Source organism: Oncorhynchus tshawytscha, linkage group LG15 (genome assembly GCF_018296145.1).
Source record: "Oncorhynchus tshawytscha isolate Ot180627B linkage group LG15, Otsh_v2.0, whole genome shotgun sequence".
NCBI lineage: Eukaryota > Metazoa > Chordata > Actinopteri > Salmoniformes > Salmonidae > Oncorhynchus > Oncorhynchus tshawytscha.
The window spans coordinates 26,285,068-26,406,946 of record NC_056443.1 but is presented as its reverse complement, the minus strand read 5'-3'; the positions used below and the strand labels follow the sequence as shown (position 1 = coordinate 26,406,946).

At 42.5% G+C, this 121,879-nt stretch overlaps 3 protein-coding genes across 11 annotated transcripts; 2 read left to right on the top strand and 1 right to left on the bottom strand.

Moving 5' to 3' along the window:
• Positions 1-14,961: 14,961 nt before the first annotated feature.
• On the top strand, positions 14,962-51,636 carry LOC112214731 (tetraspanin-5). 2 transcript variants are annotated; one of them, XM_042298384.1, is made up of 11 exons: positions 14,962-15,331; positions 29,255-29,305; positions 39,050-39,196; positions 40,092-40,262; positions 43,583-43,708; positions 44,262-44,309; positions 44,553-44,669; positions 46,725-46,786; positions 47,489-47,597; positions 49,400-49,445; positions 49,624-51,636. In XM_042298384.1, exons 1-9 carry the CDS (start codon positions 15,251-15,253, stop codon positions 47,562-47,564), a joined length of 879 nt encoding a protein of 292 aa, XP_042154318.1. In that variant the 5' UTR covers positions 14,962-15,250; the 3' UTR covers positions 47,565-47,597; positions 49,400-49,445; positions 49,624-51,636. The 2 variants fall into 2 exon arrangements, with proteins under 2 accessions (XP_042154318.1, XP_042154319.1); XM_042298385.1 differs by lacking the exon at positions 47,489-47,597 and having other exon boundaries at positions 14,967-15,331.
• Positions 51,637-52,068: 432 nt separating this feature from the next.
• Positions 52,069-116,790, bottom strand: LOC112214888 (rap1 GTPase-GDP dissociation stimulator 1). 8 transcript variants are annotated; one of them, XM_042298379.1, is made up of 16 exons: positions 105,556-105,848; positions 105,357-105,441; positions 97,015-97,125; positions 95,056-95,178; positions 92,963-93,088; positions 88,624-88,770; positions 84,202-84,330; positions 83,652-83,777; positions 65,696-65,839; positions 60,786-60,917; positions 57,461-57,595; positions 56,923-57,048; positions 55,653-55,792; positions 54,688-54,814; positions 54,076-54,204; positions 52,069-53,892 (listed from the first exon to the last, which is right to left on the bottom strand). In XM_042298379.1, exons 2-16 carry the CDS (start codon positions 105,358-105,360, stop codon positions 53,765-53,767), a joined length of 1,827 nt encoding a protein of 608 aa, XP_042154313.1. In that variant the 5' UTR covers positions 105,361-105,441; positions 105,556-105,848; the 3' UTR covers positions 52,069-53,764. The 8 variants fall into 8 exon arrangements, with proteins under 8 accessions (XP_042154313.1, XP_042154314.1, XP_042154311.1 ...); XM_042298380.1 differs by having other exon boundaries at positions 97,015-97,122; XM_042298377.1 differs by lacking the exons at positions 105,357-105,441; positions 105,556-105,848 and adding an exon at positions 116,763-116,790.
• LOC112214728 (CD276 antigen) lies at positions 66,744-68,792 on the top strand. Its single transcript, XM_024373704.2, has 4 exons — positions 66,744-66,951; positions 67,476-67,823; positions 68,139-68,420; positions 68,606-68,792. Exons 1-4 carry the CDS (start codon positions 66,864-66,866, stop codon positions 68,701-68,703), a joined length of 816 nt encoding a protein of 271 aa, XP_024229472.1. The 5' UTR covers positions 66,744-66,863; the 3' UTR covers positions 68,704-68,792.
• Positions 116,791-121,879: the final 5,089 nt, after the last annotated feature.

The following is a 121,879-nucleotide window of genomic DNA, read 5'->3' as shown; positions in this document are numbered from 1 at the left end:
TTTTACATATTTACAGCAAAAAGCAGGCATGAGTGTATTGCTTTGGAAATGCATTCACTCAGGTATTCCTAAACTGGGGTACGGACCATGACATCAGGTGTATGCCAAATACAAATGTGATTGACATTTAAAAAATGGGGCTAAACAATTGGGTGAGGTTTTTTCTTGCCTGAGTAGCCTCGTTTCACTGCCAAAGTTACATTTTATTTATCTAGTGTCCAGTAAAATAACAACACAATGTCAAATACAGGTAGCCTCGTCAAATACTTAACATCCAATCACATTAACCCTTACTCTCTTGCATGAATTCTACTAACGGTCTGTATGTAGTCAAACGTAGCTGCTGCTCATGTTGGTATCTGTAATGATGGCGCAAAAGCTATGACAGGGAGACATAGTGGAGAGATAAGGCGCATGCAAGCGGTTGCTCCCGACGCCACTTGGGTACAATGCAGCATCCACCGAGAGGCTCTTGCTGTCAAGGGAATGTCTGACAGCTTGAAAGATGTTTTGGACACTACAGTGAAAATGGTTAAATCAAATCAAATCAAATGTATTTATATAGCCCTTCGTACATCAGCTGATATCTCAAAGTGCTGTACAGAAACCCAGCCTAAAACCCCAAACAGCAAGCAATGCAGGTGTAGAAGCACGGTGGCTAGAAAAAACTCCCTAGAAAGGCCAAAACCTAGGAAGAAACCTAGAGAGGAACCAGGCTATGTGGGGTGGCCAGTCCTCTTCTGGCTGTGCCGGGTGGAGATTATAACAGAACATGGCCAAGATGTTCAAATGTTCATAAATGACCGGCATGGTCAAATAATAATAAGGCAGAACAGTTGAAACTGGAGCAGCAGCACGGCCAGGTGGACTGGGGACAGCAAGGAGTCATCATGTCAGGTAGTCCTGGGGCATGGTCCTAGGGCTCAGGTCCTCCGAGAGAGAGAGAGGGAGAAAGAGAGAATTAGAGAATGCACACTTAGATTCACACAGGGCACCGAATAGGACAGGAGATATACTCCAGATATAACAAACTGACCCTAGCCCCCGACACATTAACTACTGCAGCATAAATACTGGAGGCTGAGACAGGAGGGGTCAGGAGACACTGTGGCCCCATCCGAGGACACCCCAGACAGGGCCAAACAGGAAGGATATAACCCCACCCACTTTGCCAAAGCACAGCCCCCACACCACTAGAGGGATAACTTTGTTAAAGCAAGGCCCCTGAAATCTTGTATTTTCTGCACTATGCAATGATCTGGGCAGCGACCATGTAACGCTTTTACAATATACAGAAGTGCACTGGTTATCAAGGGGCAAAGTATTGACACGTTTTTTAAAAATTGAAAGACGAGCTTAAAGTTTTCTTTACTAACCATGATTTTCACTTGTCTGACCGCTTGCATAATGACGAGTTTCTCACACTACTGGCCTATCTGGGGGATGTTTTTTCTCGCCTGAATGATCAGTATCTAGGATTACCGGGACTCTCCACAACTATATTCAATGTACCGGACAAAATTGAGGCTATGATTAAGAAGTTGGAGCTCTTCTCTGTCTGCATTAACAAGGACAACACACCGGTCTTTGTATGATTTTTTTTTTTTTGTATGCAAATTAACTCAAGTTTATAGACAATGTCAAATGTGATATATCGAAGCACCTGCGTGAGTTGAGTGCGCAATTATCAATCAACCAATCAAATGTATTTATAAAGCCCTTCTTTCCTCAGCTGATGTCACAAAGTGCTGTACAGAAACCCAGCCTAAAACGCCAAACAGCAAGCAATGCAGGTGTAGAAGCACGGTGGCCAGGAAAAATTCCCTAGAAAGACCGGAACCTAGGAAGAAACCTAAAGAGGAACCAGGCTATGTGGGGTGGCCAGTCCTCTTCTGGTTGTGCCTGGTGGAGATTATAACAGAACATGGCCAAGATGTTCAAATGTTCATAGATGTCCAGCAGGGTCAGATAATAATAATCACAGTGGTTGTAGAGGGTGCAACAGGTCAGCACCTCAGAAGTAAATGACAGTTGGCTTTTCATAGCCGATCAATCAGAGTATATCTACAGCTCCTGCTGTCTCTAGAGTTTAAAACGGCAGGTCTGGGACAAGGTAGCACGTCCGATGAACAGGTCAGGGTTCCATAGCTGCAGGCAGAATAGTTGAACTGGTGCAGCAGCACGACCAGGTGGACTGGGGACAGCAAGGAGTCATCAGGCCAGGTAGTCCTGAGGCATGGTCCTAGGGCTCAGGTCCTCCGAGAGAGAATTAGAGAGAGCATACTTAAATTCACACAGGACACCAGATAAGACAGGAGAAATACTCTAGATACAACAGACTGACCCTAGCCCCCGACACAAACTATTGCAGCATAAATACTGGAGGCTGAGACAGGAGGGGTCGGGAGACACTGTGGCTCCGTCCGATGATACCCCCGGACATGGCCAAACAGGCAGGATATAACACCACCCACTTTTCCAAAGCACAGCCCCCACACCACTAAAGGGATATCTTTAACCACTAACTTACTATCCTGAGACAAGGATGAGTATAGCCCAAGAAGACCCCAAGGCACGAACCCGAGGGGGTGCCAACCTGGACAGGAAGATCACGTCAGTGATTCAACCCACTCAAGTGACGCACCCCTCCTAGGGCCGGTATGGAAGAGCACTAGTAAGCCAGTGACTCAGCCCCCGTAATAGGGTTTGAGGCAGAGAATCCCAGTGGCGAGAGGGGATTACGCAAGTACTTTCCCGAAACTGATGACACAAACAACTGGAATCTTATCCCTGTCATGCCCTGCCTCCAGTCCACTTATCGATATCTGAACATCGAAATTGCAACAAGCGGTTCTATGAAAATTGTATTTAATCAGAAGCCACTGCCAGATTTCTGAATTGGGCTGTGCTGTTAAGACACTGATGCCCTTTGCAACCACATACCTATATGAGAGTGGATTCTCGGCCCTCACTAGCATGGAAACTAAATACAGCCAGATTGTGTGTGGAAAATGATTTAAGACTGAGACTCTCTCCAATACAACCCAACACTGCAGAGTTATGTGCATCCTTTCAACCACACCCATCTCATTAACCTGTGGTTAATGTTGTTCTAATTATTCACAATTTTAAAGTGCAAAATGATTGATTATTGTTGTTATTATTTGTGCCCTGGTCCTATAAGAGCTCTTTGTCACTTCCCACGAGCCGGGTTGTGACAAAAACTCACACTCATTTTTATGTTTAATAAATGTATCGTATAGTGTGTGTGTGGCAGGCTTACAATGATGGCAAAAAACAACATTTGAGAGTGTGCTGACCCTGGTGCAAAAGGGGTATGCAGCTGGAGGTTAAATGTTTGAAGGGGTACGGGACTATAAAAAGTTTGGGAACCGCTGCTAACTGATTGAGTAGTCTGTTCATAACATTTCATTTGGTTAGACTGGTGGCGTACGCCGCCTGCCCAACTGTAAACTATTTAATATAGTTTTAAAAATGCATGTTCATTGAGCAGTTTTTGTTCTGAAGTAGTTATCTATTGTGGAGCATTGTAAAACTTATAAATTTAAAACAACAATCCAGGAATTGCATGTAAAGTTCTTGTTGACCCTTACTATAATGCCACAGTTTTTTATGATGGACAAACTATAAATAACTGCAACAAGCAACAATTTCAAGATTTTACTGAGTTACAGTTCATCGAAGGAAATCAGTCAATTGAATAGAATTCATTAGGCCCACTCTATGGATTTCACATGACTGGGCAGAGGCCCACCCACTTGTGAGCCAGGCCCACCCACTTGTGAGCCAGGTCCACCGACTGGGGAGCCAAGCCCAGCCAATCAGAATGAGTTTTTCTACAGACAGAAATAGCATTTCCCATCATCCTGGGATCAGATAAGATGATTACACATCGGCTCATCCCAGACACCTGTTTGAGAAGATTTTTTGATCAAAGGTTTGTATTTAGAGTTTTATGGTGGTGTGCAAACCAGCTTTTAGGTGAATTATCTCAAAATCCTGTTTGTGAAGTTTAAGGTTTTTTAATTAAAGGTTCTTCTGTGCAAATCAGCTTATTAGGTGCATTAGCCTACCACTGCCTGTTTGAGATGCCTGCATGTCATACTGTTCCTTCTGCTGTTGAATTGTGCCTGGGGCATATTTCTCTCAGGCGACCCAGAGATGCTGCAAATCAATAAGCTGTCTGCACCGCATCAAGCCAAACCACACCCATACATGAGACAGGTTTACCAGCTCCTACACACACAAGAGGCCCGAGACTTGGGCAGCTCTGATGGAACACTGGCGCAGAGTTTACGGAGTGTCCTGGGTAGGAGCCTAACTTGAAACGGTTAACATAAATCAGATGTTTTCCTGACATTGATTGGTCCTCATATGGAATTTGAGCAATATGTTTTATGATTTATAGCTAGTGAAATTCTTCTTAGTCCTTAAAATAATGTTAGCTTGTAGTTCGCTAATATCAACTGCATTATACCATAGTTGTCCCAGGAAAGTTATGCATGTGATGTTGTTAATTGATGCCTGTGTCTTATCCCAGGAACGTCATGTCTGTGTGTTGTGTGCTATGGGCTGACTTTGGATGCAATCAACTCCATTGATCAACATTGTCTATCTTTATGCTCCTTGGCCCGAGCAGGCCCATAACCTGAAGCCTTCCAAGCTTGTGTTGTTGCTCTGCAAGACCCTCACAGTAGCTTTACACACCCTGACGCAGGGGGCCTGAGCATGAGACCCCCTGGTGGAGAGGCTCTTCACCCTGAATCAGCTACCCTCATCCGGGTACGACGTGTTCGGCGTGTCCCCCTTCATGTTCTCCTCCAAGCCTCTGGACGTGGTGGGCTTCTAGCTGTGCTACACAGACAAGAGTGGGAGCCTTGTGCTTCACGAGGCAAATTCATGCGTACATTTTTTATTTAACAACCATCATTACAAAAATCTTGCCCGCTGACTGGGTCGTGAAATGATCATCCAACTCCTAAGCTTTTATAATGAGAGTGTTATCCCATTCAGAGGTACCTGCCACATTGGGAATTCAGGAGTGTCCATAGAAGGATTTAGACAGAGAAGACCAATTGAGGAGAGAACTCAATATCCACCATGCATTATAGATAGCCTACTGCAGTAGCCTGGATACATGTAGACATCCACTTTGTGTAGTGTCATATCCATTATGCATTACCAATTGTGCGCCGCCCTATAGGACTCCCAATCATGGCCGGTTGTGACACAGCCTGGAATCGTACCAGGGTCTGTAGTGATGCCTCAGCACTGAGATGCAGTGCCTTAGACCTCTGCGCCACTCAGGAGCCCAGCATTTCTTTTGAAAGTTTACACAAACACTGGTATATTTAAAGCTATAGTTAAAGAAATACACTTTTAATAAAATACAAATATATGTTATTGGAATTACTCAAAAGAGTCTGCAAAACCTAAATGGGTATCTTGTGTACTGGTGACTCTTTACACCAACCACTCCTATCACTGCAACGAAATACACGGTATATGGGATACTCTCAGCTAAAGTGGGGTGGGAAATAGTCAGTACTGGCTCTACTATCCAAATATGGTTAGTTTTGGAGTGTGTCGTTCTCTGTCCCCTCTATAGCGCCCGATTAGTGCTTGTTGAGGTTGGTTCAGTTTCAGTGCAATTATTTTTTATTTTTTAAAAATGAAATGTATTATGAAATAATGACCTTACAAAAATAGTGAACATTGAATTACCAAAACAATGAAAATGTTCCATTGTCTCTGTCAGGTCCACATTGGATAGACATCAAAAGAAAAATAGGAAATTACTATGAAATAATAAAATATTTCAGATGTGTATATTACTTTTTATTTGATAACTATTATTTTTCATTCCTTAAAGGTTCACCCATTTTGAATGTTGTATTGTTTTTGTGCTTCTCTGAGTGATATTCTGTCAATTCCCTCTGTCATTTCATGTTTTCCTGTGTATCTGAGTTTTTGGCATTAAAGCAGGCAGAAATCCGTCCGATATGACGTAGCACCGTGATAAACTCGCTCTCACCACACTGGAAGTTAATAGGAATACAACTTTTAGATCGTGAAAACGTCTATCATACATGTCAGATTTTAATACTGGCCGATGTCATAAATCGAGAGGATGTCTTCTCTCGAATGAGCCATTGATAATTTGCGATATTCCTACCTTGATAAATGTTTCATTTAACGGAGGGTCTAGCACATTTTTCCTATTTGCCTGCCTCTTTAGTCCAGGGTGCATTGCATGGTTCCATTGCCCGAGACATTATAAAAAGGAGATAGGAATTCAAAGAATGAAGGAACATATAACGCCCTCATTGCACAAAAGTATTGCTAATGTTGGGTTTTTGAGTTTGTGCCCAATAGACTCTCATACACTCCTTGAAGGAGAGCTCTCCTGGTCCCAGAATCGCCCAGAATGCACTGCGTGGCCCATTGACGAAGCATGGGAAACGTAACCCATCTCCTCAACCGTTAAGAATGTTAGACTCGGTGAGGTTCATCGATCTGCGGGTTGAACATGGTGAGATTGCAGACTCCTAAATTGATAGTGCAGTTTGTTTAGGCGATTTTACAGCTAACTAACTATGTTACATGCTGATATTGCCTTTGGTATTATTGTGTTAAGCTACGTTTGCTAGCTTGCAGACCAGTCCTTAGAGAGAACATTGCATTGTGGACGTTGTAGTGGACTTTGGAGTCGACTGGAGCTGCAACAGATTTCCACAAGGATTTTCCATGTAGCTACCAACCTTAAAACGCCAAAATGAAACATTTGTTCACAAAAATATTGTTTTCACATATTAGTGCTATTTAACACTGTAAATTAAAGGAATGAGTGGTTTTGGGTGGATTTTTCCTTTAAAGTAATCATCTCATCTCTGCCCAGGCAGTAGCAGTATCCCAATGTGCTCCCCATACTATACTTATTGGTCTTAGTCATCCTATTTAGCTAGCCTGCCTAAGTATGCTGCACAGCTGTCTGACAAAATCATTTGACTAGTTCTTCAAAGTAGATAAGGTAGATGTTCATGAACTGTCTCTGTCTATCTCGCCCTTGTGTTGTGTACATTCCTGTCTCATGTGGTCTGTGTATCTAACCTAAGGTACAGGCTTAAAAGTGTAGGCCTTTCCATCCAGAGATCTGTATATAATGACGAGGTGCTCATGTCTATGCCCTAACAATGGGAGTTGTTGTCCCAACGGCGGGAAGGCAGGCAGGAGACAAGCTTAAATCCAAAATAAGCCCACAGAAACACATTGAGTTTATTTTGGACAGATTTTGGCAAGCGTGAAACCTCTCGCATCGCCTCTTCCTCTCTGAGCCGGAACAAACTGGTGCAATGGATTATGCTCATTGTAATTAATTATCACATTTTTTTGCGCTGAACTAGGTTGAATATTTGCTTTATGAAAATTACATCTCCCTTCAGCCCAGTGTTCCTCAAAGTTCTTGATTTTATTTCTCTATAAAGAAACGGCTAGTAGAGACCCTACTGAGTATTTCCCACCCTACTTTAGCTGAGACAGGCAGAAAACGTATCTCCCTACAAGCCAATATGTATCCCATGTACAGTCTATTACAGTGTATTGCATTGGGGGCTACGGAGGGGTGGAGTGAAAAGCCAGCAGAAGGCCGTGCGACACAGTCCCTCTCCAAAGCTAACATACTTGGTTAGTAGAGACCCTACTGAGTATTTTTCACCGGACTTTAGCTGAGATAGATGCAAAAGTTCTCTCTACAGCCCAACATTCAAATGAAATGTTATTAGTCACATGCACCGAATACAACACCTTACAGTGAAATGCTTACTTACGAGCCCCTAACCAACAATGCAGTTTAAAAAAAATATGGATAAGAATAAGAAATAACAGTAACAAGTCATTAAAGAGCAGCAGTAAAAATAAAAATTGCAAGACTATATACAGAGGGGGGGGTACCTGTACAGAGTCAATGTGCGGGGGCACCGGTTAGTTGAGGTAATATGTACAGTTGAAGTCGGAAGTTCACATACACCTTAGCCGAATATATTTAAACTCGGTTTTCACTATTCCTGACATTTAATCCTAGAAAGAATTCCCTGTTTTAGGTCAGTTAGGATCACCACTTTATTTTAAGAATGTGTAATGTCAGAATAATAGTAGAGAGTGATTTATTTCATCTTTTATTTATTTCATCACATTCCCAGTGGGTCAGAAGTTTACATACACTCAATTAGTATTTGGTAGCATTGCCTTTAAATTGTTTAACTTGGCTCAAACATTTTGGGTAGCCTTCCACAAGCTTCCCACAATAAGTTGGGTGAATTTTGGCCCATTCCTCCTGACAAAGCTGGTGTAACTGAGTCAGGTTTGTAGGCCTCATTGCTCGCACACTACCAGTTCTGCCCACAAATGTTCTATAGGATTGAGGTCAGGGCTTTGTGATGGCCACTCCAATACCTTGACTTTGTTGTCCTTAAGCCATTTTGCAACAACTTTGGAAGTATGCTTGGGGTCATTGTCCATTTGGAAGACCCATTTGTGACCAAGCTTTAACTTCCTGACTGATGTCTTGAGATGATATTTCAATATATCCACATAATTTTCCTCTCTCATGATGCCATCTATTTTGTGAAGTGCACCAGTCCCCCCTGCAGCAAAGCACCCCCACAACATGATGCTGCCACCCTCGTGCTTCACGGTTGGGATGGTGTTCTTTTTCGGAATGAACTAGACTTGTGGAGGTCTACAATGTTTTTTCTGATGTCTTGGCAGATTTATTTTTATTTTCCCATGATGTCAAGCAAAGAGGCGCGGAGTTTAAAGTTAGGCCTTGAAATACATCCATAGGTACACCTCCAATTGACTCAAATGATGTCAATTAGCCTATCAGAAGCATCTAAAGCCATGACATTTTCTGGAATTTTCCAAGCTGTTTAAAGGCACAGTCAACTTAGTGTATTTAAACTTCTGACCCACTGCAATTGTGACACAGTGAATTATAAGCGAAATAATCTTTGTGTAAACAATTGTTGGGAAAATTACTTGTGTCATTGTAACGGGTGTCGTCGTCAGATGAGGAAAAATCGGACCAAAGCACAGCGTGGGAAGTGTTTATGACTTTTATTGAACTGAACACTGAACAAAATAACAATGTGCAAAAACGAAACAGAAACAGTCCTGTCAGGTGCAGAAAACACTAAGCAGAAAACAACTACCCACAAAACATAGGTGGGAAAAAGATACCTAAGTATGGTTCCCAATCAGAGACAACGATAGTCAGCTGTCCCTGATTGAGAACCATACCCGGCCAAAACAAAGAAATACTCAACATAGAATGCCCACCCAAATCACACCCTGACCAAACCAAAATAGAGACATAAAAAGCTCTCTAAGGTCAGGGCATGACAGTCATGCACAAAGTAGATGTCCTAACCGACTTTCCAAAACTATAGTTTGTTAACAAGAAATTTGTGGAGTGGTTGAAAAATGAGTTTTAATGACTCCAACCTAAGTGTATGTAAACTTCTGACTTCAACCTTACATGTAGGTAGAGTTATTAAAGTGACTATGCATAGATGATAACAGTGGTGTAAAAGAGGGGGAGAGGGTAGCCATTTGAGTAGGTGTTCAGGAGTCTTATGGCTTGGGGGTAAAAGCTGTTTAGAAGCCTCTTAGGCCTAGACTTAGCGCTCTGATACCGCTTTCCATGTGGTAGCAGAGAGAACAATCTATGACCTCTGACACCGCCTGGTATTGAGGTCCGGGATGGCAGGAAGCTTGGCTCCAGGGATGTACTGAGCCGTTCGCACTATCTTCTGTAGTGCTTTGTGGTTGGAGGCCGAGCAGTTGCCATACCAGGCATTGATGTAACCAGTAATTAATGTAACCAGATGCTCTCGATGGTGCAGCTGTAGAACCTTTTGAGGATCTGAGGACCCATGCCAAATCTTTTCAGTCTCCTGAGGGGAAATAGGTTTTGTCGTGCCCTCTTCACGACTGTCTTGGTGTGCTTGGACCATGTTAGTTTATGGGGATGTGGACACCAAGGAACTTGAAGCTCTCAACCTGCTCCACTGCAGCCCCATTGATGAGAATGGGGGCGTGCTCGTTCCTCTTTTTCCTGTAGTCCATAATCATCTCCTTTGTCTTGATCACATTGAGGAAGAGGTTGTTTTCCTGGCACCACACGGCCAGGTCTCTGACCTCCTTATAGGCTGTCTCGTTGTTGTCGGGGATCAGGGCTACCACTGTTGTGTCATCGCCAAACTTAATGATGGTGTTGGAGTCGTGCCTGGCCCTGCAGTAATCAGTGAACAGGAAGTACAGGAGGGGACTGAGCACGCACCCCTGAGGGGCCCCTGTGTTGAGGATCAGAGTGGCGGACGTGTTGTTACCTACCCATACCAGTGTCAACATTGTATTTTTTTCATTATTGGTCATAAAAAATGTTTTTAAAACCATCTTTGATTTGTTTTCATAAATTACTTATTGCATTTTCTTGTTGGCACAATAAACGTGGCCATTGATTAAAATTCAACACTGTTATCCACCTAATTTTCAAATGTTGCTATGGGTATTGCCAAACAATCGACTTCTGCTTTACTTCCCTACTGCAGCGCGCCTGTGGCAAACTTGCCAGAGTACATTATTTGAAGGAGTCAATTTATAGAGTATAAAAGTCAAGTTAACAAGTGTATGTGTAATTTTATATTTATTTCATTCAGGTTCGCTAATGTTAGCTAGACATACTAGTAGACTATTTCTGTTGTGATAATAATGTTAGTTTTGTTGTCAGTTAATGGCCATCCACCAAGGCAATAACTATAAAACGTTGGTGAGCAGCCACACTAGAGGACACTAACAGTTTATAGTTCTGCAGTCCTACACCTGTCAATCAACGCATCCTACTGCACGCTGCCTATTAGAAAAGTTGTAACAAGACTATTCATGAGGTCTCACGCACAGATACTGGTTCAGATAATTCAGTGCTATCAGCATGTGTTCATTGTCAAAAGGACAACTCCAATTTTAAGTCACATGTAGGTGTAACAGTATTGCTTCCGTTCCTCTCCTCACCCCTACCTGGGCTCGAACCAGGGATCCTCTGCACTCACAGACAACAGCCACCCTCGAAGCATCGTTACCCATCGCTCCACAAAAGCCGAGGTCCTTGCAGAGCAAGGGGAACAACTACTTCAAGATCTCAGAGCGAGTGATGTCACCGATTGAAACGCTATAAGCGCGCACCCCGCTAACTAGCTAGCCATTTCACATCGGTTACATAGGCCTAATGAAAATAATAAAGTAACTTGTATTTAAATGTAACAATTCAACAACAAACACTGTTTAGCTTGCACACATATTATAGCATGTCGTTGTCTCCTTGCTCAAGTGGTTTGCAAGTGATTTCCATTTTTCTAATGGTTGTCAATTCCTTTGTGTCTTCTTTTTCACTGTGCTCATCTCTGTCTATCCTCTGCAACTATTTCCAATGCATCAGTGCCGCAATGTTATCATAACCGGCCAAAAGTGATCACACCAATGCACTTTGTCTCCTCGACATTCCCTGACATGCATGTTCTATGCTGTGGGCCTGTTCTACATTCAGCAAGAGCAAGCCTGCTCCTTTCCGCAGAATAGGCTATAAAAAATAAATGCCCTATAGCTTTAATTATAGCTTTTCCTGGTATTTCACGAGAAGAGTAATGGCCTATTGCAGAGAGGCTTGCATAGCCTATAGCCCAGGGGTAAGGCAACCCAGGTGTTTTCCCCAACTAGGCACCACACCTGAGCAAATTGATCAGTTCAATGATTGCCAAAATTCAACACACCTGGTCTTCCAGATCGGTTAAATCAACCAACATGAAGTCGAAGGTTACCCATCCCTGCTATAGCATGTTGTTGTTCACGGAACAGCTAGAGGAGAGGCTAGTGAGGTGAAGTAAGATGCTAGTTATTAGGCCATTCATTATCTACAATTTTGCTAATGAATGGCCTAATATCTAGCTTCTTATGGCTTTAGGCTAAATATTTTCCTGTCAAAAGTGCAACAAAAAAAAACAGATTATGGAATGACAGCTCTGTAGTGCATTCCAGCAGGCTGCAATCTATGGTCCCAGGGCATGCAAACGCCACAATTGATTAGGCCTATGTTTTTAGACGATCATTTTTATCCTTGGGCTACAACAACGTACAATGACGATTTTTTATATTTTTTTATTCAAGTGAGTACACAATTATTGTCCATAGGCGAATAATAGGCCATAAACTGCGGGGATGTAGGCTAATTTGAGTAACCTCTTCAACGTCCTATTTTGTTTCATTATGAAATAACTCCTTTCCAACTCCCCGCCCGTTCCTAATACTGTAGTGTAGCCTATTTCACGTTCAACAAGCGAGAGCGAGCGTGCATCTCGTCCAATAGGCTATTAGTATGCTAAGGCAAATCAATCGAAATAAGTGTCCAACAAGCTTTTGTAGTTTGGCTTTTCCTGGGACTCCACAAGATTTGCGGTGAGGCAGGTGACTAATTGCATAACAGAACAAAGACAGACAGGCAGGTATAGCCTAAATTAGAAGCGTATGCATATTAGCCCATAATTCATAAGCTCAATGTTAGGCTTAATGCTGCATTGAAGTCAATTTACGGCGAGTGGAAAAAAGTGGATCAGATAATGAAATCATAGGAAACCTAGCCTACACTATGTGCACCCCCGAAACTGCGTGTGCACTGCGCCCTCCCAGAACCTGGGTACCAGCTCGAAAATCGACCATATTGTTAAAAAATGTGAAGGACGAGAAATGGATCCTGCCTAGGCTACAACAACACAATGTAATGAAGAACGTTATTGTTTTTAAGTGCGTACAAAACTCTAGTCTAGGGTGTAAACTGCATTGAATAGCCTATGGCCTATACCATTTGAATAACCGCTCAAAAGCCTGGCGTTTTGAATGCATAAACGGCACATAGCTTGCCTGATTGGGCAACCATTTGGATCAGTTATGGGTTTGTTCATTGTAGTTTAACCTACAATGTCCAGGAACAGTAGCAGACCAGTAATATCTGGTGTATTTTTTTCAGGATATTTGGCTAACAGAAGTATGCTAATGCAGGGATTTCTAATGGCATACATATTAATTATAATAATGCGCGAGTGCGGAGGAAGTTGTATCCATAGTTTCCGCGTTTTGCTTTCGGGTTTTAAAAGCGTTATAAAATTAGAGGTGCGTTCGTAAATTCCCTCAGGAGAGACTTAGTGTGCTCTGGGCGTTAGTAAAATTCAGAGTTGTCAGATTGTTCAGAGCGAACAACGGCAGTCAAGCACCCAAGCTAACTGGCTAAAGTTAGCTAGCTTGCTAGCTACTTCCAGACATAAATGAGAGAACACCTCACTGACCATTTTTGTCACCCTAGCAGAGCTGGTTAGGTCGTTTTCATGTTATCCGGAGCATTGGTGACTGTAACTGTGCTCCTGGCAACAATTTAATTGCATGTTTACTGACACCGGCCATATTCAACGTCCATAAATTCATCAGTTATTCTACGCTCTGGCACACTCAGACGAGAGCACTCTAAAATCGGAGTAGATTGCCAGAGTGAATTTACGAACACGCCCTAGGTGGATACCATGGCAATGTTGAATAATCATTTCTGATTGCCTTGAAGGGCATTCTAGACATGCATTATTTCCATATATTTTTATTTAACTAGGCAATTAAGTTAAGAACACATTCTTATCTACAGTGACGGCCTACCAAAAGGCCTGCGGGGACGAGGGCAGGGAAATAAATAATAAATAAATTCCAAATAAATTAAATAAAGAGAGGAGAAAAAACACATCCCGGCAAGCGAGACAACACTACATAAAGAGAGACCTAAGACGACAGCACAGCATGGTAGCAACACAGCACAAAACAGGGTACAAACATTATTCGGCACAGACAGCAGCACAAAGGGCTTGAGTGTAGAGACAACAATACATCACGCAAAGCAGCCACAACTGTCAGTAAGAGTGTACATGGTTGAGTCTTTGAATGAAGAGATTGAGATAAAACTGTCCAGTTTGTAGTTGCAGCTCGTTCCAGTCGCTAGCTGCCCGAACTGAAAAGAGCGACCCAGGGATGTGTGTGCTTTGGGGACCTTTAACAGAATGTGACTGGCAGAACGGGTGTTGTATGTGGAGGATGAGGGCTGCAGTAGATATCTCAGATAGGGGGGAGTGAGGTCTAAAATAATTGTATAACTAAGCATCAACCAGTGGGTTTTGCGACGGTTATACAGAGATGACCAGTATAGAGTGTAGTGATGTGTCCTATAAGGAGCATTGGTGGCAAATCTGATGGCCGAATTGTAAAGAACATCTAGCCGCTCGAGGGCACCCTTACCTGCCGATCTATAAATCTAGCACGGGTAGGATGGTCATCTGAATCAGGGTTAGTTTGGCAGCTGGGGTGAACGATAAAGCACTGTATATGTGCATGGTAGAATTCTATGTTAGTTTTTTACAAGTTTTGTTTGAGCTCATTCTGAAAGAAAAAGTCTAATTGAAAACAATATTGCTATTGTTGAATTCGATTTTCATATTCTAATGTTTTTGTTAGCCAAACTAGCTAAATATGTTTGTTTGGTTACCATGGCAACCACTGTAGCCTAAGTTTGCTAGCTACTTCAGTGGTTGTTGAACACATTTCTAGTGGCAAATGTATAGACATGGTATTAACGAGATAATCAACGAGGGGCTCGCTCTATGCATTATCTGGAAAATAATGCAACTTTGTGGAAGGTAAATTACAGTCTGCTTGCGCGTTCGAACACACATTCTACATAGTTAATTATTTTCCATAGAACGCATAACCTTTTCTTGAGTATCCTTTATACATCATTTGAAGGAGTTATTGTCATTGCAATGCTTTGAAATGCGGGCTTTTATTTTGAAGGTTTCCTCATTATCATACGAACGTGACCTCGTTTGTGCTGCGGGCAGAATACTAGTCAGTTAGTTCTAAATACAAAGCCTAGTAGGTTGACGTTTGTTGCTCTTTCCTGTGTTGGATTGTGCATTGTTCTACTCTTGTCATTGTGGCATCCGTATCAAGGGATAGGCTACATTATGTTTATTTTATTTGGATGAATCGAGCAGGCAGCAAGTTGCAAGAACTGGATCGCTGAACCTGCCACTTGCGAGCCCATGATCCCGTTGACTTGAAGCGTACTGTATGTTGATGAAATTCAAGCATGTCAGGAAAACAATTTAAAGGTCATGAAGTCAGTTGCTGCATCAAATATTTTATTTTTGGATTTAACATAATATTTTGGGTAAGTGTTTTCTTATTTTTGCTATATTTGTCTCATTGTTTTTCATTGGGCAATCTTCAATCCATGTTGTTAAATTAAACAGTAGGCCCCATCTAGAGGAAATGGCTTCATAAATTAAATGATAATTTGTCATTTGTTCATGCTTATTTTACGACCAATCCCTCACAAGCTAGCTAGGTCTATAATAATAGGCTATAATAGCCGATGATAAACATTCAAATGTGATCGTTTGATATGTGAATAGCAGCAAAACCTTTTGTTTGTGTTGATATGCATTACAAGCGCTTTTTAATCTTGCTTATTTAGATTTGTTGACATACACAATAGCCTTCACATACTGTAGGCTGCTACCCAGAGCACTTTTTAATTTAAAATCGCCTACACTCCAGTGTCCCCGGTAATCCGCTTTCTGTCCTTGTTTGTCGTGACGAACTCACGTACGTGACACGTGAGAAGCTTATTGTCCTCACATGCAAATGTATGAATACACATGAATATGCAATATATCATCATCAGACAACATTATGTCGCATTCAATTCCCACTGCGTAAGAAAGTACACTAGGCCTGATTTGAAGGTTCTTCCCGAGCAGTGGCGACCTGTCATTCATGGCAGGTGCAGAGCCCCACATTTGTTGTTGTTGCCTGTTTTGCATGTTATTTTGGCATTAATACGTGTCACACATCCGTTTGCAAACAATGTACAACAAAACGAATTAATAAAGCTTCCATACAAATATGGATATTCTCTTCTTTGCTTTCTTGAGTAAGGCAGCTCCAAAATGCAGGTGTTTCAGCCACATTTTATGCAGTGCTAGCTCGCTGTAGCTTATGCTTTCAGTACTAGATTAATTCTCTGATCCTTTGATTGGGGTGGACAACATGTCAGTTCATGTTGCAAGAGCTCTGATAGGTTGGAGGACGTCCTCCGGAAGTTGTCATAATTACTGTGTAAGTCTATGGAAGGGGGTGAGAACCAAGAGCCTCCTAGGATTTGTATTGAAGTCAATGTACCAAGAGTAGGATGGAAGCTAGATGTCCTCTAGCTACACCCTGGTACTACCCTACAGAGTGCTGTTGAGGCTACTGTAGGCTTTCATTACAAAACAGCGTGTTTTAATCAATTATTTGGTGAAATGTGAATATATTTAGAATAGTTTTATCTAAAAATTATAACTTTTTAAATGTAATTTTTAAAAAAAGAATACGTTTACTGAGGAGGATGGTCCTCCCCTTCCTCCTATGAGGAGCCTCCACTGGTGTCGAGGAAATCATGCGTGTCGTAGAAAAGCAAAATTAAAAAGGAATTAGTGCAGGTGCAAAAATAAGTGAACCTCAAGTTGCATTGGTTAAATCAAGTAGGTAAGTAGAATCAGGTGGGTAAATAATTGGGTACAAAATGAACCAATCAAAGGAGAGATTGTTAGGAAAGAGTTTGGGTGGGACTGATAAATAGAGATAAGAAACGTGGTCAGTTTGGTGTTACCCATCCAGGTGAATACAAACCGCACCATGCCGAGAGGAAAGGAGATCTCAGAGGACATCAGTCTGGGGAAGGCTAAACAATCATCTCAAAAATATTTGAGCTCCATGAGTCCACTGTGAGGCAAATCATTTACAAATAGAGAGCATTTAATATGACAGCAACTCGGCCTAGAAGTGGACGCCCTTCCAAAATATCCCCAAGAGCCACAAGAACAATAGTAAATCAGGTAAAAGCCAACCCAAACATAACATCTAGAGATTTGCAGACCTCCCTTGCTGCATCTCAGGTAACTGTGTGTGCTTCAACAATAAGAACACTGAATCGAAATGCCATTAATGAGAGGGTTGCTAGGAAGAAGCCTCTGCTGTCAAAAATAACCAAAATGCCCTTCTTAACTTTGCCAGAGACCACCTTATCCCAACAGTAAAGCATGGTGGTGTGAATGTCAAGATCTGGAGCTGCTTTTCCTCCTCTGGACCTGGATGACTCCACATCATTAAAGGGAACCATGAATTCTGAGGTATACCAGGAGATTCTTGAACAGAATGTCAGGCCATCAGTAAAGGAGCTAAAGCTGGGCCGAAAATTGATCTTCCAGCAAGACAATGACCCGAAAGTATTGAAGCAAATCTACCAAAGAATGGCTCAGGAGAAGGACGATTTGTGTTTTCGGTTGGCCAAGTCAAAGTCCTGACCTAAATCCAGTCTAGATGCTATGGCAGGACCTGAAGCGGGCAGTTCATGCCAGACACCCCTCAAACTTCACACAATTGGCTGAGTTCTGTAAGGAGGAGTGGGCAAAAATCCCTCAAAACAGATGTCAGAGACTGAATACTGGCTATAGGAGACGTTTACTCCAAGTTATCGCTGCTAATGGAGGTGTCACAAGCTATTGACTGAAGGGGTTCACATATTTTTGCAAACATCAAATCTGAGTTTCTGTTAAATAAACCACTTTTGTTAAATAAACAATGAAAATATATATATTTTTTGTTTCTGTCATTAAAGGATTTTATGTTTATTTTAATATTCTATAGCAAAATAATTACCAGCCCTGTAGGTTTCACATACTTTCAAGCAGCACTGTAAATTGTCAGTAGAAACTATGTTTGTTTAAGCAAGTCAGCCACATCAGCTTTTTTTTAAAGGCAGTAAATGAGGCTGAATTAACTGTTTCACTGCCAGACAAGGCTCTGCTGATAGCCAGGTGTAGTGATGGTAAGGTGTTGGGACTGATGTTGGGACAGGTTTATGGCCCTAACAGTTTGTTGGCACCATTTGTCACTGTTATAGTGCAATTAATTTATTGATTCGTGTTGTGTAGTGGCTTTGCTGGCATGCATCCTAATTATAATTTTTTTGTTTGACCAACCAAGATTTACATGCTAAAATCGCCACTGATTCCAAGACAGTTTAGGTGTGTTAGTGTTAGGTGAACAATAATCTAATTGTGACTAGGCCAATTAGTGAATTGTCTCAATTCTACTGCGAAACTATAGCCTACCATTGATTGCTGGACTACGAGTACACACTGAAAAGGGAGGATAGCTTCTAAAGCTCCAACCATTATTTCAGGGACTTCATCTCAGACACAGGAAGAGCTCATTATAGAATACCCAGTAGCTGGAAAAATGTACTAAATAAACCTCTCAGATTCTATTGTTGGTGGAACATGTTTTCTTATTCTCATTTTGTTTCAACTTCTCTCTTCGAGAAATGCACAAGCCTGAGCTTAATAGTAATTTCTCATCTCCAGAGGGACAAAGACAATAACAATGTTGAAATATAATAACCGTATGGGCCGGATAATCTAATTTGGCTCTTCAACGTCTTTCCCTGAAGGATGGCCCTGTATGGTTTTGGACTGGGAATAGAAGACTAGAGATATTCTCCGCTTGTCCCATTCAGATGATGTCACGTCGAGGTCATGTGACTCTCTCGGGTCTCATTCTGGCTCACAGGAGTTTGGCTGAATTGATACCGACAGGCCGGTTTCCTGGTAAATTCAATGCTAATGTAATCCCATTCAACGCCCTCCATTGCCTTTGTTTCCCTCAACCCCTCCACCCCTCCCTCTGTCCACCCTCCTAAATTCTTTCCCATTCGCCATTGTCTGCTTTCAGTGCCGTTTGCCATGTCCATGACCATGAGAGCCAGTGTTGTACTGATTTGGCCATTAGTGAGGTCTTCAGTAATGGGGCAGCAAGTGCCTGTTTAACCTTTCATGTTAGTGCACCTGCAATGTAGCCATGTCGCTGGCATGCTTAGGCCTATAAAATATGTGCTTTTGATATTTTTCGTAAAGCTGATAAACTACAGGGCTACAACTTAAATGTCTTTGGAAGGGAACTGAATGCGTCTTCCGTATTTAACCCAACCCCTCTGAATCAGAGTGGTGCGGGGGTCTGCTGTAATTGACATCCTTGTCTTCAGTGCCCTGGGAACAGTGGGTTAACTGCCTTGCTCAGGGGCAGAACGACACATTTTTACCTTGTCAGCTCGGGGATTCGATCCAGCAATCTTTCAGTTACTGGCCCAACACTCTAACCACTACCTGCCGCCCCAGGGTACCGTGCATTGTGTAATACATACACTACCGTTCAAAAGTTTGGGGTCACTTAGAAATGTTCTTGTTTTAGAATGAAAAGCTATTTTTTTGTCCATTAAAATAACATAAAATTGATCAGAAATACAGTGTAGACATTGTTAATGTTGTAAATGACTATTGTATCCCGGAGTCGCCTCTTCACAGTTGACGTTGAGATTCGTGTTTTGCGGGTACTATTGACAACATAAACAATGTCTACACTGTATTTCTTATCAATTCGATGTTATTTTGATAGACAAAATTATGTGCTTTTCTTTCAAAAACAAGGACATTTCTAAGTGACCCCAAACTTTTGAACGGTAGTGTAGGTGCATATGATATCAGATTTAACTAATGGAGCTAGTGAGCTGAAGAGAGGTTGTGTCAATAATTGATTGCTTTTCAATTAGATTATGAGTGCAGTGTCAGCCTGAAACTTTCTTTCATGGCATATGCTATCTGATCCAACACCTTCTCAAAAACGTTCTCTTTGTGTAGCCACACATTCACATGATGCCCAATGTAATTCATACATTCAGTATTTCCATATATTGTGCTACCACATAGTTGAGCGTGACTTTTGACGGCAGGTAGCTTAGTGATTTTAAGAGCTTTGGGCCAGTAACCGAAAGGTCGCTGGTTAGAGTCCCTGAGTCGACTAGGTGAAACATCTGTCTGTGCCCTTGAGCAAAGTTCCTGTAAGTCGCTCAGGATAAGAGTGTTTGCTAAATGACTAAAATGTAAAGGTTGTAACTCACTGAATGCACTCAACCACTTTTTAACATGATCATTTATAACCCAAATAATTTTGTTCTTTCTGGTATTGGAAGTCAGTATTTGCATTATATAAAAGTTGTATCTACACTACATTCTATCAACATTACAGAATGTTCTCATGGAGTTGTAATGAACTGAATGTCAGTGGATAAATGAAGGCTTTGGACACAGCTATAGTAATAGAACCGTAGCCAGGAGACTGGTCCGTCTGGGACCAAAGTCTGGAGGACCTCGCAGTGTGTGGTGAAGTTCGGGGTAACATGTTGCACAATTGGAGTCTTTACAAAACAAGAACCATGGAAACCAAAGGGTTAGGGTGTAATTTGTCACTGTCACGTCAGTAGATCTAGTTAAATCTGTATGGACACAGAGGAGTGTGGGGGAAATATGGCTATAGCTTTATACAGTATGATAATCCTCCTCGTCGCTTAAATCTATCCATGTGAGTTTAGACCGAGACCCCCGAGAGTGTTGAAATAATGCTGAAATTGACATTTATCCTCTGGCCCTTGGAGATATTCTCATTTTAATCCGTTCTGATATAGTGTCTGACGGTTTTAGGATTTGTCTCGTTGTCAATCATCTCTGAAGCAATACTCTCAGTCCAACCAAGGAGTGTGAATCTGTGTAGCATAATGTAGGTCTATCCCCCAAAAGCCACCCTATTCCTTACACATAGTGCACTACTTTTGACCAGAGGTCATTGGGCCCATGGTGAAAAGTAGTGCACTATATAGGGAATACGGTGCCTTATACGGTGCCTTTTGGGACGTCTCTCTTTATGTATTGATTTGACACACATGCGTATTGGTGGACTTCTTTTCCCAATGTCTCTCCCATAGCTCAATGCTTAGTGCTTAGCTCTGTGCTCCCCAGCAGCCCAGTTAACTTCACCAGCACCCCCTCCACCAATCTAGACACTAGAGGCGTCGCCATAGAAACAGCATGAGCTTGCACTCCGACATTTGGCTCCACTGCAATATTTATGTGAGCTGTGTAAAAGACCCTCCAGAAAATGTCCGGGACATCGTCAGGTCAAGTTACCTACATTTGAATGTGTATAGGTTTTTGGAAAAGCTATCAGGTCTTGCCACCCATTTTAATATTCAATGTCATCTCAGGGAATTAAAGTGACAGTATGCATTTTCCTGTGCCAATGTCGCACTTGTCTTGTTTTCAATGGCTGAAGGGAGAATTAATTATAGAGAGGGTTATAATTCACACACGTTTTTACAAACAAATAACTAGTATTTATGTGTACTAGTCAAAGTAACCTTTAATCCATCTTTCAATGATGCAGATATAAAATATACCTTACCCTAACATGTTAGATGGTTTATTTTATTTAGGGTGTCTTCAATTATCATGGCTCTCTCTTCCCTCAACCAGGTTACCTTCAAAATGGTACCCAGTGGACCAGATCCACTTTCTCTTTTCTTAAGAGCCGCGTATGGGGCTTCAAAACATACAGTAAACGAACCATATCTAGACTACGTGATCCACAGTGTTGATAAGGTGGCTCTGATACAGCATTGAACAACCTGAGATTTAACACCATTATTCTCTTCCCAAAGTCAGTCATCATGGATAGGGTGGCAGGTAGCCTAATGGTTAAGAACGTTGGGCTAGTAACCGAAAGGTCACTGGTTTGAATCCGTAAGCCGACTAAGTGAAAAATCTGCTGATGTGCCCTTGAGCAAGGCACTTAACCCTAATTGCTCCTGTAAGTCGCTCTGGATAAGAGTTTCTGCTAAATGACTCAATTGTAAATATATGAAAATACAGCTTACTTTCTATTCTCACTTTTAACTCCATTGTCTCTGTCATGAAATCAAAACTAGGACTGTAATTACACAGTAATGATAATACTGATTGTGGTTGTGTGATGGCTTATTCTGCTCCCACTCTGTTACAGTGACATTGTGAGTGTCAGTTATTACAGTGGCATGTTTGGTATGAGCATGTCATGCAGGGTTATATGTGACCGTGAGCCAAGCTGAGATGAGGGACAGGTCCAGGTCCTCTCTGACGTCACGACAACGGATGCCTTTAGGAGTTGGCTCGTAGTTGAGGAGAAGGAACTTAGCAACCAGGTTGTTCTTAGGAATCATCTGGCAGATGATCTGTAAAGAGGAGCAGCACACCTCTAACTTTCGATCATCCTTAGTTCGATGATCAATGATGCAAGTTCATTGCCACTTTGGAGAAGAATAACTGCAAGGTCATTACATGTAAAAGGAAGGCCCAATATTGTTGGCCAAGGTGATGGTCATATTTACTCTCCGTCATTGGCAGGGCCCCACTAGGCAAAAACTTGTTGAATCAAAGTTGTTTCCACGTCATTTAAATAAAAATGACGGACATTGATGTAATTGTCCTCCAAAACCCAGCCTGAGTAACAGTCTGTTTGTGCTAGCATGTTTGGCTGGACAATGACAGCAATGGAGTTGGCAAGAGCACAAACTGATCTGGGACCAGTCTACCCAAAACCACCCTTATTGTCATCTGTTACATTTGCCAAAACCCCTCAGTTTACAAACACAAATATTAGGGCCTACCTGTATTCGGTAACAGCTGGAAGAGGTTGCTTTAACTGGGACATATGTTTGAGTTACAGCTGGGGTTTCTGTGTTTGTATGAGAACATCAAGCTACCACATTTCTGTGTATCTCTCCATTTGTGATTTGTGTGAATGTTTGCATGTCTGAATGTGTGTGTGTGTGTGCCGTGTATGTGTTTATTGACAGTGTGAAACCCCCAGCTGATGAGGCTTAGCTGTTTCTCGTGTTAGTACAGCCTATTGATCCAAGCCCTTGGGGTGTTCCGACCATCAGGACAAACAGGACTGCTCATTCTGCCTCACTGGTCACAGATGTCAGTTCAACGTCTAGTTTTGATTTACATTTGGTTGAGTTGTCAACTAAATGTGAATTCAACGTGAAATCAACAAAATAATTCACAATGTCATTGGATTTAGGTTAAAAGTTGTGAAAAAAAGACAATTCCCTTACATTGATGACTTAAAAAAAATATAATTTGTTTTCCACATTGATTCAATGTCATCACATAGACATTTTGTTGTTGATATGATGTGGAAAGTGTTTGCCTAGTGGGGCCCTGCCACTGACAGACAGTAAATATGATTATCACTATGGCTATCAATATTGGGCTTTGCTTTTACATGTAAGGACCTTGCAGTTATTCTTCTCCAGGGTGTCAATGAACTTGCATCGTTGATCATTGAACAAAGGCTGATTGAAAGTTAGAGGTGTGCTGCTCCTCTTTACAGCTCAGCTCATGTAGCCACACATCTCTTTTGGTTGTGGCACCGTCTTTGCACTCCCCCCTAGCCTCTGATCTCAGACCAGCCCTTAACCAACAGCTCTGTATTACAACCACATGAAGTGGCTCTTGGTTCAATAGCCACTCTGACAAGGTCCGCTGTTGCTGGCTTGTAGATGCAGCAGTTTGTTCTTATCATTCAGTGACATTATAGGACAAGCAGAGTTAAACATAGCTGGCTGACATGGCCTGATCAAGACAAGCTGGAAGGGTGGAGCGCTTGGGCTTGTCCCGTTCACTTGTTGTTGGGATTGGCCCCGGCATTCAGTCTGCTTCCAAATGCCCGGCCCCCACCCCACAGCATCCTCTCAGACAGACAGGCAGAAGGATGAACAGGCAGAAAAACAGAATAGACAGACAGGTAGTTAGACAGACGGGCATATAAACAGACAGGAAGGCAGATAAACAGGCAGGCAGGCACATAGGCAGGCAAATAGACAGGCAGACAGACAGACAGACAGGCAGATCGATAGACAGGCAGTTAGACAGACATGCAGACACTCAACTTACCCTGAGACAGTGGTTTTAGATGTTACCACCAAGCCTACCTTTAGTTCTGTCAAACTGAGATAAACCTGGAATTTAAAGGGCTTCAAAATTTCAATCCTCTTTTCTCTTTGCACAAAGTCACTTGTCCCTGTCATATCCTCACATGGTCTCTCCAATAATTGCTATGCGGATTAGAGGTCGACCGATTAATCGGAATATCAAGTTTTCATAACTATCGGAAATCTGTATTTTTGGGCGCCGATTTGCAGCTTATTTAAAAAAAAATGTTTTTTTAAATATATATTTTTTATACCTTTATTTAACTAGGCAAGTCAGTTAAGAACACATTCTTATTTTCAATGACGGCCTAGGAACGGTGTGTTAACTGCCTTGTTCAGGGGCAGAACGACAGATTTTCACCTTGTCAGCTCGGGGGATCCAATCTTGCAATCTTACAGTTAACGAGTCCAATGCAATAACGACCTGCCTCTCTCTCGTTGCACTCCACAAGGAGACTGCCTGTTACGTGAATGCAGTAAGCCAAGGTAAGTTGCTAGCTAACATTAAACTTATCTTTTAAAAAACAATCAATCATAATCACTAGTTAACTATACATGGTTGATGATATTACTAGATATTATCTAGCGTGTCCTGCGTTGCATATAATCTGACTGAGCATACAAGCATACAAGTATCTAAGTATCTGACTGAGCGGTGGTAGGCAGAAGCAGACACGTAAACATTCATTCAAACAGCACTTTCGTGCGTTTTAACAGTAGCTCTTCGTTGTGCGTCAAGCATTCCGCTGTTTATGACTTCAAGCTTATCAACTCCCGAGATGAGGCTCGTGTAACCGAAGTGAAATGGCTAGCTAGTTAGCGCGCACTAATTGACGTTGTGTTGCTGGTTCGAGCCCAGGGAGGAGCGAGGAGAGGGATGGAAGCTAGGGACATCAGAGACTGTAACGTTCTTTGCTTCACGGAAACATGACTCACTGGAGAGACGCTATCCGAGGCGGTGCAGCCAGCGGGTTTCTCCACGCATCGCGCCGACAGAAACAAACATCTTTCTGGTAAGAAGAGGGGCGGGGGCGTATGCCTTATGGCTAACGAGACATGGTGTGATGAAAGAAACATACAGGAACTTAAATCCTTCTGTTCACCTGATTTAGAATTCCTCACAATCAAATGTAGACCGCATTATCTACCAAGAGAATTCTCTTTGATTATAATCACAGCCGTATATATCCCCCCCCAAGCAGACACATCGATGGCTCTGAACGAACTTTATTTGACTCTTTGCAAACTGGAATCCATTTATCCGGAGGCTGCATTCATTGTAGCTGGGGATTTTAACAAGGCTAATCTGAAAACAAGACTCCCTAATTTTATCAGCATATCGATTGCGCAACCAGGGGTGGAAAAACCTTGGATCATTGTTACTCTAACTTCCGCGACGCATGTAAGGCCCTGCCCCGCCCTCCTTTCGGAAAAGCTGACCACGACTCCATTTTGTTGATCCCTGCCTACAGACAGAAACTAAAACAAGAGGCTCCCACGCTGAGGTCTGTCCAACGCTGGTCCGACCAAGCTGACTCCACACTCCAAGACTGCTTCCATCACGTGGACTGGGATATGTTTCATATTGCGTCAGATAACAATATTGACGAATACGCTGATTCGGTGTGCGAGTTCATTAGAACGTGCGTTGAAGATGTCGTTCCCATAGCAACGATTAAAACATTCCCTAACCAGAAACCGTGGATTGACGGCAGCATTCGCGTGAAACTGAAGGCGCGAACCACTGCTTTTAATCAGGGCAAGGTGACTGGTAACATGACCGAATACAAACAGTGCAGCTATTCCCTCCGCAAGGCTATCAAACAAGCTAAGCGTCAGTACAGAGACAAAGTAGAATCTCAATTCAACGGCTCAGACACGAGGCATGTGGCAGGGTCTACAGTCAATCACGGACTACAAGAAGAAATCCAGCCCAGTCACGGACCAGGATGTCTTGCTCCCAGGCAGACTAAATAACTTTTTTGCCCGCACATGCGGACTCTCCTTCACTGCAGCCGAGGTGAGTAAGACATTTAAACGTGTTAACCCTCGCAAGGCTGCAGGCCCAGACGGCATCCCCAGTCGCGCCCTCAGAGCATGCGCAGACCAGCTGGCAGGTGTGTTTACGGACATATTCAATCAATCCCTATACCAGTCTGCTGTTCCCACTTGCTTCAAGAGGGCCACCATTGTTCCTGTCCCCAAGAAAGCTAAGGTAACTGAGCTAAACGACTACCGCCCGTAGCACTCACTTCCATCATCATGAAGTGCTTTGAGAGACTAGTCAAGGACCATATCACCTCCACCCTACCTGACACCCTAGACCCACTCCAATTTGCTTACCGCCCAAATAGGTCCACAGACGATGCAATCTCAACCACACTGCACACTGCCCTAACCCATCTGGACAAGAGGAATACCTATGTGAGAATGCTGTTCATTGACTACAGCTCGGCATTCAACACCATAGTACCCTCCAAGTTCGTCATCAAGCTCGAGACCCTGGGTCTCGACCCCGCCCTGTGCAACTGGGTACTGGACTTCCTGACGGGCTGCCCCCAGGGGTAGGCAACAACATCTCCACCCCGCTGATCCTCAACACTGGGGCCCCACAAGGGTGCGTTCGGAGCCCTCTCCTGTACTCCCTGTTCACCCACGACTGCGTGGCCACGCACGCCTCCAACTCAATCATCAAGTTTGCGGACGACACAACAGTGGTAGGCTTGATTACCAACAACGACGAGACGGCCTACAGGGAGGAGGTGAAGGCCCTCGGAGTGTGGTGTCAGGAAAATAACCTCACACTCAACGTCAACAAAACTAAGGAGATGATTGTGGACTTCAGGAAACAGCAGAGGGAACACCCCCCGATCCACATCGATGGAACAGTAGTGGAGAGGGTAGCAAGTTTTAAGTTCCTCGGCATACACATCACAGACAAACTGAATTGGTCCACTCACACAGACAGCATCGTGAAGAAGGCGCAGCAGCGCCTCTTCAACCTCAGGAGGCTGAAGAAATTCGGCTTGTCACCAAAAGCACTCACAAACTTCTACAGATGCACAATCGAGAGCATCCTGGCGGGCTGTATCACCGCCTGGTACGGCAACTGCTCCGCCCACAACCGTAAGGCTCTCCAGAGGGTAGTGAGGTCTGCACAACGCATCACCGGGGGCAAACTACCTGCCCTCCAGGACACCTACACCACCCGATGTTACAGGAAGGCCATAAAGATCATCAAGGACATCAACCACCCGAGCCACTGCCTGTTCACCCCGCTATCATCCAGAAGGCGAGGTCAGTACAGGTGCATCAAAGCTGGGACCGAGAGACTGAAAAACAGCTTCTATCTCAAGGCCATCAGACTGTTAAACAGCCACCACTAACATTGAGTGGCTGCTGCCAACACACTGACACTGACACTGACTCAACTCCAGCCACTTTAATAATGGGAATTGATGGGAAATGATGTAAATATATCACTAGCCACTTTAAACAATGCTACCTTATATAATGTTACTTACCCTACATTAGTCATCTCATATGCATACGTATATACTGTACTCTATATCATCGACTGCATCCTATGTAATACATGTATCACTAGCCACTTTAACTATGCCACTTTGTTTACATACTCATCTCATATGTATATACTGTACTCGATACCATCTACTGTATCTTGCCTATGCTGCTCTGTACCATCACTCATTCATATATCCTTATGTACATATTCTTTATCCCCTTACACTGTGTATAAGACAGTAGTTTTGGAATTGTTAGTTAGATTACTTGTTGGTTATTACTGCATTGTCGGAACTAGAAGCACAAGCATTTTGCTACACTCACATTAACATCTGCTAACCATGTGTATGTGACAAATAAAATTTGATTTGATTTGAAGCTATACTGTTACACTAGCAATACTAAAGTGCCTATAAGAGCATCCAATAGTCAAAGGTTAATGAAATACAAATGGTATAGAGGGAAATAGTCCTATAATTCCTATAAGAACTACAACCTAAAATTTCTTACCTGGGAATATTGAAGATTCATGTTAAAAGGAACCACCAGCTTTCATATGTTCTCATTTTCTGAGCAAGGAACTGAAACGTTAGCTTTCTTACATAGCACATAATGCACTTTTACTTTCTTCTCCAACACTTTGTTTTTGCATTATTTAAACCAAATTGAACATGTTTCATTATTTACTTGAGGCTAAATTGATTTTATTGATGTATTATATTAAGTTAAAATAAGTGTTCATTCAGTATTGTTGTAATTATTACAAATGCATTTTTTAAAAATCGGCATCGGCTTTTTTGGTCCTCCAATAATCGGTATCAGCGCTGAAAAATCATAATCGGTCGATTATGGCAGACATCTCAGCTTGAATGCCGGCTCACCACTTCATGGCCAACCTCAACAAAACGGAGCTGCTTTTCCTCTCAGGAATGCCCGAGCATTCCATTCCGCCACTCAGCCCAGTCAAAGCTCTTCTCTGTCTTGGGACCCCAATGGAGGAACAACCTTCCCCCTAAAGTCAGGACAGTGTGGCGTCAAGGGGAACTGGCCATCTTCCGGAAACGTCTGAAATCCTACCTCTCTGAAGAGTATCTTAAATAACTTTCACACCCCCCGCTTCAAAAAAGGGCACTTTTCCTACTACCACTGACTTTGATGATAAATACTTTCTTCAGGGAAAATGTACTTGATGTACTTGTGATGTGTTGTTGTTGTCTCATCAAGCTATCTTAAGATGAATGCACTAATTGTACGTCGTTCTGGATAAGAGCGTCTGCCAAATGACTAAAACGTTTTTTTGTTTTTAAATCGGCCAAGAAATTAAACCAATGACTTCTTTACTTTGCAGACACATTGTAGGCTACTTATTAAGGGTGAAGAAACTCCCCAGGAGGATTGTACATTCCTGCTTGTTGATGCTTGACTCTTGTTTAGATTACCCAATTGAAGATGTCCAAACATGACATTTAGTACTCGAAAGTGAAGTAATGTGTGTTTCTGTAACCTTTGTAAGCATCGAAGGAGAAATTGAAAGATAATTCATCCTCCGGGAATTTCAACAAAAGTGAACTTGAGGGGGAGGTTTCACCCTTTGGGTATCTCCCTGAGGTTTGTTATGTGATTATTAATGTTACTTATTGTCTGTCTGTTCTCTTTCAGCTGCTCGGTGTGGCCTTCCTGGGCATTGGACTATGGGCCTGGAATGAGAAGGTGAGTGAGACTGGCTAACATAAGAACCCTGTAAGAACATACAATGATGTCTAATATACTTTCATTTATTTTATTTAACCTTTATTTATCTAGGTAAGTCAGTTAAGAACAAATTCTTATTTACAATGACTGCCTACCAAAAGGCCTCTTGCGAGGGTGGGGGCTGGGATTAAAAATACAAATAAAATATAGGACAAAACACACATCACGACAACACAACACTACATAAAGAGAGACCTAAGACAACAAAGCAGCATGGTAGCAACACCAACATGACAACAACATGAAGCAGCACAACATGGTACCAGCACAAAACAGAGTACAAACATTATTGGGTACAGACAACAGCACAAGGGGCAAGACAGGTATAGGCAACAATACATCACGCAAAGCAGCCACAACTGTCACTAAGAGTGTCCATGATTGAGTCTTTGAATGAAGAGATTGAGATATGCATGTACTGTACCAGTCAAAAGTTTGGACACACCTACTCATTACAGGATTTTTCTTTATTTTGACTATTTTCTACATGGTAGAATAATAGTGAAGACATCAACACTATGAAGTAACACATATGGAATCATGTAGTAACCAAAACAGTGTTAAACAAATCAAAATATATTTTATATTTGAGATTCTTCTAAGTAGCCACCCTCTGCCTTGATGACACTCTTGGCATTCTCTCAACCAGCTTCATGAGGTAGTCACCTGGAATGCATTTAAATTAAATCAAATCAAATCAAATGTATTTATATAGCCCTTCGTACATCAGCTGATATCTCAAAGTGCTGTACAGAAACCCAGCCTAAAACCCCAAACAGCAAGCAATGCAGGTGTAGAAGCACGGTGGCTAGGAAAAACTCCCTAGAAAGGCCAAAACCTAGGAAGGCTATGTGGGGTGGCCAGTCCTCTTCTGGCTGTGCCGGGTGGAGATTATAACAGAACATGGCCAAGATGTTCAAATGTTCATAAATGACCAGCATGGTCGTATAATAATAAAGCAGAACAGTTGAAACTGGAGCAGCAGCACGGTCAGGTGGACTGGGGACAGCAAGGAGTCATCATGTCAGGTAGTCCTGGGGCATGGTCCTAGGGCTCAGGTCCTGAGAGAGAGAGAGAGAGAGAGAGAGAGAGAGAGAGAGAGAGAGAGAGAGAGAGAGAGAGAGAGAGAGAGAGAGAGAGAGAGAGAGAGAGAGAGAGAGAGAGAGAGAGAGAGAGAGAGAGAGAGAGAGAGAGAGAGAGAGAGAGAGAGAGAGAGAGAGAGAGAGAGAGAGAGAGAGAGAGAGAGAGAGAGAGAGAGAGAGAGAGAGAGAGAGAGAGAGAGAGAGAGAGAGAGAGAGAGAGAGAGGAGAGAGGAGAGAGAGAGAGAGAGAGAGAGAGAGAGGAAGGAGAGAGAGAGAGAGAGAGAGAGAGAGAGAGAGAGAGAGAGAGAGAGAGAGAGAGAGAGAGAGAGAGAGAGAGAAAGAGACCCTAGCCCCCCCCGACACATTAACTAGAGAGAGACAGGAGGGGTCAGAGAGCACAGAGAGAGAGAGAGTTAGAGAATTTGAGAATGTCTTTCCTTAATGCGTTTGAGCCAATCAGTTTGGTTGTGACATGGTAGGGGTGGTATAGACCCTATTTGGTAAAAGACCATTTACATATTATGGCAAGAACAGCTCAAATAAGCAAAAAGAGTAACGACAGTCCATCATTACATTAAGACATGAAGTTCAGTCAAAATTTCAAGAACTTTGAAAGTTTCTTCAAGTGCAGTCGCAAAAACCATCAAGCGCTATGATGAAACTGGCTCTCATGAGGACCGCCACAGGAAAGGAAGACCAAGAATTACCACCGCTGCAGAGGATAAGTTCATTTGAGTTAACTGCACCTCAGATTGCAGCTCAAATAAATGCTTCACAAAGTAACAGACACATCTCAACATCAACTGTTCAGAGGAGACTATGTGAATTTTTAAAATGTATATATTTATTTTTTATTTCAACTTTATTTAACCAGGTAGGCAAGTTGAGAACAAGTTCTCATTTACAATTGCGACCTGGCCAAGATAAAGCAAAGCAGTTCGACACATACAACGACACAGAGTTAAACATGGAGTAAAACAAACACAGTCAATAATACAGTAGAAACAAGTCTATATACGATGTGAGCAAATGAGGTGAGATAAGGGAGGTAAAGGCAAAAAAGGCCATGGTGGCAAAGTAAATAGAATATAGCAAGTAAAACACTGGAATGGTAGATTTGCAGTGGAAGAATGTTCAAAGTAGAAATAAAAATAATGGGGTGCCAAATAAATAAATAAAATAAAATAAATACAGTAGGGAAAGAGGTAGTTGTTTGGGCTAAATTATAGGTGGGCTATGTACAGGTGCAGTAATCTGTGAGCTGCTCTGACAGCTGGTGCTTAAAGCTAGTGAGGGAGATAAGTGTTTCCAGTTTCAGAGATTTTTGTAGTTCGTTCCAGTCATTGGCAGCAGAGAACTGAAAGGAGAGGCGGCCAAAGAAAGAATTGGTTTTGGGGGTGACCAGAGAGATATACCTGCTGGAGCGCATGCTACAGGTGGGTGATGCTATGGTGACCAGCGAGCTGAGATAAGGGGGGACTTTACCTAGCAGGGTCTTGTAGATGACATGGAGCCAGTGGGTTTGGCGACGAGAATGAAGCGAGGGCCAGCCAACGAGAGCGTACAGGTGGGTAGTATATGGGGCTTTGGTGACAAAAAGGATGGCACTGTGATAGACTGCATCCAATTTGTTGAGTAGGGTATTGGAGGCTATTTTGTAAATGACATCGCCGAAGTTGAGGATTGGTAGGATGGTCAGTTTTGCAAGGGTATGTTTGGCAGCATGAGTGAAGGATGCTTTGTTGCGAAATAGGAAGCCAATTCTAGATTCAACTTTGGATTGGAGATGTTTGATGTGAGTCTGGAAGGAGAGTTTACAGTCTAACCAGACACCTAGGTATTTGTAGTTGTCCACGTATTCTAAGTCAGAGCCGTCCAGAGTAGTGATGTTGGACAGGCGGGCAGGTGCAGGTAGCGATCGTTTGAAGAGCATGCATTTAGTTTTACTTGTATTTAAGAGCAATTGGAGGCCACGGAAGGAGAGTTGTATGGCATTGAAGCTTGCCTGGAGGGTTGTTAACACAGTGTCCAAAGAATGGCCAGAAGTATACAGAATGGTGTCGTCTTCGTAGAGGTGGATCAGAGACTCACCAGCAGCAAGAGCGACATCATTGATGTATACAGAGAAGAGAGTCGGTCCAAGTATTGAACCCTGTGGCACCCCAATAGAGACTGACAGAGGTCCGGTCAGCAGACCCTCCGATTTGACACACTGAACTCTATCAGAGAAGTAGTTGGGGAACCAGGCGAGGCAATCATTTGAGAAACCAAGGCTGTCGAGTCTGCCAATGAGGATGTGGTGATTGACAGAGTCGAAAGCCTTGGCCAGATCAATGAATACGGCTGCACAATAATGTTTCTTATCGATGGCGGTTAAGATATTGTTTACGACCTTGAGCGTGGCTGAAGTGCACCCATGACCAGCTCTGAAACCAGATTGCATAGCAGAGAGGGTATGGTGAGATTCGAAATGGTCGGTAATCTGTTTGTAGACTTGGCTTTCGAAGACCTTAGAAAGGCAGGGTAGGATAGATATAGGTCTGTAGCAGTTTGGGTCAAGAGTAGCCCCCCTTTGAAGAGGGGGATGACCGCAGCTGCTTTCCAATCTTTGGGAATCTCAGACGACACGAAAGAGAGGTTGAACAGGCTAGTAATAGGGGTGGCAACAATTTCGGCAGATAATTTTAGAAAGAAAGGGTCCAGATTGTCTAGCCCGGCTGATTTGTAGGGGTCCAGATTTTGCAGCTCTTTCAGAACATCAGCTGACAGGATTTGGGAGAAGGAGAAATGGGGAAGGCTTGGGCGAGTTGCTGTGGGGGGTGCAGTGCTGTTGACCGGGGTAGGGGTAGCCAGCTGGAAAGCATGGCCAGCCGTAGAAAAATGCTTATTGAAATTCTCAATTATAGTGGATTTGTCAGTGGTGACAGTGTTTCCTATCTTCAGTGCAGTGGGCAGCTGGGAGGAGGTGTTCTTATTCTAGCCTTGGCTTTTCTAACTGCCTGTGTATAATGGTTTCTAGCTTCCCTGAAAAGCTGCATATCACGGGGGCTGTTCGATGCTAATGCAGAACGCCATAGGATGTTTTTGTGTTGGTTAAGGGCAGTCAGGTCTGGGGAGAACCAAGGGCTATATCTGTTCCTGGTTCTAAATTTCTTGAATCGGGCATGCTTATTTAAGATGGTTAGGAAGGCATTTAAAAATAAATAATCAGGCCTTCATGGTTGAATTGCTGCAAAGAAACCAACACTAAAGGACACCAATAAGAAGAAGAGACTTGCTTGGGCCAAGAATCACGAGCAATAGACATTAGACCGGTGGAAATCTGAGATTTCCAAATCTGAGATTTTTGGTTCCAACCGCCGTGTCTTTGTGAGACGCACAGTAAGTGAGCGGATGATCTCTACATGTGTGGTTCCCACCATGAAGCATGGAGGAGGAGGTGTGTTGGTGTCGGGGTGCTTTTCTGGTGACACTGTCAGTGTCACTTAAACAGCATGGCCACCACAGCATTCTGCAGTGATACGCCATCCCATCTGCTTTGCGCTTAGTGGGACTATCATTTGTTTTTCAACAGGACAATGACCCAATACACCTTCAGGCTGTGTAAGGGCTATCTGACCAAGAAGGAGAGTGATGGAGTGCTGCATCAGATGACCTGGCCTCCACAATCACCTGACCTCAACCCAATTGAGATGATTTGGGATGAGTTGGACTTCGGAATGAAGGAAAAGCAGCCGACAAGTGCTCAGCATATGTGTAAACTCCTTCAAGACTGTTGGAAAAGCATTCCTCCTGAAGCTGGTTGAGAGAATGCCAAGCTGTCATCAAGGCAAAGGGTGGCTACTTTGAAGAATCTAAAATCTAAAATATATTTAGATTTGTTTAACAATTTGGTTACTACATGATTCCATATGTGTTATTTCATAGTTTCACTGTTATTCTACAATATAGAAAATAATACAAAATAAAGAAAAACCCTTGAATGGGTAGGTGTGTCTGAACTTTGGACTGGTACTGTATATTACACAAAGAAATCATACCATAAGAAGAACAATATACAGTAAGAAAAGAATATACCCAGCTAGCACATAATGTTCTGAGAACCGTATCTCTTAGAGTTTGGTGAGATAGTGGTTGTGATATGGATATTCTCCATACAACCTTCCCACAGCATTCTAGGAATGGTGCAGTGTAGTTCCTTGGTTTTGGAACATTCTCAGCACATTTAAGGAAATGTAAAGTTATTTTCTTGGTATTACATGACTTTAACAGAACGTTTCCTAAAAGTTCAAACATGGTTACTTTTAATGTAATGTTTGGTAGTTCAGAGGATGTTAATGAACAACATTCTTCTGTGGGAATTTCAATACATCAGCATAACGTTTCCTACAGGTCTCCTCATGGTTCCATTTAAAGTAATGTTCTCACATTTTTCAGAGAACCTTAAGAAACAACGTTCTTCTGTGGGAATTTCAGTAGTTCAACATAACGTTCTAAGAATGTTAATTAAAAACATATTTAATAAATATCTAATTGGATCCCGCAAGCTCGTGCTTGACTCTTTTATTTTATTTAACTAGGCAAGTCAGTTAAGAACAAATTCTTATTTACAATGACGGCCTAGGAACACTGCCTTGTTCAGGGGCAGAACAACAGATTTTTACCTTGTCAGCTCGGGAATTTGATCGTGCAACCTTTCGGTTACTGGCCCAACACTAACCACTAGGCTACCTGCCGCCCCCACATATACACTACCTTCCCCACATATACACTACCTTCCCCACATATACACTACCTTCCCCACATATACACTACCTTCCCCACATATATACTACCTTCCCCACATATACACTATCTTCCCCACATATATACTACCTTCCCCACATATACACTACCTTCCCCACATATACACTACCTTCCCCACATATACACTACCTTCCCCACATATACACTACCTTCCCCACATATACACTACCTTCCCCACATATACACTACCTTCCCCACATATACACTACCTTCCCCACATATATACTACCTTCCCCACATATACACTACCTTCCCCACATATACACTACCTTCCCCACATATATACTACCTTCCCCACATATATACTACCTTCCCCACATATACACTACCTTCCCCACATATATACTACCTTCCCCACATATATACTACCTTCCCCACATATATACTACCTTCCCCACATATACACTACCTTCCCCACATATATACTACCTTCCCCACATATATACTACCTTCCCCACATATACACTACCTTCCCCACATATACACTACCTTCCCCACATATACACTACCTTCCCCACATATACACTACCTTCCCCACATATACACTACCTTCCCCACATATACACTATCTTCCCCACATATACACTACCTTCCCCACATATACACTACATTCCCCACATATATACTACCTTCCCCACATATACACTACCTTCCCCACATATACACTACCTTCCCCACATATATACTACCTTCCCCATATACACTACCTTCCCCACATATACACTACCTTCCCCACATATACACTACCTTCCCCACATATACACTACCTTCCCCACATATACACTACCTTCCCCACATATATACTACCTTCCCCACATATACACTACCTTCCCCACATATACACTACCTTCCCCACATATACACTACCTTCCCCACATATACACTACCTTCCCCACATATACACTACCTTCAGAAAGAATTCACACCCCTTGACTCTTTCCACATTTTGTTGTGTTACAGCATGAATTTAAAAGGGTTAAATTAAGATTTTGTGTTACCGGCCTACACACAATACCCCATAATGTCAAAGTGGAATTATGTTTTTAGACATTTTTACAAATTAATTTAAAAAATGAAAGTCTGAAATGTCTTGAGTCAATAAGTAGTCAACCTCTTTGTTATGGCAAGCCTAAATAAGTTCAGGAGTAAAACTCTGCTTAACAAGTCACATAATACGTTGCTTTGTGTGCAATAACAGTGTTTAACATGATTTTTCAACGACTACCTTATCTCTGTACCGCACACACATACAATTATCTGTATGGCCCCTCAGTCGAGCAGTGAATTTCAAATGCAGATTCAACCACAAAGACCTGGGAGGTTTTTTATTGCCTCGTAGCTATTGATAGCAGACACAGAATATCTCTTTGAGCATTAATTACACTTTGGAGGGTGTATCAATACACCCAGTCACTACAAAGATACAGGCGTCCTTCCTAACTCACTTGCCTGATAGGAATGAAACCGCTCATGGATTTCACTATGAGGCCAATGGTGACTTTCAAACAGTTACATAGTTGAATGGCTGTAATAGGAGAAAACTGAGGATGGATCAACAACATTGTAGTTACTCTACAATACTAACCTAAATGACAGAGTGGAGAAGGAAGCCTGTACAGAATACAAATATTCCAAAACATCCTGTTTGCAATAAGGTACTAAAGTAAAACTGCAAAAATGTGGCAAAGAAATTATCTTTATGTCCTGAATACAAAGTGTTATGTTTGGGGCAAATCCGACACAACACATCACTGAGTACCACTCATCACATTTTCAAGCATGTTGGTTGAAATCGGCAAGGACTAGGGGGTTTTATAGGATAAAAAGAAATGGAATTAAGCTAAGCACAGGCAAAATCTTAGAGGAAAACCTGGTTCAGTCTGCTTTCCAATAGACTTGTGGAGACAAATTCATCTTTCAGCAGGACAATAATCTAAAACGCAAGTCCAAATATTAACTTGAATTGCTTACCAAAGCTACCTTTAATGTTCCTGAGTGGCCGAGTTACAGTTTTGACTTAAATTGTCTTAAAAATCTATGGAAGACTTGGAAAATGGCTGTCTAGCAATATTCAAAAATCAACTTCACAGAGCTTGAAGAATTTTCTAAAATAATCATGTGCAAATATTGTACAATCCATGTGTGGAAAGCTTTTAGAGACTTACTCAGAAAGACTCACAGCTGTAATTGCTGCCAAAGGTGATTCTAACATGTATTGACTCACGGGTGTGAATACTTATGTAAATGATATGTATTTCATTTTCAGTACATTTTCTAACATTTCTAAAAACATGTTTTGACTTTGTCATATTGGGGTATTGTGTGTAGGTGGGTGAGAAAAAAATATATTTAATCCATTTTGAATTGAGGCTGTAGCACAACAAAATGTGGATTAAGTTCAGGGGTATGAATATTTTCTGAAGGCACTGAACATTCCGTTCTCAGCGTCCATAAAACTCTATCCGCTATCTTGTAAAGTGTGTTCAGGTGTGTTGGCCGTGGCCACTAATTGTCCACACCTGATCTTAATGAGTGCTTGATTCCTTTGAAATGGGGTCTGTTTGAATAAACAAAAATTAACAGCTTTGTATGAGTAAAAAAAACTGGCATGCTAGCTCGATCCTGGTGTCGAAGGGGACTTACTCAATGGATAGAAAAAATAAGATTAGATTAGAGGTTTGAATCTCACTGAATCCGTGCCATCATAAAAAATAAATGTCTTTGCATGATTAATGTTATTGTGAAGTGGAAATGTCTAGAGCAACAACGGCTCAGCCACGAAGTGGTAGGCCACACAAGCTCACAGAACGGGACCGCCGAGTGCTGCAGTTCCGTAGCGTGTAAAAATCGTAACACTCACCGAGTTCCAAACTGCCTCTGGAGGCAATGTCAGCACTAGACCTGTTCGTCGGGAGCTTCATGAAATGGGTTTCCATGGCCAAGCCTAAGATCACCATGCGCAATGCTAAGCATCGGCTGGAGTGGTGTAAAGCTCGCCACCATTGGAGAAGTGAAAACGCTTTCTTTGGAGTGATGAATCACTCTTCACCAACTGGAAGTCCAACGGACTAATTTGGGTTTGGTGGATGCCAGGAGAAGGCAACCTGCCCAAATGCATAGTGCCAAGTGTAAAGTTTGGTGGAGGACGAATGAATAATCGTGAGGGGCTGTTTTTCATGATTCGGGCAAGGTCCCTTAGTTCCAGTGATGGGAAATCTTATAGCGTACAATGACATTCTAGACGATTCTGTGCTTCCAACTTTGTGGCAACAGTTTGGGGAAGTTTCCTGTTTCAGCATGACAATGCCCCTGTGCACAAAGCGAGGTCTGTACAGAAATGGTTTGTCGAGATCGGTGTGGAAGAACTTGACTGGCCTGCACAGAGCCCTGACCTCAACCCCATCAAGCACCTTTGGGATGAATTGGTACACCAACTGCAAGCCAGGCCTAATCAACCAACATCAGTGCCCGACCTCACTAATGCTCTTGTGGCTGAATGGAAGCAAGTCCCCGCAGAAATGTTCCAACATCTAGTGGAAAGCTTTCCCAGAAGAGTGGAGGCTGTTATAGTAGCAAAGAGGGGAAAAACTCCATATTAATGCCCATGATTTTGTAATGAGATGTTCGACGAGCAGGTGTCCACATAGTGTATATATTACACAAATAAATAATCAAATAAGTACAATAGATAATCAGTCTTTTCCCTGGACCGCCCTTGTGTCTGGAAGAGTGGCAAAGCATACAATTCTTACTGTGCTCACTGTTAACACATGTCTGTCTCTGTCTCTGTCTGTCTCTGTGTCTGCCTCTCTAGGGTGTTCTCTCCAACATCTCGTCCATCACAGACCTGGGGGGCTTTGACCCCGTCTGGCTCTTCTTGGTGACGGGAGGGGTCATGTTCATCCTGGGCTTTGCCGGTTGCATCGGAGCACTGAGGGAAAACACCTTCCTGCTCAAGTTTGTACGTCCACAACTCTCTCACTCCCACTCTGCTCGCCCCTTAGACACGGACATTAACAAATATATGAATATACACTCCCCTCTGTATTCATTTAATTTGGCTCTATACTGCAGCATTTGGGATTTGAGATCAAATCTTTCATATGAGATGACAGTAAAGAATGTAAACCATTTATTTGAGGGTATTTTCATACATATGTTTTACCGTTTAGAAATTAAAGGACTTTATGTATGTAGTCCCTCTATTTGAATGTGCAAATGTTTTGGGACAAATCCACTTATAGTGTATTAAAGTAGTCAAAAGTTTAGTATTTGGTTCCATAGTCCTAGCACACATTGACTACATCAAACTTGTGACTGAAAACTTGTTGGATGCATTTGCAGTTTGTTTTGCTTGTGTTTCGGATTATGTTGTGCCCAATAGGAACTGAATGGTGAATAATATATTGGGTCATTTTGGAGTCACAAACTGAAAGTTTTAGCTTCACTGTCGAACTAAATACAAAGGGGAGTGTCTGTATTACTCCATGAAAAGCTCTAAATAATACCTATGCATTATTAGGGTTATCATTAGATGTCTTTATATTCATCATTGACTCCACTTTGAACTCCCACTCCCTCCCCAGTTTCCTGGACTCAAATTAAGCTTATTCTTGGACTGTCCCACTCTGTATAGTCCATGATGAGTAGGCTTAATCTGAGTCTGGGAGACCAGTCCTCCATGTCCCCTCTATGACATGTCAGAATTACAGCTGATTAATCAGGTGTGTTAGTGCTGGGTTAGAACACAAATATACACCCCCTGGATCCCCCAGGAATGGAGTGAGAAACACTGGACTTTGGGGCTTAATCATAGCTTTGTTCTATGTTTGCATGCTCCCCCCATTCTGTTCCAGTTTTCTGTGTTCCTGGGGATCATCTTCTTCCTGGAGCTGACAGCTGGAGTGTTGGCCTTCACCTTCAAGGACTGGATCAAGGACCAGCTCAACTTCTTCATCAATAACAACATCCGGGCATACCGTGACGACATCGACCTCCAGAACCTTATAGACTTCACTCAGGAATATGTACGAGGTTGAAAATCAGTGTGAATGTGTGTCAGAGGATGCTGGTGGGAGGAGCTATAGGAGAATGGGCTCATTGTAATGGCTGTAATGGAATACATGGAACTGAGTCAAGCATGAGGTTTCCAAATGTTTGATGTGTTTTCTACTGTTCCATTTATTCCATGGAGCTCTGGTTTGAGTGAGGTGAAGAGTTGGTAGGTTGCAGGGGTAGGAGCAGGTGTGCGAGTGAGCAGGAGAGAGCCTGGTAGCCCCACTCACAGGCATGGGAGGGCATAGGACCAACTACTAGGGAGCCAGACCCAGCCAATCAGAATAAGTTTTTCCCCACAGACAGAAATACTCCTCAGTTTCATCAGCTGTGCTTGTGGCGGTTCTCAGACTACCCTGCAGGTGAAGAAACCAGATGTGGAGGTCCTGGGCTGGCGTGGTTTGATGTGGTCTGCGATTGTGAGGCCAGTTGGAATGATGTTGGAGGTGGTTTATGGTAGAGAAATTAACATTAAATTATCTGGAAACAGCTCTGGTGGACATTCCTGCAGTCAGCATGCCAATTGCACGCTCCTTCAAAACTTGAGACATCTGTGGCATTGTGTTGTGTGACAACTGCACATTTTAGACTGGCCTTTTATTGTTCCCCAGCATAAGGTGCACCTGTGTACTGATCATGCTGTTGTCATGGGAATTCTACACATGGGACACTCAAAGTTTATCTTAAATTAATCATTGTTCATTAAGATTCAAGAGTTTTCTGGGCTCTCCCAAGTGTCATTGGTTTTGAACAAGATGTTAATGAAAAAGACAATCAGCTGCCAAACTGATAACAGCTTTGCTCACCTCACCCTCCAAGAGTTCTTCACAGCACTATCATTGGTTCTGTGTGATGAGGAAGAGTCGGAGAGAAGGATCACCAAGCTATTGGAAGGATTTGCTAACGGAATTGCAATCAACTTGGGAAATGCAATTTTGCCATTTCTATTTGGCCTGTTTAACAGAAACACGAGTTGCTTCCTGAAGGAGCATTTCAACATTGACCTGCCAACTGATTCACAGTTACGATAATGGATAAAACAATCGACTTACCCGAAGTCTGAACCCCCCCATGTAGTTATACATCTCTGCTCAGCTCTTCGGGAGAACAACAGTCTGACTCATTTCAGTGCGAGGATAGTCAATCATCTTTATGATGAGCAGATGGCCTTGCTCCTCATGGCTCTTAGTGTGCAGCAAAACCTCTTTGTAGAACTTGACGTAGGCACTACTGTGGTGGCGGAGACTGCATCACGTTTGGTAAGCTTAATCCTGAGGTGTGAAAGGCTACACAGTGTACATATCCGCTTGATTGGCATCCTTTTCCATGCCTATATTTCCAGCAGTGATAAATGGTCACGGTGTTTTCATTTTCTTGTTACAAGACGAGGCTCGCCAGAGAAGACCACAACGATAAGTTGTTCTGCACTTGGCTGACACAGGAGGCGATCAGAGTACTTTGTGGATCCCAAGGTCGTAAAGACATCAAGCTAACCGTTTCTGGGTGGAGATGTGACAAACCAGAGTATCAGTGCTCTAACCTGAGACGGGTAAAAGAGGACTGCAACTCTCTCATCACAAGTGAGATACATGGGGGAACAATCACAGAGCAGCTAAATGAGTGCAGGTGTTTACAGTGGTGGTGTTCATATTTGATTAACTTTGGCAATGAGGTGGCGGAGTATGGTTGCTGCGAGGAAGGCTCATAGTTAAGACTGGAATGGAATACATGGAACAGTATCAACCACATGGAAACAGGATGTGACAGAATCATGTGTTTGATACCTTTCCATCATTCCATTCCAGCTATTACAATGCGCTCCTCCTCCAATTTAGTGGCATCAGCCACCACTGGCACTAAATTGAAATCTCCGCCCACCTGGGGCACTGCAACCAAAACAAACTGTGGCATCCATAGGCTAAGTTACTGAAATCGAGATTGCCTTTTTTAAACACTTCAATGACTTCCAGTAGATATTTCAGTAGAGGGCAAGTCCTTGAGGGCTCAAGTGTCTACTGGGATTTGCTTCTCTTGAATCTAATCAATGAACTCACTAGATTGCTGTGAAACTGCAGTTACTCCCATTGCTGTACTTAGGTTGTGTGTCAAATTAATAATGTTGTACATGCTTCATAATTGATCCCTATATTTGTTCCAGATTGTTTGAAATGTGTTTGGAAAATGTTTTATTGCTCTGTGTGTAAAGGGTATGAACTTAAAGACAAATCATAGTCTTAAGCACCTATGACCTAAATGTGACAACAACAAAAAAACATTTATGTTTAAAACTTTACGTTATGGAAATGGATTTATACAGACAAAATGTGAAAGAGAGGGGGGAGGGAGATAAACAGTGGAAAGCTAATGACAGTGTTCAATACAATTTACCCCGGCACTAGCTAAACCCTGTTTCCTGTTTCCTGTTTCCTTATTGGGCTGCTAATCACCTCGTAAAATTATTATTATGTGCTAAAGCTATTAAGTCTACCCTTCTTGTGAGGTTACCATTTTAGAGTTATGCTGAATTACTTACACTGCAATACAGTAGTTTTGCAACAGCATGATGTGTAATGAGATATGATATACTGTAATACATGATTCATAACATCTACATTTAAGTTGTTTTGCTTCACTTAAGAATGTGTCTTAAAATCGTCACTCAAGTTTCTTATATTGTTAAATGTCAATTATTTGATATGCTTTAGCCCACATTTTTATTGAATTCACAAGGGCTTTCTTGAGTAGAATCTCCTCTCTGGCGCTGGATTGGTCTAAAGTCAGTTTCTCTATTCAGTAGCAGGCCTTTGTTAGTGTAGCCAACTGGTTGGCAGAGACGCTTGTGGCGACTCTGACCATATGACTCCCAGATCGTATTCCATCTGAGCCTCTATTCACAAAGCAACTCAGTTGGAATGCTGATCTAGGATCAGTTCACCCCTTTTGTTATTCATTAGGGTCTGAAAGCACTCCTGAGACACTGTGAATACGGGCCTTGTTGTCAAGCCTTCCCCAATCTCTGTTGGTCACACTCCACCCACACTGATGCTGTGTGAAACTGAGAGAGGAATTCACTACAAAGTTATCCCCTCTAAACATTGGACCTTTTTGTTTTGATCATGTATGATACCGCTGCAGAAGAGGTGTGTGTGTGCGCGTGCAAATGCATGTGTTGTGGGGTAAAATAATTATCCTGATCTCAATGGGACTTCCTGGATAATTAAAGGTTAAATAAAAAGGATAAAAAAACATGGATTCCTTATTGACGTTTTCTTCTCTGTTTTCTTCTCCTTAGTGGGATTGTTGCGGCGCATTCGGAGCGGACGACTGGAACCTCAACATCTATTTTAACTGCACGGACACCAACCCCAGCCGGGAGAAATGTGGAGTCCCCTTCTCCTGCTGCACCAAGGACCCTGCGGCAAGGAACTCTCACAGGGGCTAGGGAGGGTTGGTCAGAGACATGGGTCATGGGGTTCGGCTAATCAAGTCTTACATATTAAAGTGAAAATTACAAACTTCAGAAGCCTTTTTAAACATCAACTAGGCTACAAGTTTGCATTTGCTACTGTGCAGGAAAATTCTCTGCAACAAAAGAGTGGTCAAATTAAGATCCTACGTTGAAATGAATGAGTACTATAGTCGCTGAAAATACAGATTTACATGGTTTTCCATTATTTGGTTTGCCCCGATGACAGTATCTATGAGAGGGCAAAACTCATTTCTCAGACTGGCACCAAGGTTAAGGGCACCAACACACTGGGATTTTGTGTCCCGAGAATTTGGGATGGAGCTAACACTTAATTGGGAGTTGCCGGCTAAATGACAACAAATGATGATTGTCCGACAAAAAACAGTCCATCTTTTGAACAGGAAATGGTCATGTGTGTCAGTGGTATTATCAGTGGTGGTCAGGGTTATGATGACAGTTGACATCTGCTTTTTTTGATAACACTTCTATTTCTCTTCATTAGGAGGATGTGATAAACACGCAGTGTGGCTATGACGTACGAGCCAAAACTGTGAGTGCTGTTCCATTTCTCTCTGTCCATCTACCTTTTTCCTTCTACACTTTTCCTTGATATAGTGACCTTTATTATTATGGAATCTAAGAGATACTCAGAATATACAAAGTCATATATTATAAAGGGTTATATGATGAATGATCACATATGGTTGTATAATGAAGACGTATGTTTGGTTTTCATGCCATTTGCAGGCTAAGGAGCTCCCTCTAATAAACATGTTACTGTCCCTTGTTGTAGGACGTAGAGCAGAAGACCTACATCCATGTGAAAGGCTGTGTGCCACAGTTTGAGAAGTGGCTACAGGACAACCTGACGCTAGTGGCTGGGATCTTCATAGGAGTTGCGTTGTTACAGGTGAGAGAAACGTTTCTTTGACTCCTTTTAGCCTAGTGTACAAACAGGGCTAGCTACTCTCCGACTCAGAACATTAACTTGTCTCATCAGGGTGACAAGGTGTTCCACAGGGATGCTGGCCAGTGTTGACTCCAATGCTTCTCACAGTTGTGTCAAGTTGGCTGGATGTCCTTTGGGTGGTGGACCATTCTTGATACTCACGGGAAACTGTTGAGCGTGAAAAACCCAGCGGCGTTGCAGTTCTTGGCATAAACCGGTGCGCCTGGCACCTACTACCATAACATGTTCAAAGGCACTGAAATCTTTTGTCTTGTTCATTCACCCTCTGAATGGCACACATACACAATCCATGTCTCAATTATCTCAAGGCTTAAAATCCTTCTTTAACCTGTCTCCTCCTCTTTATCTACACTGATTGAAGTGGATTAAACGAGCAGAAATTCAGAGCAGAGAAGCTTGCATGTGACTCAGTCACTGGTTACTATGGCTGACCATGTAAAACAACACATTTCACTGCACCTATCCGGCATATGTGACAATATAAACACGTATACACTGAATAAAAAATATAAACGCAACATGTAGTGATGGTAAATTGTTTCATGAGCTGAAATAAAAGATCCCAGACATTTTCCATACACACAAAATGCATATTTCTCTCAAATGTTGTGCCCAAATTTGTTTACATCCCTGTTAGTGAGCATTTATCCTTAGCCAAGATGATCCATCCACCTGACAGATGTGGCATATGAGGAAGCTGATTAAACAGCACGATCATTACACAGCTGCACCTTGTCCTGGGGACAATAAAAGGCTGCTTTAAAACTTGCAGTTTTGTTACGCAACACAATGCCACAGATGTTTTGAGGGAGCGTGCAATTGGCATGCTGACTGCTGAATGTCCACCAGAGCTGTTGCCAGATAATGTAATGTTAATTTCTCTACCATAAGCCGACCCAAACGTAAATTTTAGAGAATTTGGTAGTACTAACCGGCCTCACAACCACAGGCCTCGTGTAACCACACCAGCCCAGGACCTCCACATCCGGCTTCTTCACCTGCGGGATCATCTAATGCCAGCCACCTGTGCAGCTGATGAAAATGTGGGTCTGAACAACTGTCAGAAACTCTCTCAGGGAAGCTCATCTGCGTGCTTGTTTGTCCTCACCAGGGTCTTGATCTGAGAATTGAATGTTAATTTCTCTACCAATGTCGTTTTTGAGAATTTGGCAATAAGTCCAACCAGCCTCACAACCTCAGACCACGTGTATGGTGTTGTGTGGGTGAGCGGTTTGCTGATGTCAACGTTGTGAACAGAGTGACCCATGGTGGGGTTATGGTATGGGCAGGCATACGCTGCCAACAAATACAATTGCCATACCGTGACAAGATCCTAAGGCCCATTGTTGTGCCATTCATCCGCCATCACCTCATGTTTCAGCATGATAATGTAATGTTGCAAGGATCTGTACACAACTCTTGGAAGCTGAAAATGTCCGAGTTCTTCCATGGCCTCCCTACTCACCAGACATGTCACCCATTGAGCATGTTTGGGATGCTCTGGATCAACAGGTACGACAGCATGTTCCAGTTCCTGCCAATATCCAGCAACTTCGCAGAGCCATTGATAAGAAATGGGATGACATTCCACCAGCCACGATCAACTCTATGGGAAGGAGATATGTCGCGCTGCATAAGGCAAATGTTGGTCACACCAGATACTGACTTGACTGGTTTTCTGATCCACGCCCCTACCTTTTTAAGGAATCTGTGACCAACAGATGCATATCTGTATTCCCAGTCGTAAAATCCATAGATTAGTGCCTAATACATTTATTTCAATTGACTGATTTCCTTATTTGAACTGTAACAGTCAAATCTTTGAAATAAATTGTTGCATGTTGTGTTTATGTTCAGTGTATGTGTGTGTATGTATGTATGTATGTATGTATGTATATATATATATATATATATTTTTTTTTTTTTTATGTTAATGAAAACATGATTTAATTACAAAAGACATCACATTCATAATTATCTTTCTTTCTTTTACAGATATTTGGAATATGCTTGGCACAAAACTTAGTTAGTGACATCGAAGCTGTGAGAGCAAGCTGGTGAGGAAATATAAAATACTTCAAATTAACGTCTCAAGTTAATTCTATCACATCTGATGTGTTTCCTCATTCCCTACCACTTTTTATTAACTGGGTTCATTATTGATTGACACTTCGTAGGATAGGCTTTAACAGCATGGAAAATCAATCACTGAATCCAAGGTTCTAAATGGTGTTTTGTTTGATAGTGTGCCATCATGTGGACCAAAAGAGAATTTGGAATAACATTTTCAAAACCAGACAGTATTTTAGAAAAGGTGCTTCATTATATTTGGCATAGAATAAAGTAATAAGATATTGCGCCGTATGTATCAAGCTGCTGTAAAAGAAACAATGGTGGAATTTAACTCCTCAAAATGAAGAAAAGTTCAACAGTATTGCTGTTTGTAACCACTAAATCTGCATTTTACAAGGTTCTTACTCGTTTTTGGCTACATATCAACCTAGATCCAGAATATGCTGAGTAAAACTTTTATAAAAACTTTTATTTGTACTTTGACTTTGCTCTGCTTCCTAACTTAACCTATTAGTTTGACTGAGTCATTTGGCGAAGGTTCTACGCCCTGCTACTTCCAGCAGGCCGCTCAGCTAGGAGACAGGAGCACAGCACCCCCTGTCCACATTACTATCCCATCCCTCTGCCACACCATCGTCATGCCAACTCACCTCACACTTCATTTTTCATCCCCCATACTTTGTCAGGATGCCCCTGCCCTCTCTCTCCATGCACCGGCCCCTGCCTCACTCTGGAAAAAAAGGGTCTGCATACTACGCATGAGGAACGTACTCGCGAGCGTATGAACTGTAGCCGGTGGGTGTTGTTGTCCTCCGTATGAACTGTAGCCGGTGGGTGTTGTTTTCCTCCGTATGACCTGTAGCCAGTGGGTGTTGTTGTCCTCCGTATGACCTGTAGCTGGTGGGTGTTGTTGTCCTCCGTATGACCTGTAGCTGGTGGGTGTTGTCCTCCGTCCTGTAGCCGGTATGACCTGTAGCTGGTGGGTGTTGTTGTCCTCCGTATGACCTGTAGCTGGTGGGTGTTGTCCTCCGTATGACCTGTAGCCAGTGGGTGTTGTTGTCCTCTGTATGACCTGGCTGGTGGGTGTTGTTGTCCTCCGTATGACCTGTAGCTGGTGGGTGTTTTCCTCCGTATGACCTGTAGCCAGTGGGTGTTGTTGTTGTCCTCCGTATGACCTGTAGCCAGTGGGTGTTGTGGTTGTCCTCCATATGACCTGTAGCCGGTGGGTGTTGTGGTTGTCCTCCGTATGACCTGTAGCCGGTGGGTGTTGTTGTCCTTCGTGAATCAGTAGTAGTCACTGTAGTGAATGATTTACCACAGCCCAGACCCTGCAAGACCCATGTTTCATTCATAACAGTATGTTAACATGAATAAAGTACAGATCAGTATCAGGGAATACACCTCTGGCAGGGATATTAAGATCATAGATCGAATGTGTTTTATTTGGCCCCCCAAGTTTTCTGAGCAAAAAAATAATTTTCACTGTTGATCATAAACAAATGTAAAAACAGAAAATCGGCTCCAAAGGATTTTAATTTAGGAAATTTGTTCCCAAAGCAGAGGGACAAATGTTATATTATCCTAATAATAATAATACATGGGATTTATATAACACTTTTCTTCCAACTGAGGTACTCAAAGCGCTTTACATAGTAGGGGGAAACTCACCTCATCCACCAGCAATGAGCGGCACCCACCTCAGGTAGCAGGGTGAGGAGTGATATGCCAATCAGGGATGATTAGGTGACCATGTTGGAAATGTAGCCTTGACACCGGGGTCAACACCCCTACTCTTACAATAACCATCATGGGATTTTGAATGACCACAGAGTCAGGACACCGTTTTAACATCCCATCCGAAAGACAACACCCTACGCAGGACAATGTTCCCAAATGTAATCAAGGTTTGAAATTGTTTTAGTTAAATATTTTATCCATTTAGGCTTCTTGCTGTCAATTGGCAGTCTAAAAATATATATTTTCTTGTGCTCTGGCCCCACGACCATCCGCTCAAGAAAATAATTGTCCTGCGGCTGAATTTAATTGATGATCCCTGACATAAAACATTTGTATGTAAATCAAAATGTCAGGCTAAGATGGAGGCTTAACTAGCTCACTGTTGGCAACAGTCTGCCAATAGATTTAAGGACATGACCCATTTCCTTCAGCCATCAGTTCAACCCAGATCCTGTGGTCATGAAGAATAGAAACGGTTTCAGAATAATAACCAACTTCCCTCAAATCCCTCCACCAGTCCTTTGGCCACTCTCCCACTTGTCACTGTCCCAAACTCTGCCACCCCTGTGCCAAGCCATCACTCTGTGCCTCCCTGCCCTATTCCCACCCAACTTCTCCACCAGGGGTGTAATTGAGGATGCATTACATGTTCACCGAAAACTCAGGAATGTAAATAGAATTTAACATGTGGTTCCAGAGTATTGTGAACACTACTGAATATGCAGCAGAGTGGGACTGAAAAACACCTGATAATATTTGACAACTTTAGTCATTCTGAATGCTCCCCCTCCCTGGCTTTGCTCTTATGTAATGAAAGGAACGTGTTTTAAACCTTCCTTTTGCTTTCCCTTGCTGTGTAGTTTATTTACCTGATGTCGCTGCCTGGCTTGACCCAGGAACGCACAGGTAAGGATCACTACCAAGTCACCTAGCTAAGTGTAAATGGTACAATGCATCATAATTGACTTTTGTCTCAAATACAACCGTGTCGTTGACTTTTCTCAATGTTGGTCCTAGTAATACTGAAACTATGATTAGTTTGTTTTAAGAGCTGTGTCTGACCTTGATTTCCATTTGTCCCAAGGTCTCTTCAGCATGGCTACGCCAGTCTCAGAGCATCAAAAGATGCTAGAACTAGGAATGATACCACCTGCACCATATTCCGTCATGATGACTGGCACATTCTGATCCTTTTTAAAGATGTTTGGGGTTGCAAAATTCCAGTAACTTTCCAGAAATCCCAGTTGGAAGATTCCTCCAATCAGGATTTCTGGAAAACCTGGGAATTTGGGGAAGTTACCCACGCTTTGCATCCCATTTGTTCCATGTGGTTCCATCCATGTGGTAAACACTGTGTAGAAATGTACAGAAAATAATGAAGACAAAAACATGTACTTGGGGGGGGGGTGTGTTTGTAAATGCACTGCATGCCTATCACAATGGCATGGACTCGTTTTAAATTCATGATGTACAGAAGCTCTTATTGACACAGGTATTTTTAACAGTAAAATGGTAGCTGTATGTGGCGACACTGAGCATTAGGGAAGAGGGTAATGGTGCTAGAATACAAATGTACAGTAGTAGTCGCAGCCCTCAAGTCGTTCGCTTTGAACTGCAGTAGCCTTGTAGGCTCAAGAGTTTCTGTGGCACAGATGGGCATTCGTTATTTCATGGCATCTCTACCTGGGTGAAATACATACAGGTACGTTACATACATACTTTCAAATACTTGAGGTGGGCCTGATTTAGCAAGAGTTTGCACTTTTGGGGGGGGACTAGTCAATTGGTTGTGTATGTGACAAATAAAATTTGATTTGATTTGATTTGGTTCTATTGTAACAGACAAGCTAAATCAAGCACACTTCCAAGTATCAATGTATTTGACCCAGGTCTGATCTCTGCACACTCTACATTAAAATGAATTGTCAATACATTCAATGAACTGAAAAACTTCATGTCCATTTCTTGCTATGGTAAGTCTTCTGTTTTCAATACCGCTAAGTGAAGTGTCAATCTTTAGGAATCCCTGTCACTTCTTGTTCTGAGGGCTGAATGTGATTTGTTCAATTGCTCAGCGGGGGGAGCTTACAATGACTAGTGAGTGAATAAAACAAACTCACTTCCTGACATTTGTTGGTGGTGGAGGGCGTAACACATGGGTTGCTGGCTCAAATCCCTGTGTGCTTTCAGTTTTCTAGCTCAATGATCAGTGAGTCAAATTAAATAAATGCTTGCAGGGAGGTGGCAGGCGCGTTAGATACAGGTTGAGACAAGGTCCCTGTTGAGGATCCCCATGTCTTGTTTTCCAACCTTGAACTTACTTTCTAAAGTTAACCAATCACTTTTCACATTTGTCTAACCATTTCTTGTGACTGGTTAAAGGACCAAAACCTAAGGCGGGTGGATGGGGTCGTAACGAGGGTGTCCATGCATTAGGTCCTTGGTTCGATTCCTCGTGTGGCTTTTAAAATAACTTAACCAATTACACTCCTTTCTGCCCTCAGAACAAGAAAATAAGGGTTTGATTCAATCTGTATCGTGGAAGTTCAGTGCTATAGCGCAATTGACACTTAATGTCCTGCGCTCATGGTCAATTTTGCATATAGGCTCAACAGCTTCTACCCCCCCAAGCCATTAGACTGCTGAACAATTAATGAACATTTACACTGATACCCCCTCCCCTCTTGTACACTGCTGCTACTTGCCGTTTGTTTGTTACATAGTCACTTCGCCCCCACCTACATGTCCAGATTACCGCAACTAGCCTGTACCTCTGCACACTGACTCGGTACCGGTGCCCCATCTATATAGCCTGGTTATTCTTAGTGTTACTTTTTTATTTTAGCCTACTTGGTAAATATTTTCTTCTTGAACTGCATTGGAGGTTAAGGGCTTGTAAGTAAGCATTAAGGTAATGTCTACACTTGTTTGATTTGATATATTGGCTCAATCGCAAACTACCTTTAAATTTCAAATCGCACTGAACTTCCACGATACGGATTGAATCGAGCCCTTTTTTCTTTCATTCCCATTAAATAAATCCTTTTTGTTGACCTGCTGACATTATTAAAAGGACAAGACAGAAAGTGAATTGGCATCCTCTTTCTCTCGGACTCTATTACGCATGAATGTATTGGTCAATGGTGCTTTGGCTAGTCCCTCAATCAGATGGAACTAATTCCAATCAGAAACAGTGACAAAGGACATTACATCACTGTCAAAACTACGTAGTGTGTTTGCCAGGCCTATCAGAGCACCTCAAAGCCAGGCATGTGAAGCTGCATTCTATTCGAGATGGAGCTTCTGCTTATCCCTAACCTAATTGTCTCAGATCCATGAAGAGAAGTGAACAAGGATAGATGGGAGGGGACAACCATATGAAATGGAATGCAGCCTAGGTGATACCATAGCCTTGGCCAAGGCACTCAGGAAACCATGAATGAAACTTGATTAGTGACTTATCAATATTATGAAACAGACGTCACCCTCTTACTATATCAAAAAGCAGTACAAACTCTAGAAACAGATACATTATCACCAGCAATCATCTTTAATTCTGTTTGAGTTACGATCTTCCAAATGTACAACTCAATGACATTTACAACAAACATTTATACCGTAACGCAGTTAGTTTGTAGTTACGTCTTGATTTGATTGTGTCTTTGTAAAGTTACAAATCTGAAATTACCATTCATACCTAACAAAAAAAAACTAATTTAACAAGACCGATTAGTAAACAAATAATTTATATTTAAAAAAAACGCCTATGTCACCAGACGTTGCCTAACACAGTATCCATCATGCTGGAATGGGCATGTTCTCGATACTTGGAGTGGGAGAGAAACCATCACACATGCAAACAAAGCGCTGGCTGGGATAAACCATAGAGGTGTACCACACAGACAGGGGGATCTTCTCTGGCTGTCTGGATTGCCCATTCTGACAGGGTTATGGGGAGGTTCTCGTAGCTGTCAGGGAGACCACAGTGACTATGTGAAACGATGCAGCCAGATTCCAATCGACGGTGACGTTCCAGTTCATCTCTTTTGCAGTTGCGTTATATAGATGATCAGATCTCACAACACCTGGAGAAGTGTTAAATAACTAGGAACCACATTAATATGATATAGAAATCTTCTGAAATGTGCAGCGCTACGGCAAAAGACACCCTGGAACATACACCACCCCCACCCCCCTCCCAAAATCGGTCTTTCCTGGCGCACCTGGCTCATCATAATCCATTCAGACATGTACTACGCACCTGGTAGGGCTGACTGCTTCACTGTACACTCAGAGACCAGGGAGAGAGTGACTGTTCATCTGGGGGATCTAACTTACACAGGATTCCTCAATGTTAGGTGAGAATTATTACATGCTAGTGGAGTCAGCCTAGGGTATGTTCAGTTGGGGTTAAACATTTACAACATTGCAGATAGAAATCTAACACATTTAGTTAACACAATTCCCTATCCTACTTGACAGACGGTCATATCTGTTCTACATAATATATTTACATCTGAACATTCTGTAACATTTCCCCATTCTAAACATACCCTTGATATAACATTAAGGTTGTTTGAGACAGCAAGTTAAGTTTAAATCGGGTTTGTATGAAAGTTAAGGGAAGAGAGAGGGATCGGTTGGGATTATCAAGAAAACTCCTTTCAAACACCATTTTAAGTACAACATGACTGAATTCTACTCAGCTCTGGAAGATCTGCCCAGGGCTGTGGTTTTGGGTATGCGAGGGTCAAAATGAACATGGATACACCATCAACTGGACTAAAACATGCAGTTCGTCTTCAACTCAAGCTAAGATGGGACATAGGATGGATGCATGGCAGCTTAGTTGGTTTTCAGACCAACCTACTCCGGTTTTTTTGTTCTTTTGTATTGTTTTTCAACGGGTTTCACAGCTATGGTCATAAAAAGTGTTCTCTTTGTATGTCTATTGCAGAAAGAAAAGGCTGTCTTGTTTTGATTATGGAGGAGTACGCATGCGTGAGCGGCGGTAGTGTGGGAAGGCAGGCTAAAGGCAGGCTGTAAGGCAGAGGGGGGGGGGTACGTTTTAGCTGGACCAGCTGGCTGTTGACAGGGGCAAAGGGACAGGATACCTTGGCACGTGATGATAGGACACACAGAGGAAAGTTCTGGAGAGAGAGGGAAGGGGGGCAGGGATTGGCTATGAGGCAGGCATTGGGGGGAGTGCGGGCATTAAGAGTCCTTTAGCTCTGTGCCGTTAGCCTCTGCTCTGTGAGCGACGCCTGGTGGGACACCGTTTTGTTCTCGTGCGACCGCAGCTTGGAGACCACGTCGATGAAGGCCAGGCCCTGCACTTCTTTATGGAGAGGCTCTGGAGGAGGGAAAGATAACAGGTCTCATTCAGAAGTCTTTAAAGGAAGAGCACAAATCTAAACCAGAACATTCAGCTACATCCCAATGTCCATACTAGTACACCACTCTGCTATGCCTTAGCTTGGATATTGGAGCAGAAGTTGTGTCTAAGTGGCTGATTCAAAATGGCCGCCCCTTTTACCTGAGCCCATGACCGCACAGATGAGGATCATGGAGTTGTATTTGATCTCCGGGGCGGTCCTCTCGTCTGAGAGCAGCTTGTGGAGCACCTGCACCAGGCCAGCCCCGACAAAGTCCTTTTCAGCCCCCACTGAAACCATGAAAAACACAAGTCACAGACTCATTTGTCCAATTGTTTTAATGCATTTCAATGCCCCACCAGAGTCAATGCTTTGCTTCTGAGAAAAGGGTGTACTGAGCACCCCGTTACAAATGCTTCAACAGTGAATTTAATTTATACAGTGCGTCTCACTAGGTCAAAATTGCTTTCCATTGTATGGTTCTAACTCACCCTGTGCATCAAACTACTTGCAGTTGATTCAAGCCATGCAATATCAGGTCATGTTCAGTAAGCATGGAAAATTGAAATTATTTTTAAACCGATTAAAACAGGAACTTTGCCCCCCCACCTTCATTTCTAAACATTTTACTACAGTATGCCCTACTGAACACAACCCAGGCACAGTCAAAGGAAGTGCTACCAATCTGGACTTTACAAAACCATGTGGCTACCACAGTAGTCAGAATTAGGCTGCACTGTGACATGAACCTGACTGTGACCCCTGACTCTTACCCAGGTCCAACCCGGCGATGAGGCCCAGAGCCACCAGCGCCTCGTTCTGCATGATCATGTGTTCGCTCATCGCCATCACTACTAAGTGCTTCACACCTGCCCCCTGGATGACTGTTTTTACGACGTCCTAAAACCACAAAAACAAACATTTCAAATGGGGCACAATTCTAAAACGGGGATATTTTCTCCACCTTGTGGGGGAGCTACTGGGTGTGCAGGGTTTTGCTCCAGCCCTGCCCTAACCCACATACCCTCTACTAACCTGCTGCTCATCAGGACTCTGATTAGCTGAAATCAGGTGTGTAAGTTAGAGCAGGGTGGGAGCACAAACCTGCACACCCAGTGAATTTCCAGGAGAGACCACTAGGCCAGTCCTCCCCCCTGCTCTAAATGATACATGACTTGTGTACGTTTCTTTTTTTTTTTTACCTTTATTTTACTAGGCAAGTCAGTTAAGAACAAATTCTTATTTTCAATGACGGCCTAGGAGCAGTGGGTTAACTGCCTGTTCAGGGGCAGAACGACAGATTTGTACCTTGTCAGCTCGGAGATTCGAACTTGCAACCTTTCGGTTACTAGTCCAACGCTCTAACCACTAGGATACCCATGCGTAAGTATGACATCTCTAGCACTACCACAGGGGTGCTATTCTGTCTAAAGGCCTGCAAATAGGACAGAGGTCACAAATCTACAGATTAGAAGGGGAAAACCAGTCCAAGTAACACCGGAGTCATTCTCCCCTGAGATGAGACTGGATGGGAAGTGTAGCAGAACTGCCAACGCTAGGTCTAGGCATTATCCCACAAGAAAGATCCTATTTCAGGAAGAGTTAGACAATGAATCACAGTCCGCTGTTCCCCTTTATGATCAACAGTTCCATTATGGGTCAGAATGCATTCTGTGGTCACAGCCAGCCAGCTAGTCAGTCACAGATGGTGTGTGTTTCCATGGCAGCTGGCCCTAACCTTTGATTTGCTGTGGCGGATTAGAGCTGAGAGCAGTCTGTTTGACTCTCCCATGACTCCTGCATGGTCCTTGGCCTCACACCACTCTACCAGACGCTCCACAAGCTTGGAATTGGTCCCCAGCTGGTCTGCCGCATCCGCTGGGGAGAAAACAACAGTTAACACTTTATTTTACATCCCCATTACCGTTGGTAGCTCTCTGGTATATAAACTGAAATGACTCAACATAAAAACTGGTAACTTCTTGTTGAAATTACTTTTAAATGGGTCAATTCTTGGTAACAATGAGTACGTTCTAGTATTTGTTATAATGAATGTCTGAACTCCAGGAAGGAAGAGATAAAAAAATCTGTATTGTAACACCATACAGGTATTAATGTCCTATCACCTTGAATTGCCTGCTATTCTAACACCCTGTCAACATCGCACTGTGACACTCCGGTCCATAGCGACTCAATCAAAGATGGACTCCATCGATCGCCATGTCACTTTGGATCCAGCTGGACTGCACTTGGCCTTGTTCGGTCCTCTCCAACCCAACCACTGTTTGATGAAGATTCAAACGTTTGGCGGAAAACATATCGCATTCTTTGCTTTTTAAAATGTATTTATAATTTATTTTTTTAGACTGTACTTTCCCATCAATGGCTTCCCGAGTGGCACAGGTGTCTAAGGCACTGCATCGCAGTGCTTGAGGCGTCACTACAGATCCGGGTTCGATGTCTGGCTGCGTCGCGGCCGGCTGCAACCGGGTGACCAATGAGGCGACGCACAATTGGCCCAGAGTCTTCCGGGTTAGGGGATGTCCTTGTCCCATCGCGCTCTGCTGACACGGTCGCCAGTTGTACGGTGTTTCCTTCAACACATTCGTGCGGCTGGCTTCCGGGTTAAGTGAGCAAGTGTGTCAAGAAGCAGTACGGCTTGGCAGGGCCGTGTTTCGGAGGACGCATGGCTCTCGAAAATACTCCGCTGAATAAATAAAATCTTTGCACATGGATTTGATACCGATCAATTTAAGGACAAAGAGTGAGGTATGGAACAAATCAAGTTTAGAGCATCATTAGGAAAGCATTATCACCTCCATTTCAGAAAAGGTTCCTTTAGATCTTTCTGCAAAGTTAATGGGTTGAAACATTCACACCGGTGACGGATTCTGGTCAATTTAAATAGAGCGCGAAGCACAGACGTCGGGGGCATCATTAGGAAGTTGTTCTACAGTGTATTAAATGTGCTATAATTGTGATATATAAGTGTTATAAAGATGCCCTACCCTGTGTGTCGATGAGCATGCGTAACGTCCCCAGCAGTTTGAACTGGACAGGAGGCATCTCTGACGGGAGGAACTTCAACACCGTATCTGACACACCAGCTGACAGCATTTTAGCCTTGTTCACCACTTAGGGAAAGATTATAAATAAAAGATTAAACATGTTAAATAAATCAATTCAAACTATGCTCCCTCCTCAAAGACATGTATAATCTGCTTTGTTTCCTTAGATATGGACTGTACATGTCAATGTTGTACACCATGAAAATAAACAATACACTAACGTAGGTTAATATTGGTTGAATACAATTGTTACTAAGGCTCAAAGAAGGAACTTAAGTACAGGGAAGCACTTTTGACTAGAAGTTGTTTATAGTTGCATTTGCCAAGACCTGCCCCCACCCACAGATCACAAAGACGTACAGGGGAAGCACTTCTGACAGGAAATGAATGTTAAAGACTTGCCTTGAACCTACGAGTCATATAGAAAATATAGAACACAGTATACTCAATCATGCATGGAGCGCCTTGGGCGTCTCACCAGGAATGGCCAGGTTGCGCAGGGCGCTGAGCGCGGCGTGCTGCACGGTGACGTTACCCTCCTCCACGTGGCGATCCAGCAGCTCCAGAAGCTTCTGAACAATGCCTGATTCCACCATCTGTATGCAGTTACCATCTGGGGGGGTGAATAGTAAAATAGTAAATACAGCCCACAATTTTCTAAACAATATTTTCCTGGCTTTAATATTACTGAAACTCTGTGGTGAAGCTGAGTAATGGCCTGGAATGACTGTCATGATTGGGACTTGTATTCAGCTCTGAGTGTGTTTTCATTGGGGGGGGAACTTAACGAGAGAGAAAATCTGGAAAAAGGTGGGGGGGGCGTGCAAAAGTCGATTCTCTGTTCTACATGGCAGAGAAATGTGTTTGCTCTACACACAGAACATTTGGAAAAGTATTCATACCTTCCTTTTCCCACATTGTTTACAGCCTTATTCTAAAATGGATTGAATAAAATAAAACAAATTATATCTACAAACAATACCCCATAACGACAAAGCGAAAAACTTTTAGATTTTGTGATTAAAACTAAAAACAGAAATACCTTATTTACATAAGTATTCAGACCCTTTGCTATGAGGCTTGAAATTGAGCTCAGGTGCATCCTGTTTCCATTGATTATCCTTGAGATGTTTCTACAACATGATTGGGTCCACCTGAGGTAAATTCAATTGATTGGACATGATTTGGAAAGGCACACGTCTATATAAAAAGGTCCCACAGTTGACAGTGCATATCAGAACAAAAACCAAGCCACGAGGTCGAAGGAATAGTCCGTAGAGCTCCGAGACAGGATTGTGTCGAGGCACAGATCTGGGGAAGGTTACCAAACATTTCTGCAGTATTGAAGGTCGCCAAGAACACAGTGGCCTCCCCCTGAGCAATTGGGGGAGAAGGGCCTTGGTCAGGGAAGTGAACAAGAACCCGATGGGCACTCTGACAGAGCTCCATAGTTCCTCTGTGGAGATGGGAGAACCTTCCAGAAGGACAACCATCTCTGCAGCACTATCAATCAGGCCTTAATGGTAGAGTGGCCAGATGGAAGCCACTCCTCAGTAAAAGGCACATGCCCGCTTGGAGTTTGCCAAATAGCACCTAAAGGACTCAGACCATGAAAAACAAGATTCTCTGGTCTGATGAAAGCAAGATTTAACTATTTGGCATGAAGGCCAAGCGTCACGTCTGGAAACCTGGCACCATCCCTACGGTGAGCATGGTGGTGGCAGCATCATGCTGTGGGGATTTTTTCCAGTGGCAGGGACTGGGAGACTGGTCAGGATCGAGGCAAAGATGAACGAAGCAAAGTACAGAGATCCTTGATGAAGTCCTCAGCACTCTGGAGCAGGTTCTCAGACTGGGGTGAAGGTTCACCTTCCAAAAGGACAACGACCCTAAGCACACAGCCAAGACAATGCAGGAGTGGCTTCAGGACAAGTCTCTGAATGTCCTTGAGTTGCCCAGCCAGAGCTCGGACTTGAACCCGATCAAACATCTCGAGAGACCTGAAAATAGCTGTGCAGCGATGCTCCCCATCCCAACCTGACAGAGCTTCAGAGGATCTGCAGAGAAGAATGGGAGAAACTACCCCAATACAGGTGTGCCAAGCTTGTAGCGTCATACCCAAGAAGACAAGGCTGTAATTGCTGCCAAAGGTGCTTCAAAGTACTGAGTAAATGGTCTGAATACATATAAATGTGATTATTAATTTTTTATTGTATACATTTGCAAAGAAATTATAAAAAACAGTTTTTTGCTTTGTCATTATGGAGTACTGTCAGTGGATTAAGGTTGTAACTTAAATTGTGGAAAATGTCAAGGGGTCTGAACGCTTTCCAAACACACTGTAATTCTAGAATCTGAGTGTTATATTTTAGTCTTTCGTACTGGTCCCCTGTGAGAATTGAACCCACAACCCTGGCATTGCAAGGGCCATGCTGTACCAACTGGGCCACATGGGACCCTGATCAGGGCTGCGAAGGTGAACGGCAAGGCAATGGAGCGACGAACTGCCCTTGCGGTCTCTGCCTGGCCGGCTCCCCTCTTTCCACACGGATTCTCTGCCTCTGACCTTATTACGGGGGCTGAGTCACTTGCTTACTAGTGCTCTTCCATGCTGTCCCTAGGAAGGGTGTGTCACTTGAGTGGGTTAAGTCACAAACGTGATGGTCAGAGACCATGGTCATGTGGTGCCAGATCAACAACCTCTCCCTCAATGTGATCAAGACAAAGGAGATGATTGTGGACTACAGGAAAAGGAGGATTGAGCACACCCCCATTCTCATCGATGGGGCTGTTGTGCAACATGTTGAGAGCTTCAAGATCCTGGGGTCCACATCAACAACAAACTATCATGATCCAAACACACCAAGACAGTCGTGAAGAGGGCACAACAACAAAAAAACACTGGTCTCCAGTATCTATGCTGCAATAGTGTATGTGCCAGGGGACTGGGGTCAGTCTTATATCTGGTGTCCTGTGTGAATTTAAGTTCTCCCTCCCTCTCCCCTCCCGGAGGACCTGAGCCCTTGTATTATGCCTCAGGTAAGACTGGCTGTCCCCAGTCCACCTCGTCATGCTGCTGCTCCAGTTTCAACTGGTCTACCTGTGGCTAGGGAATCCTGACCTGGTCACTGAACGTGCTACCTTGTCCCGGACCTGCTGTTTTCAACTCTCTCTACCTGCGGTCTCAAACTCAATGCTTGGCTATGAAAAGCCAACTGACATTTACTCCTGGGGGTACTGACCTGTTGCACCCTCTACAACCACTGTGATTATTATTATTTGACCCTGCTGGTCATCTATGAAGGTTTGAACATCTTGAAGAACAATATGGCCTTAAATGGCCATGTACTCTTATAATCCCCACCCGGCACAGTCAGAAGAGGTTCCTCTCTAGAGAGAAGTTCCGCTCTAGGTTCCTGCCTTTCTAGAGAGTTTTTCCTAGCCACCGTGCTTCTACTATTGCATTGCTTCCCCTCTGGGGTTTTAGGCTGGATTTCTGTATAGCACTTTGTGACATCTGCTGATGTAAAAAGGGCTATAAATAAATTTGATTGATTAACTGGTGCCTACTACTAGAGAGAGAAGTGTATCTGTTCTACATGATGTTTCCAGTTTGAGTGATGAGATCAAGAGGCAGTTTTATCCTGAATAACCCATTTTGTTGGTTCCCTATCCCAGCAGGCAAAACTGGTTGAATTATTTCAGTTCAACATAATGTAATTTCAACATTGCAATGACTTATTCTCAACCAGGTTTGCCCACTGAGCTGTTACTACAGACAACGTGTGCAGTAATCTCTTTACCGTTGCGGGCAAAGTTGGCAATGGCCAGTGCCCCTGCCAACTGCAGCTGGTGGTTGTGGGATGGTACCCAGGAAAGGACCCTCTCGAACACACTGCCCTTGCCCGCGTCAAACAGCTTCTGCATGGACTCATCTGAAGGGAGAGAGATGTGGAGAGGCTGTCAACACAAAACACCTGCCCACTGCACCAGAAGGGAGAGAGGCCGTCAAAATGTCACAGCAGTTATTTACAATTTTATTTTTTATAAATACGCAGACTACACACAAATAAGCATATATGTTCCTGGAAGAAAATGTTACAGGATAAATGTCCTACTTCTTGGCTTCAGTATAACAAAGTGGTGAGGGAAGATTGGAAGGCAAGTAGAATGCTATGTTTATGTTTTGAGGAACAGAAACGGGAATGTAAATGATCTATACTGTTCCGGAACAGAACCGTTATTTTAAAAGCATACATTCCGGGCATTATTCTTTAAAAAAAATATAAAAAATATATAAAATAGGCCCCACAAAAACATAACAAAAAAAATCACAACAAAGCACCTACGCAAGTCCCCTCACTGTCACTCATTAACGTCACTCATTATTCCAGTTTCTGTCTGCCAGCTGTAAATCTTTGCCAGTGTGTGTCGCGTGCACGTTTGTATGCTGCCTGCCTCTACTCCCTCCGAAGCATAGGCTACTGATTATACGAGCGTGATTTGGAAGATGGGGAGAGATGACTAATTTGAGAAGAATTAATTCACTTTTTCAAACGCTAGTACCGGATACTATAGTTATCACGTTTGATTTATTTAACTACAAAAAAAAAGGTACAACGTTTTAAATCTGGTAGACGAAGGTTCAAATCAGGAAGACTTGTCTGAATACTTGTCCAACTTCATCCAGTAAGCATAACATAATTCACTTTGTTTCCTAGTCTATGGGCCGAGTGGGAATAAATCACCAGCATAGAGTCTCGTTTCTTCTCCTCTCCTATAAGCCATGTACGAAACATCATTCTCCTATTTACCTTATAGCCTAGAAGCACACTCTCCCCCCTCCAAAAATACACATTCCGCATGCTTGTCTATACAGAAAAAGAAAATACTTCACCAGAAAGCAGACTTAGCCACAGAGGAATCCAGGATCATTAGCTGTGGACTGTTTCACAAGCTCGTAGGCCTATCAATGCCTATTTGAGAAGACCAGTATTTGGGCTGCGCGCGTGGCAATAGGACTAGCTGATTATTGAGTTGAGGCTGTCAGTGAAAAGCATCTAAAATGTGTGGAGTAGAATTTTAAAATGTTGAGACAAGATGGGGGAGGGGTGTGGCGACGATACAGGAGAGTCTTTCTCCAGAACGGAAGAAGCTGGCGATCTTGTAATTATTGACTTAACGTTTATCATTTTAAATTCCGATTTTTATGATGAACCACGTGGCAAGGATTTTTTAGAAACCAAAACGTTATTATTGAAATCAAACTGTTCCACAAAAATGTGCATATTAAAATCATAACTGGCATGCAGAATGGCAGAAAATGGTAGGATCAATTGTAAGCTTCCACAAACCTGAAACTCACCGGCCGCCTATGAAGTCTGAAGCATTTTGAAAACATAATTGTTTGAATCCTGAATGTTTTATTTTATGGAGGCATGTCTAACACCTATGAGGTAGGCCTACAATCTACCAATCCTACCATTGAGACATGCCCCATAACACGAAAAGAAAAAAACGGCAGGATTTATCCAATTAAGTAAGTTTTCAAAATGCATACTGCCTCCAGCTCACATTGTAAAGTGTTTGGTGATGCACTAATAGCCTGCTGCCTGCACTAGAATGGTGTTGGATTCCAGCTCGAAATATACGTCATGTTATCATAGTAGAACTTATTGATTACTTTCCATGTAAAAGGAATGTAAAGTCAGCAAAAAAAGAAACATCCCCTTTTCAGGACCCTGTCTTCAAGATAATTTGTAAAAATCCAAATAACTTCAGACTAGAGGTTGACCGATTATGATTTTAACGCTGATACCGATTATTGGAGGGCCATAAAAGCCGATACCGATTAAATCGGCCAATTTGTATTTTTATTTTTTGTAATAATGACAATTACAACAATACTAAATGAACACTTATTTTAATTTAATATAATACATCAATAAAATCAATTTAGCCTCAAGTAAATAATGAAACATTATTGCATTTAAATAATGCAAAAACAGTAAGAACAGTAAGAAAAACAGAAGTAAAAGTGCAATATGTTCCATGTAAAATATGTGCCATGTAAGAAAGTTAACGTTTCAGTTCCTTGCCCAGAACATGAGAACATATGAAAGCTGGTGGTTCCTTTTAACATGAGTCTTCAATATTCCCAGGTAATAAGTTTTAGGTTGTAGTTATTATAGGAATTATAGGACTATTTCCCTCTATACCATTTGTATTTCATTAACCTTTGACTATTGGATGTTCTAATAAGCACTTTAGTATTGCCAGTGTAACAGTATAGCTTCCGTCCCTCTCCTCGCTCCTCCCTGGGCTCGAACCAGGAACACATCGACAATTAGCGCGCGCTAACTAGCTAGCCATTTCACTTCAGTTACACAAGCCTCATCTCAGGAGTTGATAGGATTGAAGTCATAAACAGCGCAATGCTTGACGCACAACAAAGAGCTGCTGGCAAAACGCATGAAAGTGCTGTTTGAATGAATGTTTACGCGCCTGCTTCTGCCTACCACCACTCAGTCAGATTATATGCAACGCAGGACACGCTAGATAATATCTAGTAACTAGTGATTATGATTGTTTTTTTTATAAGATAAGTTTAATGCTAGCTAGCAACTTACCTTGGCTTACTGCATTCGTGTAACTCCTTGTGGAGTGCAACGAGAGAGAGGCAGGTCGTTATTGCGTTGGACTAGTTAAGGTTGCAAGATTGTCAGCTCGGCGGATCCAAGGTCAAAATCTTGGCAGTTAACCCACTGTTCCTAGGCCGTCATTGAAAATAATAATGTGTTCTTAACTGACTTGCCTAGTTAAATAAAGATTAAATAAGGGTGAAAAAAATTATATATAAAAAAAAATGTAATCGTCAAGTCGGTGCCCAAATATACCGATTTCCGATTGTTATGAAAACTTGAAATCGGCCCTAATTAAATCGGCCATTCCGATTGATCGGTCGACCTCTACTTCAGACCTTCATTGTAAAGGGTTCAAACACTGTTTCCCATGCTTGTTCAATGAACCAAAAACAATGAAGATGCACATGTGGAACGGTCGTTAAGACACTAACTGCTTACAGACAGTAGACAATTAAGGTCAGTTATGAAAACTTAGTAGAAAGGCCTCTTAGTGTCCTAACTCTGGAAAACACCAAAAGAAAGATGCCCAGGTTCCCTGCTCATTCGCATGAACATGCCTTAGGCATGCTGCAAGGAGGCATGAGGACTGCAGATGTGGTCAGGGCAACAAATTGCAATGTCCGTACTCGCAGTAGCAGACCACGTGTAACACCTGCACAGGATCGGTACAGCCGAACATCATACCTGCGGGACAGGTACAGGATGGCAACAACAACTGCCCGAGTTACACCAGTAACGCACAATCCCTCCATCAGTGCTCAGACTGTCCACAATAGGCTGAGAGTGGCTGGATTGAGGGCTTGTAGACCTGTTGTAAAGCAGGTCCTCACCAGACATCACCGCCAACAACATTGACTATGGGCAAACCCACCGTCGCTGGACCAGACAGGACTGGCAAAAAGTGCTCTTCACTGACGAGTCCGGGTGTTGTTTCAGCAGGGGTGATGGTCGGATTCGTGTTTATCATCGAAGGAATGAGCGTTACACCGAGGCCTGTACTCTGGAGCAGGATCGATTTGGAGGTGGAGGGTCTGTCATGGTCTGGGGCGGTGTGTCAAAGCATCATCGGACTGAGCTTGTTGTCATTGCAGGCAATCTCAACGCTGTGCGTTACAGGGAAGACATACTCCTCCCTCATGTGGTACCCTTCCTGCAGGCTCATCCTGACAATGCCACCAGCCATACTACTCGTTCTGCAAGACAGGAATGTCAAATGTTCTGCCATGTCCAGCAAAGAGCCCGGATCTCAATCCCATTGAGCACGTCTGGAACCTGTTGGATCGGAGAGTGAGGGATAGGGCCATTCCCCCCAGAAATGTCCGGGAACTTGCAGGTACCTTGGTGGAAGAGTGGGGTAACATCTCACAGCAAGAACTGGTAAATCTTGTGCAGTCCATGAGGAGGAGATGCACTGCAGTACTTAATGCAGCTGGTGGCCACACCAGATACTGACTTACTTTTGATTTTGACCCCCCTTCTTTCAGGGACACATTATTCCATTTCTGTTAGTCACATGTATGTGGAACTTGTCCAGTTTATGTCTCAGTTGTTGAATCTTCTGTTCATACAAATATTTACACATGCTAATAAGTTTGCTGAAAATAAACACAGTTGACAGTGAGAGGACGTTTCTTTTTTTGCTGAGTTTATATGTTGGGGTCATTGAAGGGTGAAAAGGGACTTGGTGTATGTTTATTAAGCATGTTTTACTCCAGCAACAATAACCTGTGGAGCAGCAGGAGAAATCCCGCTCAAAATAGGTTCTGTATGCTGTGCGCGTAGGATAGTTGTGTTGGATAAATAAGATAAACGATGACTTACAGATACACACACAGGCCAATTTAAATGACACAAAATTATGCAATTGAACCTATAGACCGATAAGCATGACAGTCAAATCCATTTCCATCGATTGGTATTTCCATCAATTAAAAAGCATTATTTTGCAATGCATTTACCTTTCTCACGGTAATTTTTTATTTAAAAATCGGCTTTTCATAATATTTTTGGGCCAAAAGCCGGCAATTGCTGGCTAACGGAAATCGATGTTGGTTTGTGTGTGTGTGTACCTCCCAAAAGCAGCAGCACCATCAGATCGGAGGCAGTCTTGAGCTGGGCCACATCCTCATCCCTATCCCCATTCACGGTGTGAGTCACCACATCTAACAGACACTCCACCAGGCCCGCCTCCACCAACTGCAGCTTGATCACATCTGAGAGAGAGAGAGACAGTTACACAAAATTAGAAAATGACAGCATTTCCCAGAGGTGGATTAACTATCAACAACTCCCACACACCCCACTTTTGTTCCTTTAGACTATACACCCCAATCAGTCCATTTCTGTCCATCAAAAGTACTTGAGTCAACAATTATTCGGACTGTGTGAGTTTGTCGGACAATCCTTAACTGTAGTCATTCATCCGGCAATAACTGTTGGGAGCTAGAAACACAAGCATTTCATTACACCTGCAATAACATCTGCACGTGAGCAGTAACATTTGATTTGAAATGACTCGCATTGAAAAAGCATTGGCGGCATCTGAAATTCTCAGAAACAAAATCCCAGTGTTCTGACAGCCTCATCTTTTTCAGGATGTATATCTTGATATTTTCTTTGTGTACTCAATTCCTACCTGAGTGTCAGAGTAAAAAAAACACAGCAAAAAAAACATATATATATATATTTTTTTTAGGTGTCCACTGTCCAGACATGGATAATGATGGTTCAGTATACACCCAGTGTACAAAACATTAAGAACACCTGCTCTTTCAATGACAGACTGACCAGGTGAAAGCTATGGTCACTTGTTAAATTCACTAGATAAAAGGGGAACACAGGTTAAAGACGGATTTTTATGTCTTGAGACAGTTGAGACATGGATTGTGTATGTGTGCCATTCAGAGGGTGAATGGGCAAGACAAAAGATTTAAGTGCCTTTGAATGGGGTATAGTAGTAGGTGTCAGGCGCCCTGGTTTGTGTCAAGTACTGCAATGCTGCAGGGTTTTTCATGCTCAACAGTTTCCTGTGTGTATCAAGAATGGTCACCCAGCCAAAAAAATGATTCACTCCAGCAGGGAACTGATTACAGGAATCCTTCATGTTGTAAGCGGAGACAGAGTGGGCGCAGTTAGACAGAAGCAAATATAAAAGGAAAATGCTACATTTAGTTTTAAGATGTGAGCGCCCAGAGTCCGCAGCTGAACTGAAGGACTTCCATGTGATTTGCTGAACGAATGCAGTCCACTCAAGAACATGGCTATGAACTGGAAATCCTGTCTCACTTTTGTTGTTTCATTTCTGGTCTTCAAGTTACCCACTTAAGTAAGTCTAACAATTCAACACAGTAATGAATTGTCCATTTTGGATAAAAATGTTTGGACATAGCCCTATATCCAAACTCTGTCCTATTTGTCGATTTTCAAAAAGGTACTGGATGCAGGTTTGTTTGTGCCAACCATCTACAATATCAAAGTACAGCACACAGTATGGTTGTACTGTACAACTCAACCGACTATTTCTAAAAACCCCAGGAGTAAGAAATGGAACGGCACACTTCCTGAACCACCTAAATCTGGAGTGGCAGGTACCCACCCTACTGGTTAAGAGCGTTGGGACAGTAACTGAAAGGTCGCTGGTTTGAATCCCCAAGCCGACATGGTAAAAAATCTGCCGGGGGTTCCCTTGAGAAAGGCACTTAAGGTTAATTGCTCCTGTAAGTCACTCTGGATAAGAGTGTCTGCTAAATGACTCAAATGGAAATATTTCACAGAACAGCTTTGGCTCAGTGGATAATACCTTTTATGAGAATGAGGTTCTATAAAACCTATATTTTTCTGTCTTCGTAGCAGAGTTTGAGACCACTGTTCCCAGTGAGACGCAGCTTGCCATCCTGGGGCAACATATAGTCCTAGACTGCAGCTTTCCTGTGGACAAACAATGGGATCGAACGCGGTGCCAGATTGAATGGAAGTTAGACAAGGTGGTGGTCCACAGTTTCTACTATGGTCAGGACCACCTGAACGACCAGAACAGTCACTATGTCAACAGAACCAGCCTGTACCACTCTGATATACAGAAGGGGAACGCTTCTCTCAGGCTGGAACATGCCACTCTGGGAGATGAGGGAAACTATACCTGCACTGTGCACACAGAAATGGGCCCAAAGAGGACATCTGTATCCCTTAAATTAGCAGGTAACACCCACATCTTTATTTCTGCTTTTTGGAACAAGGAATAAACGTATTTATTGCTAATTTGTTGAGAAACAATCAAGCACCTTGTATAAGTTATATATATATATATATATGACTCATGATTTTGCACTCTTTACAAACATGTTATTCAGTAGAACATTTAGTTGCTTTAACAGCAATTTGTCTCCAATGAAGTCAATTGGGGTTGTTATGGTCACGCTCCCCTTCATATTCTTAGCCACTACACTTCCGCAGAAGGCATACAGTTAGTCATGATACTACTTTAACATCCAATTCTGTCATTGTTCTGTATAGCATTCTACGCTGAGCCTCGCCTGAAGTTCTCAACCTCTGCCTGTGGTGTGGAGCTACTCTTGACCACCAAGGGGTACCCCCGACCCTCAGTGCAGTGGCTGACTGTCAGTGGTGAGGACGTCGGTGACGACACAGTCACACACCTCTCCCAGGACACACAGGGCCTATACACTGTTTCGAGCACAGTATCCCTGCAAGGAGCGGTCAATAAGACCCTGACGTTTATCTTAAAGAACGAGGCCCTGGGACAGGAGATCAGGAGAAACATCACACTTCTCTCAGGTAACTTAAAAAGGACAAGGAAATATAATTATTTATATGGCAGTGCATTTGTTGTAAAGTGAAAATGAAAAGGTAGGTTGTCAGTAGTTTATATATTAAGTGAAACTGGAAGAAAGAGGCAGGCCTACGTAGATAATGTGTTGCAAAGCGAAGCTCACTGTCTTTTTACTTTTTTTTAATAACAGGAAATAGTGTTGACGTGTCACCTGGGGTTTACCAAGAGAGATGGTGGTTTGTTATTACTGTCCTGGCTGTGATGCTGAAATACTTGTTGTGTAACTAAAATGTAACCATTTGTTGTTTTGCTTCTTGGACTAATTTGTAATGATGCACAATGCCACTAAGAAAATTAAATAAACTGTACAGAACGCATCTGTAAATAAGTAAGTTTGTTATGCTGCATTTACAATTATGTAGATCTATGTACTGTATATTACAGGCATATGTCCTAACATCGGTAATACCCTCTTGAAACTAGGGGGCACTATTTTTATGTTTGGAAAAATAACATTCCCAAAGTAAACTGCCTATTTCTCAGGACCAGATGCTAGAATATGGAAATAATTGGCAGCTTAGGATAGAAAACACTAAAGTTTCCAAAACTGTCAAAATATTGTCTGTGAGTATAACAGAACTGATATTGCAGGCGAAACCCTGAGGAAAATCCAATCAGAAAGTGCCTCTTATTTTGAAACCGTTGTATGCACCCCTATTGGCCATTGAAAGGGATTTAAACCAGATTCCTTTTTCTACGTATTCCCTAAGGTGTCTACAGCATTGAGACATAGTTTCACACCTTTATGTTGAAGAATGAGCGTAAACGACTACATTGCGTAAGTGGCCAGCTGAGGGCTCTGAGTGATTCTTGCGTAAAAGACAGAGGTAGTCATTTTTCCTCTCGCTCCTACTTAAAAGCCAATTGTCCCGGTTGATATATTATCGAATAGATATTTGAAAAACACCTTGAGGATTGATTATAAAAAGTTTGCCATGTTTGTCGATATTATGGACATAATTTGGAATGTTGGATTTTTTTGTTGTTTTGTTGTCGTGACCCCTATTTCCGGTGGATTTCTCAACATAACGTGACCGACAAACGGAGGTATTTTGGGTATAAAAATAATCTTTATGGAACAAAAGGAACATTTGCTGTCTAACTGGGAGTCTCGTCAGTGAAAACATCCATATATCAAAAGGTAAACGGTTAATTTGATTGCTTTTCTGATTTGTGACCAAGCTTCCTGCTGCTAGCTGGACATAATGCTATGCTAGGCTATCGATAAACTTAAACGCTTGTCTTGCTTTGGCTGTAAAGCATAATTTCAAAATCTGAGATGACAGGGTGATTAACAAAAGGCTAAGCTGTGTTTCACTATATTTCACTTGTGATTTCATGAATATGAATATTTTCTAGTAATATTTTTTGACCGTTGCGCTATGCTAATTAGTGTAGTTGATGACAATTCTCCCGGATGGGTAGTTCCAAGAGTTACCGCAAAAAGTCTCTGGCCTTATAGAACACCTACTCATTCAAGGGTTTCTTTATTTGTACTATTTTCTACATTGTTGAATAATAGACATCAAAACTATTAAATAACACATGGAATCAAAAAAAGTGTTGTAAAATATTTTGATTTGAGATTCTTCAAATCGCCACCCTTTGCCTTGATGACAGCTTTGCACACAATGCATTCTCTCAACCAGCTTCACCTGGAATGCTTTTCCAACAATCTTGAAGTTCCCACATAAGCTGAGCACGTGTTGGCTGCTTCTCCTTCACTCTGCGGTTCGACTCATCCCAAACCATCCCAATTTGGTTGAGGTCAGGGGATTGTGGAGTCATCTGATGTAGCAACTCCATCACTCTCCTTGGTCAAATAGCCCTTACACAGCCTGGAGGTGTGTTGGGTCATTGTCCTGTTGAAAAAACAAATTATAGTCCCACTAAGCGCAAACCAGTTGGGATGGCGTATTGCTGCAGAATGCTGTGGTAGCCATGCTGGTAAAGTGTGCCTTGAATTCTAAAATAATCAAATCACAGAAAAGCACCCCCACCTCCATGCTTCACGGTGGGAAATACACATGCGGAGATCATACATTCTCACAAAGACACAGCGGTTGGAACCAAAAATCTAATACTTGGACTAATCAGACCAAAAGGACACATTTCCACCAGTCTAATGTCCATTGCTCGTGTTTCTTGGCCCAAGCAAGTCTCTTTTTATTGATGTCCTTTAGTAGTTGTTTCTTTGCAGCAATTCGACCATGAAGGCCTGATTCACGCAGTCTCCTCTGAACAGTTGATGTTGAGATGTGTCTGTTACTGGAACTCTGAAGCATTTATTTGGACTGCAATTTCTGAGGCAGGTAAACACTAATGAACTTATCCTCTGCAGCAGAGGTAACTCTAGGTCAATGACGGCCTAGGAACAGTGGGTTAACTGCCTTGTTCAGGGGCAGAACGAAAGATCTTTACCTTGTCAGCTCGGGATTCGATCTTGCAACCTTCCCGTTACTAGTCCAACACTAACCACCTGCCGCCTCATAGTGATTAATGCTTTTTGTGGACAGCACTTCCGTCTTGACTCACCTTCATGTCTTAAAGAAATTGACTATTGTTTCTCTTTGCTTATTTGAGCTGTTCTTGTCATAATATGAACTTTGTCTTTTACCAAATAGGGCTATCTTCTGTATACCACCAATACCTTGTCACAACAACTGATTGGCTCAAATGCATTAAGGAAAGAAATGAACTTAAGGCACACCTGATAATTGAATGCCAAGAGAATGCAAAGTGGTCATCAAGGCAAAGAGTGGCTACTTTGACGAATCTCAAATATATTTAGATTTGTTTAACACTTTTTTGGTTACTACATCTCTGTCATTTAATCATTTATGTCTTCACTATTATTCTACAAAATAGTAAAAACCCTTGAATAGTTAGGTGTCCTAAAACGAGAGAGAGAGCGTGAGCACACAGAACAAAAATTTAAAACACAACAATTTCAAAGATTTTACCGAGTTAAAGTTCATAAGAAAATCAGTGAATTAAAATAAATTCATGAGGCCCTAATATATGGATTAAACATGACTGGGATACAGAAATGGGGGTGTTTTTCATGGTTCAGGCTAGGCACCTTAACTCCACAGCATAGAATGACATTCTAGACCATTCGGTGTTTCCAACTTTGTGGCAACAGGTTTGGGGAAGGCCCTTCCCTGTTTCAGCATGACAATGCCCTGTGCACAATGCGAGGTCCATACAGAAATGTTTTTTTTCCCCCCGAGATCAGTGTGGAAGAACTTGACTGGCCTGCACAGAGCCCTGACCTCAACTCCATCGAACACCTTTGGGATGAATTGGAAAGCCGACTGCGATATAACAGATGAAATATTGTGTGCTTATGAGTTATACTTACCTAGTGGTTAAGATTGTTGGGACACTAACCGAAAGGTCGCTGGTTCGAATCCCAGAGACGGCAAGGTGGAAAGTTCTGCCGTTCTCCCCTTGAGCAAGGTAGTTAACCTCCAACAACTGCTCCCCTGGCGCCGATGACGTTGATTAAGGCAGGGGGCTGCCTTAACGTCATCGGTGCCGGGGGAGCAGTTGGAGGTGAAATGCAGAAGCCACATTGTTTGAATGCAGTCAGTTGTACAACTCACTAGGTATCCCCCTTTCCCTCACCAGATTGATCTATTCATTTTGTTATTAGTTTACATTAGTATATGGCTCCCCCTCTTGCCCATTCATTGTACTGCGGCAAGTGTGTAGTCTATGACAAATGGAAGAAGTTGGGCGTTCGGTAGGAGTCCTAGCTAGACATGTCTTGAACATACATAGCAGACCATTAGTCTTTACAGTTCCAGTAATCTACGCTTTATATTGAACAGAGAATTCATTTTTGTTAATATAAATAATTGCGGCACCATGTCCCTGGATCTCTGAGTGCTTTTTGCTGTATGGCTTTTGGGAATCTTGAATGTGGACTGTACATGTTGGGGGGAAAAACCCGCTTCAGGCTTGGGCAGTGGCTATGGTCAAATGGTAAAGAGGTCACTACAGCAGTACGGTCATAGACGAGAGAAAGGTATACAGGGTTTGTGTGAGGGGAGAGCGAGATTCGATGTTTGAGTCTGGGATTGTATTGTGTATGCATGTGTGAGTGTGGTGCGCATGCGTGCCAGAGAGAGGGAGAAGTTCTCTGGAGTAGAGTTAATCAGGACATCGTCTAAGAACATGGCAGAAGGGGAGAACTCTGTGTGCTGCCAAGAATGATGACAACAGTCAGTGAGTCTCTCCCTCTGTCACACACACGCCGGCTCTCACACGAGTGTAGAAAACATTAGGAACACATTCCAAATATTGAGTTGCACCCCCTTTTGCTCTTAGAACAGCCTCAATTCGTCGGGGCATCAAATCAAATTTATTTGTCACATACACATGGTTAGCCGATGTTAATGCAAGTGTAGCGAAATGCTTGTGCTTCTAGTTCCGACAATGCAGTAATAACCAACGAGTAATCTAACCTAACAATTCCAAAACTACTACCTTATACACACAAGTGTAAAGGGATAAAGAATATGTACATAAAGATATATGAATGAGTGATGGTACAGAACGGCATAGGCAAGATGCAGTAGATGGTATCGAGTACAGTATATACATATGAGATGAGTAATGTAGGGTATGTAAACATTATAATAAGTAGCATTGTTTAAAGTGGCTAGTGATATATTTTACATCCATTTCCATCAATTCCCATTATTAAAGTGGCTGGAGTTGAGTCAGTGTGTTGGCAGCAGCCACTCAATGTTAGTGGTGGCTGTTTAACAGTCTGATGGCCTTGAGATTGAAAAACAGCTTCTGTCTCTCGGTCCCTGCTTTGATGCACCTATACGGACCTCGCCTTCTGGATGATAGCAGGGTGAACAGGCAGTGGCTCGGGTGGTTGTTGTCCTTGATGATCTTTATGGCCTTCCTGTGACATCAGGGGGTGTAGGTGTCCTGGAGGGCAGGTAGTTGCGTTGATGATGATGGTGATGCATTGTGCAGACCTCACTACCCTCTGGAGAGCCTTACGGTTGTGGGCGGAGCAGTTGCCGTACCAGGCGGTGATACAGCCCGACAGCATGCTCTCGATTGTGCATCTGTAGAAGTTAGTTTGTGAGTGCTTTTGGTGACAAGCCAAATTTCTTCAGCCTCCTGAGGTTGAAGTGTGAGGTTATTTTCCTGACACCACACTCCGAGGGCCTTCACCTCATCCCTGTAGGCCGTCTCGTCGTTGTTGGTAATCAAGCCTACCACTCGTCCGCAAACTTGATTGAGTTGGAGGCGTGCATGGCCACGCAGTCGTGGGCGAACAGGGAGTACAGGAGAGGGCTCAGAACGCACCCTTGTGGGGCCCCAGTGTTGAGGATCAGCGGGGTGGAGATGTTACCTACCCTCACCACCTGGGGGCGGCCCGTCAGGAAGTCCAGTACCCAGTTGCACAGGGTGGGGTCGAGACCCAGGGTCTCGAGCTTGATGACGAGCTTGGAGGGTACTATGGTGTGAAATGCCGAGCTATAGTCGAACAGCATCCTCACATAGGTATTCCTCTTGTCCAGATGGGTTAGGGCAGTGTACAGTGTGGTTAAGATTGCATCGTCTGTGGACCTATTTGGGCGGTAAGCAAATTGGAGTGGGTCTAGGGTGTCAGGTAGGGTGGAGGTGATATGGTCCTTGACTAGTCTCTCAAAGCACTTCATGATGACAGAAGTGAGTGCTACGGGGCGGTAGTCGTTTAGCTCAGTTACCTTAGCTTTCTTGGGAACAGGAACAATGGTGGCCCTCTTGAAGCATGTGGGAACAGCAGACTGGGATAGGGATTGATTGAATATGTCCGTAAACACACCAGCCAGCTGGTCTGCGCATGCTCTGAGGACACGGCTGGGGATGCAGTCTGAGCCTGCAGCCTTGCGAGGGTTAACACGTTACTCACGTCGGCTGCAGTGAAGGAGAGTCCGCATGTTTGGGTTGCGGGCAGTGTCAGGGGCACTGTATTTCCCTCAAAGCGGGGAAAAAAGTTATTTAATCTGCCTGGGAGCAAGACATCCTGGTCCGTGACGGGGCTGGTTCTCTTTGTAATCCGTGATTGACTGTAGACCCTGCCACATACCTCGTGTCTGAGCCGTTGAATTGAGATTCTACTTTGTCTCTATACTGACGCTTAGCTTGTTTGATTGCCTTGCGGAGGGAATAGCTACACTGTTTGTATTTGTTCATGTTTCCGGTCACGTTGCCCTGATTAAAAGCAGTGGTTCGCGCTTTCTTTCACGCGAATGCTGCCATCAATCCACAGTTTCTGGTTTGGGAATGTTTTAATCGTTGCTATGGGAATGACATCTTCAATGCACTTTCTAATGAACTCGCTCACCGAATCAGCGTATTCGTCAATGTTGTTGGACGCAGTGCGGAACATATCCCAGTCCACGTGATGGAAGCAGTCTTGGAGCGTGGAATCAGATTGGTCGGACCAGCGTTGAACAGACCTGAGCGCGGGAGCTTCTTGTTTTAGCTTCTGTCTGTAGGCAGGGAGCAACAAAATGGAGTCGTGGTCAGCTTTTCTGAAAGGAGGGCGGGGGAGGGCCTTATATGCATCACGGAAGTTAGAATAGCAATGATCCAAGGTTTTACCAGCCCTGGTTGCGCGATCGATATGCTGATACAATTTAGGGAGTCTTGTTTTCAGATTAGCCTTGTTAAAATCCCCAGCTACAATGAATGCAGCCTCAGGATATGTAGTTTCCAGTTTGCATAGAGTCAAATAAAGTTCGTTCAGGGCCATCGATGTGTCTGCTTGGGGGGAATATATACGGCTGTGATTATAATCGAAGAGAATTCCCTTGGTAGATAATGCGGTCGACATTTGATTGTGAGGAATTCTAAATCAGGTGAACAGAAGGACTTGAATTCTTGTATGTTGTTGTGACCACACCACGTCTCGTTAACCATAAGGCATACGCCCCCGCCCCCGCTCTTACCAGAAAGATGTTTGTTTCTGTCGGCGCGATGCGTGAAGAAACCAGCTGGCTACACCGATTCCGTTAGCGTCTCTCGAGTGAGCCATGTTTCCGTGAAGCAAAGAACGTTACAGTCTCTGATGTCCCTCTGGAATGCTACCCTTGCTTGGATTTCATCAACCTTGTTGTCAAGAGACTGGACATTGGCGAGAAGTATGCTAGGGAGTGGTGCGCGATGTGCCCGTCTCCGGAGCCTGACCAGAAGACCACTTCGTTTCCCCCTTTTACGACATCTTTGTTTTGGGTCGCATGCTGGGATCCATTCTGTTGTCCTGGGTGAAAGGCAGAACACAGGATCCGCTTCGGGAAAGTCATATTCCTGGTCGTACTGATGGTGAGTTGACATTGCTCTTATATTCAATAGTTCTTCCCGACTGTATGTAATGAAACCTAAGATTACCTGGTGTACCAATGTAAGAAAAAACACGTAAAAAAAACAAAAACTGCATAGTTTCCTAGGAACGCGAAGCGAGGCGGCCATCTCTGTCGGCCATCTCATGGACTCTACAAGGTGTTGAAAGAGCTGCTGGCCCATCTTGACTCCAATGCTTCCCACAGTTGTGTCAAGTTGGCAGGATGGACCATTCTTAATACGCTCAGCAGCCAGCCTCAGCCCAGCAGCTATGGATACGAGAACCACTTCACTCCAATAAGCAGTTACCAAGGCCACAGATGACCACATAATACAGGCCCGACTCCCGTGAGTGAAAATTGACCACTGTACATTAAACTGATGACAATCCCCCTTTAAAATATCATATACTGTCCCAAAACAAGGTTAGCTTTCTACTTGGCATAAGAGCACGTTTTGGTTTTAGGTGCCGACCCAAATCCAGCCGTGGACGCTCAATTTATTTTGTTGTTGCAGTGTGCACTTCAATAAAAGCAGTTTCCTCGCTTAACTGACTTCAACCAACGCATTGTTCATTTCCGATAGACAGATACAGACAGCTGAGGGGAGTTTCAAATTCTGAACGGGACATTTAAAAAAAAAAAAAATGCACACACCACTTTTTCTGTATGCTTATCTGACATGTTAGCATGGCTAATGTAAAATAACCATAGGGATGCATTCCCTAGCTATGCTAATACAACATTAGCATTATAATTCAACACTACATTTCTGCACCCTAGCCATCATTTTCATATACCTCATTCTCCCCCTTCTCATTTCTTTCACAAGTCCTCGCTCTTATTTAAAAAAATATATTTAAAAAACCTGCATACCTATCTATTTATTCAGCCATCTATAGTTGGCAGGATGCATTGTGTTGGCATATTGGTTGTCAGGGGAATGTGACGTCATAATGTAAATGTGTGTGGATCTGAAAATGTTTTCTGCATACTGTATTATAGGTGGAAGATTGATACTTAGTGGTTCACAGCCAAGCTTTGAATACCAATTATTCTCTGTATTCGTAAAAAAAAATTTTTTTTAAGTAATCCTTGACAATGTCAAATAACTCAAGCATAGATTGATCACTTTTCTTTCTAATTTGGGACACAAAAAGTAAAGACCATGAGTAAAGGCATCTACATGATTCCCAGCCGAAACAGTTTGTGCATAGACAGTATTATGACGGCAATTCTGTTAGGTTTTGGACTTCGGCAAGGTTTTTTTTGGTGGGTGGGGGGGACTGTTCCGATCACAAAAATGTTTGAGGCAACCCGAAATCAGTAGCCGAAGTCCACGTCTTCTCGTCGGCGATTGGTCAAAAGGGATCATTCAACGAATCGCCTGTTGTCATTCAAAAGAGACGACTTGTCCTCATGCACATTTTTTCACTTGAGAAATAAATCCTGCATCAAAGCATCCTCGTCAAATGCAAAATCCCCTCGGCAAAATGTAAAAATGATTTACAGATTTGAGTTCTTACACTAATTCGGACTATTTTGAGTTTGAGGAAGTGTATACTGGCTAGGGCGTTTAAAAAAAACAGTACTGCTGCTTTTTTCTCTTTTTTCAAGCGTAGATCTTTTAAGGGAGTATGCCAGGTAGGTAAGTAGGTGTCAGGTGTACCGGTTTGTGTCAGGAACTACAACGCTGCTGGTTTTTCAGGCTCAACATTTTCCTGTGTGTATCAAGAATTGTTTTATTTAACTAGTCAGAATGGTCCACTACCCCAAGGACATCCTGCCAACTTGACAACTGTGGGAAGCACTGGAGACAACACGAGCCTGCATCCCTGTGGAACGCTTTCGACACCTTGTAGAGTCCATGCCCCAACAAATTGAGGCTGTTCTTTGGCCAAAAGGGGGGAGGTGCAACTCAATATTAGGAAGGTGTTCCTAATGTTTGGTATTCTCAGTGTATGCTAATATATGCTACAAATACTTTTACATTTGCATGAAATTTTACTGGTCGTATAGACATATTTAGCAAAATGCTTGTGTTCCTAGGGCCAACAGTGCAGTAGTATCTAACAATTCACAGCAACACACACAAATCTAAAAGTAAATGAATGAATTAAGAAAGACATTTCAGGAGGAGCAAACAAATGTCTTTGTTTTTTTAAAGAAAATCTATTTTTATCCATTAACATCAAATGATCAGAAATACAGTGGACATAGTCATTTACAACATTAACAATCATAGCTGGAAACGGCTGATTTTATGGATTATCTACATAGGCCCATTATCAGCAACCATCACTCCTGTGTTCCAATGGCACGCTTTTTATTAAAGGTGTGGATCAGCTTTAATATTGCAAATAGATTGCTTCCATCAATGTAACTGTCTGCATCATATCCAATCACCCATATATTTTTTGGTAAATATACACTTTTTTTCAATTTTTAGAATATACCTTTATTATTCCTCGCAAACCTAACCACCCCTCCCCAAATTGGAGTAAACTAATGAACAATAACACTTATGTATAAACTGAAGGTAGAAGCCTATTACACATTAGACAATATATTTTACAATAGTTACTGTTTTTAAAAAATCCTTCCTCTTTTTCTGATGTCCATCCAGTTTGATTTATATTTGTAACTGCGCAATATCACAACATTTGTTGTGTTAGCTTTTTAAAAGGATAAACTTGGATTAGCTAATTGATAGCACAGCTGAAAACTGTTGTCCTGCTTAAAAAAGCAATAAAACTGTCCTTCTTTAGACTAGTTGAGTATCCCATTTGTGGGATTGACTACAGGCTCAAAATGGCCAGAAACAAACACTTTCTTCCGAAACGCATCAGTCTATTCTTGTTCTGAAAAATGAAGGCTATTCCGAGAGAAATTGACAAGAAACTGTTGATCTCGTACAACGCTGTGTACTACTCCCTTCACAGAACACGCAAACTGGCTCTAACCAGAATAGAAAGACTGGGAGGCCCCGGTGCACAACTGAGCAAGAGGACAAATACATTAGTGTCTAGTTTGAAAAACAGTCTCCTCACAAGTCCTCAATTGGCAGCTTCAGCAAATAGTACCCGCAAAACACCAGTCTCAACGTCAACAGAAAAGAGGCGACTCTGGGATCCTGGCCTTCAAGGCAGAGTTGCTCTGTTCAGTGTCTGTTCTTTTGCCCATCTTAATCTTTTTTAATGGCCGTCTGAGATGTCTTTCTTTGCAACACTCCAGATTTTGTAACATTTTTACCTAGAGATGCACATTAGCACATGCTAATAAAAAATATAAAAATCTTCTCAAACACGAGTCGAATTAGCCTAATGAATTTCAGAATGATTAGTTGCTGTATTTAAAGTTTACCACGCTACACCACTAGATGGAACCATATCGCACCAGATCTATAAGAACTGAACTGATGGACATGGGGCCATGAAATGTGGTATGTAAACCTTACTTTTATGTCCCTAGAAGCTGAGTGAATATAAAGTCAATGCAATAGATAGCTGCACGAGATCAGTTGGTGGAACTATAGATGTCATTATAGAAGTCACCGGTAGCAAAAATTGGCTTGAGAAATGGTGTACACACTCACCTGCAGTGTAATGAAATTAACATATCACAATATAAAAACAATTCCTAAACCTAACTAAATTCACCCCTAAACAATTCTAAAACCACAAATATTCAAACCATATTTGTTGCAATATACCAATACACTAAAGCTGAAAATATTTCACAAATCTTAACATAAAACATGAATAAAATTGACCCCAGAATTGGTATATAAACGCAACACGTTAAGTAATGACTAAGAATGATTACAAGGTGCAGTCAAAGATAACCAACCTTCAGCAATTGCAGCTCCCTCAACCACAAGGCTCTCCAGAGGGTGGTGCGGTCTGCCCAACGCAATACCGGGGGCAAACTACCCGCCCTCCAGGACAAATACAGCACCCGATGTCACAGGAAGGCCATAAAGTGATCATCAAGGACAACAACCACCCGAGGCTCTGCCTGTTCACCCCACTATCATCCAGAAGGCGAGGTCAGTACAGCTGCATCAAAGCTGGGACCGAGAGATAGAAGCTGTTTTTCAATCTCAAGGCCATCAGACAGCTAAACAGCCATCACTAGCACACTAGAGGCTGCTGCCTATAGGAATAGACTAGAAATCACTGGCCACTTTAAGGAACGGAACACTAGTCACTTTAACAATGTTTACATATCTTGCATTACTCATCTCATATGTATATACTGTATTCTATACTATTCTACGGTATCTTAGTCGGTTCCTCTCCGACATCACTTGTCCATATATGTAAAGAGTCTTCATTCATTCCTACTTCGATGTGTATATGTTGTGTAATTCGTTAGATATTACTGCACTGTCGGAGCGAGAAGCACAAGCATTTCACTAGACCCGCAATAACATCTGCTAAACACGTGAATGTGACCAATAAAATGTGTTTTTTCAGCACTAGACTAAACTTGATTTGTGTCATCGTTGTGGTATTGAGAAAAACATGGTAATGCTTTCACTGATTGCACATAAAGGAAGAGTTCCTACATGGAGTGCTTGCTTTGTTCCCCAACTGATCTTGTTCCCTTTGTCATCCTGTGAACCACAATTATTGCTGCTCGCAGCTACACTACATTACCAAAAGTACGTGGACAACTGCTTGTCCAACATCGCATTCCAAAATCCTCAGTATTAATATGGAGTTGGTCCCCCCTTTGCTGCTATAAACGGCCTTCATTCTTCTGGGAAGGCTTTCAACTAGATGTTGGAACATTGCTGCAGGAACTTGCTTCCATTCAGCCACAAGCGCATTAGTGAGGTCAGGCACTGACATTAGGCGATTAGACCTGGCTTGCAGTCGGTGTACCAATTCATCCCAAAGGTGTTAGATGGGGTTGAGGTCAGGGCTCTGTGAAGGCAGGTCAAGTTCTTCCACACCAATCTCGACAAGCCATTTCTGTATGGACCTCGCATTGTGCACAGGGCATGCTGAAACAGGGAAGGGCCTTCCTCAAACTGTTGCCACAAATTTGAAAGCACACAATCCTCTAGAACGTCATTGTATGCTGTAGCTTTAAGATTTTCCTTCACTGGAAGTAAGGTGCCTAGCACGAACCTTGAAAAAACAGCCCCAGACCATTATTCTCTTACAGTTGGCACTATGCATTGGGGCAGGTAGCGTTCTCCTGGCATCTGCCAAACCCAGATTAATCCGTCAGACTCTGATGGTGAAGCGTGGTTCATCACTCCAGAGAAAGAGTTTCCAATGGCGGTGAGCTTTACACCACTCCAGCCGAAGCTTGGTATTGTGCATGGTGATCTTAGACTTGTGTGCGGCTTTTCGGCCATGGAAACCCATTTCATGAAGCTCCTCACAAACAGTTCTTGTGCCGATGTTGCTTCCAGAGGCAGTGTGGAACTCTGTTGCGAAACTCACTACCGCCGATTTGTACTCGCTACGCATTTCAGCGGTCCCATTCTGTGAGTTTGTGTGGCCTACCACTTTGCGAATTATCCGTTGTTACTCCTAGACGTTTTGCACCTCTAGCAGGGCAGACATTGACGAACAGACTTGATGGAAAGGTGGCATCCTATGACGGTGTCACGTTGAAAGTCACTGAGCTCTTCAATAATGCCATTCTACTGCCATTGTTGGTCTATTGAGATTGCATGGCTGTGTGCTTGATTTTATACACCTGTCAGCAACAGGTGTGGCTGAAATAGCAGAATACACTAATTTGAAGGGGTGTCCACATACTTTGTATATATGGTGCATTCAGAAAGTATTCAGACCCCTTGACTTTATCCACATTGTTACATGACACATTTTAGAATAAGGCTATTGTTTTTTCCCCCCCTCAAATTCACGCACAATACCCCATAATGACAAGTTTTTTTCTTTTCTACATTTTTTACCCCCTTTTCTCCCCAATTTTGTGGTATCCAATTGTTAATAGCTACCATCTCGTCTCATCGCTACAACTCCCGTACGGGCTCGGGAGAGACGAAGATCGAAAGCCACGCGTCCTCCGAAACACAACCCAACCAAGCCGCACTGCTTCTTAACACAGCGCGCATCCAACCCTGAAGCCAGCCGCACCAATGTGTCGGAGGAAACCCTGTGCACCTGGCGACCTGGTTAGCGTGCACTGTGCCCGGCCCGCCACAGGAGTCGCTAGTGCGCGATGAGACAAGGATATCCCTACCGGCCAAACCCTCCCTAACCCGGACAACGCTAGGCCAATTGTGCGTCGCCCCACAGACATCCCGGTCGTGGCCGGCTGTGACAGAGCCTGGGCGCGAACCCAGAGTCAAGTTTGTGTGCAAATTTATATATAAAAACTGCTATCACATTTACATAAGAATTCAGACCCTTTACTCAGTACTTTGCTGAAGTAACTTTGGCAGTGATACAGCCTTGAGTCGTCTTGGGTATGATGCTACAAGTTTGGTACACCTGTATTTGGAGACTTCCTACAATTCTTCTCTGCAGATCCTCTCAAGATATATCAGGTTGGATGGGGAGCATCGCTGCACAGCTATTTTCAGCTCTCTCCAGAGATGTTTGATTGGGTTCAAGATTAGGCTCTGGCTGGGCCACTCAAGGACATTCAGACTTGTCCCGAAGCCACTCTTGCGTTGTCTTGGCTGTGTGCTTAGGGTCGTTGTCCTGTTGGAAGGTGAACCGTCAACTTAGTCTGAGGTCCTGAGCCCTCTCTGTAGGAGCAGGTTTTCAACAAGAATCTCTGTACTTTGCTCCATTCACTTTTGCCTCGATCCTGACCAGTCTCCCAGTCCCTGCCACTGAAGAACATCCCCACAGCATGCTGCCACCACCATGCTTCACCGTAGGGATGGTGCCAGGTTTCCTCTAAACATGAAGCTTGGCATTCTGGCCAAAGAGTTACATCTTGGTTTAATCAGACCAGGGAATCTCGTTTCTCATGGTCTGAGTCTTTAGGTGCCTTTTGGCAAACTCGAAGCGGGCTGTCATGTGCCATTTACTGAGAAGCGGCTTCGGTCTGGCCACTTGTCCTTCAGGACGATTCTCCCATTTCCACAGAGGAACTATGGAGCTCTGTCAGAGTGACCACCATGTTCTTGGTCACCTCCCTGACCAAGGCCCTTCTCCCCCGATTGCTCAGTTTGGCCAGGCGGCCGGCTCTAGGAAGTGTCTTGGTGGTTCAAAGCTTCTTCCATTTAAGGATGATGGAGGCCACTGTGTTCTTGGCGACCTTCAATACTGCAGAAATGTTTTGGTACCCTTCCCCAGATCTGTGCCTCGACACAATCCTGTCTCAGCGCTCTACGGACAATTCCTTTGACCTCATGGCTTGGTTTTTGCTCTGACATGCACTGTCAACTGTGGGACCTTATATAGACAGGTGGGTGCCTTTCCAAATGATGTCCAATCAATTGAATTTACCACAGGTGGACTCCAAGTTGTAGAAACATCACAAGGATGATCAATGCAAATAAGATGCACAGGATCTCAATTTCAAGTCTCATAGCAAAGGGCCTGAATACTTATGTATATAAGGTATGTTTTTATATTTGATATAAATTTGCAAAAAATTCAAAAACCTGTTTTTGCTGTGTCATTATTGGTTATTGTGTAGCTTGCTGATGATAGTATTTTATTTAATCATTTTAGAATAAGGCTGCAACGTAACAAATGTAGAAAAAGTCAAGGGGTCTGAATACTTTCCGAAGGTAATATATATTTAATATTTATAACCTGACTTGCCGGTCTTAATTGCCCCTGTGGGGATAAAGAAAAAGTTGTATTGAATTACCATTCTCAGCGAGTGGAGCCAGGACCTCAAAGATCATCTCCTTCTTCTCGTGCTCTGCCTGCTTCTGGAACAGACGTACCAGCTCCTCAGCGATGTTCGTGGAGGCAAACTGTTCCTTACTGGACTCTGCAGAGACGGGGAAAAAAATCAAGTTAAATCAAGATGAAATGACTGGTCCAGTCGGTTTGTGCGCAGGCCAACTTCTGTGTTCATTCATTTTCATGCCGAGCGTACGGCATGATAACGATCAAAGATTCGGCACCATGCTAAAGACATACACACCGGAATCAGTTCTGTCCATGGACTTACAAAATATGTGAATGACAGGAGAGTCCACAGCGCAACTTTTATTGGGGCTTGACCATTTTTTATGCTCAAAGCCCAGGCCCCAGAGAGCACGGTATAAAGCTGAACTAAGTCCAGAATGGCGGGGTGGAAGCAGTATTCTACTCAATGTACCGTAGAATTGATTTAGAATAAATTCTCTTTGGTTTATGCCTAAAATACATAGTGACCTCTCTGATCAGCCCTAAGATGTCCCACTACCCACCGAGCTCAGCCAAGTTTCCGAAAGCGATGAGGCACATCTCTGTAAGAGCCGTGTTGTCTGAGTGGAGCCCCAGCAGCTTCACCAGGGTGGGGATCACCCCCATGTTGATCAGCTGGGCCTGCAAGGAGTCTGGAGAGGACACACAGAGGAGATCAGAGGACAGGTAAGAGTACTGCCATCTAGTGTTTGGGAGGTTGAATTACAATAAGGCCACAAAGATCAGGGTGGGCAGTGTTAGGCAAATTAACTAAACAGAAACACCCTGATGTGTGTGTGTGTGTGTGGTGTAATTTATGAAGGCACTATTGTCTCAGCCCTAAAACGTAGAGAGATACATTGGGCTATGAAAAAGTCTGTCTGCCAGCTTTGCTTTGCCAGAAAACACACACCCACAGTAGTCAATAATATAATTAGAAGTGGAAAAGCTAATGGAATGTATAAAGCCAAACGTCTTGAAATCAAGTCTCAAGAGGATTATAAAAAAGGCCATTTCTAAAAAAGGGAAATTAGTTCATGCAAACAAGGAAACAAATGTGCACATTTAAACTACCATTTGCTAAATGTAGACTAGCTATACAGTATATATTTTTTTCATATACAGGATATCAGAGTGCAGATGTATTTCCCTGGTTGTAGTGAGCTCTGGAAAACCAGCTAGAAGAGCCTAGAGAGGAAAGATAAGAAAAAGAGTCGATTAAGTTGACTTTAAGAGACTACCAATACTGACAAAATGGGCGGAGAGAGAGAGAGGGTACAAGAAGAAAAAGGAGAAGTTAAAGAAAAGAATGGGAAAGTGATGAGAGGTAGACGATAAAAGGCTAGAAGGAAGGAAGGAGGGGAAGCGAGTGAGTGAGAAAAGGAAGTAAACCAATTGAAAAATAGTTATATTAGTGAATTGTTAAGGGTTCTCTCTGAAATACAAGCTGACATTTTTTTGCTGGTACTTATTAAAAACAACCACCATCAATTGTCATCCGCCAGAACTGTTATTCACTCAAAACATTAGATCCTAACCATAATCCACAATAGGCCTCGACACAAGCAGAAGGCCTACAAGAGAAGAGCAAATTCCAGAAACATAAACCAACTTGGGTCAAAGTTTACATTTACACAAAAATATTGATTTCTATTTCGACAATTTGCACGGACGCTGTAAAAACCAGTGGACGTGCAGAGCGTCTATCAATGTTAATGAAGGTTTTATTAGCTGTGGTGACAGTTTACAAACAGCCAGCTGAAGGAAATGGGCCGCTGGCGGCCACAAACTCATTTGCATTGCGTAATTGCAAAAATGCTCCGGCCCTCGCTGTGGTGCGCAGAGCAGACCAACTCCATTACTCTGACGTGTTAGATTCCGTATCTCAGCGTAGAGAAGGCGGTTTCTCTCCTCCTCACCGTTCCAAGGACGTGTAGACCATGCGGTATTTGTATGTATTATTTTCAACCATCAACTTTTTCAGCCTTTTGAGTGGTGACATTTGAGACAGCGTTTGTTTTATTGTAGCCGATGACAGGGCTTGGAAACAACTCTAGGCTACATTTCACACCTAACCTCATGCTAAATAATTCTAATTTAATTTAATAAATTACATGTATAAACAGTGTTGAGCAGGACGTAATTGCACTAGGCAGTTATGTTACACACTTTGTTATTACATTTACTTACATTATTTTCTCAACTTTGGTATAGAGGCTACCGGTACATGAAGTGTGTCTCGTTTTCTCAAGCATGCTTTTCATGGAGCAGCAATAAAAACAAATGGCCTTATTCAAAGTTAAACAGATTGGAGGCCACAACCAACCATAACTGACTAATGGAGTCAAAACATTTCTGTGTGTGAGATATTTGAATCTGATTTGACTTAAGTCAAATCAGGCTTTGCTGAGCTCCGTGAAATGGTTTGATTTAGTGCAGTGATAGCGGTGCTTGGCCGCTGAGGCTAAATGTCAGTGTCACCGGAAGTAGTAACTCGCATGGAAACAGAATTCCACACATCGTGGAACCTTGACTTGAACGGGGATGGCTGTTCTACTAACTCTATTTCTGTGTAACCACAGCACTGTTTAATGTCTGATGATCTGATCGCAGATCATTAGGTTTACGAAGAAAATCCTCCTAGCTCCATGTTTGATTGAGGGAAAAGAACAAGAGTTGTCGCTGACTTGCATGTACCTCCCCTGAACGCCACATTTTTGCTCACATTTAAATTCTCAGTCTATTTTCAACGGGAGGACAAAAGAGTTGGTGAGTGACCTTGGACTGGTCAGAGACCGTACAGGAGAAGAAATATGCATCTTGCCCCCACGGTGGAGAGAAAGTTATAGAACTTGGCCCATTCATTAATAATTTACATTATTCAGAGAGGAGCAGTGCGTCGTGGAACATCAGGGTTAGAACGTAGACGAAAGGGGCATAAACACTCACCGAGCATCCCTGTCACAACACCACTAACCAGCCTGGGGTGTTTTCATTCATGCAAACCGTTGCAAAATTGTTTTGCATCAGAACAATTCATAAACAGTTTATGGAACAAATTCAGCTACAACTCCCTGTTTCGGCCCATTTACTTCAGTTTGGTTCCTAGTAATCTCGCTTAACCCAGAACTAAAATCTTGTGTAATTTGATCAGCTATGGCAATTCTGGGTCTAAACACCAGAATTAACGCTGCTCATTATCCTACGCATTCTATACCGCCGCAACAGATTCTTCAGTTTACGTGCAGAATCTGTGATGAGGTCACTAGTGAATACACTCCTGGGGAACAAAGACCAAAACTCAACTTTTTGTAATCCAATTTGATGAGGGTTCCACAGCAGCTACTTGAAATGTTTTACATGTAGACTCAGCAATGACATCATACCCAGTGGGATGACTTCCTGCTTACCGACCTCAACCAATTTCAAATCTGGCAAGACTGACACTTGACTATTGTCTCTTCCCAATGTGGGCAGGCTTCAAGTGAGGACGCACATTGGGAAGAGTCAATAGTGGCTGTTTTGGTAGATTTGATTTGTTGTTACATCTTGGTTTAATCAGACTAGGGAATCTCGTTTCTCATGGTCTGAGTCCCCCCGCTGTGTATGATGTCATATTGCAGAGTCTACCCTTGAAAAGGTAGTGTTAAGAGTTGTGCAGTAAAGTGACTTGCAAAGGAAAATGAGTCACTGCTAATCCCCAGTGGCAAAATCATTGCATCACAACAAGACTAGTTAATTAGCTAGCACAGTTAAACGGTTCTAAACAATGTGTTCATTTGAATGAAAGATTCATATTTTATGGTGGGTCTATGTACGAGTCCAAAATGGCACCCTATTCTCTGGTCAAAAGTAGTGCACTATGTAGGGAATAGGGTCCCATTTGGAACGCGGCCTAATTAAACTGGAACAGGTGCTGGAAGGTTGACAGCAGAAGTGATCCATATTGATTACGCCAGACCTTGCACCTGGATAGACCATATAGGCTTAGCGAGAAGGGTTGTGGGAGAATAGGCAATCTAACTAGAAAACAAGAGAGTGCTGTGTAAAGGGGAAGAAATGGCTGCAGTTAAAGCTGTAGGGACACCATCACCACATACCACCAATTACAAGGACAAGCAGTCACTGCTTTAAGAGGAAAATTACCAAGGCCTCAAGCAAGATACAATAGAAAGCAATGGAAGTGGACTTGAAGCAGACAGACCACTCTCCAGGGAACAGATATTGAACAATCCTCTTTATCACTACCTCCTGTCACCATGGTGAGTAAAGGCTGAGTAATATAAAACTTGAACATTGGCAAAATCTAAATTTGTCAAGACATTTTTAGACATCAAAAACAGTCAGCTAATGAGTCCATGCCCCTACACCATCTATTACAAAGTCCCAGTTGTGTAGATTCAGCTATATGGAAATAACAATTAGTTTGGATTTGAGGCATATAGCAGCTGCAAAAGCTAATGGAGGTCCACATAAACAAGCACAACAGATGGTCTGGGACGTGGACTCATTTCGCCATTAATTACATTTGAGGTCTGAAAATATCAGACGAAACTTTCATTTTTAAGTAAACTATCACTTTAAGACTGGATAAAAGCTGTCAACATGACGTTTAGTACAGTCACCAACACTGCCAAAGTAGGGCGGCAGGTAGCCTAGCGGTTAGAGCATTGGGCCAGCCACTGAAAGGTCAATGGTTTGAATACCCGAGCCGAAAAGGTGAAAAATCTGTTGATGTGCCCTTGAGCAAGGCACTTAACACTAATTTCCTCCAGGGGCGCCGTAATACTATAGCTGACCCTGTAAAACAACACATTTCACTGCACCTATCCAGTGTATGTGACAATAAAACATCTCACTTTATCTCTTAGATTGATTAATTCTTTAAAAAGTTTACTCTGTTCAGATTGGTTAATTTAGTTTAGCCGGGGGGAGTTTGTTATTACCATTTTCATTGCTATAGTTCATCAGCATGCCACAAAAGACAGTCAAGAGCTTTCCATTGTCCGGGTCAGTATTTTGGGACAGTGACTTTATGTGTCCAGCTACTATCTGAGCCCCTCCCGCCTGGTCAACTGCACTCCTGCCCTCATCTGCAAAACAAAGAGGTCAGGGGGACATCAACAAAGAAAAAACACAAATCACAACAAGCAACCTGGAAAATAAATCAATAGAGAGAAAGTTAAGCAAGCAGTAAAAAATAAAATAAAATACACAATCACAAAAATGCTATTTAAATATAACCATAAATAATAATAATTCATCAGAACATGGAAAAGGAGAGGCAAAAATATAAAATTAAAATAACTAGCATTACCAAAGCTCATACAGAACTGAGAGTTGTGACATAATTCCAGTGTGTTTTTGGTCATGCCCACCCAAGTAGGGCTGGCAGAGTTAATCATGTAACTCCAGTTTGTCATTTTAGTGCACTCCTTTCTTTTGCGATTAATCGTAGCCTGAAAGCATTCAAAACGCACTAAAATACATCTATACAGCTAAAAACAATAAATGTGATGTCTTAAGTCGACATTGAGGTAAAAAAAAAGTATGCCTTATACATTTTCCTTGATTTCGCTTACCGTTACTTTGGACACAAGACACGTCAATATTCTTGTAATGCTTTTCGTATAAAAAAATCAATTAAAAAAATCGTAAATTACAGTTCAATTTGATCAAATTCTGAATTTGCAATTAGTCACGATTAATCACAGCAAATCTTCCGATTAACTCAAAATATACAGCCTTAATTGGTGGACAATCATTTGTCACTTGTCAGAATCACTGTCAAGCTCGCACACAGTATAGTTAATAGTGGTAGCAACAACCAAACTAGAGTCCAGCTAAACAGAATGTAGTTGAGTCATGTTATGCAAATGAGCATGACTGAACAGCAAACATATAGAGGTGGAGTGATGAAACTCAGCTGAATTGAGGAGAGACAAAACGGCTCTTTGTGCAAATAAAAGGCCACATCTTGGGAACTGAGAACCAGACAGCCTTGGGACCATGGGAGTTGAAGTTATGTCATACCAAGTGACTAGTCTGTTTTTATGAAATCGTTTTTAGCAGAGGCCTCATTGAGTAACCTGAATTAGCACCACATTACTACAGATCACAGCACTTTTGTGGGATACTGCTCGACATAACAATCGACTACAGCCATGCAAATCCGATCTTTAAAAAAGATTAACCGAAATAGGACTCAACCTCACCTGTGATAGAAACGTGGTTAACAATGCTAGTTGTGGTCAACTAAAATGGAGATTTGTTGGTGCTCCTGAGGTTAGGGTTTGAACTTTAAGGACGTCACCTTTGCCTGCAGACATCGCGTAGACAATGAGTGCCTGATGTGCCAAGAGAAAATGTAGCATGAAAGACCAGAGCCCGGAGGAGGGCCACGTGCTCTGATAGATACGCTGAGTGTACAAATCATTAAGAACATCTTTCCATGACATTGACTGACCAGGTGAAAGCAACAATCGCTTATTGATGCCACTTGTTAAAGTCACTTCAAAATCAGTGTAGATTAAGAGGAGACTGGTTAAAGAAAGATGTTTAAGCCTTGAGACATGGATTGTATGAGTGCCATTCAGAGGGTGAATGGGCAAGACAAAATATTTAAGTGTCTTTGAATGCGGGGTACGGTACTCCGTGCCAGGTGCACCGGTTTGTGTCAAGAAATGTGGAACACTTTCGACACCTAGAGTCCATGCCCCGATGAATTGAGGCTGTTCTGAGGGCAAAAGGGGGTGCAACTCAATATTAGGAAGGTGTTCCTAATGTTTAGTATCCTATTCTGGTTGAATTTCCACAGACTACAGACCAGGAATTAATGACTTTTCTTAGAACTCAGAATTGGGGATAATGTCCTTGTCAAAGTAGATAAACACTAATTAAGGAATGGAAGAGTATTTTCCCTTTGAAAATTACAAGCCACATCCTGTGACAGTACGCCAACGCTGGACATCGTAAAGTCAACAAAAACGTCTGTACAAGCGTTGCGTTAGCCAACACAGGAACATATCGACACAGTGTGCGCTTGATGACGGCAGACTATATGGGGATGTCTGGAGTGTAGCTAGCAGAGGAAGCGTTATGGGCCTTGTCAGTATATCATTGTCTGTACTAGCAGTTTTAACACAGAAACACAACACATTATACAGTGTTATGTGTGCATGGCGGTGGCAGCCAGAATGGGGTGTCTGGAGCGTAGCTGGCTTGCTGGCAGAGGAAGTGTTAAGTGATCAGTCATCCCGTTCGTGGACATGCACAGACTGGTTCGCCTCTAGTCTCCTGATACCAGCCAACCACGACCATGCTAGTCCACAGCCAACCACGACCCCCACATCCAACCTCAACCTGGTTGGGACACCTGCCCACTTCCTTAACACTCGACCATGGACAGGAAGAGAAAGGAGGGGAGAGAGATGGAGTTGAGCGAGAGGAAGACAGGAAAAAAAAGTGTGAGCGCAAGTGTGTGTGTGTGTGTGTGTGCATAGACTGGAGAGAGAGAGAGTGCAGGAGAAAGAGACAAAAAGAGAAAGCAAGGGAGAAGGACTAAAACTGGCTGGAATCTGGATGGCATTAGTGGACAACGGACAAAATGCTGGCACTGTTTTTCTGTTGCTAGGTCTGGAAGTTGTATGAATGCAATTGGCAGTTGAAGTGGTAGGGTTGTTGCTGGGTTGATTACATTTTGAAAGGGCCAGAACCCGGAGCAACCAGACAGCTACAGACTCCCTCTAAACTGATTTCTTCAGTGGTGCCCCTATTAAGAGTTGAAAACAGCTGCAGCTCTGACTGACAGACACACACACACACACACTTCTGCCACCATGCCAAAAAAAAGGCTTCACCAATTGCCCCCACAATCAAACTCTTTCTGATTCTATCAAACCACAGACATCTGAGAAACAATGCCCCAGAAACAACTGCTGCCATTAAGGCGTCGACCCAACAGACAGACCACTAACCACTCAGCAAAACCCGACAATGACATTTTCCCATCAAATGAATTCACGACAACACTTGATAAAGTCACCTACATGTTTTTAATTCTAGAGGCATCGGGGGAAGTGATTGTAAGCAGTTTTACCTTTGTGTGACAGACATAGGTCTCTGAGGTGTCTCTCTGGGGAAAGAAATGTGGCAGGAGCTCTGGGCTAGAATGATTATGACTGCCACTCCGTCGCCTCTTGAAACGGACAGAAATTCTCAATAGTACATTTGACATTTTAGTAATTTAGCAGATGCCCTTATCCAGAGCGACTTACAGTATTCAGTGCATACATTTTCGCACTGGTCCCCCGTGGGAATTGAACCCACAACCCTGGCGTTGCAAGCACCATGCTATACCAACAGCCACACGGGACAATAGTGACAGAGTTGCCTAGCGAAGCCTCTTGCTAGTCCACAGATGGGGTGAAGCACAGACAATATCATACTGGTAGTGACCTCAGAGTATTCCAATTTACAGCCGGCCAGAGTATTCCAATTTACAGCCGGCCAGAGTATTCCAATTTACAGCCGGCCAGAGTATTCCAATTTACAGCCGGCCAGAGTATTCCAATTTACAGCCGGCCAGAGTATTCCAATTTACAGCCGGCCAGAGTATTCCAATTTACAGCCGGCCAGAGTATTCCAATTTACAGCCGGCCAGAGTATTCCAATTTACAGCCGGCCAGAGTATTCCAATTTACAGCCGGCCAGAGTATTCCAATTTACAGCCGGCCAGAGTATTCCAATTTACAGCCGGCCAGAGTATTCCAATTTACAGCCGGCCAGAGTATTCCAATTTACAGCTGGCCAGAGTATTCCAATTTACAGCTGGCCAGAGTATTCCTCACCTCCAATATATCCAGATGAGAAACAGGTTATATCACATTATATTATGATGAACTAAGACTAAACAGATTTTCAGCAGACCAATGTCATCAAAAAGAGCAGATAATGCTAACAGTCGGTTTAGAATCCGCTGACACCTGTTTCCCCTGTATGATGCAATTCAGCACCTCTGGGAGGGGAGAGGGAAGAGAGGAGGGCCAGTTGAAAGGAAAAGTCGATTCAGTACTTCCCCTATAATTACACCTAGGCAAGATGCAGTCCCCCTTTCTTATAAAAGTTGACCTCCCCTTCCCATAAATTATAATAATTATGGCGGAACCCATAGACACCGATTCCGGGTCCTTTTCCAACTGGCCTATGACAAATGTTGAAAGGAAACCTATACGAAATGTGTAAGAGAAGCCTTTGAGAGGGAGACCTATAGCAGGATGAACTTACGGCTGTCATAGCAGATGTTGCCCAGGGCGCGGCCTGTCTGCAGCAGCACCTCCTGGTCCTTGGAGTGGAGCAGCTGCACCAGGGGAGGGATGAGGCCTGCCTCCACACAGGGGCTCCGCATGAACTCTGGAGGGGAGAGGAAGCAGTCAGGATTAGCAATTAGGCTCCAGGGTGAAGTTTACCAACCGTACAGACCTGGGATAAACTTCTTCATCCCCAATCTTACACATTAGTGGGGGAGATTTTTTAAAATGACCCATTTTTATTTACCTTTATTTAACTAGGCAAGTCAGTTAAGAACAAATTCTTATTTTCAATGACGGCCTAGGAACAGTGGGTTAACTGCCCGTTTAGGGGCAGAACGACAGATTTGTACCTTGTCAGCTCAGGGATTTGAACTTGCAACCTTCTGGTTACTAGTCCAACGTTCTAACCACTAGGCTACCCTGCCGCCCCATGATCTGTGTCTAGGGGAAACTTCACCCTACTCCTACCTTCATGGTCCATTCTATCTCGATTAAGGAGATGAAATTTAAAATCAAGTTGAAATTGACTGAAAAGTAGACCAGTTATTTTGTCATTCAGAGAATGCATTTCAGTTAATTTGCTGGTTTGACTGGAATTTAAATGGATTTCACTATAACCTCCAATCTGCTCAGAAATATACTGTGTGTGCCAACTTCCAATGGATTAGTCAATGGAAGACTGGATGCATCCTAAGTGCATCCACATTTGACCATTTTTATATGAACACATTTTTTTTTTTTTTTAAGTTAACTCTGGATGAAACAACTCTGGATCTTTTTCAGAAATACATTTAAGGCAGCCCTAAAGTTCTGCCAAATACAGAAAACCTTCATATAATACTGACTAGGTTTTAAATAAAAGTGCTTAAACACTCAGGTATGCAAGAAAAAGGTTATTTTAGTCCAGTATCTTTCACACAGTAAGCCTTCCACTGTGGACTGGGCATAGACAATTCCGGGGCCTCTGACAGATAAAATGCCAGCGGGTTGGTGCCAAGTCTCAGGCTGGCACATCAGCAGGCAGCGATCCATTCATTATGTTAGACTTGTCTTCCCCCAACTCTCAAGTCACTTCCTTTCAACTCTGCGCCTGCCTTCCCTGAAACCCACTCATAAATTACTCTAAAAGCACTTAGTATGGCCCAGTTGTTGCTGTAACTGCAGTATGCAAGTTGAGAGGCCTGCATACTGTAATCTGCCACATTGCTAATGGAAGACTGCTTGAGTTCAACATGTGGCCAAGAAAATGTGTGACTTCTCTACAATTGGAGCGTCAAGAAGCCATCAACTTATTTGAATGCCCAATCTCAACCTTTAGTATAAAGCTTTAAATAGGGCACAATGCAGATGTTATTTCATGTCTATTAAGTAAGTGCTTCTGTGAGCGTTATGAATGCCTTAGGTTGATTGATTCGTTCTAACCTCTAATCTCAACTAGATCTTACGAGTTCCTGAATCTCAAAACGAGCCACTCACTGCTGTGCATTTTCCCTTGATCAAGCTACAGTATGGCAGGAAGTAAATGCATGATTCACTGTGCTGACGTTGTGTGAAAACGACTACCGTCTAGGAAAGCAAGACGGATGGCAACACCAACAGACAGGTCTCCTATGGTGCCTTCTGTTAGAGAGACTGAAGCCATCTGTTGCCGTTGGAATGGGTAAAGGCAGAATTGCTTATGGGGAGTGGTGTGAACAAACAGAAATGAGCACAGGGACTAGACCACAATCTAGGCTACACAGCAAACATCTATAGAATAATCACCCATAAGTGACTGTCTAAGATTGAGCGTCTTTAAGAGAATCATCCATAATCTTCACCATCAGCCCACAACTAGATAAATCACAATCCCATTAAAATCACAAAATTAAGATAGACAATTAAATGAGAATTACAGATGTATGCTAAACCGCCACTGTATGACAGACACACAAAGCTGAGAATATAATCAAACGTTTAATTAAAAAATGGTATACAGACAAGATGGCGGAACCAAAAGTGAGGAGAATTATGTTTCCTGGGGAGGATGAGATGAGGTGTGGAGAAACCAAGCAGGGGGAGCCTCACCATTTTTGGCCACCTCAGCTATGATGTTGGCTACTTTGGGGGTGCAGGAGGACTGTGGGGCCAGCAGGGTGGGAAGCAGGGAGAGAACGCCCATCTCCTGGACCTTCTCACTGGCATTAGCATCTAGGAGGAAGAGGGGAGAAAGGAGGTGAACAGTTGAAAAAAAAAGACAAGGGCTCCATCTCAATTTGTCTTTCATTGATTCCTTGCATCCTATCCCCCTTGGCCCTTTCAACCATATTGGAGAAGATCCAAGTTCTCACCTTCGAATGCTTTTTGAGAAAGAGGAAAGTAGAAAGACTGTAGGGAATTGAGGAAGGATTCATTGAAAAAGAGCCACGGGATGAGTTGGGTAAGGAGAGTCATAATAAGTCAGATAACCCCCCATTTTTGGGGTTATTTATGATCATCCTAAACCAAGCTCCAGAAAATGGCCCATATAAATCAAATTACCAGCGGGACGACAGTGCAGCCCTGAAATTATTATTAACCTCTTAGCCAATTTTTTATTTTTTTATTTGACCTTTATTTAACTGGGCAAGTCAGTGAAGAACTAATTCTTATTTACAATGACAGCGTAGGAACAGTGGGTTAACTGCCTTGTTCAGGGGCAGAACAACAGTTTTTTCCTTGGCAGCTCGGGATTTGATCTAGCAACCTTCCGGTTACTAGACCAGCGCTCCAACCCCTAGGCAGGCAACCGGCCGCCCCTAGGCAACCAACCGGCCGCCCCTAGGCGTCACACGTGACATGTTGAAAAGCTCCCTGTGTATTTATGCAAGTTACCGTTTCTTGTAGCGGCTGCAACTCAATCCCCTCTTTCCGCCATTATAAACGTGTGTGTGCCTATTCCATGACATGAGGCTTCTAAAAGCTGTTTTTCTACACAAGAGGCTCCAGACAAGGAAATGGTCTTTAAAACCAGAACCGTTTGAGCTACAAAGGGGAGACTCTCACACACACACAAAGGTGTCAGTTATTTTTCTCTACGACGCACACAAGCTTAAGGGGAGTAGTCTGAAGGTAACCTGGTACCAGGCTGTAAAAATAGCACCACGTGCATAGGGGGTAAAAGTGCCACAAATGAAGTAACCAAACGGGTCTAAAAATGGCAGAGTTGTCTTATCTCTCTCAGACATAGGACAGACACTTCAAAACCATATTCATTACAATACATTTTGACTGTGTTTTGTCATATACAAATGTGTAATTCAATCCGTTTCTATAGGCTATAGCAGTAAAGCTCAAATTCAATGTTTCATTTAAAAAGATAAAATATCTAGCTTAAACAGTACATTTTATGACCATCTTAAAACAATTCCATATGTTAGCTTAGTAGATGTTGCGATCTAAGTTCTTAGACCTGCAGGGTTAATCAATGAACTGATTATTACCGTCACTTGGATTTTTACTATTAGGCTAAAGGTAGCATCGGCAAAAGTGTGGGCCTTTTGGTTTTCTTGGCCATCTCCTCACCCAAACAGACTATTGCACGTTCGTCACTTGTGCCAAAAGAGACTAGAAGGGGCATCATCCTCAAAGACTTTTATTTCCATGACTGATCAAAACGTGTTCTCATGCCTCTCCATTTTCCCTCTGCAGCAGACATGGTGATCAATATGTTTGGAACATTGAATCGCAATAAAATCACAGTATCGAATCGTAATACATATAGAATCGTGAGAATCGCGATACATACCATATCGGCACTTAAGTATCGTGATAATATTGTATTGTGAAGTCACTGGCAATTCTCAGCCATATTGGTTGTTTCCCAAACGAAAGAGGACAGACAGGTTTGTGAATAACACTGACTGAGATATTCTCTTAGGCCTTGTACAAAAACAATGTGAGCCTGGTGACTAGAATGTTTTTTTTGTTCTCCAAATAGTCTAACTAGGCTCTCCATTTCCTCCATCCTGTACTGTGTATTTCACTTACTCTGAGGGTCAAACTTACTGTTGTGGGCCAGTGCTTTGAGCAAGCAGTCCAGGCAGCTCTCCACACTGTCTGTGGCGCTGTCTGCTGAGGCTAGCTTCAGTTTCTTCAACGCTTCGCTCAGGTTATCTGCTGGGAGAGGGAAAAAGTGAATGAGCACTCGTCCTAACCTGTCAATTTACTCCTCGGTCTAAGGTAGCCTATGCTATTCAACGTTTTTAAATCACACACTGTGGCTGGATGTTACATTTGACCACAACTACCTTGGGCCATACAGTATAGCGCAACCCACAAGTCATATCACACAATAAAACAGTATACGAGAAGACATGTAGGCAAAACTAAATCCGCCATCCATGATTTTGTGAATTCTGAATAAAAATGTGTCTCAAAACAAGTAGTCTATAATCACTGTTTTAGTAGCGTTACTACACAGCAAGACAGACAAAAGGTAGCAGACAGCAGGATTGTTTCTGGGTCAAAATGGAGCTTAGCTGGGAGGCGTGGCAGGGTCGTGGTATTGGGCACAGTCGGCAACTGACAATTATATTTTTTTACATCTCTTGGCTGCGGAGACAATTTTGCCATTTTAAAGCCAATTTCTTTCAATTCTAAAAAATGTTGCCATGGCTTATGATTTGTTATTACGCTATCGGAGTGACTCAAACAGTATTACAAAGTCAAGGGAGACCCATAACATGACAAATTGTCCTGAAAACATGCATCATTTTTGTAATTTAAGATTTCCCCCCGACTATCTAAGCCTTTTGGCTCCTCAGACCAAATAAGAATGCACACAGCTCTGTGCTGCATCATCACTTCCCTTCCTCATTCTCCCTCTCAAATGGAGGCTCTAGACAACACTATGACAGACAGTCTAGGGGTCATACAGTGGTGAGCCCTAGTATAAATCAGGACATGAGCGGATGTACAACTCATCCCTGAGGAGCTCCACAACCTCGGGCACAGCCGACACATGGCAGCGGTAGAGCTGGGCAATAGGGACAAAAATCTATTTTGCATAAAAAAGTATTTATTTTCACAACGCTAAATTGAACATTAAGTTCATAATCACCCATATTAGCAAACGTATTTCATTTCAAACTTCACATTTCTCTAGTAGGGTACTATAGGTTATTTATCATAATGAACGATATCAGCAAAATGTCCACGATAAGTGGCCAGCGCCTAAAATGTTTGGTTTATTGTCCCAGCTCTAGGCAGCAGGTATCAAACCATTACGACTGCGTCAACATACTCACTGGGTAAACACCAACATGTCAATAAAATATGAATGAGTTCAAGTCATGTTGGGATCCGCCAGTACTTTGATGGGTCCTTATCGTAATGGACATTCTCTGTGTCTAGACAGTACACCTGGTATGCTGGGCCAACTAATAATTTAGAGATTTTGGTGTCTGGAGCTGTTACAGTGCTCAGCTAATTGGATTCTGGGCTGCACGGGGCCAAGAGGAGGTGCGGTGACACACAGAGACAGAAAGCAAAGACCCTGACGTTCCCCATCCCGCAGATGTTCTCCTGTGTGCAGTGAGGATTAGGATTAAATTGTATGACATTTTAAAACCAGTCAAACGAGACTTTCATTTTCCAGGCTGGCCTTCATTCTATAATGGATTTTTCTTGCCTTTCAGATTATGGTATCTGTCAGGGTCCCTCCTTATAGCCAATGAGGCCTGAGTCAGGTGTTCCCATAACATGTCATAAAACACACAGGCAATGTTTGCATAAAGACGTGACAGGGCCAGTCAATCCTCCATAAGCGTTAGGCCTAACTTTCTGTTCCAAGGAGTCAAGACAGCCTACTGACGATTCTACTCATCATCTACTTAAATCAAAAGGATTAATGGGTCCTTCAACGAAATTAGTACCTTTTTGGTCATGTAACCTCATCCAACATTGTTATAAAGAGTGCATGTTCAACTTAATAAAAAAACATGTTTTCCCATCAGAAGTCAACATACACTTAGGTTGGAGTCATTAAAACTCGTTTTTCAACCACTCAACAAATTTCTTGTTAACAAACTATAGTTTAGGTAAGTCTTATGACATCTACTTTGCATGACAAGTCATCGTTCCAACAATTGCTTACAGACGGATTATTTCACTTATAACTCACTGTTGCACAATTTCCGTGGGTCAGAAGTAGAGGTCGACCGATTAATCGGAATGGCTGATTTCAAGTTTTCATAACAATCGGAAATCTGTATTTTTGGGTGCCGATTTGCAGATTTTTTTTATTTTATATATATATATATATATATATATATATATATTTTTTTTTACACCTTTATTTAATCTTTATTTAACTAGGCAAGTCAGTTAAGAACACATTCTTATTTTCAATGACGGCCTAGGAACGGTGGGTTAACTGCCTCGTTCAGGGGCAGAACGACAGATTTTCACCTTGTCAGCTCGGGGGATCCAATCTTGCAACCTTACAGTTAACTAGTCCAACGCTATAACGACCTGCCTCTCTCTCGTTGCACTCCACAAGGAGACTGTCTGTTACGCAAATGCAGTAAGCCAAGGTAAGTTGCTAGCTAGCATTAAACTTATCTTATAAAAAAAACAATCATAATCACTAGTTAACTACACATGATTGATGATATTACTAGATATTATCTAGCGTGTCCTGTGTTGCATATAATCTGACTGAGCATACAAGTATCTGACTGAGCGCTGGTAGGCAGAAGCAGGCGCGTAAACATTCATTCAAACAGCACTTTTGTGCGTTTTGCCAGCAGCTCTTCGTTGTGCGTCAAGCATTGCAGTGTTTATGACTTAAAAACCTATCAACTCCGAGATGAGGCTGGTGTGACCGATGTGAAATGGCTGGCTAGTTAGCGCGCGCTAATAGCGTTTCAAACATCACTCGCTCTGAGCTTTGGGGTGGTTGTTTCCCTTGCTCTGCATGGGTAACGCTGCTTCGATGTGGTGGCTGTTGCCGTTGTGTTGCTGGTTCGAGCGAGGAGAGGGATGGCTATACTGTTACACTGGTAATAAAGTGCCTATAAGAACATCCAATAGTCAAAGGTTAATGAAATACAAATGGTATAGAGGGAAATAGTCCTATAATAACTACAACCTAAAACTTCTTACCTGGAAATATTGAAGACTCATGTTAAAAGGAACCACCAGCTTTCATATGTTCTCATGTTCTGAACAAGGAACTGAAACGGTAGCTTTCTTACATAGCTCATATTGCACTTTTACGTTCTTCTCCAACACTTTTTGCATTATTTAAACCAAATTGAACATGTTTCATTATCTACTTGAGGCTAAATTGATTTTATTGATGTATTATATTAAGTGTTAATTCAGTATTGTTGTAATTGTCATTATTACAAATATAATTATTATTATTTATTTTTTAATCGGCATTTCTGGTCCTCCAATAATCGGTATCGATGTTGAAAAATCATAATCGGTCGACCTCTAGTCAGAAGTTTACGTACACTAAGTTGACTGTGCCTTTAACAGCTTGGAAAATTCCAGAAAATGATGTTATGGTGTTAGAAGCTTCTGATTGGCTAATTGACATCATTTGAGTCAATTGGAGGTGTACCTGTGGATGTATTTCAAGGCATACCTTCAAACTCAGTGCCTCTTTGCTTGACATCATGGAAAAATCTGAATAAATTCAGCCAAGACATCAAAAAATATATATTGTAGACCTCCACATGTCTGGTTCATCCTTGGGAGCACTTTCCAAACGCCTGAACGTACCACATTCATCTGTACAAACAATAGTACGCAAATATAAACACCATTGGACCACGCAGCCGTCATATCGCTCAGGAAGGAGACGCATTCTGTCTCCTAGAGATGAACGTGCTTTGGTGCGAAAAGTGCAAATCAATCACAGAACAACAGCAAAGGACCTCGTAAAGATGCTGGAGGAAACAGGAACAAAATGATCTATATCCACAGTAAAAACGAGTCCTATATCGACGTTATCTGAAAGGCCGCTCAGCAAGGAAGAAGCCACTGCTCCAAAACCGGCATTAAAAAGCCAGACTACGGTTTGCAACTGCACATGGGGACAAAGATCGTACTTTTTGGAAAAATCTTCTCTGGTCTGATTAAACAAAAATAGAACTGTTTGGCCATAATGACCATTGTTATATTTGGAGGACAAAGGGAGGCTTGCAAGCCGAAGAATACCATCCCAACCATGAAGCACGAGGGTGGCAGCATCATGTTGTGGGGGTGCTTTGTTGCAGGAGGAACTGGTGCACTTCACAAAATAGATGGCATCATGAGGTAGGAAAATTATGTGGCTATATTGAAGCAACATCTCAAGACATCAGTCAGGAAGTTAAGGCTTGGTAGCAAATGGGTCTTCCAAATGGACAATGACGCAAGCATACTTCCAAAGTTGTGGCAAAACAGCTTAAGGACAACAATGTCAAGGTATTGGAGTGGCCATCACAAAGCCCCGACCTCAATCCTATAGAACATTTGTGGGCAGAACTGGAAAAGCGTGTGCGAGCAAGGAGGCCTATAAACCGGACTCAAGTTACACCAGCTGTCAGGAGGAATGGGACAAAATTCACACAACTTATTGTGGGAAGCTTGTGGAAGGCTACCTGTAACGTTTGACCTAAGTTAAACAATTTAAAAGGCAATGCTACCAGATAGTGTATGTAAACTTCTGACCCACTGGGAATGTGATGAAAAATAAAAGCTGAAATAAATAATTATATTATTCTGACATTTCACATTCTGAAAATAAAGTGGTGATCCTAAAACAGGGAATTTTTACTAGGATTAAATGTTAGGAATTGTGAAAAAACTGACTTCAAATGTATTTGGCCAAGGTGTATGTAAACTTCCGACTTCAACTGTACCTATCGCTTGCCAAATAAAGAAACGAGGTTGACTAACAGGCTTGGAGATTATCTTAAAAGTGCAGTCAAAAACATACATTTTCCAGTGTTTTATATACACATTTCCACACTGTGGTTGGAATAATACTTTGAAATTGTGAGGATGATGCCCCTTTTAGTGTAAGAGCTGCTTTAAAAGACTTCCTGAAATGTAAACCTGTTTTGGTGGGATGGAGGTTTAGCATGCCTGGTGACATCACCAGCTGATTAGTTAGTTCTAAAAATCTGTCAATAACAGCTAATTTTCAGTTTTCCCCTCCCCACTCAGACCACTCCGACAGTCCTAGCTAAATTCTTGCTTGAGAAATTGCTCTTTGCCAAGAAGATTAGTTTTTTTAACCATTTTAATTGAAAACAATAAGTACTTAATTATTACCCAGAAATAATTTGATATCGAGACAAAACGGCTGCAATGGGCCAGTAAATTAGCCTTAAACCCTCGTGACAGGGGGAATGGAAGCTTACTGTGTGCAACAGGAAGGGGCAATTGAATGCAAACTATCCAGAGTCGGATAAAACAAGCAAAAAATAAAGTTGAAAAAAAACGTGGATACCATGGATGTTTATATTTCTGCACGCAGTATGAAGGAAGTTAACGCATGCTACACTTTACCTGTAGACAACCAGTTGCCAAACTACCTCTCTTCAAACTGCAAGCAGAGACATAGAAATGGTATCCACAAGTTAATCTAACTGTGGGAAAGTACAGAACTGACAGTATTTTTTGTTTTTAAATTGCCTGTCTATCTACGGGTTACAGGGTTGACATTATGATCTACCTGCTCAGTTTTCCACCAGAAAATTGGCAAAGTATAATACCAGATCATCTGAGTTTTATACTATGATTTGACTATTACAGCAGAGGGAACACCCCCTATCCACATCGATGGAACAGTAGTGGAGAGGGTAGCAAGTTTTAAGTTCCTCGGCATACACATCACAGACAAACTGAATTGGTCCACTCACACAGACAGCATCGTGAAGAAGGCGCAGCAGCGCCTCTTCAACCTCAGGAGGCTGAAGAAATTCGGCTTGTCACCAAAAGCACTCACAAACTTCTACAGATGCACAATCGAGAGCATCCTGGCGGGCTGTATCACCGCCTGGTACGGCAACTGCTCCGCCCCCAACCGTAAGGCTCTCCAGAGGGTAGTGAGGTCTGCACAACGCATCACCGGGGGCAAACTACCTGCCCTCCAGGACACCTACACCACCCGATGTTACAGGAAGGCCATAAAGATCATCAAGGACATCAACCACCCGAGCCACTGCCTGTTCACCCCGCTATCATCCAGAAGGCGAGGTCAGTACAGGTGCATCAAAGCTGGGACCGAGAGACTGAAAAACAGCTTCTATCTCAAGGCCATCAGACTGTTAAACAGCCACCACTAACATTGAGTGGCTGCTGCCAACACACTGACAATGACACTGACTCAACTCCAGCCACTTTAATAATGGGAATTGATGGGAAATGATGTAAATATATAAACAATGCTACCTTATATAATGTTACTTACCCTACATTATTCATCTCATATGCATACGTATATACTGTACTCTATATCATCGACTGTATCCTTATGTAATACATGTATCACTAGCCACTTTAACTATGCCACTTTGTTTACATACTCATCTCATATGTATATACTGTACTCGATATCAGCTACTGTATCTTGCCTATGCTGCTCTGTACCATCACTCATTCATATATCCTTATGTACATATTCTTTATCCCCTTACACTGTGTATAAGACAGTAGTTTTGGAATTGTTAGTTAGATTACTTGTTGGTTATTACTGCATTGTCGGAACTAGAAGCACAAGCATTTCACTACACTCGCATTAACATCTGCTAACCATGTGTATGTGACAAATAAAATTTGATTTGATTTGATTTATTACATGCTCAATGACTCTTACAAAAAAGAAACATTAAGGAATAGTTTCACCATACTAAAACGAGAGTTCAGTTCACATAACAAGGTTGAACTTAAAATGAAGGACAGACGTTGTGTGATTAAATTAATCACTAAATCAATAACAATCTTCAAAAATGACGGTGAAATCAACGAGAGTTTTACAATGGTAAAATCTTCCTAGAAGTCAGAGGGCGCACAGAAGGACATGCCAAAATGCAGAATTTTGGCCACTCAGATTTGATGTTCCATGTGGTCTATGGTAAAGGGCACTTCATTCAATATAACAGCTTTTAAAATTCAATATTGGTGCACAATTTTACTTAAAATATCAAAAGGGATGCTAAAAAAAAAAAGGTACTAATTTGTTGGAATGACCATGATAAATGCAATGACCTAAGTGTTTCTGCTTAGCTGGAGCACCCGTCCTATAGAGATACTGTGTTTGTGGATGGATGGGTTCATCAGACCTCCTTTCTGCTGAATCACGTAGGCTAGTACCGTATGATTGCACCTTGTACAGCAATGAAGGCTCAACATATACCCTAGAATTCTGGAATAGTCAAAAACCCTGATGTGACAAGAGTACAGTACAGCCTCCGCAACAGTCCAATGCAAGTCACTAGAAATAATTTATTCTGGTTAAAATGGGAGGAAGTACATTACAGCAAGAGATAGCATCCTCAGTCAGCGCATTTCTTACCAAATGTCAAGCACACAATTACTAAGAGTGGCCATGAACATTTTGATTTGTCAGTCTGTCTCTGTTTAACTATCCTGTGGGTACCAAAGTTCCTCACAAGGATAGTAAAACATGGACAATTCAGACAAGTGGGGACATTTTGTAGGTCCATATAAGGAAAAATTATATTTTAGGCATAAGAGTTAGGTTTAGGGTTAGTTCGTAAAATAGAATCAATTATTTGGTCCCCAGAAGTACAGCAATATAAAACGGTGTGTGCATAGGCCTATTGCGTAACATTGTGAGATGGATGATACACATCTGCGCTTTAGACAGTTTAGTACACTGATGTTAGTAAACAAGTAGTATGGCTGTCATAACATGTATGCAGTGCATGTGGTTAACTAAATAATACATAGTTGAGGAATCAATGAAAAAAAATCCACACGTTATAAGGAGTCTCAAACTGAAACAAACGCAGCTTGTCTCCAAAAATTACAGCAGCTTATGGCCGTCAAAAATGCAGGTTCTGTCTAGCAATGCCCCGTGTTACATAATGCGATTCTCGGTCTGACAAGTATACGCTACGATGGGCATGTGAACCGCTAGCTGCCCTTTTTCTATGTTCACCCCACTTCACGTTACTCCTTTGAATCTAACGCTAGAGCCACCAAGTGCGGTCTTCTAGCTTGATGCTCCCAAAGGAAATGCTTCTGCTAGTTAACGTTAGCTTGGCTAATTATGATACCCTACCCTGGCATGGCATTTGTGGGCTACTATGTCGACGTCTGTATTTCATATTGACGTTAAATGACAACTGAATGACGTTATGAATCAGATGTTGATTACTCACCCATTTAGCTACTGTAACGTTAGCTAGTGTGAGTGATACTCCAAGCAGTTTCGGATCAGAATGCGCCCAGGAGGCTGTCAAATTGCTATTCGCAGCGAAAAACGTGCAAGTTGTTAGCTAGTGTTGGTTAACAACACTTTATTTTATTTGAAGTCGCTATCTAGCTAGCTGGTAAATAATATACCCAGGCAAGGCCCACCTTAGCTAACCCACGCCGTTTCGTCCCCGGCAAAACCAGTAAGCCACAGCACTCTCTCCCTCCCAGATGCCGCCGGGAAAGCTTTGAAGTGTAGCCTATAGTACAACCCCACCTCACAACTATGGTATGGTTGAGTAATTTATCCGCGAGTAATATTGATCCACATCGACGCCAATGTTCGCTACTTCAACCAGAGTTTGCTTCAACTCTACTCGACACGCACTTCCTACTACTCGCTCGCTTGCACATGCAGCAGCTACAGATTCCACGCAAGTGAATCGCAGCCTATTGCTGGCGGTTGATTGGCTCTTGGCCTGCACATAAACTCGTTTTCCACGATCATTGGCCGAAGTCTGTCGTTTGTTCGTGCCACGCCCTAAGGCGTTATTAAAAATGTCAAAATTTCAAGTGACATCCACTATTCATAGCAATTAAGTCATACAAATATAATTGTTATAGACTAACAAAATTGTAGCCACATGGTTTGGTCTGCTAGCTACTTTACTGAAAGACTAAGGCACTATTTTCATTGAACTAGTATCACAGGTCATTGGAAATAAACATTACACAACAAATTGGAAATCGCAAATTGAAAAATTAGTGGTTTGGAAGGAATCAGTGGCTAACTGCAAGGATTGCAAAGCGATCACTAGTCTGCTATTCAGTGGAGTGGGTGTGTGGTCCCAATTATCGGTTTAAGGGTCTCTTTTCCAAGCTTAAAATTATTTTAAAAATTCAACATTGGCCATGCTGTCATGCCAGCATGCTTTCTGCCACACTCAAAAATGTTTTTACTCAGAACTGTTTTTACTCAGAACTGTGAAATCTGACTTCAGTGAGTTCAAGACAACTGGGAACTCAAAAAATGAGCTCCAACTGGGAAAATACACTTTGAGTGGTCTATTTTTTTTCCATAATTATTTCGCCTTTATTTAACCAGGTAGGCCAGTTGAGAACAAGTTCTCATTTACAACTCCGACCTGGCCAAGATAAAGCCAAGAAGTGCAACAAAAACAAGAGTTACAAACGTACAGTCGATAACACAATAGAAAAATCTGTGTCCAGTGTGTACAAGAGTTGGGAGGTAAACGCAATAAATAGGCCATATAGGCGAAATAATTACAATTTAGCATTAACACTGGAGTGAGATGTGCAAGTAGAAATACTGGGGTGCAAAAGAGCAAGAGGATAAGTAATAATATGGAGATGAGGTAGTTTGGTGTGCCATTTACAGATTGGCTGTGTACAGGTAAAGTGATCGGTAAGCTGCTCTGGAAGCTGATGCTTAAAGTTAGAGGGAGATTTAAGACTCTAGTTTCAGGGATTTTTACAATTAGTTCCAGTCATTGGCATCAGAGAACTGGAAGGAAAGGCAGCCAAAGGAAAAGTTCATTGCTACCAGAGTCAGGGTATATGCAACAGTTTGGGCCGCTTGGCTCATTGCGAACTAATTTGCCAGAATTTTACGTAATTATGACATAACATTGAAGGTTGTGCAATGTAACAGCAATACTTAGACTTAGGGATGCCATCCGTTAGATAAAATACGTAACGGTTCCATATTTCACTGAAAGAATAAACGTTTTGTTTTCGAAATTATAGTTTCCGCATTCGACTATATTAATGACCCAAGGCTCGTATTTCTGTGTATTATATTATAATTAAGTCTATGATTTGATAGAGCAGTCTGACTGAGCGATGGTAGGCAGCAGCAGTGTCGTAAGCATTCATTCAAACAGCACTTTTGTGCGTTTTGCCAGCAGCTCTACACAATGCTTCAAGCATTGCGCTGTTTATGACTTCAAGCCTATCAACTCACGAGATTAGGCTGGTGTAACCGATGTGAAATGGCTAGCTAGTTAGCGGGGTGCGCGCTAATAGCGTTTCAAATGTCACTCGCTCTGAGACTTGGAGTAGTTGTTCCCCTTGCTCTGCATGGGTAACGCTGCTTCGAGGGTGGCTGTTGTCGATGTGTTCCTGGTTCGAGCCCAGGTAGCGGCGAGGAGAGGGATGGAAGCTATACTGTTACTGGCAATACTAAAGTGTCTATAAGAACATCCAATAGTCAAAGGTATATGAAATACAAGTCGTATAGAGAGAATTAGTCCTATAATAACTACAACCTAAAACTTCTTACCTGGGGATATTGAAGACTCATGTTAAAAGGAACCACCAGCTTTCATATGTTCTCATGTTCTGAGCAAGGAACTGAAATGTTAGCTTTCTTACATGGTACATATTGCACTTTCACTTTCTTCTCCAACACTTTGTTTTTGCATTATTTAAACCAAATTGAACATGTTTTCTTATTTATTTGAGGCTAAATTGATTTTATTGATGTATTATATTAAGTTAAAATAAAAAATTGAAAAAGCGTTAATTGAGTATTGTTGTACTTGTCATTATTACAAAAAACAAAACAAAAAAAGGCTTTTTTTGGTCCTCCAATAATCGGTATCGGCGTTGAAAAATCATAATCGGTCGACCTCTAGTTAACATGCATGAAACCAAGGCTTTTACGGTTAAAGAAGTCAACAAATGAGAGCGCCTGGGGAATGGGAGTGGGGAGCTAGGGGCTGCAGGGCCTGTGTTAACCTCTACATCACCAGAGAAGGATAAGGGTACGGCTAAAGTCTAAGAGCTGGTCGTCTAGTGCGTTCGGAACAGAGAGTAAAAGGAGCAGATTTCTGTGTGTGGAAGAATAGATTCAAGGTATAATGTACAGACAAGGGTATGGTAGGATGTGAATAACCACTAACCAAAACAGCAATAGACAAGGCATATTGACATTAGGGAGAGGCATGTTAGCTGAGTGATCATAGGGTCCAGTGAGTAGCTAGCCGAGCTGGAGACACAGCGATTCAGACAGCTAGCGGGCAGGGGCTAGCAGGCTAGCAGATGGGCCTCCGGGGGACATCGCAACCGAAGAGCCTGTTGAAACCCCCCTCGGACGGTTACGTCGGCAGACCTGTCATGATGGATCGGCGGGGCTCCGTGTTGGCAGTAAAAGGGTCCAGGCCAAATTGGCAAAATAGGTATTGTAGCCCAAGAATTGGCTGATGGACCTCTTCGGCTAGCCGGGAGATGGGCCTAGCTCCAGGCTAAGCTCCAGGCTAAATGGTGCTTGCTTCGGGACAGAGTCGTTGGCCAGGAGTAGCCACTTGGATAGCAGCGAGCTTGCTGCGATGATCCGGTGTAAAAGTTTCAGAGTTTGCTGTAGGAATCCGGAGATGTGGTAGAGAAAAAGCAGTCCGATCGATATGCTCTGGGTTGATATAGCGTTGTGCAGACTGGCAGGAACTGACCGGGCTGAGGCTGGCTGATGGCCGAGTTAACCACTGCTAGCGGTCATCACCGTTAACTGACTACTAGGTAGTAGCTGGCTAGCTTCTGATGGGGGTTCCGGTTCTAAAGGTTAAAAAAAATAGCAGATCCGTACCACATTGGGTGAGGCGGGTTGCAGGAGAGTATGTTTAGTCTGAAGATGGAAATTGAGATTAAAAATATATACGAAATAAATAGATCACAGCTGTCATGATTCAAACTTTTTTTCCCCCAAGTTCCCAGTTGTCTTGAAAGCACTATAAAAATCAGAGAATGCCAGACTGATGTCAAAATTTGCCTGTGAAGGACAGCTGCACCACCTTCCTGTTCAAGTGAGCACATCACAACAAGAGGAGCCCAAAAATGTATTGTATGCTGCTGCATAAATCATGTAATATGCATACTGAAGCTAAGGAAATAATATTAAGTGTATGTTGTGTAGTAAACTGTTAGTAGCCCATGTGCCTCACCCTAATAATTTGGTCTATTTTCCCCTCTTAATTTCACCTACTGTTCTGACTTGGTGGTGCACATGTAGCCTATAACTTGTTTTAGAGAAATGTAATCATTGAATATTGTAAGAGCTTTCATTGTCTGCTTATATGTCCCCTTTATTTAGCCTACGGTTCTGATTTGGTGTACAGGGAGAACGCTAACAGCGGCTCATGTTCTGAATTCTGTCGCTGTATATTTCAAAAGTGCTGAAAAAATAGTTATGGCTACGGCCGTCCTAGCTCGCTCATTAATGTCTTAATTTAAATTACGGATGGCCTCCTATCTGTTTGTTGTCCTCTTATGCCATAGTTTGTAAATCTCAATTGTCAGTAGAAACTACATTTGTTTAAGTGAGTCAGCCATATCAGCTATGTTTTTTTTAAGGTAGTAAATGAGGCTGAATGAATTGTTTCGCTGCCAGACAAAGCTCCGCTGATATCCAGGTGTAGCAATGGTATGTAAGGTGTTGGGACTACTGTTGGGACAGCTTTATGTCAGCCCTAACAGTTTGTGGGCACTGTTATAGTGGAATTAATGTATTGTTTAGTGCCGTGTAGTGTAGTGGCATGCATCCCCACATTTTTGTTTGCCCCACCAAGATGTACAGTTAAAGTAGAAGTTTACATACACCTTAACATGAATTTAAATGTATTTGGCTTTCACAATTCCTGAAATTTAATCCTAGTAAAAATTCCCTGTCTTAGGTCAGTTAGGATCACCACTTTATTTTAAGAATGTGAAATGTCAGAATAATAGTAGAGAGGATTATTTATTTCAGCTATTATTTCTTATATCACATTCCCAGTGGGTCAGAGGTTTACATACACTCAATTAGTATTTGGAAGCATTGCCTTTATATTGTTTAACTTAGGTCAAACGTTTGGGGTAGCCTTCCACAAGCTTCCCACAATAAGTTGGGTGAATTTTGGCCCATTCCTCCTGACAGAGCTGGTGTAACTGAGTCAGGTTTGTAGGCCTCCTTGCTCGCACACGCTCTTTCAGTTCTGCCCACACATTTTCTATAGGATTGAGGTCAGGGCTTTGCGATGGCCACTCCAATACCATGCCTGTTGTCGTCCTTAAGCCAATTTGCCACAACTTTGGAAGTATGATTGTGGTCATTGTCCATTTGGAAGACCCAGTTGCGACAAGGCTTTAACTTCCTGACTAATGTCTTGAGATGTTGCTTCAATATATCCACATCATTTTCCTGCCTCATGATAACATCTAGTTTGTGAAGTGCACAAGTCCCTGCTGCAGCAAAGCATCCCCACAACATGATGCTGCCACCCACGTGCTTCACGGTTGGGATGGTATTCTTCGGCTTGCAAGCCTCCCTTTGTCCTCCAACTATAACAATGGTCATTATGGCCAAACAGTTCTATTTTTGTTTCCTCAGACCAAATAACATTTCTCCAAAAAGTACGATCTTTGTCCCCATGTGCAGTTGCAAACCGTAGTCTGGCTTTTTAATGCCGGTTTTGGAGCAGTGGCTTCTTCCTTGCTGAGCGGCCTTTCAGATTATGTTGATATAGGACTCGTTTTACTGTGGATATAGATACTTTTGTACCCTTTCCTCCAGTATCTTTACAAGGTCCTTTGCTGTTGTTCTGGGATTGATTTGCACTTTTCACACCAAAGTATGTTCATCTCTAGGAGACAGAATGCATCTCCTTCCTGAGCAGTATTACGGCTGCGTGGTCCCATGGTGTTTATACTTGCGTACTATTGTTTGAGAAGATGAACGTGGTACCTTCAGGCATTTGGAAATTGCTCCCAAGGATGAACCAGACTTGTGGAGGTCTACAATTTTTTTCCCCCACAGAGATCTTGATTTTCCCATGACGTCAAGCAAAGAGGCACGGAGTTTGAAGGTAGGCCATGAAATACATCCACAGATACACCTCCAATTGACTCAAATGATGTCAATTAGCCAATCAGAAGCATCTAAAGCCATGGTTAAACTGGTTAAAGGCACAGTCAACTTAATGTACGTGAACTTCTGACCCACTGGAATTGTGATACAGTGAATAATAAGTGAAATAATCTGTCTGTAAACAATTGTTGGAAAAATTACTTGTGTCATGCACAAAGTAGATGTCCTAACCGACTTGCCAAAACTATAGTTTGTCAACAAGAAATTTGTGGAGTGGTTGAAAAACACATTTTAATGACTCCAACCTAAGTGTATGTAAACTTCTGACTTTAACTGTACTTGCTAAAATCGCCACTGATGACAGGGAGTCATGTGAAAATCAATTATCCTGAGAAGGGCAGAGATTTTTTTTAGCCTTGTATTTTTTATAGCTGTAGATTGGTACTGTCGACATTTCCTCTTATATAAATAAATAATATTAATCCTTACTCCCAGAGGTCATTTGAGCATACAGTCCCGGCTATAATAGCCAATGTCGGGGAGTAGTGAACTAAATGTAGGACTAGTTAAATTAGTAACTAAACTACATTTTGCAGTAGCTTGGGCGTAGTTGAACTAAATTCAAATATTGATAGCGTTTTCAGTAGTTAATTATTTTTGTTGCCATGTAGCATTGTAGTTAAATATTGGAAATAAACACTACTTTTTTGTCAAAATAAAACATGGGTGTAGTAGACAATGTATTTTCTTTTTCAGCATCAGACCTGTCTAATTTTCACTTGAAACATTGCTGTGTTTAATAGGATATTTTGACTACAGACTAATCTGTTCATGCTATTTGCATTCTATGACATTTCAGACTTATGACAAATTAGTTTGGAAGTAGTGTGTGACTTTATCAAAGTAGTTTTAGTTAAGTAAACTATATATTTCTTAGGGGTAGCTTTAGTGCAACTTAACTTCTTCCACTGTGAAGTAATTGGTAAACTATATTTTCTGAATAGCTTGAAAATAGCCAACCTGGCCTGTCCCTGACAACTGTATTCATATAGTAAATCTACTCAATATTTACATTTCTATTTTGCGGATTAAAAAAAAGTAAGCTTACAGAAATACTACCTATAACCTGTAATTCACATCTACACAGATGTTCTAGTTCCCACTTGCACGAGAGCCGGGTTGCATTCAAAAAATATTATATTAAAAAAACTTTTTTCTTTACATAGTTGAATGTGCTGACAACAAAATCACACAAATTATCAATGGAAATCAAATTTATCAACCCATGGAGGTCTGGATTTGGAGTCACGCTCAAAATTAAAGTGGAAAACCACACTACAGGCTGATCCAACTTTGATGTAATGTCCTTAAAACAAGTCAAAATGAGGCTCAGTAGTGTGTGTGGCCTCCACGTGCCTGTATGACCTCCCTACAACGCCTGGGCATGCTCCTGATGAGGTGGCGGATGGTCTCCTGAGGGATCTCCTCCCAGACCTGGACTGTCACATGTCACATGTGCTCAGTGTGAACCTGCTTTCATCTGTGAAGAGCACAGGGCGCCAGTGGCGAATTTGCCAATCTTGGTGTTCTCTGGCAAATGCCAAACATCCTGCACGTGTTGGGCTGTAAGCACAACCCCCACCTGTGGACGTCGGGCCCTCAAACCACCCTCATGGAGTCTGTTTCTGACCGTTTGAGCAGACACATGCACATTTGTGGCCTGCTGGAGGTCATTTTGCAGGGCTCTGGCAGTGCTCCTCCTTGCACAAAGGCGGAGGTAGCGGTCCTGCTGCTGGGTTGTTGCCCTCCTACAGCCTCCTCCACGTCTCCTGATGTACTGGCCTGTCTCCTGGTAGCGCCTCCATGCTCTGGACACTACGCTGACAGACACAGCAAACCTTCTTGCCACTTCTCGCATTGATGTGCCATCCTGGATGAGCTGCACTACCTGAGCCAGTTGTGTGGGTTGTAGACTCCGTCTCATGCTACCACTAGAGTGACAGCACCGCCAGCATTCAAAAGTGACCAAAACATCAGCCAGGAAGCATAGGAACTGAGAAGTGGTCTGTGGTCCCCACCTGCAGAACCACTCCATTATTGGGGGTCTTGCTAAATGCCTATAATTTCCACCTGTTTTCTATTCCATTTGCACAACAGCATGTGAAATCTATTGTCAATCAGTGTTGCTTCCTAAGTGGACCGTTTGATTTCACAGAAGTGTGATTGACTTGGAGTTACATTGTGTTGTTTAAGTGTTCCCTTTATTTTTTTTGAGCAGTGTATATTCACTCATGAAACTCCCCATAATTCAATTTGCGACGATTGTACCTCCGCCAAGAAAAGTCCGCGAAAACTTAACTTAAAAACATCAATGGAGAAGTCACCATACAAGTGTAAGTAAAAACTCATTGAAATAAGTTCGAAATTGTGCTACTAATGCACATGACGGCACAAACACGTCTCATAAAACGTTAATGGGTTTTTTTGGTTATATTTTTGAAATTGTAGAAATAAAAATGTTTCCTTCAGAGGTTCCAGCTAGGCAGACTGTTAGTTTGCTAATTAATTTGTTATCTATCATACAGTAGTTGTATATTAATAATTATATAGTTAATATAAGTAGACATGCAATCTTAATTGACTGTAGCGCATATAAAGCACCCACAAGCTACGGGTGGCTGAAAACACAATCATCGCGGGGTGAACGAGTGACGAATTTCCGGCCAAGGGTGGTCAATTTAAAAATCATTCCTTACTCCCTCGCCCCTTTATTTTTTGCTTTATCTTTATTATGGTTAAGGAAACCGAGCAGCACATTCTCCCATAACAAACTAAAGTCATCACGAATATTAACAATTATAAAACTGAATATCTTTCCATAATTGTTTTACATGTAGACAATGCCAAAATAAATATGAAACTGTTTCTGGATGCTCAACACAAAGTCATCCCTCGCCCCTTGCCCTGCAAGTGTATACTCGTCAGACGTCATGAAACGTCATCAGAATTGTCTACTTAAGGGGATAGGGTGTGTCTTTTAAGTGTTTGGACCGTAACAAAGGAACAGGGTGCCCTGCTCCACTTTTTTTTTTTTTTAGCCCAGGCAGCCGATAGTGGGCGCTAGATCTCCACGTCTTCTTGGATTGATGTGCATTCCCGGCTCGCACATAGAGGCTGTAAAGGCATTATTTTCCTCCTTAACCATCTTTAATGGCGGGCCGTCTGGGAAAAAAAGCTGGGAAAATATGTACTGTCTTAATTACAACACAATTTTCAGATTCCCTGGCAACTTTAGGGAGTTGTCAAATATAAGCAATTGTTACCCAAAGGAAACTGGAGGAGGGTCAGGATTTTTTGTCAGGGGGAGGGTTTAGTATTATTATAATTTTTTTGACCAGGAGAGGGTAATGAAATTTGTAATGGATTAAATGGGGCGCAGGTAGCCTAGTGGTTAGAGCGTTGGGCCAGTAACCAAAAGGTTGCTGGATTGAATCCCAGAGCTGACAAGGTAAAAATCTGTCGTTCTGCGCCTGAACAAGGCAGTTAACCCACTGTAGGCCGTCATTGTAAATAAGAATTTGTTCTTAACTGCCTTAAAATAAAAATGTCATATTGTATCAGTGTTTGTTAATTAGTTGCTTATTATATTGCTTATATAATATATGTGTGCCCGATGCTGCCCCTCACCCGATTCTCTGCTAGGCCTAGTGTGGTATGGCCTCAAAGGTCTCAAACAAATGATCCATACATAGCCTATATATAGGCATGCTCGGAGAAGCAAAGGGCCAAGTTATATTTCTAAGAAAATGTTTGCGCTGCTGGGAGGGTGTAGCCTATATAAAACTAGGCTGCCATATCACAGACTGGTTAATAAAAATAAATGATTAAGATGGCCAAAAGAACACAGACACTGGACAGAGTTATGGCTTTTTCTTTGCAACTCTGCCTAGAACGCCAGCATCACGGAGTCGCCTCTTCACTGTTGACGTTGAGACTGGTGTTTTGCGGGCACTATTTAATGAAGCTGCCAATTGAGGACTTGTGAGGTGTCTGTTTCTCAAACTAGACACTCTAATGTACTTGTCCTCTTGCTCAGTTGTGCACCGGGGCCTCCCACTCCTTTCTATTCTGGTTAGAGCCAGTTTGCGTGTTCTGTGAAGGGAGTAGTACACAGCATTGTATGTGATCTTCAGTTTCTTGTCAATTTATCTCATGGAATAGCCTTCATTTCTCAGGACAAGAATAGACTGATGAGTTTCAGAAGAAAGTCTTTGTTTCTGGCCATTTTGAGCCTGTAGTCAAACCCACAAATGTTGATGATCCAGATACTCAACTAGTCTAAAGAAGGCCAGTTTTATTGCTTCTTTAATCAGAACAACAGTTTAGCTATACTAAAATAATTGCAAAAGGGTTTTCTAACGATCAATTTAAAATGATAAACTTCGATTAGATAACACAACGCGCCATTCGAACACATGAGTGATGGTTGCTGATAATGGGCCTCTGTACGCCTATTCCATAAAAAAATCATTAGTCATTTACAACATTAACAATGTCTACACTGTATTTGTGATCAATTTTTTTGTTATTTTAATGGACGAGAAATGTGCTTTTCTTTCAAAAACAAGGACATTTCTAAGTGATCCCAAACTTTTGAACTGTAGTATATATGAGCATAAATGTGATACTCTAAGTTTGTAATATTGATGGGCACCAAAATTTTTTTTTTTTTTTCAAGTCCATTTCTGCTTGATACCTGGTATGTCAAATTGCAGTGTTTTTTGTTGTAAATTTCATTTTTTGTAAATTAACTAAGCATTTGTGTGTTACATAAATTGCAATCTTATCTCCTTGGTGCTTGAGCTTTATTTTCTGAAAATATTTTGGATGTTCAACACTTATAGACCCAGATTATATATTCATGAAAACAGTGACCCAAGTTTTTCCAGTATGTGAGTATAGTACAGTGTGTGAGAGAGAAATTGAGCTGCAGTTCCGAGGTAGAGACACTGACTATTCATAGTATGTTAAAGAATTCTAATGAAGTAACCGTTTTGGACCACAATATCTGCCACATTGAAGAACTCTGGGTTAAGTATAAAACACTGCATGTATAAAACTCTAGTTCCGCCACTGCTTACAGCCTACTTCATACAGTACCAAAACAATATGACAATTATTCAAAAATCAAGCCCATTCAATGTTATTATTATTTCAATAAAGAAATGACCAAGGCCTGTCATATTCGATTGATGTGTAGCCTACTCCGTTGCACGAGCTCATCGAGGCCAGGCCACGTCTAGCTAGCTGTTGCCCGGCCCCGGGCTAGCTAAATTACATTAAGGCAAAAAATGATCTGGATAAAAAGTAGGCTACAAATCAGGTGCGCTAAAACGCAAGCAGCGAGAGAAAATTAAAACTTTAATTGCATCCTGTGTTCCACTTAAAACCGACTTCTCATAGTCATCATCCTTGCAACCTACTTCTTCTAGTCATCATCCTTGCAACCTACCTCTTATAGTCATCGTCCTTGCAACAAGAAAAACGGCATGGAAAAGCCGTGACAGGGGCTACTTGAGGCGATGGAAGGTTCTGTGCTATCCGGTGTCATTGGGACGTCCCTATCCACTTGAAGTTCAAATTGGACGTGGTTATTAAGGTAAGGTTCCAAATTCAAAATCCCAAAACGCTCTATTTACCCTAACTGGCCCTTATGGTTAGGGTTTACGACGTCCCAACGATCACAGATAGCGGTGACTATGAAGCGTAGCCTCTGCGCGGGTGTCGATTAATAAAATGACCCGTGCGAACAAGGCTTTCTAAATGCACTGCTGCTGCAGCATATAACCTCAATTTAATTCTAATGAATGATGCATGTTCCTTGTGTAGCAAAAACAACGTGTTTTGTTGGTATATTGGAGCACCCTGTACTGCTTTTTGACGTCTAGCTTCTCAAGGTTTAAAATAGACCTACTTGAGGAGAAACGGGAAAAAAATGGAGATGGAGAGAGCCACTCTCACTATGAAGAGCCTATTGGACACAATACAGGCCTCCTGGAAACAGGCCACAGAAGCGGTTATAATGAGCCTGCCCACGATCCTTGAAGCCCTGCGCCGAATAAAGCACCACAGCCATATAAGCTTACACAAAAGTCGGCCTCTGAAAGAAAATGTGCACATTTGAGTTGATATCTATGTTTTGGAATTCTTTACTAAAGAAAACGTACATCCTTTCTAACTATAGTATCTGCAAAATGATTGGATAGACGTAAACACTGCCGTGGACCTAATTGACACCTGGATGGCTGAGATCAGACTGATGCGCACAGATGAGACCTATGACACAATGGAGAACACTGCGAAAGAGACGGCCTGACAAAACAAGCAACAACTGAATTTGCAAAGAGGGCGAACGAGGAAGCGGCTTCATGAAACTACAACATGGCTAGATCGGCTGAGCAGAGAACCTGGTGACTTTTTTTATTAGTGACTTTTTTATTTAAACATTTTTTTATTGGTCTTTGGTTAAGATGAATGCAGTCAGAATGTTATTACAGGCCCGCTTGATCATCACCTATCTGCACCTATAGGCAGGCGGTATGTGTGTGTGTGACACTGCCTGCCGCACGTGTTGCTTACGCTGTGCCAGTTTTGTAGTTGTAGACCTACTTTATCTTTGAATGTCGGCTAAATAAGCCTGTCATGTGCTGCGATGAATGGTTTTGATGAATCTCTGATTGTGTACTGCTGTCTATGGTGCTGACTACCTGCAGAGCTCTCCGGGCCGCTGTGCTTTGTAGAGCGACGTGTTCTTGAAGTTGAAACATTGTTTTGCGATTCTCAGTCCGACTTCCAATCTGTTTTTGTTTTTTTGTGTTTCGAAACATGCGTCTGGCTATATCGCTGTATGTTGTATTGGACATTTTCTCAACAGAGATGTGTTTCCATCAAATTGACTTGTTGGGGATGTGCATATAGAAATAACTTTTGCGATTAAATTCCCATGTACCGAATACAAGTTAAATGGGTTTCCATCGCATTTTCAATGGTAAACTGATAGTTTTGTCACCATAAATGTTGCGTATGTATAACGAATGTGCCCACTCTGATATTGGCACGTGCGCTCTAGCCAACAATTTGCAGATACTGTGCGGGTATAGCATACTACATGATGAGATTATTTTTATTTGTCAGACGTCAGCCAAGCATAGATCCTCATGTCACCAGAATAAAACCCTACATTTTTATTGAAAGGAGCATCAAGCTCGTCGCCTTGCACGTTCACCACCCTCTGAAGTTCATCAGAACTTATTTAACCTGTAGCCCAATAAATTCAAATCAAAGTTTATTTGTCACGTGCGCCGAATACAACAGGTGTAAACCTTACAGTGAAATGCTTACTTACAGGCTCTAGCCAATGGTGTGAGAAAAAAAGGTGTGTGTGTAGGTAAGTAAATAAATAAAACAACAGTAAAAAGAGAAAAAAAAGAGTAGCAAGGCTATATACAGACACCTGTTAGTCAGGCTTATTGAGGTAGTATTTGTAGGTATCATTAAAGTGACAATGCATATATGATGAACAGAGAGTAGCAGAAGCGTAAAAAGAGTGTTTGGCGGGTGGTGGGACACAATGCAGAAAGCCCGGTTAGCCAATGTGCAGGAGCACTGGTTGGTCAGGCCAATTTAGGTAGTATGTACATGAATGTATAGTTAAAGTGATTATGCATATAAGATGAACAGAGAGTAGCAGCAGCGTGGGGGGGGGGATACACAATGCAAATAGTCTGGGTAACCATTTGGTTACCTGTTCAGGTCTTAAGGCTTGGGGGTAAAAACTGTTGAGAAGCCTTTTTATCCTAGACTTGGCACTCCAGTACCGCTTGCCATGCGTTAGTAGAGAGAATAGTCTATGACTGGGGTGGCTGGGGTCTTTGACAATTTTTAGGGCCTTCCTCTGACACCGCCTCGTGTAGAGGTCCTGGATGGCAGGCAGCTTTGCCCCAGTGATGTACTGGGCCGTATGCACTACTCTCTGAAGTGCCTTGCGGTCGGAGACCGAGCAATTGCCGTACCAGGCAGTGATGCAACCGGTCAGGATGCTCTCAATGTTGCAGCTGTAGAACCTTTTGAGGATCTCAGGACCCACGCCAAATCTTTTTAGTTTCCTGAGGGGGAATAGGCTTTGTCGTGCCCTCTTCACGACTGTCTTGGTGTGTTTAGACCATTCTAGTTTGTTGTTGATGTGGACACCAAGGAATTTGAAGCTTTCAACCTGCTCCACTACAGCCCCGTCGATGAGAATGGGGACGAGCTCGGTGCTCCTTTTCCTGTAGTCCACAATCATCTCCTTAGTCTTGGTTATGTTGAGGGATAGGTTGTTATCCTGGCACCACCCGGCCAGGTCTCTGACCTCCCTATAGGCTGTCTCGTCGTTGTCGCTGATCAGGCCTACCACTGTTGTGTCGTCAGCAAACTTAATGATGATGTTGGCGTCATGCCTGTCCATGCAGTCGTGAGTGAACAGGGAGTACAGGAGGGGACTGAGCACGCACCCCTGGGGAGCTCCAGTGTTGAGGATCAGCTTGGAAGATGTGTTGCTTACCTACCCTCACCACCTGGGGGTGGCCTGTCAGGAAGTCCAGGATCCAGTTGCAGAGGGAGGTGTTTAGTCCCAGGATCCTTAGCTTGGTGATGAGCTTTGAGGGTACTATGGTGTTGAACGCTGAGCTGTAGTCAATGAACAGCATTCTCACATAGGTGTTCCTTTTGTCCAGGTGGGAAAGGGCCGTGTGGAGATCAATAGAGATTCCATCATCTTTGGATCTGTTTGGGCGGTATGCAAATTGGAGTGGGTCTAGGGTTTCTGGGATAAGAGTGTTGATGTGAGCCATTACCAGCCTTTCAAAGCACTTCATGGCTACGGACTTGAGTGCTACGGGTCTGTAGTCACTTAGGCATGTTGCCTTTTGAGTTATTGGGCACAGGGACTATGGTGGTCTGCTTGAAGCATGTTGGTATTACAGACTCAATCAGGGACATGTTGAAATTGTCAGTGAAGACACCTGCCAGTTGGTCAGCACATGCCCGGAGCACACGTCCTAGTAATCCGTCTGGCCCCGCAGCCTTGTGTATGTTGACCTGTTTAAAGGTCTTATTCACGTCAGCTACAGAGAGCGTGATCACACAGTCGTCCGGAACAGCTGATGCTCTCATGCATGCCTCAGTGTTGCTTGCCTCGAAGCGAGCATAGAAGTGATTTAGCTCGTCTGGTAGGCTCGTGTCACTGGGCAGCTCGTGGCTGTGATTCCCTTTGTAGTCTATAATAGTTTGCAAGCCCTGCCACACCCGGAAGCTTCCAAGAAATCCTGCTATGCCCTGCGACGAACCATCAAACAGGCAAAGTGTCAATACAGGGCTAAGATTAACCCGGAAGCTCCAGTATGATTCAGAGTCCCGCACCTTGAAAGCGGAAGCTCTACCCTTTATCTCAGTGCGAATGTTGCCTGTAATCCATGGCTTCTGTTTGGTGTATATACGTACAGGCACTGTGGGGACGACGTCCTCAATGCATTTATTGATAAAGCCAGTGACTGATGTGGTGTATTCCTCAATGTCATCGGAAGAATCCCGGAACATGTTCCAGTCTGTGATAGCAAAGCAGTCCTGCAGTTTAGCATCTGCTTCATCTGACCATTTTTTTTATAGACTGAGTCACTGGTGCTTCCTGCTTTAATTTGAGCTTGTAAGCAGGAATCAGGAGGATAGAGTTGTGGTTGGATTTACCAAATGGAGGGTGAGGGAGAGCTTTGTACGCGTCTCTGTGTGTGGAGTACAGGTGATCGAGAATTTTTTTCCCCTCTGGTTGCACATTTAACATGTTGATAGAGATTTGGTAGAACTGATTTAAGTTTCCCTGCATTAAAGTCTCGGGCCACTAGGAGTGCCGCCTCTGGGTGAGTGGTTTCCTGTTTGCTTATTTCCTTATACAGCTGACTGAGTGCGGTCTTAGTTTCAGCATCTGTCTGTGGTGGTAAATAAACAGCCACAAAAAGTATAGCTGAGAACTCTCTAGGCAATTTTTATTTATTTCACCTTTATTTAACCAGGTAGGCAAGTTGAGAACAAGTTCTCATTTACAATTGCGACCTGTCCAAGATAAAGCAAAGCAGTTCGACAGTAGTGTGGCCTGCAGTTTATCACAATATACTCAACTTCAGGCAAAATTGCATGATTTCCCATGTTGTCGTGACTTTTTTTATCCAACATTACTTGCAAAGTTACTCACATAACCAGGTTTCCATCCAACCTTTTTAACGTCAAGCCATTTTAAGGTCGCTGGAAGTATATTTTGGACAAACGTGCGCATGCCTACAGGATACTTTTGAAGTAGCATAATCAGAGGAAAATATTGTGACTGGTTGTGTTTCTGACACATAAAATATCATACATTTTAAAATATAAATTATAAATATTTGGGCTATGTTGAAACTCGCTTGAAAACAATAATGCAATTATTCATTGCATTGTGGTGTTATAGGCTATTCTAGGTAGGATAATTGTATTGTCGCTAAGAGAAAAACAGGGGAGCTGCATGTCTCATGTCTTCACTATTCTTTCATGCGCAATAAT

Bases quoted from the DNA above. Each gene is read 5' to 3' on its own strand.
- LOC112214731 (XM_042298384.1), top strand. From the start codon at position 15,251: ATGTCAGGAAAACAATTTAAAGGTCATGAAGTCAGTTGCTGCATCAAA. The intron at 15,332-29,254 runs GTAAGTGTTTTC...GTTCTCTTTCAG, and splicing joins GATTTAACATAATATTTTGG to CTGCTCGGTGTGGCCTTCCT. The intron at 39,197-40,091 runs GTACGTCCACAA...ATTCTGTTCCAG, and splicing joins ACACCTTCCTGCTCAAGTTT to TTTTCTGTGTTCCTGGGGAT.
- LOC112214728 (XM_024373704.2), top strand. From the start codon at position 66,864: ATGCAGTCCACTCAAGAACATGGCTATGAACTGGAAATCCTGTCTCAC. The intron at 66,952-67,475 runs GTAAGTCTAACA...CTGTCTTCGTAG, and splicing joins TCTTCAAGTTACCCACTTAA to CAGAGTTTGAGACCACTGTT. The intron at 68,421-68,605 runs GTAACTTAAAAA...TTTTAATAACAG, and splicing joins AAACATCACACTTCTCTCAG to GAAATAGTGTTGACGTGTCA.
- LOC112214888 (XM_042298377.1), bottom strand. The intron at 57,596-60,785 runs GTAAAGAGATTA...TCACCCCCCCAG, and splicing joins TGCCAACTTTGCCCGCAACG to ATGGTAACTGCATACAGATG. The intron at 55,793-56,922 runs GTAGGGCATCTT...TTTTCTCCCCAG, and splicing joins CATGCTCATCGACACACAGG to CGGATGCGGCAGACCAGCTG.